The sequence below is a fragment of the Xyrauchen texanus genome, chromosome 1 (genome assembly GCF_025860055.1).
Source record: "Xyrauchen texanus isolate HMW12.3.18 chromosome 1, RBS_HiC_50CHRs, whole genome shotgun sequence".
In the NCBI taxonomy this organism is placed as follows: domain Eukaryota; kingdom Metazoa; phylum Chordata; class Actinopteri; order Cypriniformes; family Catostomidae; genus Xyrauchen; species Xyrauchen texanus.
This window is the reverse complement of record NC_068276.1, coordinates 17472240-17616418: the sequence shown is the minus strand read 5'-3', so window position 1 is coordinate 17616418 and position 144179 is coordinate 17472240. Positions and strand designations below refer to the sequence as shown.

The following is a 144179-nucleotide window of genomic DNA, read 5'->3' as shown; positions in this document are numbered from 1 at the left end:
AGTTTTTGATTAATAGAAATATAAGAAAAAGGAGTGGGTGGACTTTTAACATTGTAGGGTGGTTGTTTACACACACTGCCGTCTCACATTTATATACAAACACCATGTAAAAGTGAATTTTGCATAATAGGTCCCCTTTAATGATTTTATGTTTCATTAGGTGGGTTTCGATCCATGCATTTTGATGCACATTTTGGGATATTGAATAGAAGCTGCTGAATGGAAACACTGATAATAATAAACTCCTATTGAATTTATTAGGAATACAGGATGCGGACCAAAATAGTCATGTGACTGAATAACTCGTTCATAACTGGACTAATCATCGCAGATGAAAAGTTGCTCCGGTCATCCTGAAATAGCGGTGTCTTGAAAATCTAGGCATAGATTTTGCAGAGAAAATAAGTTGAATGCAAACTTGAACTGTGCTGAAGAGCAGGTTTAATAACACTTTTGAAAAATATCCTATAGATCCAAGGTAAAGTCATAAGGATGGAGGAACGCGCACACACACGTAGTGCTCCGAGAATTGTGTGATGCGCTGTTGCTTCCAGACATGAGGCAAAGTTCTTTAGAGTGTTTTATCTGCGTGCTTTAAACCACATGTATTTTATTAATAAAAGAACCACAGTGGCTACAATTTCTCCGGAAGTGACGCTGGGCTGTATTCGCACACTGTTTGTGTGATTTATTATGGTTTTTCAGATAAATTACATTCGCAACTTGGATGGAAACATAGCTTTTGTCATTACGCACAGGATTACTATGGCTTTAAATTTAAATTTACCTTTAAATCTATCTAGAACACCATATGTACAGTATGTGCATGTACAGTATGTGCTAAAAAAAACACTCAAAACAATGTAGCTATAGATTAAGCAAATGCTGGGGAAGTTGTCAGATAAACTCCAACAGTAGCTGAGTTTCCATCCCCGTGTTTTATTGAGAATTATGGTATATTGCATAAAAAATGCTGGATTGAAACACCAAGATGTGAATAAAATGACAAAATAATGCTCTGTTCGTTTGAGGTGGATACATTTTTATTAGATAAGAAGACATGTATAAACTATGATGGAAACACATATACCTAATGTGTTTCCATTTAGAATGTATATATAGTAATATAAATGCACATCAAGAAGGCATGTGACTTTGCCTCAACAAGCCATGTGAATACATCATTTGCTCCGAGAATATCATCATATACTGCAACATCTGAAGTGTTGCTGTTATTCAAAGACAGACACAAAGCCTGTCATCAAAATGATTGGCTACTATTACCTACCAGAACTGACTGACATGCTTTCGCTCCCAGACATACATTAAGCTGAATGTGAACTGACAGTGAATTGAAAAGCACACAAATTAGGCTGCTAATTTAAATGTTGGATAATGTTAATAAATCGATGCCTTAAAAAAAACAATAATTAGTGTAGGGATAGTTAATGACATTTCTACTTGTCTGTCATTTGGTCAATTGGCATGCATTTACTTCACTCATTATTGGTAAATGTCCAGATATCTCCTTTAAAAGTCGTTTTAAATTTCACATTTTATAAAATTATGTTTTTATTTATTTTTTATTTTTTTTACAGTTTTAACACAATATGTTGCAAAAGATGTATTTGCACTGTTTCTTTTCTTTCTTTGTGTTTGTCCGTTTTAGTTTTTTTTTTTGTGTGATTTCAGAGGCTATGATTTCTGAGGTGAATTACAATCACATGTCTACTTGCATTATTAATACCTAACCCAGCCATAATGTGTGTCTATGTGTGTGCTCATGCTGCAGGCGCTGGTTCTCCATTCAGAAAAACCAGTTGGTTTACCAAAAGAAACATAACGTAAGTATTCAATTGTCAAACATCTGCAACATGCAGCATTAACCAGTATCAATGATGAAAATACATATTTCATTCATATGTAGACTACAGTTACAGTTACACACATACCAGAGCAGTGATAATGGAAATTGGAGATTTCGCGAGAATTTGGAGATTTTAAAAATGGAAGAATTAGCATTTTTTGTTCCCTTTCTATGTAGCCATAGCAACAGACGCAGACCACAGTTGTCTTACTTAAACACTCTCTATCTAATAGGAGCAGCTCACAGTTGTTGTGGAGGACCTGCGTTTATGCACAGTGAAGCCGTATGCTGAACAAGAGAGACGGTTCTGCTTTGAGGTCGTCTCTCCGTCTAAGTGAGTCAGTGTGTGTGTGTGTTTGCATTCGACTGTCGAAACTGCAGTTTGAAGTGCAGTGTGCATATTTCTGAGTGTGCAATATTATATTGCTGAAGGATTAGTTGAAGGACAAAGGTCCTGTAAATATGTAATTATGCATTTGGGCAAGTCTGTACATAACCTGCTTATACTCTAAATGACAGCATATGTGTATGTTTTTGTATAGGAGCTGTCTGTTACAGGCTGATTCAGAGCGACAGCAGCAAGGCTGGTTCAGCGCTGTCCAAAACAGCATCGCCTCTGCGTTCCAAGAGAGAAGAGATGACACACTTGGTTCTGTAAGACACACACATTAGCTGTCTAAAGACGACATACCGGTCATATATAGACTAATATTATTTAAAGCTAATAATAATCAATGACTATAGACTAAACCAAACACAAACCCCACACATAAAAATCATGATTTACTTTATTTATATATGAATTTGACCTTCCCCAGATGTCCCCATAGAGATGTTTTGTTAGATTTAGCTATCTTCTTGTTAAGTCAAACTGAATTAGATGCTATAGATATTTATGAGTACATAAATGTGATTGTGTTTATTAGAGAGATCGCTGTAGTTCAGTTTCTGCGGGAAGTTTGAGTGGAAGTGGAGTGGAATCAGAATCTTTTCATCGGGATGCCCTGGAGGAGGTGCAGGCCATCCCAGGTAATGGGCAGTGCTGTGACTGCGGGGAGCCTGGACCGGACTGGGCCTCCATTAATCTGGGCATCACACTGTGCATAACCTGTTCTGGTATACACAGGTAACATTACACACGGTCTTCGAATCCTGTACAATTGATTTTATTGCATAAACAAGCATCTGAATTTTTTGTGGTTTTGTGTTTGTAGGAGTTTAGGTGTCCACTTCTCAAAGGTACGATCCCTTACGCTGGACTCCTGGGAGCCGGAGCTTGTCAGAGTAAGAATACACACACATCACACTCATAGCTTTCTGTATGAAATCAACCCCTTATTGGGTGGGGGGGGGGGCACATAAGTTAGGCATATGTGTTATCATTTGAATGCTTTGAACCTGATATTGTCATAGAACACCATCACTTTTGCATTTATGTTACATAAAATAACAAAATAAGGTGTTGCAAATAAGTGCCACCTAGAGGTAATATGTTAGAAATATTAGTATGAATATAAAGTTTTAGACAATATATGTAAATAGACAAGTCGTATATCAAATGAAAGCTCTCATTACGACTATACAATTTATTTGGTTGCCCTAATACCATAGTTTGAAAGATTTCCAAAATAACCACAGAGTGAAATGATTTCTGTAAGACATCAAATACAAATATCTCATTTATGCACAAATTAATGCTGCTGTAAGCCCCAAGTAGCCACAAACTTTATATCTGCTCTTAGGCTGTTTTCTACAAAATGAGCCATTTTGCTTGGGTGAATAATCAAATGCTATATAATAGATGTCATGTCCTGAACAAAAAATGCAGTCCAGCATTGAGTTTCTAGTCCACTCAGAGGACGAGATATTCCATAAAACAGGGGGGTGGGGCATGAACTGAAAAATAGACTGAATGTCTATGGACGAGCACATCTGTGAGGGGTGATATGCAGAAGAGCACCACCTACATTTCAGATCTGTGTATTGTGATGGAAGAAAAATATTTTTCCTAGTACGTGCTGCCATCTAAGAATAAGACTTTTTGCGGTTTTATAGAGCAAACAGAACCAGAATTACATGGATTACATTACAAGTTGGAAAGAAAAAAAAGATACAAAAATTACTTTGTTCTTCACAAGATTAAAAACATATCCAATTTTTGCAATTAGTCCACAGTATGTGTGAATAGTGAGCTTTTAAATTTTAGTGTGGAACAATTGCAGGTGGTAGCCTAAAAATGCGTTTAAAACTCAAAAAGAGTTTAAGGGTTTGTTTTAATAAGTAATTTTTCACAGTCTCCTCCCTTTTTCATTGCTTCATTGCGTCACATATTCATTCTCTTTCCTCAGCTAATGTGTGAGTTGGGAAATACAGCTATTAACAAGATTTATGAGGCGCGCATTGATGAGATCACCATCAAGAAGCCACATCCGTCTAATCCAAGGTAGGTGCTCTGTAGATTTCTGTTGCCAAATAGATTTGCATTGTTTGCTACCAAAGCTTTACTTAGCATGTGTATGTGAACATGCATATTTAAGCTCAAATATATGACATTTTTGTTTTCTGTGTCTAATAGAATCAATAGGCCTAATGGAACATAGCGGTGCCTTAGTTTGTGATGATCATCATTCATCACATTTTATCTGTTCCCTACTGTTCAGATATGACACACAGTCCATAATGAACTTCATGCTACACCTGCCAAAATGTGCCTATCATAAATATTTCTTACTCACCATGAAACATGCAGATTTGTTTCTATTTCAGTAGGTGTCAATAGAACAACATTTTATCCAACCAGTCTTGAGAAAGCATTAATAATGTTAAATATGGTAATTAATTTTTTATTTTCCACTGACCCACTAGCATCCCCTCATGGCCCCCATAAAACCCCTGTCTTAATGCGAGTAGTATTCCCAGTGTGTTCAACAGTGAGGGTCAGACTACCATTTTTACAATTCGACTTGTCTTTAACCAGGTAATGTTGCAGTTCCTTCAAAAGTGAGAAGGATATTGCTGCAGTCAGAGCTCCAAAAAAAAAGGGGCGGGAGCTCCAAACTGCTAGCAAAAGTATAGAGAGCCCGTAACCATTCCCCAACCTAACCCTAACCATGTGTGGAGGTGTCGCCTCCTTTTGGAGTTGACCAAGCCCCCTTTGGGAGTAACCCCACCCTCTTCTGGAGATTCTACCCCCATTTGGAGATCTCTGGCATTCAGATATACCTATTTGTAAAAAGTTGCTGACCAACTGGTGAAAACTAACTCAACAAAGAAAAGTTTTGGCTTAGATTTGTTGCTTGTCAATTGTTCATTTCAGACCTCACATGCAGGATTAGGATAAAGATGCTAGGATAAAGACTTTATTTTCATACAGATTTTTTATGAATAGAAATCTAGAAATATTTTGCATTTTTTGGTTTGTTTGTAATTAAACTGATAATCTAAATATAATCAAATTGATCTTGTCTCAGGCAAGATAAGGAGTCATGGATTCGCTCAAAATACGTAGAGAAGAAATTCATCCACAAGCTCCCAGAGACGGGTCGAGGTCCTCTCCTGCGTCGCTCCAGTGCCCGACGTAACCAACCAACCACGCAGGGCAAACAAGGCACACGCCCCGCCCTCAAACCCAAACCCACCCGAGCCACTCTACCACGACTCAAGGGTACACAGACACATACTCCCAAAAAATCTCACTTTATTCATCATTTACAAAGACACACCCATGAAAGCAGTCATGCTTCTAAAAACAAAGAAACAGTATTTATAAGGTGTATTTCTCCAAAGATGCTTGAAAAGAATAGTACACTAGTAAACTGAAGCCATAAATGTTAGTGTCGCTTCCAGTTGCTGCTGATCTAATCATTGGGCTGTTTGATGTTTCCCCTTCAGGCCTTACCCCAAGTGACATAATGAAGAACAATTCCAGCCCTCACAAAGGTTACACACCACTTAATGACATACCTCAATGCTTAACTGCAAGGTCTAACACTTAGAGTCCTGTAACATGCACATTAGTACATGGAATTTCCCCTTTAACTTGCTCTCTCTTTATTTTTCTGTACAGAAAATGATGAAGAGAATGATCTAAGTGGTCTTCATCCTGGCGCTTTGTTGTATCGATCCGCAGCGATGCGACACTTCCCTCTCATGGCAGATGCTCTGGCTCACGGTGCTGATGTCAACTGGGTTAATGTGACTGAAGACAGCAGAACTCCACTAATACAGGCTGCTATGGCTGTGAGTGTGTGTGTGTGAGAGAGTGTTTGTACATGTTGTGTGTCACAGTACATATTTACGGGCTATCTCTGTCTGCAGAATTCATTGGCAGCCTGTGAGTTCCTTCTGCAGAATGGGGCTAGTGTTAACCTGGTGGACTCAGATGGAAGGGGGCCACTACACCATGCTACTGTACTAGGACATACAGGGTAACACAATCTTAGATACACACACTGTCGTACACATTCTTACGAACACATTTCTGTGACTTAATGTGTGTGTGGGTGTGTCTCTTTCTTGTCATAGGTTGGTGTGTCTGTTTCTTAAGAGAGGAGCAGACTACAATGCAAAAGACATTGAAGAGAAAGACCCAATCAGTATAGCCATAGATAACGCCAATGCAGACATTGTCACGCTGTAAGTAGTCTCGCAAAGCCAGACTTGTGTCCTAGGACCTGCCACTTGAATCTTAACACTCATTATCATAGAACTGATTACATTATCATATGTACAGGAAAATAATTGCCTTATTAAGAAGTGCTTCATGCTAATAACTTGGTTATCCGATTATCTTCTTTGGTTTTTGCAGACTCCGGATAGCCAAGATGGACAGGGAGATGCGGGAGATGGACGGCGCTCCTTCAGGTCATTCTGAGGGGCGGGGCTGTGGTAGTGGGGGTGGGACTGGGGCTGTGCTTGGACAGTCAAAGAAAAGCTTTCAAGCCCTCAAGAACCAGCTAAGTGGTTGGGCACAAGGTGGCCAGAATTAACTGGCTGCAAATGAAAAATAATACAAAAACTCCTGGAGAGGAGATAGCATGTGTATTTGTGCACTTTAAAGAAGCACTTTAAAACAAATAGAGACACTAACACTAAGCAAGTCATGTTAATCCTGGAACAACAGAACACTAATAAGATAAAGTTACAAGTAGAAAGGAAACCAGTGATGTCGCACTTCAAGTTAAATAGTAACTGTGTGTCAGTTCTGTTAATAGGGCCAAATGCCAGTAGTGCACTGTACATACATACATACATATGTTTATGGAACCATTTTTTTACTGTAATCTAATGGAATAAGTCCTCACTGACAGGATTAAGCACTTTGTAAGAAATCTTTTCAGTGCCCTCAGTACCTGTATTGATCAAATAGTTTGTAGTAAATAAAAAAAAAAAAATGTCTGTTCAGGCATTTTATTGCACATGCCATTTGCTACGACTTAAAGGAATATTCCGGGTTCAATACAAGTTAAGCTCAGTCAACAGCATTTGTGGCATAATGTTGATTATGACTTGCCCCTCCTTTTCTTTAAAAAAAGCAAAAACCCAGGATGCAGTGAGGCACTTATAATGGAAGTAAATTGGGGCCAATTTTGTAATGTTAAAATACTCAATGTTTCAAAGGTATAGCCACAAGATGTAAACAATATGCATGTGAACATTATTTTAGTGTGATAAAATCACTTACTAACTTCATTACTTTGACGTTGTAATGTCAACAAACAATAAACCCTAAAATGACTGTAAAAATGTAAATGTATACAACTTTACAGCTCAAATAATACATGAGTTTTAAAAGAAGAATTAATGTAAGTGCTTTATAAAATTATATGCTTCAAATTTTTATTTAAACTCTCTAAAAACTGGCCCCGATTCACTTCCATTGTAAATGCCTCAATATCCTCGATTATTTTTATTTATTTTTTTAAGAAAAGGAGAGATGTCCAAAAAATTTTTTGTGATAATCAATATTATCCCTTACAAATATTGAGAGTTCATTGCAAATTTGCCACAAACTTGCGGCAAATTCACCACTGATCATTTTTACATGCTAATGAGCTTTGCAGCAAATTGTCCATTGTTGCCAAAGGTTTGCAGGTTCACCACTACTGGTGAAGAGCTGCAAACTTCTGGAAAACATTTGTGGCGAAGCTCATTTGCGTGTAAAATAATCATATTTCATCAAATTTGTGGCAAATTTGCAGTTAGTTTGCCAGAACTCTAGATTTCTATAAGGGATGCCAGAAATGTTTTGGATTAAGCTTAACTTGTATTGAACCCAGAATATTCCCTTAAAGCAAATATTGTTTTAGCTTTATGGCTTGTATTCACTTGGTTATTAGAAACACAGAAAAATGAATGTGTGCAATATTTGTTCTTTTTATATTGAAGTCTGTCATAGACGTCCTTCACACTTTTGAATGGGCCATTCTCAGAATACTGATTCTCTAATGAGCCAGTTTTAGTTTATGGAACATTCAGGAATTTCAGATTCACAAGAGAATTAGAGTGTCATTTAATATTGTGTAAAAGGTAAATTCCTTGGCAGGCTTGCAAGGCAGTGCTGTAGTGATATTTCTCTGCATGCTTCTAAATCTACTTTTTATTCTCCACAACTTCCTGCAATTAATTCAGCTCCAAATGCTTATAAACTCCATTCAGACTTTGTTTTGTAGATAGTTTCAATCTTTGGCATGCTTTCAATTCTTAATTTTTTATAACTTAATACTTTAATATAAAATGTATATTTAAGTATTTAAGTCTGAAAGTCTAAAATGTACTTCTAAATTTCAATCTCCGATTCAATTCATTCAGAAGTCAAAATCTTTCCAAAAGTAATGGTATCATCATAAGGTCGACGAAATGGGTTTTTCAATGGCCGATGCCGATATCTAGAGAGCAGAATAGTCGATATAAATGCAGATAAACAATACAATTTAGCAAATCGGATGTACACAAAATGTATTTGATGCAATATTTATTCTTATAAAACCCTTCTGTTGATTGGCCAAGCAAACACCGTTATCGGCAGATCCCGAAAATGGCAAAATTGCCATTAGGCTAGGCCGATATACTGTATCGGTCTATCACTAATCATCATGCTAATTGCATACTGATTTGCACTTGATCTTCTTGCTTGCATATATTTGCACACTGAATTGCGATTTGATCTTTGCTTTTATTAATGTATCCATTGCATGTAATTATCAGTTTCTGTCTTTCTCCCTATAACTATATTTGGGTTTGCAGCATTATTAACTAAAATATTAGTTTGCATAAAATTTAACAAAATAAACTTTTTTTAAAACTTTAATTTGTGGACAAATTGTCCAGTTATGGGATAAGCATTGATATTTGGCATTGTATGGGGGGTATCATCACTCTTGTGTTTTAATTAATTGTCCAATGAATTAATAAATAGTTAAAATTTCCAGTCTCTGGGTATATTTTAGACCGATCATTAATGATCACATTAAATGTCATATTTGGAATTAACAGGATTATATTACTCTGATACTATTGCAATGCCTAATGTTTACAAGAGTGCTGGCTTGTAGTGCTAATGCCTTTTGCATCGTTTTTTTTTTTTGTTGCTGTGGGGCTTCTTTATGCCAGTTTGTCCATCTGTCTGTGTATACAAATCTGTTTTTGCTTTTGGTGTGTGTGTGTGTGCGTGCGTGCGTCTGTATATGTGCATGTCCTGAGAAGGGTGGCCAGATGTCTACTGCTTGCAGTGTCTGTCCTCCGCGCTGCCTGCAACAGGTAATCATCTGCTTATCCTATACTGACAGTTACTGTACACTTAAGTTCTACTAGCGAGTCCTCTCAATAGCTGTTAGACCACTAGATTATTTCAACCAGAGACAAAAAAACTGTTCAAGTAACAAAAACCGAAAATGTAGAACTTAACCGTAGAACTAATGTAGAATGTAGAACTTAACCGAAAATGGGAACAAAGGCCCTTTCAATTGTTCCGTGGTGAAAACATTATATTTAAAAGCTCATAACCGGTTAATTACCAGTTAATATTGTTTCGATAATTTCTTATTGAAACCAAAAGATAAATGGTTGATCTCATACATTTTCAGAAACTACACCACTTCCTGTAGCCCAAAAAATGGGGCTTCACTCTCTTTAGTAGAACATAAGCATGTGCGATTCTGAAGAAATCGTGGCATCACAAGTCTTTGCCTAATTGTCGTTGTGGATGTAGCTTATATAAAATGACAAATAATACATGCAAGATTAATCTAGATTCAAGGAAAATCGATGTATGGCCAGATGTATGTTTGAAATATTTTCGAGGATATATTTAATATTAAAAATACAATTATTGAAAAGATGTTATTTTATATACGCTACTCCATACAACGCTTGTGATTTCTATAATGTGAATTCCATTCCAAAAATTCTATAGCTTATTTTTGGGAAAGGATAATCCCTTATTTTGAACGTGTTCCTTTTGCCAGATCTGGCCATACTGCAACTGGCATTTCACCCACCCTTAGCACAGAATACTGTCATTTAAAAATGAACGTTATTAACCATTCTTTCATTTCGTTGTAACTGGTTACCAATTGGAAAAGGAGGCTGCGGAACACTCGAACCGGAACGAAAAAATACTGTTTCTGCTCAGAGCTAACTGAAATGGAAAAACATTTAGTTTTTATTTCCTGATTTTAACATTTACTTCTACAAATAGACCCTTGCGTGCCAAGAGGTTAAACACACTGCCCCATGGTGTGAATCTCACTGATAATAGGCTCTGATGTTGCATCAGTAGGGGCACAGTTAGCCGTATGTCTCTAGACAATTGACCTTATTGAAGGGTCAGAGTATCAGCAGTGTTTTTTTTATTTGAATAGTCATGTTAAACTTGTTGGACCTTGTTAACCTCATTTAAATGCTGTTCTTTCTCTGATGATAAAATGGCATTATTAAGATAAGATTAAGATTCAACTTTATTGTCATTGTGCAGAGTACAGGTAGAGAGCCAATGAAATGCAGATGTTTCCGCATATCCCAACTAAGCTGGGGTCAGAGTGCAGGGTCAGCCATGAAACCGCACCCCTGGAGCAGATAGGGTCAAGGGCCTTGCTCAAGGGCCCAACAGTGGAATCTTGACTGTGCTGGGGCTTGAACCACTGGCCCATAATTCCTGACTCTAGTTCTGTAAGATAATTTGATATAGAGATCATGCAAAAAATATAAGGAAGTGTCAGGATACTTTAGCGAAAAGGATGTACATTTTATAATTGCAACCTAGTCTCATTGTATGAACGTTATAACAAAAGTTTTGCAAACAAACTTTTACATGCTGGCTTTCTACATTTTGCCACCGTTTCCTGGTAAAATGAACATTAGAGGCGTTTACAGCAACTGTGCATTTTATTAAATTTCACAAATCATGAATGCAATGGGTGATAACTTTATAAACACTTATTTTTCACTCTATTACTCACACACTGTTATGGTATGGAAACACTTTTACTATAACATATTAATTGAAAAACAACACATTTTAATGCTTATATTACAGACACACCAACATTTCCACACTTATTCCTATCTGATTAGCTTCCACGGTAGTGTTTAACTTTGGACTCAGGAGACCAAGATTCAACCTCAGCCAAGAACACAATCTGATATTAAGACAAAAGTGTCATAGAAGTGACACAAAATGACGTGGTTTCTTCAGAATATCTGCTTTTCATGTCACATTTGCTTTTATGACAAATTAATGACAATTGCCTCAGCATCACTATCGGTTTTGTTTAGGTGTTGGTTAAGGGTCAAGATGTCTGTTTTGTTTACTTCTCATTTGCTTTTAGGACATTATCGGTTTTGTTTAGGTGTTGGTTAAAGGTCAAGATGTCTGTTTTGTTTACTTCTCATTTGCTTTTAGGACATTATCGGTTTTGTTTAGGTGTTGGTTAAGGGTCAAGATGTCTGTTTTGTTTACTTCTCATTTGCTTTTAGGACATTATCGGTTATGTTTAGGTGTTGGTTAAGGGTCAAGATGTCTGTTTTGTTTACTTCTCATTTGCTTTTAGGACATTATCGGTTTTGTTTAGGTGTTGGTTAAAGGTAAAGATGTCTGTTTTGTTTACTTCTCATTTGCTTTTAGGACATTATCGGTTTTGTTTAGGTGTTGGTTAAGGGTCAAGATGTCTGTTTTGTTTACTTCTCATTTGCTTTTAGGACATTATCGGTTTTGTTTAGGTGTTGGTTAAGGGTCAAGATGTCTGTTTTGTTTACTTCTCATTTGCTTTTAGGACATTATCGGTTTTGTTTAGGTGTTGGTTAAGGGTCAAGATGTCTGTTTTGTTTACTTCTCATTTGCTTTTAGGACATTATCGGTTATGTTTAGGTGTTGGTTAAGGGTAAAGATGTCTGTTTTGTTTACTTCTCATTTGCTTTTAGGACATTATCGGTTTTGTTTATGTGTTGGTTAAGGGTCAAGATGTCTGTTTTGTTTACTTCTCATTTGCTTTTAGGACACTATCGGTTATGTTTATGTGTTGGTTAAGGGTAAAGATGTCTGTTTTGTTCACCTCTCATTTGCTTTTAGGACATTATCGGTTATGTTTAGGTGTTGGTTAAGGGTAAAGATGTCTGTTTTGTTTACTTCTCATTTGCTTTTAGGACATTATCGGTTATGTTTAGGTGTTGGTTAACCCTTTCCCCGCCAGCGTTTTTAAAAAAAAGTTGCCAGCCACCGCCAGGGTTTTTGACGATTTTCGCTAAATTTTAATGGCCCACAGAATATTTTCTTCCATGAATATATGAAGATGCTATATATCAAAATAAAGATCTGGGCCTCTGCTTTTAGTCAAAAAAAAACAATTTTATTTTATCTTCATTTGTTCTTTTTTTATTGCGACTTGAACAGAGGTAGGTTTTGTCAAAAAACAACATTTCAGACAAAAAGCTGAGAAAAAGGCATGTTTATGTCTGATATTTTGAGCTTCTCATACTCCACTTCTTCATGTTTGAGACGATCGCAGTCTGTTTCTTTGATCAAAGAGTTGCGTACTCTTTCAAAACATGCGCAGGGGTCTTCCTTACCGTATAACACCTAAAACACGGAAACCCGGAAAATTCCGTGTTTGGCGGGGAAGCGTTTTTTCATAAAACACGGAAAATTCCGTGTTTGGCAGGGAAAGAGTTAAGGGTCAAGATGTCTGTTTTGTTTACTTCTCATTTGCTTTTAGGACATTATCGGTTATGTTTATGTGTCGGTTAAGGGTAAAGATGTCTGTTTTGTTCACCTCTCATTTGCTTTTAGGACATTATCGGTTATGTTTATGTGTTGGTTAAGGGTAAAGATGTCTGTTTTGTTCACCTCTCATTTGCTTTTAGGACATTATCGGTTATGTTTAGGTGTTGGTTAAGGGTCAAGATGTCTGTTTTGTTTACTTCTCATTTGCTTTTAGGACATTATCGGTTATGTTTAGGTGTTGGTTAAGGGTCAAGATGTCTGTTTTGTTCACCTCTCATTTGCTTTTAGGACATTATCGGTTATGTTTAGGTGTTGGTTAAGGGTCAAGATGTCTGTTTTGTTCACCTCTCATTTGCTTTTAGGACATTATCAGTTAGGTTAAAGTTTTTTGGTTAGGGAGGTACGTTTTAATCATTAAAACTTCCAGACAATTTTTTAAGGTGAATATTGAATGATTATGATACCATTTTACTCACTTTAAGCCCCCTTTGCTGGAAATTTAACTGGGAAACTGCACATAATTTTGTTTGGCAAAAATGTTGCCACAGTCACGTAATTTTTATAAGATCATGCTGAATAATTTTGTAAAAACGAATCATTTAGAAAGCAAAATATTGTTTATGACAAGGGATCAAGAACTAAAATATTGTATTAAAGGGATAGTTCACCCCAAAATTAAAATTCTCTCATCATTTACTCTCCCTCAGTATATCCCTGATGTTTATTAATTTCTTTCTTCACCAGAAAAATACCTTAGCTCAGTAGGTCCTTAAAATGCATGTGGATCTTGATCCAATTTTTTAAACTCCAAAAATCACCGTTTATCTGCTGAAACTTCACTTGGTGCAGAACAATCTGGAATAATATGAAACACTGCAACAGTCCCTTCTATGCTGCCTGAACTTGTTCATATTGTTGAATCTGTGTGACAACTGTGCTAAAAAAAAATAATTAGACACAGCGCAAAGAATGAAACAGAATGCAGGTGTATAGACGAGCGTTTTTTTAAATGTGAAGTTCTTTTTAACTTTTAAACGTTTAAAACAGTCCTGTGCGTCAATGTCAAAAACATTAGTACAGTGTGTTTTACCAAGGAAAACAGAACAGACGTGCAAATAACACGTTCAGTGTGAACAGCCCATAACTTGTCCGTTCATGCATCTTTGAATGAGAGCGCGTGTGCGAACAAGTTCGGTAAGCCTGTCCACAAACCCAAAGTCCTACTTGGAAAAACGTACCCAAACTGGCCCTAAACGCATCGGGTTCTCTGGTCCCATTGGGCATGGTTTCGTTATGTCTGATACCAAACCTCAAAAACAGAGTCCCTTCCCCAATCGCATGCTATTAATTGAGCCAATGTTGCCACGTCAGGCTGCTCAAATAAACATTGCAACGTTTTGATATCGCCAAAGAGCCACACTGTTTACACTTTTTGGGGAAATCAACCTACAAATTGCCTACTTAGTTACTTATATACTTATAGTCTCTGCCTTTCAAGCTGCCACAGGAGAAAGTAGTTAAAAAATTTACACACTTTATCTTTAAAGCCATTTAAAAAATGTAAATATTTTAATTTCTTGGAGAATATTATTCTGATGATCATTCTTTCCTCTCTCCCTCTTTATCTCTCTTCTCTCTGCAGGTGATGATACTTACCATGACATCTTCAGGGATTTCTCACAAATGGCCTCCAACAACCCAGAGAAGCTTAAACGCCGTAGCGCTGACATGAAATAAACCACCTGACCACTAGATGTCCATGTTACTCCAACACACACATACATTCACCCTCAGTACAGAAAGTGATATAACCACGTTCTACTGCTTTTTTTGCTGAATCATCACCCAGCAGGCCCCAGAGTAAACCGTAACCTCCTATGACATGCTGCTTCATTTGGTTTATATATCATACATGAGCATATATTCCCATTAATGTGTTTCATAAAGTCTGGGTTTTGGCATATTTATCCCAGTTTAGGCTTTATGATATAATTAAGACTGTTTGCATTGCATGTGATCATTCTATTTCCAGTTATTTCTTCAGGCACAATACTTATTCTGTGCTCACCTAATTTATCTTTTACAGTACTAATCAGTTAGATCTATTGGGAGCAATTCATATTGAGCAAGTTTATGTTCCGAATGCTGTGAGAGCAACAAATGGAATATTGCAGAAAACAGTGGAGTAGATGCAGTGCCTTGTTTTTACATTTTAACAATTGTCTGTGGACACAAGTTGCTATTCTTATTTTTATTCACTCTTAAGAGAGACAGTGTTAATGCAACTTGAATGCTAATGTTATTTTGAGTGGGTGGTCATTATTTTGCTGGTTCTCCTATATCATTTTATCTGTTTTTTCTCCATTAAGAACAAAACAACCATTAGAAAATACGTTATTTGCTGTGTTTTGAGAGTATTATCTGAAAATGATAATATGCAGCTAAAAAAAATAAATGATACAAATCACATGTAATTTGCATTTCTGAGCTAGAAAACAGGTAACAAGTGAATTTACAGGGCGACTAGGATGATCATTTAACGTTGAAACCGAAAATGTCTTTAATATATTCCTTTCACTTGAATCCATAATAAAACATATTTGCACTTGATCCAGTACTTAATATTTTACTTTAATGCTCAGCTTATCTTGGCCAATGAGATTTATCATGTACTTTTCACCTCTTTTGTCTTATGTAATCAACTTTTAGTTTGAATATAGTATACTGCTTTGTAAAAAAGAAAATGTAAATTTGGTCATATGTTTTGCTATAAGCGTATGCCAAGTGTTTGTCAAGATTCCTTAAATTGCTCATATATATATATATATATATATAAATACTGCTGACTCATCCCAGGTCAGAGAAAACTAGGTGACATCTACCAGCATACAATATACATTAAGAAAAACAAGAACACATTTTATTTAACCATATTTAAACACAAATCTGTCCAACTTCATTGCAATGAAACCCAAATGTTGTTGCTGCGCTGCAAGATTCCTGGGAAATTAAAGCAGCAAATCACATGTAATTTGCATTAAAGTTATTACAGGCACATGATATCAGCTGGGAACCTGAAAAAGGTAAAACTACCTGACTAGCTCTGAAGCAAATTTCAATCTAGTTTTCAATCTTCATGATTAATTTAATGAACAATGACATTTCCACAAAATACATCCACATACATTGTTTTGCTTTCCAGCTTCCTGTAACTTATTAGCTTATGTTCTTTGCAGCTGACAAGATAAAAAGATAAAAAAAATCACTACAAGGTCAAAAGTAAAGTTGCTCAGTGTTCAGCCAATACCAGAGATGTTATGATGCTTGTTACGCAATTCATAATCGTGTGATATAAGTGCTGCTGCTAAGATTTCTTCATAGTAGTCCTGTATTTCATACTCTTTAAGAAAGTTTGTTCACTTAAATTATGGAAATGTTATATACAGTATTACTACATGTGTGATTCCATAATCATAGTACATATGAGGAATGTTGTGTGTTTTTCATTGATCTAAAGGCAGTACAGTAGGCAGCAGCTGAGCTCACAGATTCTCCGCCTGGAGATTAAGGCTCACATGTTCAGCTTTATGACTAGTTTCTTTAAAACATCATTTTTTGGAAGTCTTCAGGAGGTTTCCGCTTGTCTCTAATCTAAAGCATTAAAAAGTTTTATATTAATGTACACAACCCTGCCACAAACAGCACGCTGCTTGGCTAGTTGGATGCTTGTGTACAGTAAGGGGCCAAAAACCTCTTTCATATATATATATATATATATATATAATGAAAGATAAGCTAATAGTTTTATGATCTTCGGAGTGAGCTAAGAAACAAGACAACACAATCCTAAACACATTAAGAAAAGGCTTCTGCTTTGAAGAACAAAATGTGTAACAGATTTTGGTATGGCTGTGTGTAACATTTTGGTCAATGATTAAGTACATTTGTTTGTGCAGTCAACAGACTCTGTGGAAAATGTACACAGTTATTTTCCCAGATAACTGGAGGACATGCATCAATGTCAAAACCCTAAGACACACGTCGTAAGATTCATATCATAATTTTCTTTTTTTAAAAGTTAACATGAACAGAAAGGACAGAATTGCAACTCACTAATAGACCAGCTGTATTAAATGTGTGAATGACACAAAATGAGTGGGGGGATTTATAGCAAATTTTACCTTATGTTCAAGCTGTATGTGTGAATAATAATAATAATCTTCCTGCCAGAGAATGTCAAAAGTCAACATTCACACTAAATAAATAAAAAATACTGATAATATAAATAATCATTTAAAAAATAAATGAATATTTCTTTGAAGATACATTTAAAGGAATCATTGAATTCTTCCAGAAAACATCCTCTGAACTCCCTGTGTCATGCAAGATCCTGCCCCCCTTGCACCTTAAGAGGTAGCGGTTTGAAATGCTAGTTCAAAACATTTTGTTTTTTTAATTATAAAAAAATAGCTTTCCAGTTATGCTTTAATAGCAGTGGTATCCACAAATAATTATGGTGGCGTAAAAATTTTCTTACGGTATATGCGAAAATAGCAGGCTAATCGGACAGTGAAATAAGTGCTAATCTGCTAAGCCCATGCTAAGGTAGACAATATAGTAAGTTTGTGAGCTCACAAAAAAAAACTATAACTATAAAACTATAAATGTACATTGTATAGCTTTGGTTATATACAATATGACACCAAAATGTGTCTACATTATATACATTTTGTTGTGTTTATGTAACATACATTATCTAAAACATTAGCCAATAGAATCACTTTGGGGTCCAAGTGGGATAGGATCTTGCACATCACCAGCTAGCAAAACCGCAGTGTGGTTTTTTTTTACCATAAATGTCCACGCTCATTGTACAAAGGTGCCTGGCAGGCAGCAGATGACCTAACCCACCCCTCCCTAATCCTAGCCATATGGAGCCTGTAAGGCGGAGTACCCTGCCAGGAACAACCTGAGGCACCTTTCTCCCATCGTGCGTGTCCAAAGGCACAGTTGAGATGAGCAGCATAGTCAATTCATTCCCTATAGGAGCTGTGTGGTAGGCTTGACTCACTCTGAGGTGATAATAGTGACATCTGTCATAAGGGTTTCAAAATCTGCTGATAGTGCTGGAGTATATAATGGGTTCGGTGTTTAAATCACATTGTTACCTATAATATACTGAAGACAAATTCTAATTGCTGTACATTTTACCTCTGGCGTTTTGTGAGGTATTGAACAGATTTTGTATGCTGCACTGGACACGTATGGTACTGTAAGAATTAAGTGCTTTTGAATTGGTAAACTATAATTTTGAGTTGTAAAATGACTTATTTCTGCCCCTCAAAATCAAATAAAAGACTGATTGTCTTGTTATTAGTGATCAATACGATCAGTAGACTTCACAGGGATAGCAGCAGCCACTTTGGCTCAAAGATCTGTAGGCTTGAGGGAATCTTGGCAACTCATATATTAAGAAACTAGCAGTGCGTTAACGTTTTATAGTCGCAAACAATATGTAAATGCAAAATGTGGAATTCATTGAATGTTTGCCAATGTACCAAAGATGTGAAATTCACCTACACGTTCCACAATATTTCACAGAATTCCAAATAACAAAAAGTTGCTTTACCACCCATACTGTAGCTGTCTGCTGATATCTCAAAAAAAATAATGGCCCTGCACAAAATGGTGCCCTCAGTCCACAAATTTGCGGGCACCACAAAAGGCCGTATTTTTTATACTTCCCTTAAGTCAGCATGATGCGTCCTGTCCTGAGTTATGAGGCATTTGTTGTTGTTCAGGCACTGGTTCGGTCACATGACCATGGACCTCAATCTCCTCATCGGCACAAGATATATTATCCAAGGAGCACAATTTCTCAGGAACTGAGTTTAGAGTGTCTTTGAGTAGGCCATCTTCTATGGAGCCATCCTGAGGCTTCTTCTTTGATGGTGATAAAGGTGGAGGGGTCGTACAGGACCAAAAATGAGGTAGAGTCGCTGTAACTAATGTCCCTAACAAAAGGAAACTTCCAGCAACCATAAAAGATGCTGTGTATGTCCCAGTACAGTCCTTTAGCCAACCTAGAAGGAATAATATAGACAACTGTGTGAATACTTATCAACCTGAAGAGTTGTAACAATTTGACAGCCTTTTAAACAAAACTAGTATCATGATGATTTTTTTATGGCAATGGGCTCCTACCAGACAGTGGAGCTCCCAGCAGTCCTCCAATGCTCTCTATAAGCTGTATGAGGCCAAGGGCTCCTAGCATTCGCTCCATGCCTACAATCTCTGGCACCACTGCAAAGACCAGTGGCGTCATTGCTCCTGCACAGAACCCATAAGCCAGGCTGAATACCAACAGTCCTGGATAATTCACACAGAGAGAAATAAGAAGCAAAACTAGCCCCAGTAACCCAGTCCATACAGTCAGCATGTGTGGCATCCGCATTTTGCCCAGGTCTGAGGCCCAGCCAGACACTACACGACCGAAAATGTCTGCCACACCAGTGACAGAGATAACAAAGGCTGCCTGGTACTCAGTGAAACCAATGTTACGGCTGTGGGCAACAAGATGAACGTAAGGGATAAAGTAGCCAGCATTGAAGAAAGTGACAGCCAAGGTGTAAGTGATGAAGCCACGATGCAAAAGCAGGGAGAGCTCAAAGCACTCATAGATACGGGAGAGTAAGGAAGTGCATTTTTTGACGTTGGGAGTGTTTTCAGTCTATGAAGGGAACACAAAAAAAACATGTCAACATACAAGTAAAGCAAGGTCGCATGCCAAAAGACAGTATCAAATGTCAAAATACAGGCAAGTTAACAACAGGGTTTTCCTGCAATGAAAATGTAATGATATTCATCTTGTGTTAGGCTTTTTATATATGGTAAATATGTTATTGTCTAAAATGCACATTTGAGCTGCATGATTGAAGCCTGTTGTTTGAATGAGTGTGGCGCGAGTCATCACAGAACCACTCTCGCAAGTGATCCGCTCAGCTTAATCCTACTGCATCACTGGAGCTGCCCTTAATATACTGTATGTGAGCCAGACAGGATAGAGTGCAGCAGATCATTCACGCAAATCAATCAGACATCCCTCAATATTGCTGTGCAGACCACAAAACTGATGCAATCCATGTGAATTAAGAGAATGTTTTGTTTAAAATGCTATGGAGAAAATATTCTAAACAGCACTGATGAGGTAGAGGCAACACCATAAAATAAAATAAAAAATAAAAAAATGCAATTAACACATCATTCTAGTTTCATTTTAAATAATTTGTTGGTGGAATCTATTAGACATTGACTTTTTATTACAACTGTGGCATTTGTTTCAGAACAAATACTATAATTTATTTTAAGAAAGACTAGCTACATACAAGTCATCCATGGTTTTACCTATGGTTTTGCTTATGGAAATGCAATGTAAATATAAGGGCAAGTACATAAAAGAGACTTTCAAGACATACAATACAGGTCAAAAGTTTTGAAACACTTATTCTTTATTTTATATATATATATATATATATATATATATATATCTAAAATTTATTTTTTACTTTTTTCACATTTTAGAATAAGAGTAAAGTCATCAAAACTATGGAATAACATAAATGGAAATATTGGAATTATGTTGTGGCTAAACAAAATCCAAAATAAATCAAAACTGTTTTATATTTTAGCATCTTCATAATAGTCACCCTTCGCAGACATGTACTCTTGACATTTTCTCAACCAACTTCTTGAGGAATCAAGCTGGGATGCTTTTTAAACAGTATTGAAGGAGTTCCCATCTATGTTGGGCACTTATTGGCTGCTTTTCTTTATTATTTGATCCAAGTCATCAATTTCAAAAACTTTTTTTTTTTGCACAATTACTATATTTTTGTCAACAAAAATGTAAAACATTTAAGCATACGCCTTCAGATCAAAAGATCTGTGTAATATTGTTTATGTTGTGCAATATATATTCTGTTCGAAATAAATATGTTCAATATTAGGAAATAAACTGGCCTTGTTTGACATCAGATATTCCTAAAAATTACTTAAATCTTTAAGAGCCTTATTAAAGGAAAACAGTATCTGTTATTAGGAAACAAACATTTTCACTTGCATAGTTTCGGTGCCAAACAATGTGTCCAGGAATTATAAAGTTTACTGAACAAATTGAATTAAAAAAAATAAATAAATAAGGTCATCTTATTAGTTGTTAATTTTGCGCTGTAATGCAATGGACTATGCATAATATGTGATATAATAATGACATAATTCATTCAAATGAACATTAAAAGTGTGTTCATAATAGCTGCTTGTCCCTAAAAAAAAAAAAAAAAGTTATTAAAACTAAACTGCAATTTGCCACATATCCTTACGTTCAAAGAAAGAAAGATTTAAATAAAATCATTAGGTTATGTCAAGTAATCTCTCACCTTAGCTAATTTCTTTCTCTTTACAGTGCTGCTGAAAAGTTTTGGAAAATCAAATGTAAGATTTTAAAACCTTTTGCAAGACTCGAACAAAAATAAAATTAATATGGTATCCTCATACCAAAACAAACCCTCACAATCTTAATAAATAATAATATAGTCACAGACTCTTAAAGTGGCAGGGGCACACAGTCAACATGACCATAACATTGCTTATCAGTTAAACATGGTATCTGCAAGTTTACAATACTCAAGACATGTCACACTCTCTCTCACACACCCTCCCTCTCTCTCTCACACCCTCCCTCTCTCTCTCACACACCCTCCCTCTCTCTCTCACACACCCTCCCTCTCTCTCTCTCTCTCTCTCTCACACACACACACACTCCCTCTCTCTCTCACACACACACACTCCCTCTCTCTCTCACACACACACATTAAATGTACCATTATATAAATAAATACAAATTAGAGGTTAACCGATATTGGATTTGCTGATATGATAATGTGTTGAAAAAGGCAATTAATCTGCCAATAGTTTTTAAATTGGTAGCCTAGATTAAATGTTCTTAGTCTTTCCTTCCTGTAATGGGTAGAGCCAGACAGAGGCTACAAGAGCACAAATTTAATTTAATTCCAGATGCAGTTTATGGTGCAATAAAAAAATACCAAAAAACATACAAACCAAAAGATTTGATCGCACAGAACTTTTAACGTTAAAGGATGAAATACACCAGGGACTCTTATATTGAAATGTTTGCGCTTCACTTTTTCCAGCTGCTCATTCAAACAGATAAGGGAAATAAAATGTGCACTCCTCCACTAATATGCAACATAACACAATATAAACAATGAAAAGTAAACATTGTCATATTTCATCAACACAGTATATTATCATCATCATCATCATCACCAACAGTTAATCATTAGTGATTGCTTGTCATAAATTTCAGATATGGCCTAACAGCTGGAAACACTGCATGCGTTCAGAAAATACAGCAGTGCTGCGTTTTCATTTTGAAGGACACAGCACATGCATTTATTTAATTAAATCCTATTCTTTTGATAACCACATTAGGTCACATCACGATACCTGTCTTTCCACTCCCAAATTTAAGACCTCTTTAAATGATAATTAAGACTTTTGTTACATCATTTAAGACTTTTTATGACCTAAAATTTTGGAAAACTGAATTTAAGACATTTTAAGACTTTAAGGATCTGAGGGAACCCTGACTTTATTTGTATTACTATTTTCCTCTGATTTACATAGCACAGAAGCATTTTGTGAAGCATGTGAAGTCAAATAAGTGTAGCATCTCTCTACAGCTTGAGATGCATATAAAACTTGGTATGTTTTAATGTGATTGTGAAGGAATAGGAAATTTTGACAGGAATTTTAACAGGATTAATGCAGGCTGCTTTTGCCAGGGTGTGGTATACAACCTGTTATATTCATGAATATAAGTTTAAACATCCGTGGCAGCAAAGCGCAGTCATCATTGGGATGGCGTCACACTGTACACTTGTGGCATCAACAAAAATGGTTGCTGACGCTTCTTGTTAATATTTTTACCAGACATTGTGTCCGATATGTTTTAACGGTTAAAAAAAACAGTACTTAACCCTGGTACAGTCTAAATAATATAGCCAGTCCAATAGAATTATTGTGTTAATTTAGTTTGATTTCACATAGCACCTTAAACTTAAACAAATCTGTGTTGAATTCAAAAGGTTACAGATGATTAGATCCAATGTGAACTTTAAATGCAAAGTAATTGATATATGTTAATTCATTGCAAGTATGTAATAAACCACCGAGCATGTGGATGACCATATGTGTCAGCCACAACCAAAGACAACTTTTGACCAAAGAAAACCCTGCAAAAGAGATCTGCTAGACCTAGCATGCACCATCAAGTTAGTTCAAGGACAGACGTAAAGTTTGATTTTTCAAGTTCAATAACAAGCATTCACACTGATATAGAACATCAAATCACATACCTTCTCCACAACTTTTGGTTTCTTTATTGGGCGAATGAGAGCCCCACAAGCAATCAAGTTGAAGCTGAGGCCTCCCAGGATAAGCAAGGCTCCACGCCAAGCATAGACCTCCACCAGATACTGAAATAGTGGGGAGAAGGCAAAAGAGGCTAGACCGACCCCTGTTAAGCCCAGACCCATGGCTAGAGATCGCCTCATGGTGAAATACTGCATCACTGAAGCAATAATGGGGGTAAAAACCAGTGCCCAGCCTAACCCTGATAAAAATGGACAAAAAGACTACATGAACATGACTCGTTAATCAGGATTTTGCAACCGAATCATTTTAAGGGCATCTCACCTGAGATGACTCCCATGGTCAGGTAAAGGTGCGAGAGTGTTGTTGCCTGTGAAGCCAGAATAAATCCCAGGCCTGAGAGAAATCCTCCAATCATAACAACTGGCCGAGCTCCATACAAATTGCTTGCTGCTGTACCTATTGGACCTACACACACACACACACACACACACACACACACACACACACACACACACACACACTTAATCGAATGAGGCAAACCAAAGTAATGGTTTGTTAGCAAACAAGCATGAGCAAACAAAGTGTGCACAGTTAAAAAAAATGACCCGTCTCTGTTATAAACAAAATGAATTAGCATCTACATAAACTGCAGAATGAACTTACTGATTAGCTGTTGAATTGCCACCCCAATGGATGTTATCCAGGACACAGCCTGGGCACTCTCTCCAAAGTATTGCACAAACTCCACAAAAAAGACACCCAGACTGCGGATGAGCCCAAACACCAGGGCTGAGGCCACAAAGAGAGCCCCCACCACCACCCAACCCCAACCTCCATCAGATGCCACCATCTGGGGGGATGACTGCTTCTCTTGGGGCTTAGCCATCGCTGCTTTAAAAAGACAGATTAAGAGAACATTGACAAACATTAAAACTCTTGTAAACATCTTTACACATACAATGAAATGAATGAGGTTAATACAAGGCTGTCATCGTTAGCTGTGTTGCTATAATTGGGTAAATGTTTATGTGGCCACCAGAAAACGGCTTTTTGAGAGAAAGTGGCTTATTGCGAGAAAACAGCGTTCCAGTTTACATGCACTCTATAGGCGGTGTACTCTACTATTGTATACTGTACATGTGGCTCTGTCAATAAACTGCTTTCTACAAAGCAATGTAATTTTCCCACAACGATTGTGTAAACAACACACATGGCATCCAAGGAAGACTTTACCGTTTTACTCCCTGTTAATTCACTTTATTTCCAGATATTCCAGAATTGTTGCAGTGTTTGCTTTCTTAGCTTACTATGGTGACCTGCGGCTGAATTGCGACAGTAGTGGGGTTTCCCCCTTGCATAAAACTCCAGAATTCCTCCAATGTACAAGCTCATATGCGGATGTTAGGGACAGTCAATAGTTTACATTTGTGTGTATAAATGGGTCTAGTTTATAGTATGTGATTTTCCCACTGTACTTCCAGAAATGTTGAATTCTTTCCACTGTGTTGACATATTGTGGGGCTCCATCCTATGACATTTGTTATCCCAATCTGTTCCATGCACGCACTCTTCAAACACAACTCAGAACGCTGCTAATGTGTTTACAACAACACATTAAGCCGCGTACTCTGAGAGAAACCTAGGTGTGTTAAACCGCTTTCTCTTAATCCCTTAAATGGCATAAGGAATCACTTTTTACAGAATGCCGCTTTCTGCTAAAACCCTGGAATAAATGGTTTTCGTGGTTTTTATTTTCTCCCTTTTCTCACGATTTGGAATGCCCAATTCCCAATGTGCTCTAGGTCCTCGTAGTGACTCACCTCAATCCGGGTGGCAGAGGACGAATCTCAGTTGCCTCCGTGCCTAAGACCATCAGTCCGCATATCTTATCACGTGGCTTGTTGAGCACATTGGTGCGGAGACATAGCGTGCGTGTGGAAGCTTCACACTATTCTCCGCGGCATCCACGCACAACTCACCATACGCCTCACTGAGAGCGAACCACACTATAGCGACCACTAGGAGGTTACCCCATGGACTCTACCCTCCCAAGCAACTGGGCCAATTTGGTTGCTTGGGAGACATGGCTGGAGTCAGAGTTCAAACTCGCAATTCCAGGGGTAGTAGTCAGCGTCTTTACTCGCTGAGATAACAATAAACCATTTTCTTAAGTGCATGTAAACATGGTCCGTGTCTTGCTACAATAAATAAAGGGTCTCTATCATATTGTTTATAATCTCTTCAAATCTACCAGGTTACTAAACACTCCTTTCCACGACCCCCTTCCTCTGGGCAACACTGCTGTTAAACATCTACCCATTTCAATTTTAAAACGAAGATGTTTTAAATAGGGACGTGCCAGAATGGTTGACTAGTGAAACAACCACTAATCCATTACTGAGGTCAACCAGTGAAAATGTTATAGCGATAGTGCTTTTAAATGGGAAATGCACTGTGAAAAGTCAATACCTCTGCTGTGAGCAATGTTCCCATTATTATGCATAATCCACAGGTTTATTTGTGAAGTGTCAAGGAGATTATTGCACACCTACAATAATCAGTTATGTACTTTTGACAGCGGAGCAATGATCGACTTGTTTCAGTTACATATATGTGCTTAATCTACATCTGGGTTGCACATAAGCAGTCAGACGTCAGTTCTTAACACAGTAATAGGTCTAGTTCTGTCCTGAACACATACAAACACACACAACAGATTACAGTTCTTCACAACTTTGAACAGGTGAAGTTAAGTTGAATTGTTAGAAAATTTGCAATCACTGCAAATGGGTTGAAAATAATGATGTACTGCAAAATTAAAGTGCAAAAAAATAGGGCTGAGTGATAGGATGATGTAATCGGATATCAACAATAGGTCCTGATGCCGATTGCGATGCTCATTGACAAATGATGATTGACAATATCTGGAATTGACAAAACAATGGAGCTGGGAAGTTGCCAAATACATTAAATAGTAGCCCAGTGTATTAAATTTGCTACCATCTAACCACCAAATGCAGGTATTTCATATGCATTGATGGGTATTTTTGCTAATCTTCTCGCCGCTGTGGCGGGCGACCTGTAAGATGTCTCAAGTGACACATGACAAGAAATGTTGTTAGGCACAAAGGCGTGCTTAAATATATATTTTTTATTATATTTTGAAGAACAGATGAAATAAGAGCCATTGATGTGAGTGTCTGATACTCTGTTTGTTCAGAGGCGTGCAGCGGGAGCGTGTCTCGTGAAACACGCACATGTAAAGAGTTCTCACTCTTTCTTTTATGTTTCAGTTGTCTGAAAACAGTTTGTAAGAATAATGTTGTATTTGAAAATGCTGCAGATTACCTCAGACCTTCTCAGGAGGTGCTCTGAGTTTAGTTAGCTTTTTTCCCACAGAACAGTTTCTCATTTGCATTGTGAACGCAACTCTGCAGGTTTACTTTATACACACACACACACACACACACACACACACACACACACACACACACACACACACACACACACACACACACACACACACACACACACACACACACACACACACACACACACACACACACACACACACACTTTGGGTGAACTATCCCTTTAAAGGAATATTCTGGTGTAACAAGTTCTAAGTTCTGGGCAAAGGCAGCGAACAGTCAAAGTTGAGTGCTTTATTGTTCTCATGCAGTCTAGTGAAATTTAAATACAAGGGGCTCTTGTTTGGCAACACACAAAAGCTTCAGGCTCTGGTCTCTCTCTCTACCCCCTTTGACGCTCTGACATGCCTTTTCAGGTCTCCCTCCGCCATCACGTTAATGAGAGACAGTTGTTAGAGATAATTACGACCCAGGTGACGAGCCTTACCGCTCACCCTCTCCCGCAGACCGACATATGACCATGCCCCCCTGCCACATCTGGGTTCAAAACAAGTTAAGTTCAATCGACAGCATTTGTGGTGTAATGCCGAATACCACAACAAAGTATTCCAACTTGTCCCTCCATTTCTTTAAAAAAATAAAACGTGGTCACAGTGAGGTAGTTTTATGGACATTTTAGGGTTTACAGCGTTACATCATCATTGCAAGTTGTACAATTTTATATAACTTTACACAGAAAAGGTTAGTAAGCGATTTTATCACACTAGAATAATTTGAACATGCATGTTGTTCACTTTTGAAACAGTGAGGTTTTAAAAAAAAAATTATCCCCTTTTCTCCCCAATTTTGGAATGCCCAATTCTCACTACTTAATAGGTCCTCGTGGCGGCACGGTTACTCACCTAAATCTGGGTGGCAAAGTACAAGTCTCAGTTGCCTCCACTTCTGAGACTGTCAATACACGTATCACGTGGCTCGCTGTGCATGACACCGCAGACACTCACAGCATGTGGAGACTCATGCTACTCTCCACGGTCCAAGCACAACTTACCAAGCACACCATTGAGAGCGATAACCACTTAATCGGGACCACAACCGGGCCAATTTGGTTGCTTAGGAGACCTGGATAGAGTCACTCAGCACACCCTGGATTCAAACTCGCAACTCCAGGGGTGGTAGTCAGCGTCAATACTCGCTGAGCTGCCCAGGCCACGAAACAGTGAGTATTTTTACATTTATGGACTGGCCCCATTCACTTCAATTGGGGACTGCCTTTTTAAAAAGAAAACTTTTTACAATAAAACTACATGCATTGTCATTTTAAATGTACTGGCAGACAAAAGTTCGGAATAATGTACAGATTTTGCTTTAATGGAAAGAAATTGTTACTTTTATTCACCAAAGTGGCATTCAACTGATCACAATATATAGTCAGGACATTAATAACGTGATAAATTATGATTGCAATCTGAAATTTTTTCACTACTTCAAAGAGATTTCATCAATAAATCATCCACGTGCAGCAATGACATATCCTTGACATTCCAGCTGTCAGTTTGTCCAGATATTCATGTGACATTTCACCCCACACTTCCTGTAGCACTTGCCATAGATGTGGCTGTCTTGTCTGGCACTTCTCACATCACCTTACAGTCTAGCTGATCCCACAGAAGCTCAACGGGGTTAAGATCCATAACACTCTTTTCCAATTATCTGTTGTCCAATGTCTGTTTCTTTGCCCATCTAACCATTTCTTTTTGTTTTTATGTTTCAAAAGGGGCTTTTGCAATTCTTCCCATAAGTCCTGCACCCCTGAGTCTTCTCTTTACTGTTGTACATGAAACTGGTGTTGAGCGGGTAGAATTCAATGAAGCTGTCAGCTGAGGACATGTGAGGCGTCGGTTTCTCAAACTAGAGACTCTGATGAACTTATCCTCTTGTTTAGTTGTACATCTGGTCTTTCACATCTCATTCTGTCCTTGTTAGAGACAGTTGTGCTTTGTCTTTGAAGACTGTAGTGTACACCTTTGTATGAAATCTTTGTGAAGCATTGTGTAGCCTTCGTTCCTTCATTTCTAGAGTTTATTTATTTGATTTTTTTTTACCTAATATTGATTAATTTCAGCTGTGTTTGATATAATGGCAAGTGATTTTCGTAGTATAAAATGATCAATTTATCATGATTACTCGAGGATAAGTTGTTGGAGTGATGCTGCTGGAAATGACTTTTCAAATAGTGATGGTGCTGTTTTCACATCAGTAATGTCCTGACTATACTTCGTGAGCAGTTGAATGCCACTTTGGTGAATTAAAGTACCAATTTCCTTCTGAAACAGCAAAATCTGTACATTATTCCAAACTTTTGGTCGCCAGTGTATTTTATAACTTTTTACTCTATATTTGAAGGTAACTACCAGTTAACTTTTTTTTAACTGCATTTTTACAGTCTTTTACCGTTCAAATTACTGACATTGTTTTGTACAGTGTATGCAAAGACTGCGTAATATGCGTAAATGGAGCGGCGGTCCTGATGATTATGACAGGTGTATCAAGTTCACCTTATGTTGCCAAAGTGAAAGAAATAAACTTTAAGACTAGCATGTTTCTTTATCAGCACAATCTTTAGGGCTACTGTAGACAAGTTTTTGAAACTTTGCAGGCAGGGAATACAAGCAGAACTTTGGCGAACCACAACAGACATGTTTATATAATATGTGCACCTATAAACATACACATTTGCAAAAAGCGGTATAAAAGCGTTGCATTTTTTTATTTAATTGCAAAACCTAACCTTTTGGCCTTCTTTATGTGTTCGTCTTTATCCACAAATGATTTAACACGTGACTGTGTGCATGATTTTTATAATTATGTTGTAGGGTTTCAATTATTTAGCTCTAAGAATAAATGAAAAGTTGGAAGCCGGTATGAACAAACGTCGCGAATACACTGTCCTGAAAGAAAATGGGCTTCTGTCACCATTAACATTAAATAGGCTATAGGTAGTTGTTGACAGTGTTAGTTACTGCTGATATCGTTGAAGCTCGTTTGTCTACATGGTTCTCGCTGTTTGAATGTGGGGTGGCAGACTAGGAGTGAACCTTGCTTGGATCATATGCAATTGTAGACATTTATCACACTGTCATATGACAGTACAATTTAATGAATTCATAGCGTAATCCTCGCAATATAAACGCAGATCGATCTACATCATCTTTCACACCAATGTGTACACTACAGTTTAGATATAGGACTTATTTATATTTTGATGGCGGTCATCACAGTATGGCACAAACGGCAGTAATGTATTACATTTAAGACAAGCAGTGCTACTTCTTGACTAAGCTAAATCATACCATCATCGGTTACGGTAAATAAGGCGCAATATCAAGAAAATTCGAGTAAACATGTAAGGAACAGATCGTTACTTACCCATGACCCGATCGCCCTTTTCCTGCGGTGTCATTGTCAAATCAAAGGTATTAAAACCCTTGTTTTTAAATATATATATAACAACATCCCTTTGGACCTGCGCTTGGCATGGCCCGCTGTCACATTTGCACGTGGTGCGGGTTTAGTTTAATCGAAGCCCCGCCTCCAGTGCGCGCGCACGCAAGCGTGAGGTTGTTAAAAGTTTCCTTTTTTTCAGGAACGTACACCAATCACCTTTAAACTACGTGTGTAATTATGTCATGTTAAAGTAAGGCAGAGATAAATGCACATTAAGCATGCTGTAATTCACTAAACTAGTGCCAGTGGAGAGTACTAGTGCCGTTCTCTATTGAGCTTTTCAGTATTTCAAAAACATGGAAGAAAATTCGCATTTTCGACTCATACGTTTTAGATATACAAGTGAAAAATAAGTTCCGTGGTAAACATTACTTTAAGATACTTAATTTACACAATCATACGACGAACGTGAATTTTGAAGACGCTTTGTTTATCAAAAAAGTATATTGCTTGATAAGAATTAATCTGGCTTTCTGTTTCGTCAGGTACATACACGTGCATGCTTGTTGTAGTAGTTGTAGCCCTTATCTATCAACTCGTCAGCAACAATTGTTTTTATTATTATTATTTTTCTTTTTTAAACATGGCGGCTTAACAATACACGTTTGAGGAATGACGGTGTGAAATTTATGTTGTAGAACAAAACGTCCAAGTGTCTTGAAGTTATGTTTACCACAGACCTTACTTTACTCATGAATTGAAACCCCCCCATTATGAAACCCCATAGGAAAATCCTGAGGGAACCCATGGCGACTGACATCATGACTGAACAGCTCCATTGGTTGGCTACAAAGCAAGACCTCCCCTCATTGGCTAAACAATCAATACCAAGGTATACAACAGTGCAACCCATTGAACAAACCGACTTTCACTTTTTTTGAATGGCAAAAATGAATGTGAAGATGTATCACATATTTCCTTTTGTGTTCACAGATGAAAGAAAGTCATGTGGGTTTGGAGTATAACATTTGGGTGAGTAATATCACAAATTTAATTTTTGGGAGAACCATTCCTTTAAGCCGTTGTGTACAATGCATGGCCTTAGATATAGGCCAGACATGTGAAGCTAATTCTTTAGGATGTGATCTAGTTAATAGCTATACATATACTGGATGAATACATCATCCACGTGCAGCAATGACATATCCTTGACATTCCAGCTGTCGGTTTGTCCAGATACTCCGGTGACATTTCACCCCACACTTCCTGTAGCACTTGCCATAGATGTGTCTGTCTTGTCCCGACTTCTCACACACCTTACAGTCTAGCTGATCCCACAGAAGCTCAACGGGGTTAAGATCCATAACACTCTTTTCCAATTATCTGTTGTCCAATGTCTGTGTTTCTTTGCCCCCTCTAATCATTTATTTTTGTTTTTCTGTTTCAAAAGCGGCTTTTCTTTGCAATTCTTCCCATAAGTCCTGCACCTCTGAGTCTTCTCTTTACTGTTGTACATGAAACTGGTGTTGAGCGGGTAGAATTCAATGAAGCTGTCAGCTGAGGACATGTGAGGCGTCTATTTCTCAAACTAGAGACTCTGATGGACTTATCCTCTTGTTTAGTTGTACATCTGGTCTTCCACATCTCTTTCTGTCCTTGTTAGAGACAGTTGTCCTTTGACTCTGAAGACTGTAGTTACACCTTTGTATGAAATCTTCAGTTTTTTGGCAATTTCAAGCATTGTATATCCTTCATTCCTCAAAACAATGATTGACTGATGAGTTTCTAGAGAAAGCTGTTTTTTTTGTGTGCAATTTTTGACCTAATATTGACCTTAAGACATGCCAGTCTATTGCATACTGTGGCAACTCAAAATCAAACACAAAGACAATGTTAAGATTCATTTAATGAACCAAATAGTTTTCAACTGTGTTTGATATAACGGAAAGTGATTTTCTAGAACCAATTTAGCAATTTATCATGATTATTCAAGGATGTGGTGTTGGAGTGATGACTGCTGGAAATGAGGTCTGTCTAGATTTGATAAAAAAAAATAAATACTTTTTTCAAATAGTGATGGTGCTGTTTTACATCAGTAATGTCCTGGCTATACTTTGTGATCCGTTTAATGGCACTTTGGTGAATTAAAGTACCACCTTCCATCCAAAACAGCAAAATCTGTACTTTATTCCAAACTTTTGGCTACCAGTGTATAAAGAGCTAAAAAAAAAAATGTCTTATCTGCCCCCAGCAGGCGATGACAAATAGGTGCAGGAGTCAACCGAGGCCTATGTACCACACTGAAGAAATTCGTAGAGAGAAGTAAGAGTCAGTGGGTAGAGGAAAACTAAGGAACTAAGAGGAAAAACTTTTCTCCAAAACTACACATATGGACGGACAGGTAGTGAGTGTGTGCCTCTATAATAAATAATAAAACAAGGTGCCAGTTGCACCATTGTTCCTATTTCAGCACCACCCAAAGCAAAGTGAGACACTCTGGGGTTGAGTCGTGGGGGCTAAGAGGTGAATTCTTTGTCCTTATGTGCTACAAGAATCAGACAAGGTATTGAATGAGATTTGTGCTTGTAGTGTGTAGTGAAACTTTTTAGGTATAAAGTGCCTTGAATTACTCATTTTAGGTTTGAACATTCTGTAATTGAGAGACACTCCCACAGATGATGTGATTCTAGAGGTTTTGACAAAAACGCTTCATGATATGAAGCAGACACTCATTTTAACACAAACTCATGGAATCTGTAAACCCAACATAAGAGAAATTAATTTGATTTTAATTTATATATATATATATATATAAGGTCTTGTTTTTGTCCTACAAAAGAGCGTTACACAATATTGTCAATATTATTATCCTCATCATCACTTTTTACATGTATATTTGTTTGGCTAGTGAGAGTCCTCAACCTGCTTGGACTACTGCTTGGATTAAACATAAACATCACAGTCTGATCACTGAAACAAAACTATCAGTAAAAGACAGCTGAGGATACACTAAGAGGCTAATCCTCTGAGATTATTGCTTCAAAATAAATAGACTCCAGCCTTTTAAATTAGTACATTAAGATATAATAACTAAATAACTGGCATTAAATAAACAACTATAAGGATATATTTAAGTCTGGCCCATTCTGGTTATATTACAAAAAGAAGAATAATTAATGAACAACTAAAAAAGCACTCTCTCTAAACAGGTAAAAATACAGATAATGATAATGAAAAATAAATAGATAATAAAATGAAAAAATGACAACATATTGGAAAAAATATATATATATTATCAATTTTTTCTCAAACATGCTTATTTCACTCATTACACTTTCTTTATTCATTTATTTTTCCTTTATCTCTCCCACATCTTTGCAGAATTCCATGCTCTGCTCCTTATTACTTTTATTCCACTCTCACATCTCCCTTGAACTTCTACTAAACCGCTACTTACTCCACAAACCATCTTTAACTTCATAACTGAACAAATAAATAATTGTTAAAGTTTCCCCACCTGCCACATGTTTTACTTTGTAAACAAAATATTCCCATTTTGCTAGAAAATGTCTTCTTTGACAAAAAAAAAACATGACTAAATGAACATGAAAAACAGAGATAATTCTCAGCCAAGCAAAATAAATAATAACATTTTTACAAATAATGAAGGGAATCATCAGCACATCTAGTGCAGGAGTACTGCATTCTTGGTGGTCCTGAATGTGTTCTTCTGTATATTTATTGTAATGTGCTCCTCGAAGGCAGCACTCCACTTCTTAAAATGCTTTGCAATACTGTAATACAGATCCATCAACCCTCAGTTCATATGTATGGATTTTTAACTATCTGCAGATGTTAAGAATAAGCATTTAGATGCTACCCATGCATAAAAGTAGCCTTCAGCAAGCTTGTAGCAGAGTGGGCCCAGGTTGGTACGGGTCAGCCAGAACCTTGTAATAGATCTTGGTGTTGGTGATTGCTCCATGTTTTTGTCTCAGATGTAGCCTTAGCTGGCTCTTATGACGAAAATGCAGGTGACATTTTTCACACTGAGAGAGAGAGAGAGAGAGAGAGAGAGAGAGAGAGAGAGCGATCAGAGTAGTGAGTGAGGTGATCAGTTCAACTGTACATTAAGCATGCATTAACTTTGGAGGTATTTTCTCTTTTAGCAATCCTTAATTGTTTTAACCTTCCCTAAAGGGAAAATTCACCTAAAAATCACCTATTCACTGTCATGCCATCCCAGATGTGTATGACTTTCTTCTGCAGAACACAGGTTCTCTGAGCGAAGTAGTCACTGAAGCACCCACTGACTTTTTTTCCAGGATCTTCGGAGGACTGAGGAGATTGGAGCTTTAAATTTAATATCTAAATTTCTATAATTAATTATTTCACACGTCATAAGTCAAAAGTGCTGGGGCGTGTGCTTGCGATTGATTCAGCGAGAGTGAGGGCGGGGCCTTTATTTCACGGCTTTACTTCCTGCTCACTACTGCGCAGGTCTGGTTCCGAAATCGCAACTGCGCAGACTCAAGTCCCAAGATGTCAGCGCCATATCGGGACACTGGTGGCTTCAGTTCTCACCAATGGAAAAGAGCGAAGGGGCGTCGTCCATCTTTTTTTTACAGTCTATGAAACCAACAGACTCCAGTGGTTAGATCCACATCTTCAGAAGTGACAAAATACAGTAGGTGTAGGTGAGAAACAGGACAATATTTAAGTCCTTTTTACTGTAAATCAACACTTTTACTTGCACATTCTGGTGTGGAAGTGACTTTCACATTCAGCCACCTACTGGTTGGGCTGGTCAAAGGTGGAGATTTAATTTTTAAAAAATTCCACACCTATCATAATGCTTCAGATGATATGGATTTACTGTAGCCACTAAAGTCATATGGAAAAATGTTATGCTGCCTTTATGACCTTTTTAGTTCTGGCCACCATTCACCTGCATTTTGAGGACCTACAGAGCTGAAATATTCTAAAATTCTGGGATGGCATGAGGGTGGGTAAATGATGAGAGAATTTTTTTCACCCTTTTTTGGACTCAAACTAGCGTCTCCGGCATGGGAGGCGGGTGCGCTAACAAGAAGGCTAAATGCTACAGCCTCTAGGGTCAGTCGCTAGTGCACCTCTTGAGGTCAGGAGAGTGAGGTTTACACACCGCACAGCTATCTACCAGCTGGCTCCCGTTACAGAAGCACAATGTGTAATGAAAGTTCAGTCATGACAACTCTCAGGAAAGGTTTGGCGTGTTAATATGGGTATGACATATTGATAGGATTTTGGTCTTGGCAGACTGGATCTGCTACGCTGCTGCTGCTGCTGCAGAGCAAGCGTAAAGACTTGGTAATGCTAGAACACACAGAGACATGACGAGTTAAGCATATGGACTTGCTGCTTCTGCAGCACAATTAGACAAGACATGCTGCATCAAGCATGTATGACAGTCTATTGCACAATTAGACATAAATACAATCCCTATATAGCAGATCTAGACTCATGGAGCCGGGGAGGAGGAGGGTTTCAGACAAAAACTCTTACAGTGTGCTGCATTTCAACCAGATTACTTGAAAACTGGGCAAATTTAAATGTTATAGAGAGTACACAAGTTGATTGGCTATCCTATTACATGCCAAAGAACCTAGCAGCTTGCACCATGCAGAGTTTCATGCCTGAACTTATTTATTTATTAAAGTGGTGTATAATGTAATCTTATGTACTGACGCTGTAAGGCTTTTCTCCCGTGTGAATACGCAGGTGACTCTTCAGCGTCTGCTGGTGACGGAAACGGGTTCCGCAGATGTTACAAGGGTATGGCTTTTCCCCGGTGTGGATCAGAACATGAGCACGCAGGTGAGCAACCTACAACACGCAACAACAGAATTATCATGTGCAACCTCAAATGAACAGTCTATATAACTCAATTTGTGATGAAACGTGTGATTTTTGACACATTTGAGTTTTTCCAGGAATATGTTACATTATAAAAAATAGAAGTTGACATGTTTGAAAATTAGAATGGTATTTGCAACACATTGCAGGTGTACCTGAACAAATCTGGCTCTGCAGGTGTCACAGCGGTAGGGCTTTTCTCCAGAGTGGATGCGGGAATGGGTCTTTAGATTAGCAGGCCGGTTGAACTGCGCCCCACACACATTACAGCGGTATGGCTTGTCTCCTAGTGCGAGACAGAGCAAGAGTATAAGAGAAAAAAAGAATAATAGAGGCGTCAGAACAACTAGGTTACGGGCGATCTGGCATTGCACACCCAACATTATATTTTGAGTCATGAAGAATTGCCTCACCTGTGCAGGAAGGTTTTGTGTTGCCATTATTTCCAGAGCAACTGAGCTGTGTAGAGAGGTTCTCAAACTTGATTGGATGTTGTCCTAACAAATGATCCCTCTGATTGGCTATTTCCAAAAGGGGGGTACAAAGATAAGGACTGCAGAGACCTTTTAAAAATGAAAAAGACAGAAAACATACATTTCAAAATTTAGATTAATTTGTGGATTTCTTTGCAAGAACATCTACAGTAGCCTATTCATATATAAACAATGTTTCACTTACTTTTGTCCTCAGTCATTGAAAGTGTCAGAGGTTGCAAATTGCGGTCGATATCATGATGGGGAGTAAAATATATTTTTGGCTGTGATGCATTGTATTGATTTGATGAGCTTTTCCTGTGGAAAACAGAGCTTGTCAATACACAGCATTAACCTACAATTTTACTAAATCTGAAATGAAATGTATAAGGAAACAAATGTATTTGGATCAGTTATTGATCAACTAAAGGCATAGTTGATAGTTCTGCAGAACACAAAGATTTTTAGAAGAATATTTTCAGCTGTAGGTCCATACAATGCGAGTGAATGGTGTCTAGAACTTTGAAGCTCCAAAATGCACACAAAGGAGAATAAAAGTAATCCATAAGACTCCAGTGGTTTAATCCATGTCTTCAGAAGTGATATGATAGTTGTGGGTGAGAAACAGACCAATATTTAAGTCCTTTTTTTAAATAAATTCTCCTCTCTGACCAGTAGGTGGTGATATGCACAAAGAATGCAAATCTCCAAAAACAAAAGAAGAAAAGTGGAGATTTATAGTAAAACAGGACTTAAATATTGATCTGTTTCTCACACACAGCTATCATATCACTTCTGAAGACACTGATTTAACCACTGGAGTCATATGGATTACTTTTATGTTGCATTTATGTGCTTTTTGGAGCTTCAAAGTTTGATCATTCACTTGCATTATTTGGACCAACAGAGCTGAAATATTCTTTTAAAAATCTTTGAGTTCTGCAAAAGAAAGAAAGTCATACACATCTGGGATGGCATGAGGGTATATAATGAGAGAATTTTCATTTTTGGGTGAACTATCTCTTTAACTGATGAACGGATGAAACACACCTATTAGGAATCTCTCCTGTCCATACATCATTGGGTGCCTTAGATGAGGCTTCCATCTTATCACTGACATAGGGGGAGTGGCTTTGTGCTTGATGCTCCTCTCCAGGCCCCTCCTTCTTTATTGGTGTGGCACACAGAGGGTTGAGGACAATGTATTTGTACTTCTTCCAGTTACAGGTTTTAGGATCAGGAGTAGGCTTAGATTCAGATCTCCTCTGTCAAGAGAAAGTATTAACAGCAGTTTAATAAGGCTTGAACATTGCAGATTTACCTGAAAGAGTATGGAATGAAAGTATATATAAGAGTATTTTGGAAAGCACTGTAAAAAGTGGTACCGGTAACCTGCAGTTACCTTAAGGAGCAGTTTCTGCCTGTTCCAACTCTTAAAATGAGTTTTGTCTGTGCAACCTAATGTATGCAGGTTGATTCAGTGATTTTAAATCTCTGAATTCCTGTTTAATTGTTTTTCCATAAATCTCTTGACTATGCCTTAACTATTTTACTTTCGATCTAAGATGTTGTCAATTTATTTACTTTTTCATTTCTGTTTATAATGTTTTATTTAATTTTTTTATATTTAGTTAAATGTTTGTTATTGAAAAGGTGAGGTATTCAAATTATCCCACAAGGATTCCTAACCTCTCCTGCATATCTCTTTTATATTTTGTATTTTTGCTTCATTCTTTTATAGTTAAAATGCTAAAATAATAATAATTTTGATTGATATCAATTCATTTAGATGTTACCATATGAAGCACATTTAGGTTAATATTGTTTGCGTTATTATTACATTAAAGCAAGTTTCTGATGTTGCTTAGACTTACTTTTAACACTGTTGGCACACATGCTGTCACATATGGTATACAAACATGCTTACCTTTAGTTGGGGAGATATACTGCAGCTGCTGGACTCAGCAGGTGAGTTGGGATGGCCACTGGAATCAGAAGGAATATCTTGGAATGGGGTGGTAGGAGTTGGAGGAGAGGACACAGGTTCTTCTATTTTCAGGCAAGTTCTTGGATCCAGGGAGGCACAGCTCTCTCCTGGAACCCTATAGAAACAGCAGGTCATTTTTGATAACACTAGTTTTTACCTTATTCTAACATGAATCTTGTGAAGTACAGTGGAAAATGTAAATGTACACAAACATACACTCACCTAAAGGATTATTAGGAACACCTGTTCAATTTCTCATTAATGCAATTATCTAATCAACCAATCACATGGCAGTTGCTTCAATGCATTTAGGGGTGTGGTCCTGGTCAAGACAATCTCCTAAACTCCAAACTGAATGTCAGAATGGGAAAGAAAGTTGATTTAAGCAATTTTGAGCGTGGCATGGTTGTTGGTGCCAGACGGGCCGGTCTGAGTATTTCACAATCTGCTCAGTTACTGGGATTTTCACGCACAACCATTTCTAGGGTTTACAAAGAATGGTGTGAAAAGGAAAAACATCCAGTATGCGGCAGTCCTGTGGGCTGAAAATGCCTTGTTGATGCTAGAGGTCAGAGGAGAATGGGCCGACTGATTCAAGCTGATAGAAGAGCAAATTTGCCTGAAATAATCACTCGTTACAACCGAGGTATGCAGCAAAGCATTTGTGAAGCCACAACACGCACAACCTTGAGGCGGATGGGCTACAACAGCAGAAGACCCCACCGGGTACCACTCATCTCCACTACAAATAGGAAAAAGAGGCTACAATTTGCAAGAGCTCACCAAAATTGGACAGTTGAAGACTGGAAAAATGTTGCCTGGTCTGATGAGTCTCGATTTTCTGTTGAGACATTCAGATGGTAGAGTCAGAATTTGGCATAAACAGAATGAGAACATGGATCCATCATGCCTTGTTACCACTGTGCAGGCTGGTGGTGGTGGTGTAATGGTGTGGGGGATGTTTTCTTGGCACACTTTAGGCCCCTTAGTGCCAATTGGGCATCGTTTAAATGCCACGGCCTACCTGAGCATTGTTTCTTACCATGTCCCTCCCTTTATGGCCACCATGTACCCATCCTCTGATGGCTACTTCCAGCAGGATAATGCACCATGTCACAAAGCTCGAATCATTTCAAATTGGTTTCTTGAACATGACAATGAGTTCACTGTATTAAATTGGCCTCAACCCAATAGAGCATCTTTGGGATGTGGTGGAACGGGAGCTTCGTGCCCTGGATGTGCATCCCACAAATCTTCATCAACTGCAAGATGCTATCCTATCAATATGGGCCAACATTTCTAAAGAATGCTTTCAGCACCTTGTTGAATCAATGCCACGTAGAATTAAGGCAGTTCTGAAGGCGAAAGGGGGTCAAACACAGTATTAGTATGGTGTTCCTAATAATCCTTTAGGTGAGTGTATATTCATATACATTTTCCCTTCTTTTCAGCTCCTTCTCTTTACACTTCACACATTCTCTCTCTCTCTCTCTCTCTCTCTCTCTCTCTCTCTCTCTCTCTCTCTCTCCTCCCTCCCTCCCTCTCCTTTTACCTGGCTCGGTCTGGGCTTGGATCTTCTGCATCAGCTTTAGGCCTTGATGGGGAGAAGACGGTGGAATGCACAGGTGGCGACCTGCCACCAAGGGCCACTCTGGGGTCTGGCTCCATCAAAGGAGGACATACGGAGACCGTCTCACTGCAAAAATACATTCTCTGTCAGCCTTAATGGTTACATCTATCAGTGTGAGCACAGTTCAAATACATACATTTCTTGTGCTCAGAACTACTTTTTCCAGAACACTGCTATCATCATAGAACATTGCATACATTTTTATCAGTTTTATTTTTTTAAGGGAATGTCTACAAAATTGCAATCTTGCTCCAGAACTTAGAGTCTGTGAATATTGTCCTAAGGGATTATGTGTACTCCTATTAGATTAATTCTGGTATTCTGCTATTGGTTGGAATTAGGAGAATTGATCTGCACACCTCATTCCATTATCAGTGTAATGATCATACCAATGTGTTTCTACTACTTTCTCTGCTTTAGATTTCATTCTCACCTGTGCTGAATGAATGCTCGGCAGGTGTCTGCGACATGCTCCATCTGCAGGTAGGTGGCGGTGACAAGCACTCCAGACACGGTACGGGGCGTGAGACAAAGTCGGGAGGTGTACATGAAATCCAGCAACAGGGACACGCTGCACGTGTCCAGCCCCTCTGGAAGGGTAAGCGAAAAGCCTCGCTCGCCACAAGCCACACGACGAGAGAAGAGAGAGTAGAAGAATCCACTGTGGAAATATGTAGAAGTTAATTTAGGTGTTATAAAATGTAACAAAGATTCTGTATTTAAAAAAAAGATTGATAAATATAGTAAAAGATGAGTTGACATGAAGAAACATCTCTGACTTGAAGACAGAAAATAGTATGTCTGCTCTGATACAATAATCTTGTGAATCAAAAAATGTTGTGTGCCACATGGCTGAATATTAATTTCTTATAAGAGGAGGGTTTTGACCACACACATGCTTAACTGTCTTGAAAAAAATTGAAATTTCACTCATGATTTTCTCCTAGCATCCCAGATGTGTATGACTCTCTTCTGCAGAACACAAATTAAGATCTTTAGAAGAATATTTCAGCTCTGTAGGTCCTCACTATTGAGGTGAATGGGTGCCATAAACACAGCATAAAAGTAATCCATAAGACTCCAGTGGTTAAATCAATGTTCAGACATGATATGATAGATGTGGGTGAGAAACAGATCAATATTTAAGTCATTTTTATAATATATTGTCCTCTCTGTCCAGGAGAGGGTAATGTGCAAGAAGAATGTGAAAGTAAAGTGGATATTGACTGAACAGGGAGGAGAATTTATAGTTTAAAAAAAAGACTTAAATATTGTTCTGTTTCTCACCCACAGCTATCATATTGCTGCAGACGACATTGATTTAACCACTTGAGTCATCTGCAGTTTTTTAATGCAGCCCTTATGTGGATTTTGGAGCTTCAAAATTTTGGCACCCATTCACTTGCATTGTATGGACCAACAGAGCTGAAATATTCTTCTAAAAATATTTATTTGTGTTCTGAAGAAGAATGAAAGTCATACACATCTGGGATGGCATGAGGGTGAGTAAATAATGAGAGAATTTTCATTTTTGGGTGAACATTTCCTTTAAAACAATTAAATTCTTGGCTCAAACACAAAAACAGGCAGGAGGAGGGAGGAAAGAAGAAATGAGGGAGGGTGAGATAAAGTGAATTTTGACTAACCTGCATGCGATGAGCACAGCGCAATGGGCACTCAGCTTTGCGGTGCCCACTAGCAGAGTGGCATCTGTCAGAATGTCCCGACGCCGTAGTTCATTTAAGTTGAGCAATACGTCGTTGCAGTGGCGGGTGAATTCCTTTATGTAGCCTTCCACCTCCATCTGCATTTATTTCACTATTTGAAAAGGCATTTTATTTAGATGTTTTAGTTATTATATGAAGTACTACAGATGAAAATTTGGGACTTACGACCACAGTTCTACAGAAAAAAACGACAGTAATTTAAGCCATGTTAAGGCAAATTAAGTCCCAATGAAGTCTAGTCTTAATGATCCTGTAAAGCTTCCTATAGTATGTCATATACATGGATGGCATATTAAATTACCTTTCTACAGTGGGAACAAAAAGTGGGGCAAAATACGATTCTGAAGATTCATCTGTTTGGGGAGGCCAGCTCCCTACTCGTACCTGCCATCAAAAGTGAGAAAAAAAAAGTTTTAACCCACAACATCAGCTTCATGGATACAACTCCAATTATACACCACTATCAGAAGCATTCTGTCGTACCATGACAAGTTATACACAGTAGAAATGTGATGCCCTGATAGTAAGTTAGTTTAGTTAGTAGCAAAGAAAATAAATATGTACAAATCATGCAAAATGCAAATACAAAATATTACAAATAATCTTGCTAATGCATCTTAAATATTCAGTACAAAGTAACCGCAGATGTATTTGAGAACAGTAAAGAAATTAAGTTGTCATTCATTCAGGTGCAATCTTCGTCCCACAATTAGTGATTCATAATTCATGATACCTCCTTAGATGAGTCAAATATCGTATGCATAGGATGCATCAATGTGGTTTCAATGCTTTGTGCATGTGGTTTGAGCAGAAAAGAAATGAAATAAAACCATGTATTCTTTCCAAATGAAAACTGAACAAAGATGCTTGATTATGCTACAATTAAAACAATTTGTCTGAAAGCAAATACCAATAAAATCCAGGTGTGAAAAGAGTTCAATGGGAACTCACCCCGACCAGCAGGGACGAGAACACGCACGAAACCCTGTCCTTACCCCTTCCGATCTCAAACAACCAGTCACACAGTGTAACCTCCCTCACACAACCATATCTCTGAAAAACTGACCAGCCTGTCCCAAGAGTAAGTATCCTTTATATCACTGGGCAGGAAGTCCAATACAGCCAGGGTGTTTATTTCCTGTGTTAGTAGAAGCTGCCTTTTCTCACCGATCTTAGGTCAGTGCTTTGGTGTTCTTTATAATGACTGGGTTTGGGATCTAGATGAGGGAGAATGGTCTCTGATCAGGGCAAAAACTCAAACCTTCTTCATCACCTTCCCCAAGCTGCCCACGCGGTAGACGCTCAGCGGGAAAAGGCTTCAGGCCCCTACGTTTCAGTATTTATTGTTGTGTATTAGAGCAGTGATGACAGGAAAGTGGGTAGTGTCCTTTTTGACCCTTTTTATTTGTAGTGTATTTTTGGGGTGAGAAGAATTTAGAGTATGTAAGTTTATGTGTTAAGAGTGCATGCTTGATGTACCGTGCGTGCGTGCGTGCGTTTGCCTGCGTGGGCTTATTTGTATTGTCAAAGGGTCAAATGTCATGTCAACACTGTCCAGGAGTTCAACTAACCAAAGAAAACTCACTTGACCAAAGTGCCAAAAAATCTTTTGATGAGAAAGACCAATGAAAAACTCATATAAGAACTGTACTTTCTAATGAAGTGGTGTGGACTAGTGGTTAAAGATCTCAGCCTTCTCAAGGCAGGGGTTTACAAACGTTTTGATCCTAGGAAAACTTTTTGATCCTCAAATAAGATGATCCCTTTAGGAGGGGCCCCTTCTAAAAATATTAAGGCAAATATGTCCATCTATAGAAGTTTGCTTAACTATTCGTATATATGGTTATTTATAAAGCTGGGTTCCAGAGGCATAACTTGGATCTTACGGGCCCCTGTGCAAAGCACCTGGGGAGACATTTATACCTGTCATTTTTTTACGCCGTCTGGACAGTGATTACTCTCACTGTCGGGCTCCAGTGCGACTGCACACCCTGTACTGCCCATAGTGAAGCCATTGCTGGGTTCACACTTTACGATTTTACAATGTGAGACTACTTTCAAGGATCATAAAAATGTCTCTTGTCATCAGTCTGCGATCGCTTGTTGTAAGAATTAGTTAATTGTTAAATGTTTACCGATGCCTTTGCGATGAACCTTAGCTTCTAAAAAAGTTCTGCCAGTGTCTTTTGTGGTGCAGTTGTGCAGTGTGTCTGGTCCAAAAATGGCCAGATGAAATAAAACTCCCAGTCAGCACTGGCAATCGAGAACATTTCAACCACTGTCTTGGCTATGAAGTGTAATGTGTGCCATGGCTTTTACCCAAGCTCTCACTGGGATCATATTGACAAGCAACTGTCATAAAGGACAGTAAAAATCATAGTGTGCACCTAGCTTTACTGTTCAAAACAAAGGCTCTCATTTGAATATAACAATTGCTATTACTTTTTCTCTCTCACTAAAATTTTCCACAGTTCCCCAAGTCCCCACCCTTGCTCTTGGGGACCGTCCCTGTAATAAGTGTACTGTAAATCACTTTGGAGTAATGCATCAGCCAAATTACTAATTCATTTGCATTCAAATTCTCCATTTTGTAATTAAAACAAATATTTGATTTGAAAATTTTCTGAAGAGATTTTGAATGGTGCCACTATGTAGAGTGTTTTGCATGGTTGGCAAGGAATTGCTATATGGTTGCTGTGGTGGCGGGGGCGTGATCGATCGTTTGTCTGGAGAGAAAGCGGTAAGGGTGCAGATTCCCCCGACTTAGCACTGCATTGAGGATACATCAGTCATCTCAAGTGAGTCTCCCTTAGTCTTTGTTTGTAGACTTATTGAACCGGGCTGAACATGAACATGAACATGGGCTCTGAATGAAAGAAAGGCCAAAGATAAGAAACTCTGTAAATGCAGCCAGGTCAGCCGGAAACCTCTGTCTGGCTTCCTGTGACAGGAGTATGTGTGTGTGTTGGCTTCTGAAAGCTTGTAATGAGCAATGAAGGGAAGGAAATAGGAGAGTTTTAAAAAAGTGATATGGTAGTACCCCTCTCTCACGATTCAAAAACAACTAAGCGACACCTAAAGAAATGCAGTGTGCAGATGTGCAGGAACTATGGAACAACCTCTCCACTCCACAGCCCACCCCCACTAAGGCTTCCTGTGAGACACACAATTATACAAACACACACGCCACATGCAGACATAGGCAGGGATAAAATGCCTGTGCAGGACATCCGTCAATAAAGCAGGCAGGAGAATGAGACTGGGGATATGGGGGTCGCAGGTCTCCTATAGCTTAAAAACAAACGGAAAGTTACCTCAACTTCTTTACTCACAGTTCATAGAGAGGGTTTTCAGGGCAAAATCACGAGTCAGCACACAGACACATGCAATGATATCCGTGACCACACACTCTGGCTTGTTACTGGCTTAGCTGTATGGCTAACTTGTTAGCAATTTAGTTTTAAACCTTATGCAGAATTGTTTGGACACAGCCAGTCACACATTCGGATCATTTTGTTTACACAAAGAAAAAAAATATTCTTTTACATTCTACGTAAACGTAATCTACGTTTGTCAAGTAATAATGATTACTGTCACAAAAATACATGTAAGAGTTGTTTGAGAGGTCGTTATGCAAGGGTGTTGAGTGCGTGTGTGTGTCGGTGTGCTCCTATTTGTTTTGATTGCGGCTCAATCATGTCAAAAAAGAGAGAGAGAAAAAACAACAGAGGGAGATGTGGGTCTAGGCGACTTCCAGGCATTGTGCAAGCAACGGAAGAGAGGGGGCGGCCGAGGAAAAGTGAGACCATAACTAAACGAGCTCAGCCAATTAGCGGAAACCATCCAGTCTGTCAGACTGGCTGCAGCAGTGTCGTCCAGATCAGATCCTCAAAGCTGTGTGTCTTGCCTGGTGTTCTGTGAAGCCTGAGTGGGTTAGCACTGCTGGATTGTAATTCTGTGACTCTTACTGTTATTCTCTTTTAAGGTCTTATACTATCTGAATGATTTATGGAGCAGTAATTTAGTATGTTCTATAAGTTGACTCACTGTGTTTTTTCTACTAAGGAATGCATGAATCTATAAGGAACAACATAAGTGCAATCGACGATTATAAAAAAGTTAATGGCTTATCACAAATATGCAATTTTGTGTTTTCTGTGGAACAAAAAAATTATAATAATAATCTGCAATCCTGAAAACTGTTTATCTTGAGAACCATCGATACTTGCCTCGAATGACAACCATAAACATGATCACATAAACACATAAACACCAACAGCACCACTGTAATATATGACTGCAGTTGGATATTCCTGTTGAAGCTGAGAGATTTGGACATATAAGGACATGCTTTGAGCTCATCCGGTGTGGATTGGGGATAAAGGGGGTTGTTTATCCTCTTGAGGAAGGTAGCAGGAGGTGCTGGGGTTATGAATAAAATGGGCAATGATTAAAGTTTGGATGTACTAAAAAAGATCACATATTGAGAGAGAGAGAGAGAGAGCGTGAGCGAGAGTGAGATGCAAATGCATGAAATATATAGGTAGGCTGGGGGGGGTAATGATCAACTAGAGCTCTCTGAGAACACGAGTCTCAGATGTTGAACAAATCTTGCGTGTTGGAAAGGAAACGTTCGAAAAAAGATAAAGCCAGAAATTATTAACATTCCAAAGCCTGAGAAAAGCTCAAAGACAAAACACTGTTTGCTCCTTACACAGAGAACAATGTTTCTATCTTGAAACACTGGGCTATCATGCATCCTAAAAGAGAGTTTACAATTTGTTTAAAAATATACCAAGATCAAAATGTCTAACATTATGATGTAAATTTGAGACAAAACAACATTTCCCAAATTGCCTGTCCAAACTGGATTTTTTATTTTTATATATATATAAAGCCTACAAACTATTTTCCCATAGTCCAAAAGTGCATTGATCAAATAGAGCTATTGTTGATTGAATAAATAGATTCAGATGCACCTATTCGATATGACCTGGTTGATGTTTGAGGAGAGGATTTCAGCTTTTCGACTTTTCTCAAATTGACAACAATGTAAACCCTGATGTTGTCATTAGTGGAAAAATCAAGTTGCCTTAATTAAACATGAGGAAATTTCAAGTTTTGGGCTAATAACTCTGATATCTATGTTCCTTAAACTGATTTTCCTTGAAAATCTAAAGACTTTATTTTAATCTATAGACTGATTTTCAGTCATAATAACTCAATACTATTGAGTAAAAATTAAGGCTATGGGGAAAACCTCTAATTTGCACTTGAATTATTTATTTGGTCAAAGGGAGCATTTAAATTGTTGTTATTAAGAGTGCACTGAGGTTTTAGCTCTTTTGTAGTATTACTTATGCTGTTTCATGTGATGACACCATTAAAGTGATCTGTGTCCCCTTTAGTCAAGTTGGACCCTGTTAACTTAATCTCAGCTCAACTTGTGCATGTGCAACTGAAGAACTGGTGTCTATGCATTTCTGTGAAAACTTCATTTATTTGATTGAACTAGAATTGGTTTTAATCTTTATTTGGTTATTAATAATTTATTTGAACTGTTATTGCATGATCTAAATTTGAGTCAATTCAATAAATATTATTAAGAATAAACAGCAATATTTAAATAGCAAATCTGAGTTAAGTCTACTTGCATCTAGTTACATTAACTTAATAGTACTTGATATTTACGTTCATTCGATGTGAACACCAAGTTATGTGAACTTAATTACGTACGTTTTGGAGACGTCGTTATTACTCAGTTCAATTGAGGGAACAAATGTACTTGCTGCCTATTCTCAGAACAACAATGAGAACAGATAATTTGTTGCTATCTTAGGCTAAAACATCTTGAATGGATGGTTGAGGTCATCCATTTAATTCTGACCCTATTCACACCATATTCCTCTTCCATTTGATAAATAAAATCAAGAGCCAAGTATCAATATAATCTGCCTTTTATATCAAACATTTTAGCCATCCGTTCCCCCACTTTTGGTCTATTTCTCCAAATAATTCCCTACAATCAGCTGTGTTAATATATTAACCCAGAGCAACCCATACATCCTTTTATTATTCTGTATTTTATGTTGTAAGTGAAATAATCTTTCACCATCAACGTTACCATGTTTTCGAGTCAGACTGTAATGCAAGATTATTTCGTGAATGCAAATGTTGGATTGTCGGGATCAAATGCTCACGCAGATTAATCATGCAGAGTACAGTTATGGGGATTATTTAGTGCCAGTGTGTTTAGCCCTATCTGGTTTAAATAAATCCAAAGAGGAAAAATAATAGGATTCGAGTGATTTACTCAACAAAAAAAATAAATAAATAAAATAATAATTATTTTAAGATTTATGCATTTCAGTTCAGTTTCATTATAAAATTAGAGCACAGTAAATTCTGTAGTTTTTAACAAACCAATAAAATAAATAAATTTTTTTTTATTTTTTTTGTCTTTTTCTCCCCAATTTGGAATGCCCAATTCCCAATTCCCAATGCTCTAAGTCCTTGTGGTGGCGTAGTGACTTGCCTCTATCCGGTTGGCAGAGGACGAATCTCAGTTACCTACGCATCTGAGACCGTCAATCTGCGCATCTTATCACGTGACTTGTTGAGCGCGTTACCGCGGAGACGTAGCGTGTGTGGAGGCTTCACGCTATTCTCCGCAGCATCCATGCACAACTCACCACACGCCCCATCGAGAGCGAGAACCACATTATAGCGTCCACAAGGAGGTTAACCCATGTGACTTCTACCCTCCCTAGCAACCGGGCCAATTTGGTTGTTTAGGAGACCTGGCTGGAGTCACTCAGCACAGCCCTGGATTCAAACTCCCAACTCCAGTTGTGGTAGAAATATGTTAATTGTTCATTTTTGTTTATAAAAAAAAATTGCTCCATTCAAATTGATGGAATTTTTACATGAAATTTAAATATGTAAATCTTAAAAATAGGCATGCACATGAGATTATATATATACACTCACCTAAAGGATTATTAGGAACACCATACTAATACTGTGTTTGACCCCCTTTCGCCTTCAGGACTGCCTTAATTCAACGTGGCATTGATTCAACAAGGTGCTGAAAGCATTCTTTAGAAATGTTGGCCCATATTGATAGGATAGCATCTTGCAGTTGATGGAGATTTGTGGGATGCACATCCAGGGCACGAAGCTCCCGTTCCACCACATCCCAAAGATGCTCTATTGGGTTGAGATCTGGTGACTGTGGGGGCCATTTTAGTACAGTGAACTCATTGTCATGTTCAAGAAACCAATTTGAAATGATTCGAGCTTTGTGACATGGTGCATTATCCTGCTGGAAGTAGCCATCAGAGGATGGGTACATGGTGGCCATAAAGGGATGGACATGGTCAGAAACAATGCTCAGGTAGGCCGTGGCATTTAAACGATGCCCAATTGGCACTAAGGGGCCTAAAGTGTGCCAAGAAAACATCCCCACACCATTACACCACCACCACCAGCCTGCACAGTGGTAACAAGGCATGATGGATCCATGTTCTCATTCTGTTTACGCCAAATTCTGACTCTACCATCTGAATGTCTCAACAGAAATCGAGACTCATCAGACCAGGCAACATTTTTCCAGTCTTCAACTGTCCAATGTTGGTGAGCTCTTGCAAATTGTAGCCTCTTTTTCCTATTTGTAGTGGAGATGAGTGGTACCGGTGGGGTCTTCTGCTGTTGTAGCCCATCCGCCTCAAGGTTGTGCGTGTTGTGGCTTCACAAATGCTTTGCTGCATACCTCGGTTGTAACGAGTGGTTATTTCAGGCAAAGTTGCTCTTCTATCAGCTTGAATCAGTCGGCCCATTCTCCTCTGACCTCTAGCATTAACAAGGCATTTTCAGCCCACAGGACTGCCGCATACTGGATGTTTTTCCTTTTCACACCATTCTTTGTAAACCCTAGAAATGGTTGTGCGTGAAAATCCCAGTAACTGAGCAGATTGTGAAATACTCAGACCGGCCCGTCTGGCACCAACAACCATGCCACGCTCAAAATTGCTTAAATCACCTTTCTTTCCCATTCTGACATTCAGTTTGGAGTTCAGGAGATTGTCTTGACCAGGACCACACCCCTAAATGCATTGAAGCAACTGCCATGTGATTGGTTGATTAGATAATTGCATTAATGAGAAATTGAACAGGTGTTCCTAATAATCCTTTAGGTGAGTGTATATATAGGCCTATATAACGGGATACAGCTCAACATCAATTTCCTAAGATTGGCACCGTATCATATAGCTATTGTAGACCTATGTCGGACACATTCTGCTCTGGTTTCCCAAAATATCATAACGGCCTGACGTCACGCGTTTGGACTGCTTCATACAGGCTGATGCTGCATCTTGGAAAAGTGGGTTACCAAACTGCAACCGAGCGCAGAAGTTTATTGGGGTATCTCAAAGCTTCCTGATAGAAATGTCCCGTATAGTGTAAGTGAGGGTGAGAGTTTTACAACAACAATCTCGCATGGGGCATCTACTTTTTACACTTTGCATGAACACTTTGTATTTGTAACCCCACAGATAATAACAGATGATTTTAGTATGAGTTTTCACTTTTACAGGTGCAACCGGTGTTGTGTGGACATTTATCTTGTTGTAAACTTAGGGGCCGTTCACACCGCGCACATTCTTGCATCCGTCCTCTCAATATTTCAGTTTTAACTTGTGTAAACATGCTGTATTTTTCCAGCGCGTATTCAAGTTAAAAAATAACTTGTGTTAAAAACGCGCCTCGACACCCTTGCGTATGTGTTCGTTGCGTCAAGCTTTTTTTAACGGAAGAACGTGTTCTGTCTGAACGTCCCCTTAGACATTTGCGTGGACGTAATCCAGTGCAATTACACTAGCACGTATTTTTTGTCTTGTGTTAGAAGGAAACGCGGAAGGTTGTGAATAAAAGCCTATAAATAATATCATTTATGTTTACGGCATTTGTAACGGGTGATGATGTTGTGAGGTTTGTTTGTTTTGCTTTCTTAAGCTTATAATAACAAACACTTCTCAGTACACAGGACAGACTGTCAAGCGGACTCTCTTAAGCTTGACCAGATGGCTCAAGTGAAAAGCTGTTCATTACATAACATTTCCTATCTTATTTTCATGAACGGGGCTCTGTATATTAAGGGTCATGATTGACCCAAGTGTTTGGGACAATGGCTATTGTACCAATGGGAGACTTGTGAGCAGAACGAATACATTCCAAGTGTGTGTGTGTGTGTGTGTGTGTGTGTGTGTGTGTGTGTGTGTGTGTGTGGCGTGTATTTATCACTTTGTGGGGACCAAATGTGCCCATAAGGATAGTAAAACCCGAAAGTTTTGACCTTGTGGGGACATTTTGTCGGTCCCCATGAGGAAAACAGCTTATAAATCATACTAAATTATGTTTTTTGAAAATGTAAAAATGCAGAATGTTTTCTGTGAGGTTTAGGGGTAGGGTTAGGTTTAGGGGATAGAATATAAAGTTTGTACAGTATAAAAACCATTATGTCTATGGAAAGTCCCCATAAAACATGGAAACACAACATGTGAGTGAGTGAGTGAGTGAGTGAGTGAGGAGAGAGAGAGAGAGAGAGAGAGGACGTAGTGATAAAGGCAATTTGACTAAGGAACCCTGGAATTCCCCTTTCAGTTGTGAATGGTTGCCTTTTCCTGCTTTTTAACTTCTCACCTATTCAATCCTATTCAAATCACATTTCTGGAAATCAGTTTAAGTGGTACACTTCTACTCCTACTTATTCATGTGATTATCTAATCAGCCAATTGCGTGTCAGCAGTGTAATGTATAAAATCATGCAGATGCTATTCTCTGTTGACCTCTCTCATCAACAAGGCATTTCCGTCTGCATAACTGCCGCACACTGGATGTTTTTAGGGTTTGGCACCATTCTGAGTAAATTCTAGAGACTGTTGTGTGTGAAAATCCCAGGAGATCAGCAGTTACAGAAATACTCAAACCAGCCCATCTGGCACCAACAATCATCACAATGGTCTAAATCACTGAGATATTTTTTTTCCCCATTCTGATGGTTGATGTGAACATTAACTGAAGCTCCTGATCTGTATCTGCATGATTTTATACATTACACTGCTGCCACACAATTGGCCGATTAGATACTCGCATGAATAAGTAGGTGGTGTACTTAATAAAGTGGTCGATGAGAGTATGTCAAACATTGTTGCAGGAAACATGCTGGCATTGATGGCGAAGTGTGGGCCTGTCTGAGAATATTATTAGTGGAATCTTCCCGCACCCGTTTCATCAAAGGTGGCTACCACACAACACCAGTCATTGCTTGTCAGTTTGGACCACACAACGCTTTGAACCATTATACAAGGCGGAGACAGCAGCACAAAATACAGCGGCACATGCCAGCCTGCTCCATACCTGCCACTGCCTCATAAGGCATGGTCCATCAGTTTTTTTTTTGTTTTTTTGCATACTGTCACAATGTCATTGCTATAGCAAACATTACAGATATGCCAGAGAATGAAGATTCACAAATCGGATCTGATCAGATTGGATTCTGAATTAGATAAACAACTGGTAAGTCTAAAAGTTTAAATTAGCAGTCCTCAGCAGTGACATCATATATCTTCTGTGCTGTCCTGACAGAAGCCTGGCATGTCTGGCCCCACCTGGCTCCCTCCAAGGACTCTGGGTAGCCCAGATAGAACCACACCAGCAATGTCTTTATCTGGAGCCGCCCTCTACAGACCACCCAAGAAAGTTGTACCTGTCCAAAGCACCAAATATAACATGTATGACCAAAATGGTGGACCAGGAGGAAATGGTATGCCTGTACGATATATGGCCACTGGACCCTCAGGTGAGAACCATGTGGAGACTGGATTTTTCTCTTCCTACCCTTGTAACATTTGAGTTTTCATGTAGAGGCGTTCAGCAGCGAGATCCTTGCACAGCGTGATGAGAGTAAAAGTTGTTCTGTGTGTCCAAGACGAGACGCAACCCATTTATCAGTGAATACTTTCTCTTTTTATACCCTTTCTGTACTTTTTGTACAAATTATGCAATTTAACCATAAATATGTAACAAAAATAATATATGAAATATATCTTATATATTGGTTGAATATATTTATTTGTTCATTTTTAAAAAGCCAAAATGTGAACAAAATGATGGAAAAAGTAAAAAAAAAATATCATTAGTAAAATTAATATTTTCCAAAAGTACCCAGTTAAAAGGTCCCCTGTATAATTAACAGCATTAGCTGGGAGAGCATTTATTTTATTTGTAAGCAAAAGGGACATTATAACTGAAATAAACATTTGAATCGAATCGAGAGCTTGTGAATCATAATCAAATTGAATCGGGAAATCTGTATCAATCCAGAGCCCTATAATTAATCAGTAAAACCGATATATCGGTCTTCTAATTAATGTTGAGTGTTTACACATCACTCCTTTTGCCTCATCCACCATATGGGTCATAATAATACGCTGTGCTGAATTCTTAGTACAGTCTATAATATTGTGATACAAAGACATGCTTATGTTCACAAGTACATAATTAATATCTATTTAAGTTTGTTTTGTGTGAATTTAGATTTTAAATATAAATAATTTTAAAAGCTTGAATACTGTTCGCAGTTGATGTATTGTGCTTAGTCCTTGTTAAAAAAATAACCTTGGACTGAACCATTGTTTGTTCTGTGCTGATGTCTGTCTGTGTTTGCGTGCTCAAAAGTTGGAAATATGCAGCACCAGCATCAAAATGATCTCTCAGGGTCTTCTGTCTATTGCCCTCTTTCTCCCAACATGGGAGAACGATACTACACTTCAGACCACCACACCTAGAGGCCCCACATGGCCAACCATGAGCTTCACATCAGTGATACCCATATGTTCATTAACAAGTACAAATGTGTTGTGATGAGAGAATCAAAAGACAAAATTGAACATGATTTAATGTTAAGATGTCATTTTTCTGGCATGTGTCATATTATGTTCGTAAAGGGATGGTGTGCCAAAAAATGAAAATTCTCATCATTTACTCACCCAGATGTGTGACTTTCTTTCCTCTGCAGAACACAAACAAAGATTTCAGGTTTCTCAAAACATATAATGCTTTGTCCAATGATGGGAGTAGATTGAGCCTTGATAATACATTTAGACGAGGACAAGACACTAAGCTTGTAAAAGTGTAAATATTCAGGGTTCCTATGGTCATGGAAAAACTGGAAATATCTGGGAATTTTACATTTAGATTTTTCAGGCCTGGAAAAGTCATGGAAATGTATAAAAAAAAAAACAAATGAGGTAGTCTCAGCTAATTATTTAATCTGCTAGAAATTGATCTCTATGAGTGCAATCTCTATAAAATGATTTTTAAAAATCCATGTAGGCCTACACAATTCACAAACAACTGGGTAAGTCATGGAAATTCTTTCGTGAAAAGGATTAAGAACCCTGATATTCTTATTTCTTTTATCAGATTTATACATTTTCCACATTCGGTCATGATTCTGCTACTTGAACGTATATAATATTGTGAATTTGACATCCTGTTGTTTGATCAGAATCGAGGATCAGAGAAGCACAAATCTACTATTGATGCAGATAGACTCTCACTTGCATGCTGGCTGACCTGGATAGTCATCCTCTGAACTCAAGTGCACAGGTACAGAAAATCTGCATTGCTCATATCGCGTCGCTTTTTGGGGGGTGTTCCACTGTGGGATAGTACCTGATCCTTTTTTTAGTACCACCTCGGTTTAGGTTCCAAGCAAGCCGAGCTGATACTAAATGTGATGTCAAAACCCTGCAGATCACTGATTGCTCAGAGAGAATCGTCACTACCAGCGTCACTGGATTTTTGACACAGGACATAATAAACGAGGTGCAGACGTTCCTCTCGTTAGTGGCAAACGGAAAAAGTCTCTCAGGAAGTGTCTCAGCGAACAAAACGAAAATGTCTTCCAGGAATAGTCTCGGCTGTTGGCCGCACATCTGAGACATGGATACCACCAGACCTACCAACAGTGTAGGGAAAAGTAAAAAAAAACCTCAGGTGACTATAGAACCATCAAGGAAATGTGGAAGTGGTTCGACCAAATGGATGCTATCTAGACCGCCGAGCAATGAAAGGGAGAGTGTCCTGGACACAGCCATGGCTAGAGTCCATGATGGAGGATGGTATATTAACTCTGTACTCTGTTTGAAATGTTCACTTTATTTAAATGACTAGCTACTGGAAAACTTGCTTCTAAAACAACCAGGCATTTAACTGTCACACTTGAGTAAAATCACCATGAAACAACTGCTTTATGCAGTACAATGAGCTAGTAGCTAACAGCTAGCAGTCGTGTTATTGTTTTATGACGCATTTAAGATGATGTCACGCTGTAGAGATGGCACAACTATGACGATCGGCCTATAATCCCACCCACGTTGAGGCAGCACTAAACTGCAGTGGAAAAGAAAGCTCAGAAAAGTAAAGTGAGTCGAGTCGAACCGTAACGTGCAGTGAAAAATTGCCACTTCACACAGTAATTTTAAAAATAAATAAGCTAAATTGGAAAAAATTTTGGTATTAGTGACCACTTTTTTTTTTTGTGCTCCTCTTTTACAAAGTAACAAAGCAATATATTTACATATTTCTTTCTTATATTGTTTTCTGTTGTTAAAAACAGACAAATTATTATTTTGTTGTCCTACAGTTATATGACAATGTGCCTTACAGCAAGCACCTCCCCACTGACTGCTATAAACCCTTCAACCAGATGGTGGCACCAACACTAATCAGGCCCTCAATGGGCTACATCCCTCCACTCCAGAGACAGTACCACCCCTCACCTTACACCTCAACACCTCAGGCAGACTATGCTTACCCATCATCCTTCTCCTGCATCCACAAACCATACTTGCAACCAGTGCCTGCCTCTTACACTACCGCCTCCACCCCCGCTGGCCCACGCTTTACAGTACATGTAAAAAGCGCACAGCCTGTAACATACTCTCAGGGTGGGCATCAAGCAGAGCAGGTGTACACACCGTCACCACACTGTTAGCATGCCTCTCACCCCCCTCAGCAAGATGGACCATATTATGAGCCTCATGGAGATCCAGGTGCCTATAAGGGTGTTTCAGGAAATATGTCAGGGGGGTGAGTCGGCCAGGGTCCCACATCAAAGAAGGGTCAAGACCAAGCATCAGCATATTAACCTAATAAGGTAAGACTTCTGAGAGTTAGAAGATTTGTCAGAATGTGATCATATTTAGATTATGTATGCATATTGTGAATGATTTATTTTGGATATCCACTGTTACAGAATATTTATTTATAGACTTATATGCATGTTTACATTATAAATCAATTTTGAGACCTACGAGATAACAGGCAGGTGTAATATACGTTAAGTAATATGTCAAGCAGGAGGAGAGATTATAGTTTACAGCCCTTAAAACATAGCTGAATGCAGTAGTGTATTATCAGTTTGTAAAGGGGTTAATGGAAAGGAGGAGGCGAGAACCAGCTTGACGGTCTAAAAAATAGTTTAATGAAAAACGAAACAAAAAGACAAACACAGAAAGGTGTCGGACAGCTGCCCGTAACACTCTCTCTCCCAGACTGCAGACTCCAGTTGGCCTTTATCCCTCTCTGAGGCTTGATTAGCCTGAGTAGGGGCCGGGTGTGCAGCATCACGACCCGGCCCCGCCCTCCACCCTGCCATATTCCTCCCTCGTTCTCTCAGGCCGGGGTGCCCCTGGCATGACAACCCGTCTGCTGGCAGGTCATCCCCGCCTTCCTGTATCTGGGAGGGGACAGGGGGAGGGAAACTACAATAATTACAAACACAGGGGGTACTCCTTAAAAACCAAAGTACAATTTTAAAGAGAGGGAAAGGCCAACGCGTAGCGGGAGAGAGCGAGAGAGAGAAGTAAAAAAAAACAGCAGTGCAGTGCCCAGAGACAAGATAATCTTCTCTCTCAGGCAGGTGCGCGAGGTGTGGGGATAATATTCTTGGAGATGGCAGTGGCTGTATTGCAATGGAGCAGGTGTTTCATGTTGAATGCTTGACCTGCATCACCTGCCAAGCCCGACTGAGAGGCCAGCACTACTATGCACTAGACAGGAAGAGCTACTGCGAGAGCTGCTGCATAGTCAGTCTGCATTCATGTATCCTCTCTTTTCTCTTTATGTTTCTCTTGTACATCTCTTTTTGCTGTCTTTAATAAGTCTGTTATATACTTATTTTCTTCCACATTGTTTCACACGACTGTTTTCCTGTACAGTAGTGTAATAGGTCATCACTCCTGTAGATGGCATCCTTGACTCTCTTTTCCACTTTAAATGCTCAGGTTCATCTGTCCTCTACAGGTATATTGTCTATAGAAGCATGATTTTTTAAGGCTTGGATTTGTGTCCTTGTTTTGAATTTAGTCTCTAAATCCTGGTGAAATATACCAATTGATTGTTGGTTGTTGTCATAATAAGAAATGTTATTTATATCTAATGCACAAAAAGCTTAGTGAAAAAGAGAGAAGGGAGATAAAGACAAAAAAAGAGAAAGCTTATTATTGCCATTTTGTTTTTGTGATTAACATTTTATTGATTTACACAGAAAACACGAAAAACAAAACATGGAATCAACATATAACATTTAATCCCCACCATTACCCCTCCCGTGGTCACATGAGCATATATACACAAAAATAAATAAATCAATCAAATTAAAGGGGTCATGACATGAGAAACCAAATTTGCCTTGATCTTTTGGTATATAAGAGGTCTTTGTATCATTAAAACGTCCTGCAAGTTTAATATTTTAAGACGTCCTCCCCATTCTAAACGAATCATTTATTTAATCAAGCTCAAAATACAGCTCGTTCTGGATTCATGGTTAGAAGTGACGTGACTGTTAGAAGTGACGTACCAGCGTTTGCATATGACCGCCTCCAGCACAAGACAACTACGCTCATTCTCATGTATCGCCGTCGCCTCACAAGTGTTCAGTCGATGGACAGTGAGCTCTGACAGAGACTACTTGTGCACAGGAAAATTACGATGCCACACAGATGTGCTGTTCCTGGCTGTGGTCAAACAAAACCTCTGAATAAGCTGCCGAAAGATCCAGACGTCAGGGAAAAATGGATGCAGTTTATTTTTTGCGGACGTCCCAGTCACGGCAGTGTTAACTTAAGCGTTTGTTCTGTACATTTTAAGGATGACTGTTTTGAGAACAAATCTCAATATGATGCTGGCTTTGCCAGAAAACTGTTGCTCAAAGATAAGTCCGTGCCGACTATTCTGGGAACAACGACGACGCAAACTGTAAGTAAACTATTTTAAACTTTAAACTACTTTTTAAAGTGCAATTTCATTCATTATGAATAATCACAGTGTTTTTACTTAGTTTACTTGCATATTGTTCTGGCTGGGGGCGTCAATAATTGATACATAGGCACTGACGTTAGCCAATCATAACAGTGGGCGTTAACACTGAAGTCTTAAATGGAAAACGCCCCCAAAACAGACTGTTTGAATCAGAGGATGAGAAACAGGGTGGGAAAAGGTCATAAATCACTAGATTTTAAAAGTTTTTCTTAAAAAAAAATATATTAATACTATAATTGCACCTAAGGGAACATAATAATACAATAAAAAAAACCATGTCATGACCCCTTTAAAATATAATAATCACACACATCTACATCTAAACCTCTCTCTCCGCAACCTCACCCCAAGAGCCCTCCAAGAATGCCAAACACTTGCCCCATTTCCCAACAAATCCAAATTACCCAGTCTACTAAATACCATTTCCTCTTACGCCACCACCCTCCCCATCTCCTTGCACCACTCATGGCATGGAGGCGCTATCCATCCCCTCAAAACAATCAAGCAACCATCACACTGGTCAGGACCCAATTCTTTATGTTTTATTCCCAACATCATGATGTTTGACCTCCCCATCGGCCAAAACACAGAGTCTGGGGCAAATTCACAATCTGAGTGCCCAACACATCACACACAAAGCTCTGACCCTTCATCCAAAACCCCTGAATCTCAACACACCACCAGAAAACATGGGCAGTGTCTCCATCCTCCAATTGGCATCGCCTTCAGGTGGGTGGGTCTTTAAGACAGAGCCTATACAATCTAGAGGGGGTCCAATAGAATGAATGTAAAATCTTAAATTGCATAAGGTGCACCCTTGCATCTCTGGATGTAGACTTGACCTGTTTTAGAATCCTATCCCACACTTCCTCCTCCAATACCAAGTTTAAATCTTTCTCCCATAATCTCTTAAATAGAAGAAAAGCTCCATACCCCAGACTATGAATTAACAGGGAGTAATACACTGATGCCTCATGACCTTTTCCAAAAGCAGTAATCACCACTCCCAGAGTATCTGCCGCTTTAGGGGGTGTGTGTGCTACTCTCAAAAATAGTACAGAGCAGGTGGTGCAGCTGTAAATACCTAAAAAACTGAGATCTGGGGACCCAAAAATGTTGAACCAAATCTTCAAAAGGTCTCAACATTCCACTCTCATTTGGATCACCGAGTGTACTAACCCCCTTCACAATTCAATCTGACCAGCAGAAAGGGGACTTATTAATACATGATTTAGGGTTCTGCCATATGCTTGAGACAACATTTAAATAAATGTCTGAATTAAACACTTCGGACACGTTTGTCCATACTGAGTGCAGATGCGAGATAACGGGGTGTAACTTCTCAGATTAATTTGATAGAAAGGCTTTGCAATGGTGAAATAGGGGCAAGAACTTCCTGTTCAATATGAAACCAGGAAAGGGCTCACTCAGGTGGAAGCGACCAATGAGCCAAATGTCAGAACCGAATGCATAATAATAAAACGAAAGTTTGGGTAGGCCTAGCGCACCTTTGTCAACAAAATTTCAGGGTTAACACAACGTACACCCAACACATTTAATCTGAATGAATCAAAATGTTCACTCAAGCACTGAAACTATCAAACAATCATGACATTTGAAACATTAGTGAATTAAACTGTTTACTCACGGGTATACACGGGTAGTGTTTAACTGCCACATCTTTCAATAACCATTCTTTTGCAAAGCTTGAATCAAGACTGGTTCACAAGCAGTCCTCGCTGGTATGAACACTGGAATGTTCTGAATTCACAAACGTATTGCAATCCACGCTGATGTTGGGCGCTTCAACCGGCCAAAGCAGAGACGCTGGTCTTCACATCTCACATCTTCCATGTTTGTTTACACACAGAACAGCAAGCTCTTAAAATGTTCCACACATTGCTGGAACCGCAACAAAACAATCAAAGATGTCTACTTGGTGCATGCTTACAAAAGTCCAACAATTAAAAATAGCACAGATGGGTGCAAAAACAGTCCAGGATGCTTTGAAAACAGCAAGACTCAGCACAGCTGAATGAAATAGAATGGAGGTCTCCTTTTTAGTGTTATAACTTGATATTGTGTCTTTATAAGAGGCACAAAATTCATGATAATGGCCAAAGCCGTTCATCTAGTTTAAATCCAGATAGGCTCATGAAGGTGTGCTGTGTAAGTCCACTTTAGATGAATCTCCCACTACAGACCCTTTCTCCTCTTTACCTGTATAAGTGTGACTGAGCACCAGTGGGAGAGACCAAGGGTGTAATGATGGAAAGTAAGCATTCACGTCTTGCTGAAGATGCAGTCATGTGCAGATGTATTTGGTCCTTGTGACATCACAAGTTCTACTTATTCAAAACGGCCCATTTTTAGAGCCTGGTTTAAATAAATGCTCTTTTTCTATCAAGGAGGAAGTTTTCAGTTCTGAAACTTGCTGTATGTATTTATAGAACAATGACCTCTTACAGAATATATCAAAAGATCAAGGAAAAATGTATTCCTTATGTCATGACCTCTTTACAATGTACAACCTCTTTAATCGTCATCTTAAACCAAAAATCTGTTCAGTGATTTTTCAAATGGAATGTGTGGTTTCAGTTTGCAGTCTATATACAGTACATTAAACGTCCTACTTTAGTCTCATGTCAGCGGGTGACCTACCCTTTAATTCTTTCTTCTATCATTTCTCATTCTATCATTTGTTGCTTTCTCAGAGCACTCTTGAGCGCTTTTTGAAATGCTCTGAGCCTATCCTAGACCAGATCCTGAGGGCAATGGGAAAGGCCTATCACCCTCGCTGTTTCACATGTGTGGTTTGTGGCTGTTGCCTGGATGGAGTGCCTTTTTACTGTGGGTGCCGCCTCCCAGATCCACTGCATTGAAGATTTCCACAGGTACTCGCTCTCTTATTATCTCTTTATCGACTCTGTGCTCTGTAAACTAGAGATCGACCGATATATTATTTTTTTTTTACAACCGATACGATGCCAATTAATTGCATATTTACGAGTCCGATAATGTACAGATTTTGTTTAAAGCAGCTGGTCATGTATGGTGGCCATTCTGTTGGAACATGCCTGAGCATCAACCTGGTGAATGGCAACTTTACAAGACTAAAGAGCACAGGCTACAGATAATTCAATGAAACCATTCTATTTCCAACATGCAATCATCCATGGCTCTTCGACAACATTCATTTTAGAAGTAATGTTACGTCTTTGGGACTACAGCCTCTTTTGGACTCACTATGTGAGTTTGTCTATGTTCCTTAGTGCTTAAACCACACATCAAGCATTTATTTAAACAATTTCAATTGAGTATGAATGACTTTTACATTCATTAAAGTTTATTAATTCAAGCAATATATTGCTAAAACATGTTACACCTGGCATATTGATTCCAAGGAGTTCTAACATTGCTTCCCCTCACACGCACTGCTGTAATGGCAAAAACGATTTCCGATTATGGAAAAATGCTTGAATATCAGAAAAAATATTTGAAAAAAGGATTATCGGTTGATCTCTACTGTAAAACCTCTCTCCTATTTTCTCAGTTTTCTCTGTTTATCTAATGTTAAGCAATTAAATATAGACAAGGGAACTGGCATGTTGTTTTTCCTTTACTGGATCTTGGTGGTGGTCAACCGATATGGTTTTTTTTTAATGGCCGATCGCGATATCCAGAGAGCAGGGTGGTTGATGGGCTGATATAATGGTGATGTATTGCAACAACAAAAAATATATACATAATGTAATTAACTTTTATTTAGCACTACTGTATATTTACACTGAATTTCCCACAAAACTTTGACTTGGTAAACACAAATATAATAAGATTATGTTTTAAAAGGTAGATCCGCACTAAACGGAAACCAGAAGAGACTTCTGGCTTCTGTTTAGTGATCCAATTTTAATAATTTTTTTGCCCATAAAGAAATAAAAATATTAGGAAGAAGGAAATAAAAAAGTGCACAGAGATTCCAGCAACTACGGATGGCATGTGCGCATTAACAATCGCCTTTTCTCACCAAAGACAGAGTGAAACCCAGTGCATATATAGTGCACAGTAAATATGGCATTTACTTAATGCGCACGTGAAGCGCTTTTACTTTGAAGTTGCTTTTAAGAGCTCGTGCGGATCCAGCAATCAGCAATCTCTTGACAGTTTACTCGGGCCAGATGGACTGACCATAATTTATCATTCATCAGTCAGAGTAACATACAGGATATGGGCGCTGGATTTGCACATGTTTTGTGAATAAAATCTGTTTAAACGATAGAGCCACACGTTTGTAGATGGTACATGATAGAAGTTTTTTTATCATTAGACAAGACAGTAAAAGGTAACTGGGAACTGTTGAGGATGGAGAGGTAGAATTAAACACGCGAGCACTTTTAAACATCATGAGCTCCTCCGTGTCCTTTGCGGCTCTGATATGCAGGACAGTTTAAATAAGACTGTGTTGCACACCAGTTTATTATTGTAGCAGCACAATGGCACATAACAACAAAACAAACTATGATTGGTTGTTTACATGTCTCAGATGGCTCCTCCAGCTTGATATACTAATTGGCCAAATGGGAAGATATATCGGCAGATGCCGATAATTAAAAACGTATCGTATCGGTGTCAGTTAACCTCTATATCTTACCATGGTCATGGAAATCCTGGATAAAACTTGTGATTCCAGGATTGGAAAAGTCCTGGAAAATTTGTAAAATCTCAATATCATGGAAATTAAGTATACTGAATGTTTTTGTAGTTTTGCAAAAATGTCTGTGGTAAAGCCCAAAGTATACTTCGATTTTGACTTGAACGCTCAGCGTCTGCGTACAGTTGAATGAGAGCCTGTCGAAGTATACATTTAAGGCATCGGACTATTTCTCTTCAGGAGCTAAGACCCATAAAGACGTCTTTATATTCCTTAAGACTTGAGTTATACAATTGCAGATATCTCCTGACCTCCTCACACGCACACTCTTGACATGCAAATCCACTGTTTTTGTTTTTTCTACTATTTATGTACCAGCGATTACGTCTTCTAGCATGACAGCAATGACTGAAATGTGAGTATGTGGATCCACTAATTTGTGCAAATAATTCCAGGCGCATGCGCATTCTGCACGTTCAAGGACGCGCGGTTAGAAATATTGGGCTGCATGCGTTCAGTGTTCAGGCACTTTGCTGACGCGGCATGCGTCCTGTATGCGGATGCTCAGCGTCTGACCGAAGTGCACTTTTGGATTTATGGTCAGCTCTGAAATATTTAATCTACTCGAATTAAACATTTTGTCAGTTCCAGTGATATCACTAACCAATAAATTTCAGCCGTGGTTACAGACAAATCATATACACACATTGTTTGTGCATGTCACCATCTTCTGGTTGGGGCTGGTCAAAGATAGAGATTTATAGTAAAAAAGAACTTTTTTCTCACCCACACCCAACATGTGGCTTCTGAAGAAATGGATTTAAGCACTGGAGTCATATGAATTACTTTTAATGCTGCCTTTATATGATTTTTGGAGCTTCAAACTTCTGGCCACCATTCACTTGCATTGTATGGACCTACAGAGCTGAAATATTCTTCTAAAAATCTTTGTTTGTGTTCTGCAGGAGAAAGAAAGTCATACACATCTGGAATGGCATAAATAATGAGAAAATTTATATTTTGGGGTGAACTATTCCTTTAATGCTTTATGAACATTTGTGAACAAATAATGAACTATAATATTTTGATAAATTAACATGAACAGAGGTTAATAAGTGCTGTCTTTAGTTTGTTGTTGGTTCATGATACCTAATGCACTTACTAATGTTAATAAATACAACCTTACTGTAAAGTGTTAACATTATTTTATCCTATATATATTACTGAACCAACAAATCTGCTGCGATGCGTTATTTGCACCTTGCCTTGGATTTATTTGTCACATTTTGTCAAATAGTATAATTTTCCCGAACCAGTTGTCTTTGTAGATGATTATTGATTAACAAATGACCTTTAGCACTGCACAGTTAATAAATGGCTGATGTACTTTTAAACTGCCAGTAGACTTCAGGGCTTGTTTGGATTTGTAAGCAGTTTTTGTGGGTGTGTTGCATTTAGTTTTACTATGATGCTGATTGTAGGAAGGAAATGATGCATTTCAGAAATCTCTCCGTTTTTACAGCCAATGTGTTTCGTCCAGTGTGTTGTCTTCCAATTTGTATGGACTCATGTTTTGACTTATGATCTGATGAACAAAAAAACAACTCTGATCGAAATGCTTTTTTGTGTTTTTGCTGTTTGTATTACATCCAATTGATTACACCAATGCACTTTCCCTGAACACAGTTATTACAGAAGAGGAGCAAGACATATCCATTGTTGCAAAGTTGCAAAGCCTTTATCAGCTATAGATTCTTTAAAATGTCATTTAAAACTTAACCATAATCACTGCAATCAATCTTCATAGGACCCTTAACACAGACATTTTATACAGCATACATGAAGGTTATCAGTTCACAAAATACAAAACCGAGTTAATACATAGAGAAATAAATGGGGTTAAGCTCTCTTTGTATTGAATGGTATTACTGGTGTCTCTACTTGCTTGTGCTGGTGATTGGTTCACTCTTTCTAATGTTTACTTTGTTTAAAAGTCTCTTTAATATGAGCATTCATAGTTAATGAAGACTGTATAAGAGATAAAGAGAAGAAATGCAAGAGCACAAATCGGTCAGTCCATGATAGGAATACAACAACTATTATACAACACCTTCACAAGAATTATGTTGAAAGGGGTTTAGTCTGGAGATTTTAAGAAAGACGAGTAGAATCAACAAGGTAACTAACAAGAGGTGAAAGTCTTCCAGAAGAAATTCCGGCACCCTGCTTTTCTTTCTCGCTGAGACAGGGGAATCTGGCGAACCACTTCATTGTGAACATCAATATCATCAATACTTGCAAGAGCATCCGTCTCTTCGGGTGCCACTGACTCGGTGAGCTGCTTCAGCAAGAGTAAACGAGAGAGGTCCTGAAGCTGATGAGACAAAAGAATGACATTTCTTTACTTTGTTTATTTTATTGCTCAAAAACTTTTCATACTCCTAAAAATCTTCACTACGAACAAATCTTAGACACTGATTTAGTTCATGTTGGTCGTTTTAAATAACCATACACTTTATAAACCATATGGCCATTATTATTTTCCCCATATCCAAATACATTCCCATTCACAAATTTCTTACCTCATTTTCCATGGGGTCTACTTCTGAGTGGATTAGCTGGAGCAGCATGTGTCCTGTTGGTGCAGAACTGACGCTAGACACCAGCAAAGAGACAGATAGAGTTGCTATCACCATCTGTAACTGGGAAATCATCCTCTCAGACATGAAAGGAAGCGCTAGCTTTAAGAAATAAGTTCCCACAAACAATTGATCAGAGTGATTCAAGGCTGACAAGCTTATATAGCCACCAAAGGTGGGACCTTTGAGAGGATTAGAGAAAACGTATTGGTTGAAATGTAACCACGCATGATGATGGAGGTGATGTGTCAGACTGTGTTGGTGAGGGCGTGTAAAGACATTTTGTTGATCTTCTGTGCGTGGGGAGGAGCACTCCCAGTAGGAAAGATGCTTGATAAGGTCACACAAAGGTGTTACTTTGGCATTTGTCATCTACCCTGCATGATCCATGATGATATATCATAATGGGTAAAAATTGATCATCTTCTAGAGCATAAATATCCCATGAATATTCCATTGTTAGACTGGTGAAAGGGTTCTGAACTTCAGTGGAAAGACACTAATGACCTAGAATGGTGATTAGTGATAGCCTGGTGATGATACAACCATGCTCTATAGTAACACGTGTTGTCACTTGTGATTTGGAATGCCGTGTGGTCGTGTGTCTTGCTCACACTATGAGGTCCTCATTAGACAGAGGACTTAATGATGCGAAGTGACTCAAATGTTAATTGGTCTGCTCAGCCATTGTTCCACACCATCTTTCATCTCCAGTGATATACAGTGGGTGATATATAAGTCTGAGACTACATTGTATATATATATATATATATACATTTTTATTTAAACCTGGAAATAAACTAAATTGAAAAATGTCATGTAAAAGGAAGAAATATTGGCACTTTATCTATCCAAATTTAAGCAAATTTGTGACACTGACCATGCCAATTCCTTGAACCCAGATTTCCTTATTTCCAGAAGCACTCAAAATGCTCTTTGGAACATTCTTAAATCTTACTGGAATGCAAAATGGATGCATGTCTACATGTGGTCAGACTGTTATTCCCCATAGTAGAACTGATACTGTGTATATACATTTTTGTAATCCTTTTATTGTCATTGTAACCTGTACAACGAAATTTAAAAGTGCCAAACAGTTGGTGCATCAGTAAAATCAATATCAATAAAAAGAAAAAAACAATCCCCATCTTATTGGAGATACACACACACACACCACCATTCATTCTGTCATAGTTATTGCACAATCTTAACTATATGGTATTGTTTTATGAATGTTTTTTTATGGCATTAAGGGTGGTTATTGCTGTTGGATAAAAACTGTTTTTAAGTCTGTTTGTTCTTGATTTGATTGTCCTGTATCGTCTGCCTGATGGCAACAGTTCAAACAAGGAGTGACCGGGATGGAAAGTGTCTTTAATAATGCTCTGAGCTTTTTTGGCACAGCGAGCACTGTGAAGGTCAACCATTGTAGGGAGGGGACAACCGACTATCTTCTGGGCCATGTTAATGACCCGTTGGAGAGCCTTTTTCTGGGCTACTGTGCAGCTACTAAACCACACACATAGGCAGTATGTTAAGATAGATTCTATGGAACACCTGTAAAAGGATAACAGCAGTCTCTTAGTGATGTCGTTTCTCCTGAGGACCCTCAGGAAGTGCAAACGTTGTTGGGCCTTTTTTAGCACCTTCACACTGTTTACACTCCATGTCAGACCCTCCTCAATGTACACACCCAGAAAACAGAAGTCCGACACCTGCTCCACCCAATCCCCGCTGATGATGAGTGGTGTGATGTCAGTCTTTTCCCTCCTGTAATCAATCACCAGCTCCTTGGTCTTTACAGTATTAAGGAGAAGGTTATTCTCCCTACACCACACCGACAAATGTTTAACCTCCTCTCTGTAAGCTGAGTCGTCTGCTCCAGTGATGAGCCCCACAACTGTAGTGTCGTCCGCAAACTTCACTATGATGTTATTGTGGTGGGTGGAGGTGCAGTCGTGCGTGTATAGAGTGTACAGCAGGGGGCTCAATACACAGCCCTGTGGGGAGCCGGTGCTGAGACTAAGGGCCGTAGATGTATGATGGCCAACTCTCACCCTCTGGGTGCGACAAGTGAGAAAGCTTTTAATCCACATACAGGTGGGGTATGGAATGCCTAGATCCATCAGTTTGTTCATCAGTTTTTGAGGAAGGATGGTGTTAAACGCAGAGCTATAGTCCACAAAGAGCATCCGTACGTAGCTCCCCTGCTGCTCTAGATGGGACAATGCAGCATGCAGGGCTGTAGCTACGGCGTCTTCTGTGGATCTATTAGCTCTGTACGCAAACTGGTGTGGGTCCAGGCTTTTTGGCAGGCATGATGTAATGTGACCCCGGACCAGCTTTTCAAAGCATTTCATCACCACTGGGGTGAGTGCGACTGGCCGGTAGTCGTTGAGGCTGGAAATATAAGGTTTTTTTAGGCGAAACAAATTCAACATACATAACCTAAACAAACAAGACAGATATTGTGAACTCCATGAACTTGAGTTATGACATGGAACACAAATCTTCAGGACAAAAATGCATCAAGTAAATGTTGAAAACATGTATGATTAAATGAGCCTGTTTGAACTGTATATTTTCTGTATTATATATAAGGTCTATGAAGCCCTCTAAACCCCAACCCTCTCTGAACTCACAAGGACTTTGAGACTTGCAGAGTGCAATTACTCAGACATTGCCATCTCACTGGGTGGCCATTAACATTTAAAAAAACAGAGGTGGCATGGGCGTCATGCTGAGCATGTAAATGAGACTCAACTCTACCCACAGTAGTTTAACATGCATGCATAATACATGCATAAAGACGTTAAGATTTAGTCCACTTGCTATTCATGGCAGATATAGCTAAACTTATCAGAGTGACAAGATCCACCTAATGCGGAGTGGTCATTAGTTTCTGATCCATCCTTAAGATGTGAATGCTTATTTACATGGGAACACTGCTTTCATTGCATTCCTGAAGAAGTCTCACCTGAAATCAAAATTAGAGTTTTGTGGCTTTTACTCTCTTGCTATGGTCATTGACACAGTCAGTGTTTTGGATTGACAACCACATTAACTTACAGTTGAGAGTCTTGAAATGTCCTCTTTAGGACATTAGCCTGTAGATCAATCTCAAATGTCCCTTTCAAAGGCAAGATCATTAAAAAGGTTGTTTTCAATCAGCAGCACAAATTCTGAAACTTGAATCATAGCTACTTGGACAAAATCCTGTCTAGTTTCCAATCGAATCAGAGCACAGAGACAGCGCACATAATGATATCGGTGTATAGTACTATTAGATCTCAGTACTGCTTTTGACACTGTTGACCACAACAGTCTCATAGACAGACTGGAAAATTGGGTAGGGCTCTCTGGGATGGTCTGCAGCTGGTTTAGATCATGTCTCGAAGGGATGGGTTACTATTGTGTTAACTAACTTTGTGCCATAGGCGAGATCCAACGTGGCGCTCTGACTGGTGCGTGACTGTCAATCTGCACATTTTATCACACGGCTTGTTGAGCATGTTACCGCAGAGACAAAGCGCGTGTGGAGGCTTCACGCTATTCTCCGCGGCATCCATCTCATAAATGGTTAAAACTGCCCATTGACATCTTATTGTGTATTTCTGTATATACTTATATTTTCTATTCACTGTTTATTTTTATTCTATTTTATTTTATTATCTCTGTCTTGTTGCTGTATTGTTTGTGCACTGGAAGCTTCTGTCAACAAGAAAAATTCCCCATGTTTGAAGCATACAAAAGCGCATTCTGATTATCTTGTTTCTGTATTTTCTCTCTCTCTCTCTCTCTCTCCATTTTTATGACTTTTTATTCTTATTTCTTGTTCTTATTTGTTTTGTATTTCCTTTATCATTTGTATGTAAAGCACTTGGAATAACCATGGAGTCATAGGCGGAAATGACTCCATGGTCAGGACCCCCCCTATCTGAGGGTTGTCCCCCCAAAATATCATTAAAATATGTGTAGGCCTATTGTAAATAATATAATGATATATTCTTAAAATAATTGTTTAAGAAATGAAATAATACAAATGCAAATGGGGCAACAACAAAAAACCCCTTGGTGTCCCCTTCAAAAATTGCTCTTGAGAATTGTTATGTTTATTGTCCCCCCCAACATTTTGATGAAATTTTCACCCCTGCATGGAGTATGAGAAGTGCTATGTAAATACACTTGCTTTGCATTTTAGCTGTTAAATACGCATTTATTTATTGCTTTATTGATTTTGCTTCTGTGAAAACTGACCAAAAATATTGGAAGTCTCTTGTTCCATTTTAGCTTTTATACAAAATTCTGTTTCTCTTTATTGTTCTCGTGCTAAAGAATTCTAAGTGACAAGAGAATCTACATTCTCTTTTTCATACACCTGTTTGAGCGCACCACAAACCTTGATTTGACCTGACGTGACTTATTTTTAATGAATTGTTTTGTCATCGATCTGCGCATGCGTGTGTCACAAAACAGGAAGTAACGGTCTAAAACTGTCAACAGTGCGAGTGGTACCAGTACTAGTCACGATCTGTTGATTCGGTCACCGTTTTTTTCCTTCCCCCATTTTAAACATTTATGTGACAGTGATGTCTCGAAAGACAAAAAAAAAAGTTTGCAACTATCTTTAGGTATGTGGTACGTGTCAAAGTAACATTCACATGAATGCCAGGACCCAAAGTTTCCCAGCAGAACATTACCCAGAGCATCACACTGCCTCCGCCGTCCTGCCTTCTTCCCATAGTGCATCCTGCTGCCATCTCTTCCCCAGGTAAACAACGCACACACACCTGGCCATCCACATGATGTAAATGAAAACATGATTCATCAGACCAGGCCACCTTCTTCCATGGTCCAGTTCTGATGCTCACGTGCCCTTTGTAGGTGCTTTCGGTGGTGGACAGGGGTCAGAATGGGCACTCTGACCGGTCTGTGGCTATTCAGCCCCATCAGCAAGCTGCGATACACTGTGTGTTCTGACACCTTTCTATCATGGCCAACATTACGTTTTTCAGCAATTTGTTCTACCGTAGCTCTTCTGTGGGATCGGACCAGTTCACCTGTTGTCATGGTTCGAATTACGTGGGAGCCAGTGGGAGCTGAGCTCCCATAGAGAGAGGATGAGCTCCCATGAAAGCAGTAAAATAATACACCTGTGGGGGTCTCTAATAATCATCAGCAACATTATTTTAAATTATAAATAAAGCATTTTTTCCTTCAATATATTCCTTCAATGTTTATGTTAACCCTTTTGCACGTATGATCGATCAACACCGGTGTGATTAGAACGGCCAGTGCATCACGTGATCAACTGCTAAATTCAAACGTGCTTTCGCTGGCGCTGAGACAGAGACAGACGCGCTCAGTGCTGCTGTCATGTATCACAACCATAGACAGATCAACTGTTCCGTGTTTTCAACCACATAATGTTTGTTTTAGGTTTCAGACATTTAAATACACATTTACTAGCAAAAAAATACACACTGATGTCTAAGGATTATTATTGCCGCTTCCCTTCCATTAACGTTACGTTACAATAAGACACGTTTTCATATCAGATACACATTGTGTAAGTAGCTTTACATTTTACTCTATTCTTCTCCCAGTTCACCGGCCACTTACTTTCATGTATTTCGTGAGAAGTTGAGGAATTGACGTGTTGTAAAATAACATGGCGCCGCCCATCGCACATACAGCTCAATTAACTTAACGCGATCGTTATAAAGGCGTTTAAACAACAAAACACATCCACTTGCACATATTTGACAATCGGAATATCAGCGTTTCATGTTATAGCTAATACATTTGTGAATATTTTGTATAAAAAGGAAAAATGACATAAAAGCAGATCATCATTCATTCAGCGCTGTGTTGTGGTTGCGCTGTGTAACGTGACAAGCAATGATGCGTCACCATGGAAACATTAAAGTGACAGGTTCTAAATAACGGTCACCTAGAATAACTCACGCTGGGGATCAGTTAGAATATTTTAGAAATAGTGTAAAGTTCAGAACCAGCAACCATGCCACCAAAAATAAAAAGACTGCTACCAACATCAGGTACAACTTTGGCAAAATTCGGGTTTATTTCAAAAAAACAAAAAACATCAGAGGACAGTCTACTCGTTTCTCTACTCCTGTATTAATAAACATTGAAATCAAAAGAATCAAGTGCAGTGTTAAGCAATTATTTATCACACACACCACGCCTGCTTATAGGCTACTTTTTTTTTTTAAGACACCCCCACAAAGATGAAATCATAATTCGAACCCTGCCTGTTGTCCTTTCTTGGACCACTTTTGGTAGGTACTAACAACTGCATACCAGAAACACCCCACAAGACCTGCCGTTTTGTAGATGCTCTGACCCAGTCGTCTAACCATCACAATATGGCTCTTGTCAAAGTCACTCAGATCCCATTTTTCCAGCTTCCAACACATGAAATTCAAGAACGGACTGTTCACTTGCTGCCTAATATATCCCACCCCTTGACAGGTGCCACTGTAACGAGATAATTGATGTAATTTACTTCACCTGTCAGTGGGTTTAATGTTGTGGCTGATCAGTGTATGAAAATAAAATGCATATAAAGTTTTTTTTTATTTCAAATTTAAAGTCTTGTATGCTGAAACTTCAGTATATTTGCAGAGCTGAGTGTTTTGCTTGCTTTAAAAAGACTGTTTTGTTATTGTCCCTGATTTGTAATGTGTTTATTCATTTATATTCTATTTAATGAAAATTAATTTTCCTGTAGACTTCAGCTTAGCTGTGTACCCTTTATTAGGGTGAGCAATCTGTGCTTCATAAATGGTTTTTGACCCTTATAAAGAGGGTTATTAGCTATTAGTATGAGGCATTGTTTATCTATGAAACTCATGATTGAAAGCATCTGCAACTTTTATTTCTGTGTCTCAAACACCAACTCACCCCCTTCCTAATTTTTAGTTACTATAATCAGCCCTCTCTAATACTTTCCCATTGGTATAATGCGGCACTTTCACTTATCTGAACTTGTCTCTTTCTCCATAGTTTGTGTCCAAGACTTGGCCAGTGTTTGCATCAGACTCAGCGTTGGGTTGATTGGCAGGTGGTGTTGTGGAAGAGGTACTCCGAGCTGAAGAAGGTACATGGTGAGCTGGCATACACTCATAGAAACCTGTTCAGACGGCTAGAGGAGTTTCCCCCTTTTCCATGAGTGCAGGTTTTTGGTAAGGCCTGAAGAATTGTGAATAAATACAGTAGACAGTGTCTCTGTATCTTAAAGGTGAAGTCATTGACTTGATGCTGTAGGTCTGTTGTAGCCCTTTTCTCTATTCTCCTCTAACTTCCCTCCTCCTCTTTCAATCTCATTTTCTTTCTTACAGGGCATTTTGATGAGGCAGTGATTGAAGAGAGGAGGAAAGCAGCCGAGGCCATGCTGCTCTTCACTACGAACATTCCTGCGCTATACAACAGTCCTCAACTCAAAGATTTCTTCAGGGTAAGACGCACATTTTATTTACAAGAGAGGCAGTTGCACTGATGTGATGAAGTGCTTTTAACCAAAATATCACACAGAATAATATTTTTATGCATAATTTGTGAGAAAAATTTGAGAATTGGTCAATGGACTCATTTTTTACTCACGTCATGTTCTTTCAACCATGAAAGACTAAATAAGATTTATTGCAGAATGTCCAGGCTGCTCTTTCCTGTAATGGGGACTGGTGTTGTCAAGCTCCAGAAATGCAAAAAAGCAACATACGAGTAGTACAAACTAGAGGTAGAGCGATATATCAGTTTTACCGATTAATTGTGTCGATAGTTGCTTTTTGAAACTATCAGTTATCTGCAAAAATCTGTTTGTTATTTATTCCTCTGTGTTCCTCTGGAAGTGAAATAAAAACTGACACCTCATGGGGATTTGCTGCATCTAAATCATTCACCATTAAATACTGTAACTGTACATCTATATTTGTATCCTCACTTCAGTGTATATTTTGTTATTTTGATTTGAAAATCAAGAGTTCTAAATTGAAGTGGGGCATGCACAGAAAAATGTGACTAAATGGAAACAGCCCGTCAGCACATACATCTCGTCTCCAACTTCATATTGTGAGTAACAATAAACCTTAATCCTCATTAAACTTCATCTAGAAAAAAATATTTTAGCCTATTATAAACTAAATTAGATTAATAAAACTTGAATACATTTAAGTTGTATTCATTTTAATTTGTTAAAGATTATGCAATTCCGTTTGATGAAATTGAAATGCGTAAATTTTAAAAATAGGCTAAATTTCTTTTGGAGTGAATATATATATATATATATATATATATATATATATATATATATATATATATTATATATATATATATGTATATAAAACCCTGCATCTGGTGAATATATATATATATATTAGTCTATAAAAAACTTGATTTGTTTTATACAGTCATCAGTTCGTATCATCTGTTATCCTGTTTTCATTTTGAATTCAGCCATTGCTTAAAGCTGCTTTCCTCCTGTTCATCTTCCAGATGCTTCTCTAGAAAATCATGGTTGTCTACTTGACCAATCAGAGGAGTTTGATTTGCTATTTGATTCAGAATTGGAGGAACATGCAGATAAGGCTCCGCCTTCACTCTCAGATACAGACCTCGCTATTTTTGACCCATGTGCAAAAGAAGGTTGGGGAATCCGACATCAACATTTCTGCATATGACTGGTTTTCTTGTGCTTTTAAAGTCAACATGAAACAATGTTTGCATTTGTGACCGATTTCACTTCCATAATGTACAGTAACACATTTCTGGGTTAAATAACTTTTTGGGGGTATGAGTTGATTTTATCCATTGGAAACTGAAATCCTGCAGACAGAAAAGTTGTTTCATAGTCGAAGCAAGTTATGACATTTTAAAGACCGACTCCAAAGATTAACAGTGCCATTAAAATGTATTTGCCCCCTTTCTGATTTTATAGCTGAAGTGTAATTGGGTGATGTAGCAGGACAATGATACTCATCGGAATGTCTAAAAAGAATCAAAGTTAAAGTTTTGAAGTCAAAGTCCAATAGATACAGTATGATGTGACAGGACCTTAATAGAGCAGTTCAGACCTACCAATCTGTTAGATGTAAAGCAGCTCTGCAAAGAATAGTGTGCCAGGATTCCTCTACAGAGATGTGTGAGGCTCATATACATTTATGGGAAGCAGTTAGTCACAGTTATTGTAGATAAGCGTGGTCTGTGTTAGCTATTTTCATTTAAGAAACAAAATAAACATTACAATACTGCCTTGTATGTTAACGCAGAATTAATTTGTGCAACATTACATGAAAAAATATCTAAAAATAAACAAACAAAAAAATCTGTAATTATTTACTCACCTTAATGTCGCTCCAAACACATATGACCTCCTTCCATGGAACACAAAAGTGAATAAGGGGGCTTATTTGCCATATAAAGAAAGTGAATAGTGACTTCGGGCTTTCAAGCTCATAGAAAGAAAAGAAGAAAAAAACCCACCATAAAACATAAGCTTTGAAAATAAAGTATGGCAACTACTTAAACTTTTTTGTTCTTATATCCTGTGACCAAATGTCATGATGTCATGCCATAAGAACCAGTGATGCATGATGTTATTTACTGTAGCTGCCATAGAGTATTTGATTTACTGAATTTATTAATGATTTTATCTGATTTGAGAGTGAATAACGACTTGCATTTCTTTGTGTTATCACACACACTTAAAAAAAAATTCACCTTTTGTGTTCCACAGAACAAAGTTTTGAGCAACATTGGGGTGAGTACATGACAGAATTTTCATTTCATGGGTACAGAACTATTTCTTCAAGCAATAATATAGAAAATCACAGGGGGTAAAAACATTTTCACAGCACTGTTCAAATAAATATTTGTAGCACTTTACAATAAGGTTCTATTCATTATCATTAGTAAATGCATTAGGTAGTATCGTGAACAAACAATAAACTGTATTTTTTCCAAAGCATTTATTAATCTTGGTTAAGTTTAGGAATATAATTGATAATTGATAGTTCATAATGTGATATACTAGATTTAAAAACTATAAATAAAAAAAGCATTACCCAAGATTAATTAATGCTGTAAAAGTATTTTTCATTGTTAGTTCATGTTAACAAATGTAGTTGAAGGGATAGTTCACCAAAAAAAATGTATTCTCTCACCCAGATGTGTATGACTTTCTTTCTTCTACAGAACACAATCAAAGATTTTTAGAAGAATATTTCAGCTCACAGTGCAAGTGAATGGTGACCAGAAGGTCCAGAAAGGACATAAAGGAAGCATAAAAGTAATCCATAGGACTCCAGTGGTTAAATCCATGCCTTAAAAGCAATATGATCGGTGCTGTTGAGAAACCGTTCGATCTAAATCTCCACTTTCACTTTCAAATTTTTCTTTTTTGGTGATTCGCATCTTCCATGCATATCGCCATCCACTGGGCAGGGAGGAGAATTAATAATAAAAAAGGACTTAAATATTGATCGGTTTCTTAATCCACACCTATCATATTGCCTCTGAAGACATGGATTTAACCACTGGAGATTACTTTTAGGCTACCTTTTATATGCTTTTGGAGCTTCAAAGTTTTGGTCTCAATTCACTTGCAGAAGAAAGAAAGTCATGCACATCTGGGATGGCATGAGGGTGAGTAAATGATGAGGGAATTTTCATTTTTGGGTGAACTATCCCTTTAAAACTAATGTTAACAAATAAACCGTAATGTAGTGTTACTAAACATGTTTTTTTCTTCTTTATAATAACTGATAACTGATCACAATGAAAGCAGGAATATTTATTAAGAAATGCATATGGAAAATATATGCTTCAGTTCCTCATTTTCATCACTTTATTTAATCTCTCAGAACAACCACATGGATCACCCAGCCATGCTGAACTTCTGTCAGTCCCTCTGACCACCCCAACGCTGCTGAACGGTGCAAACGTAGAGCTGAATGTCGCCCAGGAGCGAGAGAGGGAGGCCGATTTCAGTGCAGCAGTCGATATACTTATGAAAGGAGTGCATGGTAAGAGTGACTGAAACTGAAAGCCACACAGTGCAGGTTATTGGCCCTGATACCTGACAGCAGTGTTCATTTGGCATCCATATTCAAATAAAAACAGAAAATGATGACCGCCAGATCATAAATAAGCCAAATTCCAATGTAACATGGTCATGATGACACAGGCATGATTATAGTATTGTAGAGGAAAGACTGGAGTACCTGTCAACACAAGGCCATTACATTTTTACTCGCAGCAGGAAATGAGCTCTGTCCTGTCCTGTTCTGTTCTGTTTTGGGGTGCAATGCAAAATATTTAAATGAAAGTGGAAATTTATACTTTGCAAAATCCCTTTGTTCTACTGTTTTTCCCTCTTCTCAATTACTCATTCTCTCTCTCCTGCTCTTTCTCTAGGAGATGTGGATTTGAAGAGGAGGGATGCAGTGAAGAGGAAGATTGCTGAAGTCCTGGAGCATGCAGAGATATTTCTCTCCATACAGACTCCCACTCACAACCACAATACTTAGAGAGTCAATTGAAACACATATGCACTAACTCAAGCTTCATCAAACATCATATACCCAAGCACACTCCCACATATAAACTCTCACGCACTGAGTTTTGGATTTCTCTCACACACACACACACACACACACACACACACATTCAAATAATTCTGCCACACTTTCACTATTAAGTGTATCTTGCTGACCACCCACACTGTCAACATGCACACACATGCATATTACACACTTGACTCCCACATATCCCGCTTACCCAAATAGTTACACTTGTAGCACCATCCATGCGGGATGTGCCCAATTCTGTTTCCGAACAGCACTACGCTCCCTGCACTATAAGTTTTACTCCCTTTTACACTATTTTAACTTAAAATCAATAATACTTTCTGATCAGCCTTAGGATCTTGACACGTCTTTTGCTGAGATTTGTTTTCATCTCAGGTTTGAATTGTAAATCGCTTCATCCAATGGTTGAACTGTTGTGTAAAGAAGTTGTTGTGTAAATTACTGTTTTCTAAATGAAGACATTGTCTTTTCAGTTGAATCCAGTTTTGTAAATTATAAGATTACCGTTAATAAAGTCAGCATGAAATGGCATCCAAAACCAATTTTGCTTCCATTCTGTGACCTATTTCAGAGTGAAAAGATTATTTTATCCAATTTATATAGGAATGTATTTTATTGTAAAAGAAAGTGGGTGTTCCATGCCAGAATGGAGCCAGACTTGAATGCCATTTTTCAGTCGATTCTGGATAACTACTCCTCTTGTAAAAATGGCCAAAAATATTATCACAGTATTTATTTTTCTCATAATGTTTCATATCGACATTTATCACGGTACACATTTCATAACATTAATGGGAAAGGAAGTGCATTCCACATGTTTGTTAGACCTCAAGAATTAATTAAACATAACTTGTGTGTAACTCCACAGGTTAAGAAGTATACTTAGTTTAGGATTTAATCCTACTTAAGGTGTGTGTGACCTATTTTCGTTAGAATTTCACCAGTATCATCATCTTCAGATGTTTGATTCCACTATAAAACATTGTAGCGCTCCTCACTCCAGCCCAGTAGGTGGCAGTAATGCACCATAAGCTGGATTGCCAAGCACTCATAAACATCACAAAAAGATGAAAACTTGCTTGACTGAGACAGCGAAATAGATCATAAAAAAACATTTAACTAAACAGTACATAAATAAACAGCAATAGTGTCGATGTCTGAGATGTGTTCATTTGATAGCTGTATTGCATTGTCAGTGCTGTCTTGTTAGATACACAATGATATCATATTAGCCGGATTGCTAGCTGATTTCATTCTGAAATATGTTGGAAGTAATTGGAAAAATACATTGGAAATTGCTTGCAAACACTGTTTTACATTTACTTAAAATTAAGTTTTAAAAAAGGCCACAATAGAGTGCAAAAGTGCCCGCCCACTTTTTCAACTCAGTTCTGCAATATTTTCCTGTTTTTTCATTTTTTTTTTTATAGGCTTTTCATAAAAGATTTTTAAGCCATGAACCAATCCAACCAGCTCCGAGGTGAATCGCACCTTTACTAACTTTGATTTGAAGCAAGAAAGTATTTGTAAATTGGACAAAAAAACGAAGGTACAAGCAGGCCCGGCTCCAGCTCTAAGATGCAAGGTGGACATAGGCTACTCTGGGTGGCCCGAACATTTGGAGGGTTGAGTGTGGGTGTTGGTCTCAAGATGGGCCAAGCTCATGATTGGGTGTGCCAGTCCAAACCAGGCCCCCCTTTGGAGCCGGGCCTGGGTACAAGACTATGTACTTACTGTCTTCAATGAGTGAATTAACTTCAATCCCATGGAGCATTACAAATTATGTAATCAAATTAAAAACTATTGATTTATATTTGTTAATTATAAGTATAGAATTATTATTATTTTATTGCAAAATATCCAGATATTCGCAAGGATTCAATTAGTTTGGAGTGTGTAGGGAGGCCGACTGGATTGCGGCATTCACAGTACATTATGCAAGTGACGGTCGCTCCAACGCTTGTATGCTTTGTTCGCCACGTCATGTGTAGTGTAGTTCTTTACCAGAAAATTCTACTATCAAGCATATTTAAAAAAATGAATAATAACGTGACCAGTGCATATACCAACAAGAAAATTATGAAAAATTACAAAGATGCATATATATAGATTTTTTTTTTATATATATATATATATATATATATATATATATATATATATATATATATATATATATATATATATATATATTATTATTATTATTATTATTATTTTTTTTTTTAATAATCCACAAAGACCAGGAACGCTGACAAAGGACTGTATGTAGGGTCAGTTTTGGTTTCATGTTGACTTTAATTAATTTAAATGCAGTTTCTTTAATACACCACCAGAGGCCACTGTTCTACCCTAAACCCAAACCAGTCCTGCAGAGCTCAAGACATCAGCAGCAAATAAATCCCCATTTACAAGGACTGTGATGTGTAAGGCTCTTTCAGACCCTTGGCAATGTTTCTAGAGTTGGGAGGTAAAAAAAAAAAAGGAATGAATAAAAAAACAAAAAGGATTACAGAGCTGAAAGACAGAACTGAGGGATGTCACTCAGAGGATGAGCATGGATCATCTCTATTGTCAGAGGATGGAAATATCTCTCCTACTGTTCTTTTCTCCCTCTCTCTCTCTGTTTCCCATTGGGCTTGTGTATATGTTGTTTTGGCAGGCCTGGAGCGAATGTGGAATGGAGAGGTTACTGCACCTGTGTGTGTGTGTGCGTGCGTGCGTGCGAGCGAGCGATGAACAGAGTGACAAAAAGGAAAAAGGGAGGAGATGGAGTGTGTTTGGGCATTAGCATGCTGAGAGTGTGAGCTCTCAATGTATCTCTCTCCCCCTCTCCATTCCTCATTTTATCTCTCACTCACCAATCCCTCTCTCCTCAGTGTCCATGGCAATTATACCATCAAAACACTCCAGCCAAAGAGGATAATTGCAACCTGAGTACTGCAGAGAGACTGCGAGGGAGAGGGAGTGAAAATGAGTGTGTGCGTGCAGGTTTTGCCACGTCTGTGGTACCTGTGTGTGTGTGGTTGAGAGTGTGAGTCGGTGCATTATATTGTGTTTCTGAGGTTCTCCACTGCATTGTGAGAGTCATTTTGGTCAAAGATCAAAGAATCTGTTTTCAGTGCTGAGAGGACAAGGACAATCCATTGAAGACACTCGCACACACTCACAGCTTTAATGATGTGCATTACTGCAGTCAGTTTCCTGAAACAAGGTCAGAGACATCAACACAAAACAGAGCTTCAGTGAAAAGAGTTTCATCAGAAAGCTACATGAAATAGTGACCAAAGCTTATCTGGACCAAGCATCCAGTCTTGTGAATCATGGGTAATTTTAAAGGGATAGTTCATCACTGAAGGCATCAATATACTTCTAGCAAAAGCATAGCAAGAAGGGTGTGATGTCATTTAAAACAAAGAAAGCTTGAACTTTCAGGAAATCATCGTACCGGCTGTTAAATAACATCTTTAGGCTGATTTATACTTCTATGCCATAGTCTCAGCATAGTGACCAATGCGTTGGTTTGCATTAATATTTCTGTGTCGGTGTGTCTGCTTTGTCCTGTGAGTACACAGTGCACATCCGTGGGTATGACCTGGTGCTCCACCTACTTTGTCACGAAATGTTTTTTTCTTTCTAATAATTTTTTCGCTCAGTCGAGAAGAACACACTGAGTTGCACAGTTGCCAAGCTGGTGCAAACTTCCCTATATCTGTACACTCTTTTGCACAGAGACATTTTCCAAGACCATGTCATGTCATTATTTTAGGGCTGTCACTTGTCACATTTCATGTGCCGATGAATTCATTGAACTAATCGCAATTAATCTCATACCAGTATTTAATGAGAAAGGCCCTCAAATAAATGTACTTTAGAATAACTAAAATAATTATTAACATAATACATAGTCCAAAGTAATACTATCATTTAGACTGATAAACCAACATTTAGATAATAAAAAATAAAAAAGTGGCTTTAAAAGTGAAAATATAGTTTTCTTATTATTTCCATATCATTGCACCCTATTATTGACCTACTTCATTCTGCTCTATTTTTAATAGTTGATCTGTGTACTCGTGCGTCAGACAGATACTTTTGGAGTTTCAGCATCTCTAGTCTTAAAGGGGTCATATAATGCCATTTTTGTACAAGTTAATATGAATCTTTAGGGTCTAAATGAAAACTTTGTAATATACTTTTATTAAAAATCCTCATTAGTATTTTAAGAAAACACTAATTTTACCTGCTCAAAAACAGTTCTGTTTTCAGCACGCCGTTTCAGTGCATATGACTTTAAATGATAATGAGCTTTGGTCACCCCGCCCCTCCGTTCTGGAGTTATTCTCCGTATAACTGTTTTTTTGACATTACTTCTTAATCAGTAACATACAAGTAAACCAGGTGTAACTTAGTGTTACCATGTTAACTGTAACACCTGCGTACACAGTTTTTAATAACACAATAACCATAACGCGTTGTTCATTATAAACGTGGGATTATGAATTATATTGAGAACGTCGTAACGTTATGGAAAACATGCCGTAATGTACCCTGAGTGTAAACATTAGCCACATTCATTGTGAAGCGTGCAAGCGATTTGCAAAGATTAATATAAAGGTTAATAAAACGTTACACTTACTTCTTCTGGAGGTGCAGAGGGAATATAAATAGTTGGTACCGAATCTTTTTTCAGCAGCAGCTTCTTAGCAAAACCAGCTTTATTCTGAACCTCGTTTATAAAGCAGTCTGGTGAAAAATGATTCGCGCAAACATGAACGCATTGACGTTGCTCGTGGGGAATATTCCCATCGTAAACAAAACTCAGCCACTGCGTCTTCAGCGGTTCAGATTTAGGAACATCAAAATGACTGCTGTGTTCGTTATTACACCGAAGAACAGGACACCACAATCGCTTAGGCGCCATTCTGCTCCAGTGTATCAACAATGATGACGGACTATGATTGACAGCTCGCTCACGAGCGAGGGCGGGTCTGTGTTGAAACACTGCTTTCAATCAACAATCCTGGGAGGGGCGTCCGACCGTGTGACGTCACACGGTCGAACGGCTCAATTTGAGGCAGGGGAAAATATATAAGGAGATTAAAACAAAAACACTGGATGGATTTTTATCATAATAGGATGGTTGTGTACAGGCACAGCCAACACACATTTCAGTACAATCAACCTGAAAAAGTGCATGTACCATTATATGACCCCTTTAAGCACTTTGTTTTAGTTAAAAGTTAGATGTTGTTTGGAACTTTAAAAAACCCGTCTCGAGATCTCTGTATTCTGTTGTGCTCGGTGTAGCAGTCATTACAGAATTTACATACAGATCGTGTGTAATTAATTGCGTTTTTTTTAAGCATTATATTTCATATAATTCAACCTTCTACAGACACTGGATAATTCATTGCCATTGGCTGGTAAACTTTTGTTTTTACTCAACTTTTATATATATTTATATTTAAGCAATATCACACAAGCATGAGTCAGCTAAGTCAGCACTGCTGTGATTTGGCCACAGGCTGTAGGCCGAGTGCCATAGGTAATTACAGCAGTGCTGATGTAGGCCCATTGCACGATTGCGAGTGTGATATTGCTTATATACAACAGTTCAATTAACAAGTACATTTAAAAAAATTTGGAAAAACTGTGAACGGTCATAAAAACACATTTGTTCATGGAACTACTTTATTACGCAGCGGATCAGAATCTGCCGTTCACTTTAGAAATCGTATCACGGCTTGTGCTGTTTCTAACAAGTCATTGGATAAACAAGGATAGATGGCTGAATGTGTGTGTGTGTGTGTGTGTGTGTGTGTGTGTAGTGAGTGAGTGAGTGAGTGAGTGAGTGAGTGAGTGAGAGAGAGAGAGAGAGAGAGAGAGAGAGAGAGAGAGATGGAGTGTGTGTGATCACCTGTTGCCACACCCAATCAGAGATGCTTACAATTTTCTGAAGGTCAGTTTTCTCAGTAGAATATAGATGTCCAAGCGGGGTATTCCTCTCTATTTCGGGGTTGCAGGTGTGCAAATGTCATTCACTATAGAAACAGTGATGTCCTCCGCCATTTTAAACAGTATGTATCCGATGTTGAATCTCACAGAGCGCTGTTCTATGTAAACACTTTACATCACCAACTGGCTCATATTACCCACAAAAATTATCTTTTGCCATCACCTGCTGGCTAACATCTGTAATTTCAAAAATAAAGACAGTAACTCCAAACACATATGCACTACACTTACACTTTAGTTTAGAACAGCATGAACACAAGTGGAGTGATACACACAGTGAAGAGTCTGAGTGCTGATGCTGTCACACCATCAGTGCTCATGGAACATCTCTCGTCCAGTCAGATTTGAGGAGCGGAACTAACTCTGGTGTGTGTCTATATATATATATATATATATATATATATATATATGTGTGTGTGTGTGTGTGTGTGTGTTCGTTTTCATATAAATTATTTCATGTAATATAGTATGCAAGATTTATTATATTTTGCTTTTGATCCTTTTAATCACATTTTAGCTTGTGTACAAATTTCACATTCTATCAGTGTACATGATGTCATGAATTTGCATTTTTAATAATGATACAAGTAGTCACTGTTTGAAATTTCATACAGATGGTTGGAAAAAAGGTTGTAACTTAATGAAAATAGATTAAATTAATACATACATATATATATATATATGTGTGTGTGTGTGTGTGTATTATAAAAATAATTATTTAAGTGTTACTATTACAAAACTAAAATTAAAAAATTGTTTTCTGAAGTTAAAATATTTTATAATGTATGATCGTGCCTTTAAATATTCATGTATTCACACATTTATAACACTTACTACATTTTGTTAAATGTTGGTATATGCACTGACATCAGTAACAAGCGCTAAATTGGTGCTGTCTCTTTAAGAGAAGTGTTTATGGTTGAATGAGTAGCGCACATTAACGAGAGCTAAGTTGAAATGTATGATTATAAATAATGTATGGGTTAAATTATGTTTCTTTTTATCTTTTTGATTACCAACTGTCTGTAAATAACAGAATGGATGTAAAAAGAGACATGAAAAGAAAATGGGGTGCCTGGGTCTCGTCTTTGAATACAAAATACACGGAACGAAGCAAAAGGAAACTTTTACTCGTAGCCTATAATGTGTATTGACTGGCTTGTAGAAATATTTATTGGACAAGCTCTCGAGTGTTGCAACATTTCTACCTTCTAACAGAAGTCCAAGAGGCGCGTTACTGGTCTGTAGGCTTGCTTTAAAACGGAGAATGTTGTAAAAACAGTGGAAAGGTTTATCCAATGTCAATGAGTTGCGATGTCAGTGACATTTCAAGGCTCAACTGAAGTGACGCGCTCTACAGCGCGTTCTCGACAGAACCGGATCCACTGCAGCCAAATAAGGTCAATTACCTTCAGAGTGCGCGCTCACGAGACACAACACACTGTAAAAGAAGAGGCTGCTGAATCCAGCCTCTCATTCAGTAAAAGGATTGTGGCGCTAAAGTTCTTTTTCGCCACTACACAATTCAAGCTCTGTGTACAATTGGAATTGTTACTTGCCATTGGCTAATGCAATTTATATTTTAGTTACATAATGTGTTAATCCCAAAGTATACAGTACTTCGGTTTTAAAGGTGCACTTGGTAATTTTTTCCCAATTAAAAAAGTTTTACTCCTAAAGAAACAAATTGTAATTTTGAAACACATGTGTAAAATCATGAGCACTCACTTGAGGCAAGGACTCTAGTCATATCAGTAACCTTATGAAAGCTGTTTTATTCTACATGGGGCAGGGGTGTCCTCATGGGGGCTGCCATTTTAGAGTCACATGACCATTTGAATAGGACTCGCTTCATCTCAGTAACCCTCTTGTTATTGGACACTTTCACTCTTGGATTAAATGAATCAAGGCTGATTGTGAATAGTGAATTTCTACAATGGCATCTGTAACTGAAAACTTGATTTTGAATCATGCTGCATCCACACTACTAGGTGTCACTGTAAGTTCAAGATGGCACGAGCAAAAAGTTACTGAGCGCACCTTGAACGTTTACATACAGATGAACGCTCAGCCTTTCAAAGTATACTTAATTTGACTGTGCTCGCATACACAGGCTATTGGCGCATGTGCGCTACAAATTCTATGAGATACTGGACTATTTCTCTTCAGGAATTTAGACCCATAAAAATGTCTTTAAAGTCCTTCAGACTCAAGTTATAAAAATGCAGGGATCTCCTGATCTCCTCACACGCGCTCTCTTGACATGCACATCCATTGTTGTTGTTGCCACCTTCATCTTGCATTGTTTACCAGCAATGACATCTTCCTCTTGTGCTTCTTTGTCACAGTAAAAGCTCAAATGAGAGTATTGCCACCTTTTGGTCCCTTTTACTGCAAATAATTCCTCACGCATTTGCATACTGCACGCCGCAGTTAGAAAAATCGGGCTGCACGTGTTTAGTGCTCAAGCACTCTGTGCAATCTTGAAATTTGCGTCACGTGTCCTGTACACTTAGCGTTCGTGTCTAACCGAAGTATACTTTGGGCTTCAGACTTTGTGCCCATGAATGCAGAATGTAAACATAACAAATTACACATTACATTATCTACTGCATAGATATTTATTTATATTATCAACATGTGTTGAAAACAGCTTCTCTTTCTGATCTCGTGTGAATTATATCCAGAAAATGAGGCGTAGTAAATGAAAACACATTTTAATGTCACATTTGTAGTTCATGTTGTACATGTATTCTGTTCGACAGCGTGCATCTCATATTTAAATGATCCTCTAAACGTCGGCACCAACATAGACTGTGCTCGAATGTTCGCAAACAGCATACCGTTGCTCTTCTGTTTCAACATTCTTTCTATCTTTGAGCGAAGAACAAAGAAGAGCTTCGCTGTGAGTGTATCAGAGCCTGTATTCACACTATTGTTCCAAACCCGTATGACTTTCTTTCTTCAGTGGAACACAAAAGGAGATGTTAGGCAGTATGTTAGTCTCAGTCACCATTCACTTTTCTTTTCATGTAACGAAAGTGACTAAGGATGATATATCTGTCTATAAATAGTCACAAATCCTCAATAAACAGTCACCATTAATGTAATATCATTACTGGGCTCTCACGTTCTGGTTGTGTGGATTTGTCTTCTTCCCTGAAGTTTGACGTCTTTGTGGTACTTTTAAAAACTTGCTTAATTATTCTGTCCCTTCATACTGAACATCCTCTGTTTCAAACACCAGTTGTCACTGTCTCCCCTCAGTCACCTTGCCCAAGGCTGAATGTGTGTGTGCTCTTTTCTCTCATATACACTTTCCCCTCAGAGGGAGCCAATGGGCAAACACTTTGCCTGTCCATCGACCCCCTCAAACGTCTATCTGCACGTCGTCTCTCTCTCTCTCTCTCTCTCTCTCTCTCTCTCTCTCTCTCTCTCTCTCGCCTGGATGCCACATTTTCATTCCGTGCATATTATGGGCTCATATTGCAATATGTTTGATCGTGACTCATTCAAATTAGACATTTTTATATGTCTCCCACCATTTGAAAGGCTCTACATTCGTGTGGCATTTTTAAAACACTGCTTGCAAATGGCTGTGTCCCTTTGTTGTGTTTCATAGCTCTTTGTTAGAATTACTCATGCATTTTAATATTGTTTGCTGTCAGTCATTTGGCTTCAGTTCAAAGGATTCAGTGTGAGTTGTTAATGGAGTTCAAAAGCCTTTCAGTCTGACCTTATGAAAGGTGTGTGTATGTTTGCAGTGCAGATGGATTTTAATATCAGAAAAGGAATTTATCATGGAATTTAACACCTGCATAGCACTTACAGGTTTTTTTTGTTTTTATTTTTTAATCTGATTCATAAAGGAGACAGACAGGAATCTAGTGGCTTAAACATTTGTTAAAGTACACAACGGAGTTCATGTTCTGTCTGTATCTATCCAATATTTAGACTTATATAAATATAGATAGATAGATAGATAGATAGACATATATATATATATATATATATATATATATATATATATATATATATATATATATATATATATATATATATATATCAATTAAATGTGTTTACTTGGCTCTTTCTAGTTGCAAGCACCTTTTATTAATAAGGCTTTGTGTCACATTTCTTGTTTCCATAACAACAGTAGCCACTGGTTATTGTGAACAGTTTGGGTGGTTGAGGGGTCTGCCTGTGAAGTGGGGGAAAGAGGGAGTGATGAAAACAATGAAAGAGAGAGAAGGGGTGCTATGAAGAGAAGTGGAGGGACTGATAATCAGCTTTCACACATTGAGTGCTGGAGGAGTTTCTGATTATGGAGAGCTCTGTTTCTGTGTTATCAATTTAAACTTGGAATACAGTCTCTTTGTGCACATTTTATTAAGGGTGTTTATGTGTGTAATTATTTCGTATATAGGAAATGAGGAGAACAAAAAATAGAAAACAAATTGACATTCTGAAAGCTTCCAACACTGTTTTAATGAGATCATCTAATTATTAAGACATTTACAGCATTTAATAATGTAGTAATATTGTTGTAATTAATCAATATTAGGGATGCAAACCCACGAAAGAAACGATTTTAAGTAGGCATTCCAGATGTATATTTTATTTGTCACACACACACACACACACACACACACACACACACACACACACACACACACACACACACACAGTATATGCTGTATATAAAGAAAGAAAGAAAATGGGGAAAAAATAAGATTCTAAAAGCATTTAATACTGTTGTAATATAGTAGTATTTAACTATACTAACATCAGTAACACAAACTACGGTCATCATACTAAATTTATGTAATTTTACCATATATGTGTGCCACATCTGAGCATTTTAGTAAATCAAGTATTTATGATTGGTGGAGGCTCCTAACCGGATAGTTGCCCCACGTGGAGAGAGTGAAAGACAGAGAGGACAGGCAGTGTGTGTGTGTGTGTGTGTGTGTGTGTAGAGAGAGAGAGAGAGAGAGAGAGAGAGAGAGAGAGAGCGCACGGGGGCAGCGGACATCCCTCCCTCGCGCCTCGACGCCTACTGGCTGATCACCACGCGATAGAGTGCGCGAGGATGAGATGTGGACAGCGCAAGACCGGAGCGACAGTAATAACAGGAAACTCGGTGGCGCTTTCAACGCTGATGCTCCCGGTGACCAGCGGGCCCCAGTCATTCAGCGGACACCTCGGCAAGAAACAAATATTATCGGCCAGGAAACTGAGACGATTTCAAACTGACGAAACTGTAAGTTATTTAGACCTTTTTACTCTTTTTTTCCCCCGTTTGAGTCATCTGCGTATTTGTTCGCCCTTGTCAAATGCGCCTCATCTGTGTATCTATTAGTGAATCTGCGACACGCGCGCAGAGAGTTCACCAATGTCCGCTCGTGCGTTCAGCTGTTCGCATTCAAGCAGGAGCGAAATATACCTTCATAATGCGAACAAAACTTTGATGTGAGACCCCGCGACATTATTCATGGCGACTTGGTTAGTGGGTCAGTAATTAAAAAAAATAATTTATATAATTTATCCGTGAGCACGGTTTACTTCCATCTGTCACTACGTCTTTCCATGGTAGTTAAACGGCTTTATATTCGAGCAGTAATCTGATGACATCTGTGGGATTGGAGCCAATGTGGGAATGGCAAAAGCGTCAGTTTAGGAGAGTAATTTCTATTAATCTGATTTTAGGATAAATGAGTTATATTTTTCTGTCTGTCTATCTATCACACATTTTGTTTAGCATTACAAGGTGAAAAAAATGCAGATTTAGAACTTCGGGACTGTAGTAATCGTATTTAAATATTTACTGTCTCACCATCCATGTTTTTGAGTTTTGCTGAGTATGTGTGTTGGAGAGGGAGAAACAGAGATGGATGAGAGGTATAGAGTCAACAGTCTGAACAAACAGAGGGTACAGCTGTCAGTGGACAGATAACACACGCAGAGAAGAAAAAAGAACTGATGATGATGATGATGATGATGATGATGATAACAAAGAGGGGATTTTTTTTTTTTTTTTTAACTGATCCAAATAACTTACTGTCTACTGTTGTATTCGATATATGTGCATCAAGGCAGTTTGAAAACTGAAATTGTGGTCTTTTTAAAGATCCTGAATCCACATCAGAAAGGAAGACGGGCTATGGATTCCCCTTCGGATCGATTTCATCAACAGCCAGCCCAGATGTGCCCCTTTGAACTGTATCGCAGTCTGCCAGATTCCAACCCCATGAGCCATCGTTTTTCACCTGGCAGCCTGTCCTCCCACCCCCTCTTCTCCCCTCTCATGCACCCCAACAGTGCTTCCCAGGGGTGGGGTAATTTCCGCCAGCGTCAGGGCTTGTTTCCTGGGCTGCTGGTAGATGACGATCTAAGCGAGGAGGATGTGTTTGGGAAGAGGGACTTTGTGGTTGGGGGTACCCCATCATCACAGCACTGTCCTGGAGACAAGGGACAAGATTCTGCACCTGAACTCGGAGACTGGAGCCAGGATTTTGCAAGAGTAAAGAGACTGAGAATGGACTCAGCAGATAGGAGTGAAGAAGAGATGGGTGAGGAAGGCAAGAGTGGGAGGAAGGATAGAGCCTCAGGTAGAATGGAGGCGAGGAAAGGAGTGGAACATAGAAAAGGGAGAGAAGGCAGGAAGCGACAGCGGCAAGAACTGAAGCTTCAGCTTGAGGAGACCAGAGGGAAACTTCTAGAGCTTCAACGCAAGGTATGGAGAGTATATGGAGGGGAGATCGATGACAAGAAAGGACGAGAGGAAGAACAAGTGAATGAAGCAATAAATCTCGATGAGGTGGCAGAGATGTTTTCCGACGGGGATGATCCTCTCATCAGTGGTGGATTTTCTCCCCCACGAAGTTCGTCTAAGAAAAACAATGAAAGCAATCAGAATAGGAATGCAGGAATATTCCCGGAGACATCCATGGACCTGGACCTGGAGTTAAATGGTGACCAGGTGTGGCTGGGTTGCAGTCTGATCAGGGGTGAGTGGGAAAGCATAGAAGGAGGGCAGAAGTTTGCTCAAGCTCTGAAGCAGGAGCTGGCAACTGTTGTGACTCAAGTGATTGACAGGGTTGTTCGGCTCTATGCTGAAACTGACCCCTCCATGGTCACATCTACCACTTTGGCCCAAGGATCCAGTATGGCACTGGATCACAACTCGAGCAGGAGGCAGAGACCTGACATAGTTGCTCATGTGGTAGAGCAGGTGGAGGCTTTACCACTCGTCACTAAGAGTCCTCAAGAAAAGAGGACCCCTATTGCTCAGAGTGGGCACAAGGACCTCCTCATCGCTCAAGCCAATCCCAGCCTCGCTCCTTTACCCCAGCCCCCTCTCCCTGCACTTTTACCCCAAAGGAGCAAAGACCACTTCCTGCCATCCTATCCCCCAGATAACCCTATGCACTTGCCCCTTCTCCACTACACCATGCAGAATCTCTTTGCCCGCTCCCTCTCTAGTTTGCCTCTTCATAAGGACTGCCTGTCCGAACCTTTCATGGAGTTCCGTTCACACAACTCTGCATTCCCACACCTCCCTCTACTAGGCCAGTTAGACCCCTCTCAGTCAGATAGAGCGAGAGAAGGAGGAATGAGGGGAGGGGGAGCAGGATTGGTGGATGGAGGAGATGCAGCACTATATCTTGCCGCTGGGTCAATATCCTTTAAAAAAATATGTGAATTATGTAAATATGTAAGAAAATGTAACTCCTAATGGACAGGTGAGGCTAAATGCTTCATCCAACACTGTGTCATGTACGAGATGGTGAAATCGTAAAATATCAAACTACTTTCCTAGTACGAAATTTACAACTTATAGACCAAACAATCAAACACACAAATTGACGCAATACAGGCATCAAATCTGAACTAGCCTCTCATCCAACACTTCATTTTAAGAAAGGAAATGTCTACAACCTATAATACGCTTCCCTCGTCTAATTTTAAACCTCATTGTTTTCTTTTCATTTTGTTGTGGTAAACAAAAAGTAATTTTTCAAAATCATGTTTAGGTTGGGGAAAGGAGTTAAAGGAATATTCAGGGTTCAATACAAGCTAAGCTCAATCGACAGCATTTGTGGTATACTGTTGATTACCACAAGAAAAATGATTTCATCTCTACTTTTCTTTAAAAAAGCAGAAATCGAGGTTACAATGAGGCAATTACAATAGAAGTGAAAGGGGCCCATTTTTGTAGGGTTTAAAGGCAGAAATGTGAAGTTTATAATGTTAATAAAAGCAGTTACAATAATTCTGCTGTTGTGTATTAAATTACTTATAAAGTTGTTTAAATCATCATTTTAGGGTTTACATCGTTACGTCGTCATGGCAACAAAGTTGTAACATTGAATATAATTTTACACAGAAAAGGTTAGGAAGCTATTTTATAGACACTAAAATCATGTTAACACATTATTTACATCTTGTGACTATACTTCTGAAACAGTGGATATTCAAACGTTATGGATTGGCCTCATTCACTTTCAGGTACATGCTGAAATAAATGTTTGTGGTAGTCAATATTATGCCACAAATGCTGTCGAATTTGGGTTAGGGAGTCAACTTTGGAAAATATTTTAATTGTTAGTTGGTTTGTTTCTTATTCTCAATTGTAGTAAAAGTAATAGGTTCTTGTACAAGCCAACTAGTTAGACTTTTAACAGTTTTGCCAACTTGTACTATTATTAAGACTTGTCATGAGACCTGGGTTGGCTTTAACTAGACACATGTGTCCTATTTCTCTACACTGTGTGTGTGTGTGTGTGTGTGTGTGTGTGTGTGTGTGTGTGTGTGTGTGTGTGTGTGTTTGGTATCTAAGCACAAGTTCCTTAACCATCTACTCTCAGGAAGGTCTTTCTCCATCCCACCTGAAGAAAGCCAAACTCTTGTTCTTTTACGCACGCTATCCCAGCTCCAGCACACTCAAGACATACTTTCCAGATGTCAAGGTGATGTCTCATCATCGCATCGACTCACGATTTATCTTACAACTTCCCTGAACAAAATAGTATTTCATGTGTGGGCATCACTTGCACAGATTATGTAGGCTAATGATTTATTGAATTAATTTACACTGACCTAAATACAGCAGTGTGGCATGGTTCTAATCATTGCATTGGTAATGGATGAATGCTGAATAAAGATGTATCTAGTTTTATGCAATTCAATTCAGAAAGTCTCCAAAACATTTTACCAAAAGGTGTCATGCCTACATTTATCTTTTGAAATGATGCTAAAATTAATTTGGTTGTTGTTTTCCTTCTACACAGTTCAACCGTTGTGTCACTTCACAGCTCATTAAGTGGTTCAGTAACTTCCGGGAGTTCTTCTATATCCAGATGGAACGCTTTGCCCGCCAGGCAGCCAGAGAGGGGCTTGCATCTGCCAGAGAAAGGTCACTGCGCCTGGGCAGGGACTCTGAGCTTTATCGCATTCTTAACATGCACTACAATAAGAGCAATGATTACCAGGTCAGTGTGTATGAGTACATGTGATTGAAGGGATGGGTGCTGCATGCAACCATGTGTCTTTGTGTGTAAACTTCATGTCTTCTCTCTAGGTTCCAGAGAGGTTTGTGGAGGTATCTGAGGTAGCCCTGAGGGAGTTTTTCACCGCCATACAGAGCGGTCGAGATACTGATCCCTGCTGGAAGAAGGCCATCTATAAGATCATCTGTAAATTAGACAGCCCAGTGCCTGACAGCTTCCGCCTGCCCGGCTGTCCCACAGACACTTACCGGATGGGCTGAACAGAGTTCACATGCACATACAGCCTCATAAAAATGAAACAAATATGTGCATGGATGGATATCACAAGCATGCACAGTTCAATATGAACAGTGAACAATTTGAATGGGCAAGAAAGAAGATCCAAGAAAAAAAGTGTGCAATTGCACTGTAAAGAATGAGGACACTGAATGTGTAGTTTATTATTATAATGATGCTTGAAAGTATTACTTGTTTAAACAATCTAATTGATAACCTACATTCTACTTAAGTGCAGCATTATTCCAGTTAGCAGCACTGAGGAATGCTCTGATTATGTGAAAAAAAAAAAAAGAAAATCCCATTTTACTTGATGTTACATTATTGATCATTAATTTATCTTAAACGCAAACCTGTCTGGCTTTTGTTGTCCTTTTTATATTACTTGTTACTTGTTATATAACATTGCTAAGTTTCTGTTGACCTGTGATGTTGAAACGTGTATTAAAATTAGTGAAACATTTATTGTCGAATGCAAGACTGAAATTATTTATAAAAGTACATATGACATATTATTTACCTGAGTACACCAAGAGACAAATGTCGCACACATAAGATATTTTATATGATTGAAAACATCTCTTTGTTCTCAAACTCCGTGAGGGTCGTTTACCCTGAAAGTAAGTCGAAGCACCTGATAGCACGTGCCTACACACAAGTGTATTGAACGTCTATGTGGTAGCCAGTCCTAATGATCCTAAACTTGCTTAGAAACATATCTGTCTCCTCATGAGTTTGTGCGATCACATGATTGTGCTTAACTCATGAGTGTCAATGCGCGCCCCCGTGGCTGCTGGTTAAATACTAGAGTTTAAGTGCGCGCGTGCGCACACACGCCATGGCGCTGCCGCGGCATCTGCTGCTGGAGTTGCTGCTGTACGGCATCTGTTTTATATGTGGGATCGTTACAGCGGCCTCCGTTACTATCTCACAGGTATCTCCTCTTTATTATTGATTGCATAAGATATATAACATACTTTTCCCGCTTAAGTGTTTCACATTGATCTGCAGTGGGATAAATACAAAAAATATTTGGTGTTAAAGTCGATGTGAAACAGCTTGAAGTTTGGTCCAGTGCAATTATGTAGGCACTTCTTTTTCTCCAAACATCGTCATAGTCATATGACCGAAAAAATAAGTTACATTTAAGTATCAAGAACATGTCACTGTATTGAACATTGCAGTGAGCCATGTCGTACCAGAAATAATGAATGATAAAGATAAAACCAGGAAGTTAAGAGAAATTGAAAGTGTAACAAAATTAGGACCTGTCATGTGACCAGCAGAGAATTTGTTTCCAAGAGTGCTTGGATTATTGAAGTCAGATGAGTAAAATAAATGTGTGTTTGTGAAGGAGCATCAGTCAGTTCACATTAATAATGCAGATAAAGGGATAGTTCACCCCAAAATGAAAATTCTCTCATCATTTTCCCACACTCCCAAATATGTCTGTCTTCTGCTGCACAAGATTTTTAGAAGAATATCTCAGCTCTGTAGGTCCATACAATGCAAGTGAATGTTGACCAGAACTTTGAAAAAGCACATAAAGGCAGCATAAAAGTAATCTATAAGACTCTGGTGGTTTAATCCATGTCTTTAGAAGTGATCTGATAGGTGTGGGTGAGAAATGGATCAATATTTAAGTCTTTTTAATTATAAATCTCAACCTTTGACCAGCCTCGACTAATAATTGATGATATGCATGAAGTACAAATATTTATAGTAAAATAGGAGGTCTGTTTCTCACCCACACTTATCATATCACTTCTGAAGACATGGATTCAACCACTGGAGTCGTATGGATTACTTTTATGCCTTAATGTGATTTTGGAGCATCTAAGTTCTGGTCACCATTCACTTGCATTGTATGGACCAACAGAGCTGAGATATTCTTCTAAAAATCTTCATTTGTGTTCAGCAGAAGAAAGAAATCATACACATGTGGTATGGCATGCGGGTGAGTAAAAGAATAGAGAATTCTCATTTTGAGTGAACTATTCCACTGTTCACCAGGGGTAATTTAATATTGCTTATTATGGTAAAAACAAAATCCGGGTCAGTCCTGTAACCCGGAAATATCATTCTCTCTGTCTTTCCATTCTCACAGGGTAGCTTTGCTGGGAAGTGTATGCTATATGGTTCAGTACGTGTGAACTCCTCCATCAGTGTGCTCTCATCCACTTCTCCCTCACTGTGCTACTTTGTGTCAGCCATATCAGTGTGTGTGGCTGTTTTCTGCTTCTCCCTCACCCTATACTGGATCTACACCAGCCGTGTTGATGGAGAGGTGAAAAGGTGTGTCCAGGAATTCATGAAATCATGTGCTGCTCATGTGTTTGTTAAAACAGAGGTTATCTAGAGGTACCTCTTTTTCCGTTTCCTGTTATTCTGTGGTCCAGAATGCGTAGATTGTATAAAACGGCATCTATAAGAAGCCCTTTGATCTGATACATTGTGGCCATTTTTTTATGCGAAGAATATGTACATAAATTGACATTGCCTCTTGCTTAGGTTTTTAATGCCCTTTTTTGTGCAATGACTGTTGTCTCTGTCTGGTATCAGAGAGAAATTATGCATGAACATTACCCTCGGCATGTGTGGAGTTTTCCTTTTCTTTCTCTTGGTTACGGGATGCATCCTGAAAATTGGCAGAGATCGACTGTGTGACTCAGTGCTCATTCAAATCACAAATATAACTAGGTGAGAGAGAGAGATCTCAACAATTCCATCTGATTTGTGAGGATTTTGTTCATGAAAACAACAGCAATTGACATATAGGACTAATTATTAACTATATTTAACACTGACTATGAGGGCTTAAACCTTTTGGCAATTGCAGGTGTGAAGAAGCACAAAATAACTTTTGGATGAGCCCTATTAATGGAAACCAGTTCTACTCAAACCTACACAATGCAGAGGTAGAAAAAACACCCCTGATGACACACACACACACACACACACACACTTAGAAATACAGAGTGCAAGAACACCCAGCATATTGTTTGATTTACCTCTTTGCTTTATCTAATTTAGACTTATTAAACACTTTTGAGATTAATTCTATGTATATTTAATGTGGTTACATTTCTTAATTTGAGTTTATGAAACAGTTTTTTTTTTTTTTTTTTAACTTTCACCTGTATGTTGCTCAAGCACCAGCACAGGTGTCTATGTAAAATACCTAACACATCAATCACTTATTATAACCCCAATTTAGAAAAAAGTTGGGACAGTATGGAAAATGCTAATAAAAAAGAAAAAAATGGTTTGTAAATTCTATTCACCCTATTCTACACATTATTTGGTGTTTCACCTTGTGAATTTAATTATTATTATTATTTAAATGCACACTCATTTCAAATTAAATGATTGCAACACTCCAAAAAAAGTTCTCAATATGTAACATCATAATGTTATCTAATAACATTTATTAAGCGTTTGAGCACTGAAGACACAAGTTTAGGTTTAGCAAGTGGAATTTTCCCCCTTTCATCCATTATACAGGTCTTCAGCTGTGCAATTGCCACATTAGTCTGCCACATGTTCTCAGTTGGAGACACGTCAGGACTGCAGACGCACTTATACAGCCATACAGTTGTAATCCGGGCAATAATGCTTCTTTTTGTTTTTATTAATATTTTCCATACTGTCCCAAATTTGTGGAAACTTCCAAGGAAGAATTGCCTTTTTAAAGAAATGTTCCAGGTTCAATACAAGTTAAAGAGATCGTTCACCCAAAAATGTAATGCTCTCATCATTTACTCACCCTCATGCCATCCCAGATGTGTGACTTTCTTTCATCTGCTGAATGCAAACAAAGATTTTTAGAAAATGTATCAGCTCTTTTGTTCCATACAATGCGAGTGAATAGGTGCTAAAATGTTTAAGCACCAAAAATCACATAAGTAGACAAAAGTAATCCATATTACTTCAGTGTTTTAATCGATATTTTCAGAAGTGATATGAAAGGGGTGGGTGAGAAACCGCTAAATATTTAAGTCCTTTTTTGCTAGAAATTCTCCTCCCTGCCCAGTAGGGGGTGGTATGCATGAAGAATGTGAATCACCAAAAACACAAGAAGAATTTGAAAATATATAAAGTGGAGATTGACTAAGTAGGGAGGAGAATTTATAGTAAAAAAGGACTTAAATGTTCTTAAATCTAAAGAACTTCTGTTTCTCAAAAATAAAGAAATCTGTTTCTCACCCAACCTATCATATGACTTCTGAAGACATGGATTAAACCACTGGAGTCTTATGGAATACTTTTATGCAAACTTGTGTGATTTCTTGTGCTTCAAAATTTTAGCACCCATTCACTTGCATTGTATGGACCAACAGAGCTGATAAATATGTCTAAATATCTTTGTTTGCATTCAGCAGATGAAAGAAAGACATAAACATCTGGGATGGTATGAGGGTGAGAAAATTATGATAATTTAAACTTTTTGGTGAACTATTCCTTTAAGCTTAATTGACATCATTTGTGGCATTATTTAAAATTATTTAGACTTGTCCCTCATTTTAAAAAATAAAAATAAATCATTGTTACAGTGAGACACTTACAATGGAAGTGAATGGGGCTTTAAATGTTAAAATACACACTTTTTCAAAAGTATAGCTACAAGATGAACATTATACATGTAAAAAATTATCTCGGTGTAATAAAATCAGGATTTACCAGTGCAGGGTTTAAATCATCATGACAACAAAGTTGTAATTTTGGACATACCTTTTCACAGATAAGGTTAGTAAGTGAATTTATCACACTAAAATCACTTTAACACCCATATACTTTTAAAACCATGTATATTTAATGTCATGGACCCATTAACTTTCATCTCTTTGTGATTATCAACATTGCTGTCGAATGAGCTGAACTTGTAATGAACTTGGACACATTACTTAAATAGCACATTTAAATGAAATCCTTATGTTGGCAGCTGACAGGAGGGTTGCCTTTATTGGGAAAGGATAGTGTGAAAGATAGGACAGGAAACAATGAGAGGGGAGGGGGGATGGGATCAGGAAATGACTCGAGCTGTGCACAACCTGTCAGACCACAACCTGCCCTCCAAATTTCAGTTTTGTTTTTCATATTACAATGAGCATTTGCATGCTAGGTGTTTAACGTCATGGTTGACAAAATTGTTTGTTTCTGTTTGCTTTTCTTAGACGGCAGTATGGGTGAACCTGTTCTTATGGATGATCATAGCTGTTCTGGTTCTGGTCCAGCGTAAACTAGGGTCAGAAAACAGGACAGGAGGAGAGGACCCGTCAGCCGCCCCCTCTGAAACGGAACCCTTCTTCAACCCGGGACATCCTTAGTGAAATATATGTCTCTAAAACGGTCTACATTCCACATGAACACACACATACTAGCACATACGTAACACTTGCTCTCACTTTCACACTGCTGGCTAGCATTCGGCTAGCCGAGGAGAGAGGATTTTGGCAGCATCAGTATACAGCCTTGATTTTTTTTTTTTTTCTAGCATTGCCAGGGGTTAGTTGCCATGGTTACTGATCTGTGGCTGGCAGCACAGACCTGGCAGGTGAGAGTGTGCGGTTGCCAGATTGGTAGTGTGACCTGAACTGATCGAGACATCGCGTTCCATAAAAACATCAAATTTGACAATGTTTTCGCATTTTTTAAGAGCAGCAAAACAATATAAAAAATAAAAGCGAAAAGACATCTCTATATTTCTAAGAATATTGTTTGTGCCCTTTGCATTATTCTGGTGTTTTATTCCATGGCTAAAAATGCCACGAGTGGAAATGTCAGTTTAAAGGTATGCCTGAAATAACTGCCATTCAATTTAACCTGGTTGAGTTGGTGTTAACCCAAGCCAACCCACTGTACTGTCATTTTTGAATGGTCTAACACAAGTAAAGTCACTGTACATTTTTGCCCTCTGCTGTCTGCTTACATGTATTACTTTATAAATCCCATCAGATGGTGCTTGTGTCCCTGTTTTGTGGGTTAGGAATCTCCCATAATTGCCATTTTCCCTAATTTCACATTTCTCCTATTTGTAGTCCTTGGCGAGTTGACGTCCTTAACATGAGCAAAACTGCTTGAGAGTGTCTTTCTGAGAGAGTTTAGATATTCTTATATCTTGTGCCCAGCAGAGATATTTTTAATGGGGTTTTTCTGTACACAGTCACGGGAGATTGGTGTGTGTGTTTGGGATGACAGGGAAATAAATCCATAATTTGGCCAGTGATGGTATCTGCTTTCTGCAGGCCAAGTGCCATATCTGAGCACTAAAGTCCTCAAAAACACAGCGTCCTTCTGCCCTTCTCTGCAGCACATAGTGCCCATGTTTATGTCAGTCATTACATGGTTTATACGGCTTACCTAATAATTACTCTCTGTGCAGTTTTTATACATTCTCTTTTAACTTCCCATATTTGTTTTGTGAAAAACTACTGTTCATACATATGCACAGTTTTTTTTTATGGATACAAAATCTGTTGTATACCCAGTATGCCGGAGTCTAAGTTTATGCGAACCTTTCAAAGTACATGCAAATAAATTGGTCAACCCAGTATTTTTAAAAGTGCTTACTGCGTCACTCTGTGTCTGTATGTTCTATAGGTGCCTGATGACCACTCACTATGATGCTATGATAATGCAGAATGCTAATAGTGCAAGTATGGCTGAATTGCAACAGCATTTGCAGAATGTTACCTTTAAAGAACTTCAGATTAAACTTTATTTGTTCAGTTTGACCGAGGAGCATTAGACAAGTCCAAAAATCACTTCAGAAGGCAGTTTATCACTAGACAACTGTTCTGACTGTTCCAGATAAGAGAAACTATTTGCTATGAAAGTTTGCAGAATGCTGAACTATTATGTTCCCAGAAAAGGGCAAGGCAATATAGTGCAACAGTGCCCGCCCACTTTTTCCAGCCATCTATGTTCCGGAAGTGTTTTTCCCATTCCTTTTTTCCCATAAGGATTTGGTCTTCATAAAAGAGTTCTCAGTCGTTAACCAACCAGACCAGCTTCCAAGGTGAAACACAACATTACAAACTTAAATGTAAAGCAACATAAAAAAAAAAAAAACGGACAAAAAGACAAAAGCACGAGACCTTTTTGTGACCGTATACCGTCTTTCGTGAGGGAATGATCTAGGAAAGGGATATTAAGAAGCATGGCAAATGACATGTCAAAAACTATAGAACAATATTGATTTAAAGTTGTTGATAATAAGTATAGAAACAATGTATTTTAAAATATGCAGATACTAAGCAAATATTTAAGTAATTTGAGAGGAGACCGCCTCAAGAGCTTGTTTGGCAATCTGGGTTTGCCGCGAGTCTCTACATGGGAAGTGTAGTTCTTCAGCACAAATTCTGCTATTAAACGTGATTTAATTGTTTTATTTTATTACATTGAAATAATGCGGGCTGATTGCTTCAACAGAAACATATACCATCGATTAACAACATCTGAGCTCATGGGGTTGTCTTTAAATTATTACGTTTTTGTTAAATCCATTTGCCTCTGGAGAAAAAAAATACCTTTTTACTTTGGGAACCAGACTGTTGTGCTCTATTTCATTGTTACATCATAAAATGTGTGGAGGATCCAAACTCAACAAAGACAAACCAGAGAGTAAACCAAATTTCATACAAAGCAAGTAAGTTAGACATTTTTATAAATAATACTGAACAATTGTGTTCTGGTACAATTAACAGAGGACTGCATGTTTGAGTAACTTTTATTTAAGTATTGGAAATTATATAAATCTTTTGTTATTAATGACAAATATATTTTTTACCCTCTGTATTAATGTCTTACGGTCCTCTCTTTTTTTCTTATCTCTTATTTGCTCCTTTGTCTCCTCCTGCCTTCTAAAGCTGCTTGCTGAGTTTACGGACCTGTCTCTCACGGGCCTCGTAAGCGTGTTTTGTATCCAGCAGATCATCCAGCGTCCTTCGGAGGTGGGCCATGTCCAGCTGTGTAGCCTGACACTGCTCACGCAGTTTCTGGGTCTCCTCATGCAGCTCTGTAGCAGCCGCAGCCAGCTCTGCACTGCGCTCCTTGCACTGCGCCTGTATGTGGGCAGCATCCACCAGCATGGCCTCCATACTGGACACCACCGAATCGGTCTGAGCCTCAGCCATCTCAGTCATCACCTGGGAGAAAGAGAATGGAGAGTGGTCATGGGTAGGAAGGTTTTCCACACATCTCAGAAAAGGCTTCTTCTGACAAGAGCAAAAGTAAGGGGGATGTTTGGTGTAAAATGAGGTGTAAAAAAAGATTGAGTGTGTCCTCATCATGTCCCAATAACCATACAAATGTCCCAAAAAAGAAAAGAAAAGGTGTAACCTTATACGTTTTTAAAAATATAACTGGGTACGTAAATATAGTTCCACTGTGTAAAGGTGAGTAATGTTGTGTCCCACATTTAAATACATTTAATTTACATAAATATTCGATTTTTCTGTTCCTGAAAGAGATGCCATTACTTGCAAGGCAGCAAATGAAGTGATAAAAGTTTTAGGTAAGATGGGGTAGTTGTCACAAGGGCTTTATCTCAGCAATTCCAGTTGCATTTTGCTTGTTTCTCTAGCTGTGGTTTTGTGTGTTTGTTTCAAACAGCTAATTCAAAACTAATTCATAGTCATGTATTACGATAAGTTTTGACGACACTATTCGAGAGCAATGCAAAAATATGTAGATAAACACGTGAAATCAATAAAATCAAAATAGAATACATAAAGGCAAAAGTCAACTAATGAGGGCAGATTTTAACCGAAAGTTTGAACACTGTTCTTAGGAAAAGGGGTTCTTCATAAATGTCAGGTTGGGGCAGGTTATCACATGTTTTACACATGCATTTTTATACAGTTGATTAATAACAGTTTCTGTTGGCCAAAAAAATTCAAACTCGTATCATTAATTATTTTTGTGTCATAATTGTTTGTGAGTAATGCGCAAATAAGATGGCCAATGAGTAAGAGATGAAAGACAGAAAAGACCAATCACAATTCAGAATGGAAAGCAGGAAAAAGAAAAGACCAATCATTATAATCATAAAAAATGTGTTCCATTTTACCAACTGGAATTTTCGGTGCCTGTGGTGGACAAACATGTTAATAACACAGGATATTGGTTTGAATATTGCATATTTATGTTGTGAAGATTACAAAGTTGATCAAAACTAAAAATACACACCTAAGCCTAAAAATACCAACTCGTAAAATTTGAACTGAGTTTGTGCGTTAAGCAGGTAACAGCTGAATTAACTGGAGAAAGTTGTGATGAATAAAAATGGAGGGTTTCAGTAGTGTTCACCATACAAAGACTGTAAAATGCTTTTTGTCTTTTTCATTTACACCCCAGTCAAAGAGTAAATGTGTCTATCAATCGTGACACCCGCTGAGCTTGAAACGGTATAAAGCAGCTTACAGAGGCTTACCGCGTCTCTCTCACATCGAGCTCATCTTCCTGATTGCCAACATTAGCTCCTGTTAAAATGCACAACGCTATAAAAATAACAGCAGATAAAGTGATAACAAATAGAGAGGCAGCCATATAGAAGGCTTTTGTGTGTGTTTGTGTTTGGTTTCTCAGTATCTCAAAGTTACAGTTATATGCAAATAGGTTAAAGCAGCAATTTACATGCCAGACTCACCAGATAAATCTTTTGACACTGTCCTGGTCAAACACTTTTTTTTTCCTGTTTTCTTTTGTCGTCTGAGGCAGTTTAGTTGTAGACTGTTAAGTTTGTGATTTTCTCTAACGTGTGGCTTACATCTTCTTCACCTCAAATTAAACAGATGACAGGATTAAGAGAGAGAGAGAGAGAGAGAGAGAGAGAGAGAGAGAAGAACACCTAATGCATGCCTGGTCGAACTAGGCAGATACCCCCTAATTATACATATAAAAAAATGATCCCTCAAATTCTGGACACACGTAAATTCAACTGTGTCAAAAATGTCTAACTCCTGTTTCTGATTGCAGTAAGCACTGGGGAGAGTGATAGAAAGGGACCACCCCAGAGATGAGGGGAGAGAGCTACCAGACATAAAAAGACTGTGTATAGCTGTGAATGCTGAAAAGCTACCCTATTGTGTGATCATTTGGATATTATGGTGAAAAGCCTTTTTTTAGTTTGTTAAATTAAAGTCTTACCTTTGAGTTGAAATCCCAAGTTTCCCATTACCTGCTTTCCCACCCAGCGGACCTCTTCACACTGGTGCCAAAACACGCCGGCATGGAGTCCTCGCAGTTGACAGAAGTAATAAATTCCCTCGCCAGTATGCACCACGCACAACATCAGGCCCTGCTTGAGCTACGCCAGGACTAGGATCGCCGATTCCAGGAGGTGCTCCAAGCTCAAGCAGAGGACCGGCATGCAATCCGGAGCTTACTGAACCAGGAGAAAGCCCCGGCTGTGACCCTGGACACAGCAGCCCCCATGCCTCCAGTCTCCCTCATGAAGATTAGTGCAGAAGATGATCCTGAGGCCTTCTTTGATATGTTCGAGAGGATGGCCGAGATTTCGGGCTGGCCGTGTGCTCATTGGACACCCAGACTTATCCCACTGTTACCAAGATTTGGCATGGACTGCATCAGGCCATTAGAGCGGACGGCACGCGGACATCGTTTTGTATTAGTTCTTTGTATTGATCCTCATTGATCAAGGCAATACATTTATGTCACGAACACTATGCAAACTGTATGAATTATTGGGTATTTGCACCAGTGTTTACCATCCACAGACAAATGGGTTGGTGGAACGATTTAATAAAACCCTGGAAAATATGATTTGTAAGTTCATGCACAAGGATTCTAGAAATTGGGATAAATGGCTCGAACCCCTGCTATTTGCAGTTTGAGAGGTCCCACAAGCTTCCACAGGGTTTTCCCCATTCGAGCTGCTGTATGGGCGGCGGCCGCATGGTGTGCTCAATATCATGCGGGAAGCTTGGGAGGAGGGACCTTCAAACAGCAAACATGAAATTCAGTACATTCTTGATCTTAGAGAAAAACTCCACACTTTGGGTCAACTAACACCGGAGAATTTGCTCCATGCTCAAGAACGTCAAAACCGACTGTATAACAGGGGTACTCGGCTATGGGAATATGCACCAGCTCATATTACAGCTCATATTACTGCTCATATTACTTCCCACATCAAGCTCCAAATTACTCGCCAAGGGCCCATTGAGGTCACACGACACGTGGGAGATCTCGATTATGAAGTAAAATTAGCAGATAGAGGTGACGCACATCAAATATACCATATCAACCTCCTGAAATTATGGAGGGAGGAAGTCCCTATGATGCTGGCTGTAATTCTGGAGAGGGCGGAGCTCGGGCCGGAGGTGAACGTAAAAAACAATCCTGTCACTTGTGGAGACCACCTCTCACCATCTCAAGACAGAGGTTGTCAAGTTGCAGAAAGAATTTGCAGACATGTTTTCTCCTCTACCGGGTCATACAAACCTCATCCAGCACCACATAGAGACTGCATCCGGGGTAGTGGTACATAGCCATCCCTACCAACTGCACGAGCAAAAAAAAAAAAAACTTTCAGGAATAATAAGATGCAATGCTCGATATGGGAGTAATAGAAGAATCCCACAGCGATTGGTCCAGCCAGGTTGTCCTAGTTCCTAAGATCGACGGGTCTGTACGATTCTGTGTGGATAATAGGAAAGTCAATTTGATGTCTAAATTTGACGCACATCCAATGCCTCGTATTGATGAGTTGCTCGATCAGTTGGGCACAGCTCACTTTTACTCAACACTGGATTTGACAAAGGTTTATTGGCAGATACCCTTAATGCCAATGTCCTGTGAAAAAACGTCTTTCTCCACACCTTTTGGCATACACTGATTTGTGTAACAGGTACTCAGACTTGATGGTAGTGTTAAACCCGGAGGTGTGGTTTACTGAGGGATAAAGGGGAGCATGTAAACCTGAGCGCTGACTGCAGTGCAATGGAGAAGAGATCACGGGAACTTGATGATGGAGCGTTGGTGTGAGGAGCTAGAACACGCTGGAGCATTGGAGAGGAGAACTTTGAAGAACGTTGCTGGGACGTAGGAGCTCGGGATGAAGACCAAGGAACGTCTAGAGGAGAAAGCAGGTAAGTGAGTCTGTGATCAACATGGAGACCAGACAAAGAGTGACGGGAGAGTAGATCTTATATGCTGTGAAGCTGATTTATGTGGGAACGAGTTTCAGGTGCAGGTGATTAGTATTCGGGAGAGAGAGAGATTGTGGAGTGTAAGTGCTGGGAGTGTCAGGAGGAACTATGACAATTTGTGACACTTCCGTTCGTTTTGTCTGGGGCACCAGCTACGTTTCAGCACCTCATGGACCGAGTTCTCAGGCTCATCATTATATACAGTAATTATTGGCAGCGGCACATGCAGCTTCTGAGGGATGTTCCGAGGTTGCTGCGATGAGCGGGACTCAAGGCAAGCCCCAAGAAGTGTGCAATTAGATGGGTGGAGGTATGGTATCTGGGGTTCCACTTGGCACACAGGCAGGTGCTTTCCCAAATTAATAAGACTTCAGCGATTGTGACCTGCCCAATACCCAAGACCAAAAAGGAGGTGAGACGGGCTGGGGCTGGCTGGCTATTATAGAAGGTTTGTGCCTAATTATTCGGATGTCAGCAGCCTGTTGACTGATCTCACTAGAAAGGGAGCTCCAGACAAGGTCCAGTGGATGGAGCAGAGTCAGTAGGCGTTTACACAGGTGAAAGCTGCACTTTGTGGCTTTCACATTACAGATGGACTCTTCAGACAAGGGGTTGGGGGCGGTGCTCTCGCAGGTGGTGGAGGGGGAGGAACGCCCGGTGCTGTACATTAGTTGCATTCTCTCACTGAGGGAGACAAAGTACAGCACCATTGAAAAATATTTTCTTGTCATCAATTGGGCCATCCTCACTCTACGGTACTACCTGTTGGGGCGTGCCTTCACCCTCTGTTCAGATCACACCCCACTCCAATGGCTCCACCGCATGAAAGATACCAACGCACAGATCACTCGCAGGTATCTGGCTCTTCAGCCATTCAGGTTTGACGTGGTCCTGAGACCGGGGGCGTATATGAATATATAAATATATAGGATTTAAACTCACTCACTCTTTCTCTCTGTATTTGCAAAGTGGCAGAATGTCAAATTGTAAATTGAATTGCAATTCTGAAATAAGGAACATTTGTGGGGATTATTTACATATATAAAGGATAATCAATAAGGAACATTCTCCCTCTCTCTGTTTTAAATGCATGTCAGTCATAATGACAACTTTTGCTTGGAAGTCTTATACATGCTTGTCTCTTGGTGAGACAATTAAATACTGACTGTCTGAAATTCAGATGCCACATCATGTGGCCCTGGTGTGTATTAACTCTATTAATTACTCACATGTTGCTACTACTGACCTACACGTGACACAGGTGGGGATATGTGGCGGCAGGGGCATGGTCAAGCATTCGTCTGGAGAGAAAGAAAGCAGTAAGGGTGCACACACCTGAGCGCTATAATCTTCTGATTGCAGTAAGCACTAGGGAGAGCGATAAAAAGGGACCATCCCAGAGATGAGGGGAGAGAGCTATAAAAAGACTGTGTTGATCCGTGAATGCTGAAAAGCTACCCTGTTGTGTGATCATTTGGATATTATTCTTTTATATAAACCCATTTTTAGTCCTACATTTGAGTTGAAATCCCAAGTTTCCCATTTCCTCCTTTCCCGCCCAACAAACCTCTTCACAAAGAGATACAAAACAGAGACGGATCCTCACCAAATACAGGCTCAGTGATCACAGTCTTGCCATAGAAAAAGGCAGACACAGACAAACATGGTTTCCAAAGGAAGAACGAGTCTTTGCTCACTGTGACAATGGTGAAGTTGTGACAGACACACTTTCTCCTTCACTGTGAGAAATGTACAGAGGTGTGAGAGAAATACTTTAACAAACTCTCAAACCTCATGCCACAGTTTTCCAGTTCAGCAGAAATGGATCAAACGCATGTGTTAGTTGGCGGACACTCATACGTTTAACACACATACAAATACATTTTTGAGCTGCACACCTTCAGAAACCAATCACTGCCGGTCACAGTATTTTTCATGTTCATAATGTCTTGTTAAATGCTTATTATTAAATGCTTTGGCAATATTGTATGTTAACACAATTATGCTAATGAAGTACTTTAAAATCGAGAGAAAGAGAGAGAACTGCGAGAGAGTGAGAGAGAGAGAGAGAGAGAGAGAGAGAGAGAGAGAGAGAGAGAGAGAGAGAGAGATGCCGTTGTTTGTTAATATAGAGGGCCTGGAGGTCAGTGCTGACTCTGGTATTAGGCTTTGTCACATATTTGTTGACCAGAATGAAGTCATTATCTACCTTAAAATAACACAGACCTCCTTTGATCAGATAGTCTACCGATCAGACGACATCCATCGATGTCATGTTCATCCATTGCCTGAAGAGCAAGATAAATGTTAAAGTGAGAGGGCTAAATACAGTATTACAGAGACAAACTTTTATAGAGGTTAAGATACATTTTAAAAAGAGCTGGAAGTAAAACAACAGCCACTGGGGAACAGCATTGCCAAGATCTGAGAGCCAAAAAAAAAATGTTTTTTAAATGAACACCACCCTGGGAGGACAGTATACTAAGAATCACTCTAGGTGGTAATATGATACATTGCAGCATTATCTAGCTATAGCATCACTCATGACCATCTATATGACTGTATCCACATTTCATCAAGAGGGCATGAGAATATTTGCTAAAACAATCAAGGGTGTAACATTGAAAAGCTCTGAGAACACACCCCCTGACTATGTGGATAGGTTGAGACCGCATGCCGACAGACAGACAGCTACGCTGCTGTTGTGACAGGAAGAGGTATTGCTGACACATGCGACTTAAAGCAGATATAAAACACGCTGAAACTAATATAGTGGTGGTGGCATAGTGGGATAAAGCACATAATTGGTAATCAGAAGGTCGCTGATTCAATCCCCTCAGCCACCACCATTGTGTGCTTGAGCAAGGCACTTAACTCCAGGTTGCTGCGGGGGGATTGTCCCTGTAATAAGTGCACTGTAAGTCGCTTTGGATAAAAGCATCTGCCAAATGCATAAATGTAAATGTAATATGTGAAAAATTATTAGTTGATTAGCAAGAGCTTAATTTAAGCATATTCATTATTATATATTTTATTGTATCTTCTCTTCTTGTTGTAGAGTTGATATTCTAAGGTACTTCATTTAAATCAGTATACTCCCTGTAACAGTGCAGTCCCCCCCCCCCCCAGAAAACTGTACAATTTAAAAGAGAGGGAAAAGGCCAATGTGGAGTGGCAGTTGGATAGAGAGAGAGAGAAGGAAAAAAAAAACACTTACTTGCCGGTTCTCCGATACGCCGTAGCTTGGTCCTCGGCCACCCCTCCACCCTCTAACGGATGACAGCTGTGCCTTCCCTGGTGGATCGGAGGCAGTCCTCCAGCCCCTTGGGGATAGAATGCCCCGCCGCGTTCTTGGGGAACAGAAGGAGTCTCCCCTGCCCCTGGCAACAGTTCTCCCGCTCTTGCCAGTCTGCAGTGAGCCCCTCCCCGCTCGTGGTCTCAGACCCCGCCGCATTTCAGCAGCTGGTAGGGGTCTCCTCAGCCCCTGGCAGCGGCGGCCCTGACCGCTCTAGGCGGTCGGTTAGAAGCCCATTCTCCCCTCGCGGTTGGCGGCCATTCCTCCGCTTCCAGGTGGCTGGGCTCCTCCATCCTCCGGTGGATGGCTGCAGCTGCTCCGTTGGGGTGGATTGTAGCGTCGAGAACTCCCCTACGGCGTATCCCTCCTCCCTGGGTTTCGGCACCAGTGTAAAGGAGTTCAATGGAAAGGAGGAGGCGAGAACCGGCTTGACAATATAAATTATATTTAATGAAGAACTATACAAAAAGACACACACATAGGATGGACAGCTGCCCGTAAACACTCTGTCGACCACCGCCGGCCTTTATCCCTCACAGAGGCTTGATTAGCCTGATAAGGGGGCGGGTGTGTAAAATCACGACCCGGCCCCGCCCTCCGCCTGGTCACAATTGTATACAGTTCAGATATCATAATACTACTTGAGAATTGATTATTTAATATTACTTGGAGTTGGTTAGAGTCTAAAACCGACACTCCTTTAAACTACAGAGAATTACATATACCATCAGTGAAACAACTGCATGTTGAAAATAGAAGAGATTCAGGAGGAAATATTGTTTTGTTTAAAGTATTCCAATCAGCCACAACATTAAAACCACCTGCCTAATATTGTGTAGTTCCTCCTTGTGCCGCCAAAACAGCACCAACCCGCATCTCAGAATAGCTGAGATTATATTCTTGAGTTACTGTAGACTTAGTCAGTTTGAACCAGTCTGGCTATTCTCTGTTGACCTCTCTCATCCACAAGGCATTTCCATCCACAGAACTGCCATTCGCTGGATGTTTTTTGTTTTTGGCACCATTCAAAGTAAATTCTAGAGACTGTTGTGTGTGAAAATCCCAGGAGATCAGCAGTTACAGAAATACTCAAACCAGCCTGTGTGCAACCAACCATCATGCATGCGATTATCTAATCAGCCAATTGTGTGGCAGCAGTGCATAAAAGCAGATACAGGCCAGGAGCTTCAGTTAACATTCACATCAACCATCAGAATGGGGAAAAAAATTTATCTCAGTGATTTAGAGTGTGGCATGATTGTTGGAGATGGCAAGGTAGGAAATGCAGTTGAGCTTGAAATTATGATTATGCCTACAGACTGCAATGGCAAGATGTACAGTAAAAAAGGAGTTACTTTTTGTTCTGTCCTCACCCAAAACTGAGTAGATTGCTTCAGAAGACATGGAGTAAACAACTGAAGTCATATGGATTATTTTTATGCTGCCATTATGTGCTTTTTGAGCACCAAAATTTTGGTCATTATTCACTTGCATTGTATGGACCTATTCCTTTAAGGATAAACAGAAAAGTTATCTTTACAACTGGCTAAAATTCAATATCAATGGAGCTTTTTAGGAAACATGTAATACCAACATTGGCCATGTGGTTGCACAAACACATCTCCTGAAATCCTCTTGCCAGAAGGGTGCACAAACACACAAACATACACAAGCACAAAGTAACTTAGAGTACTTATAGAGCACTTTAAAATAAAAAAGTAATGGTTTAATGTGTGATCACTGTTAGTATGATTAAGACAAGACACAAAATAAGACTTTAAAACAAGTAATTTATTATGTTCCATCATCGACAATGACAGCGACTCTCATTATACCCTTCTGGTCCCCAACACACTCACACACACTTGTACATGTCTCCTTTCACAAGGCCAAGCCAAATCACTTTACTAGTGTAAAATATAATTCAGGCAAACCTATTTTAGGCACCAAAGCAATACTTTTTGCTGACAACCTACTAATTTAGGGGGCAATTATAAAGTCCCTGTATTTCAGCTGAACAAACTAAACAATGTTCCAGACATCTTGATGAATTGGTCTATTCCTAGTGTGAAACGATCATTTTCTGGGCATTGTCACAATAAGGAAAATATTGCTTTTGATTGTTATGCTACATTTCCTACTTTAAAATTTTCAAATAAAATAAAAAATGTTAAAGGGTTCTTGTTTCATTTAATTCCCAAAAGCATATTTAAAAAACCTGTTTACAAATTTGCATTCCCTTGAAAACACGTATATGCTAATCTCAAGACAATCTGAATCTTTTGCAACCTGCACAAAGCAAATTAAGTGTGCTAAATCTAGTTTAAAAAACGCCCTCCATTCTAGTTCTAGAGGACATGTCATGCATCAGTAAGAGGTTCTAGAAGTCTAAGCCAACAATGGTAAATTCTAGAGATTCAGTTGGTGACACATTCCACGAATATGGTACACTTTGGTGTCCTATAACTTTAAAGCATTGGAGGCACAAATCCCATGTTTTTTGTTGTTGTGAGAACTATTAATTGTCAGTTAAACTAGTATCCAATTATTAAAATCATAAAAAAGTGTCATAATTTGAACTGATTGAACTGATATTAAATTCATTTTGAATATATTTTTCGCAATTATTGAATTTATCACAATTTTCTGAAGGTTTAGCACCTCCTTTCACTGACATCTTGTTAAAACAAATAAAAAATAAAAGAATCAAAAATACTACATTTTTCAAGAGTTTCAGGTTACATTTTGTACCCTATTTGTGGAAGGTGCCTGTTCATTCTGAAACTCAAGTATTCTGAGAGCCTAGACTTCATCCATCTCTATTTCTAACAGGTGAATGGATAAAACACAATGCACAGTCGAATACTGATGATAGTTTACATTCTCATTGTGATTTAAATAGACACCACACCACTGTTAGATCAACATTCACTTTGTGACAGAACATTTCGGCAGTATTGCATGAACGCTTTCTTTTTCTTAAAGGTATTTTTTAACAATCTGCTATACAGTTGCAACATCTATCAACCCTGCTTAAGGATAAGAGAGACCATGACTGCATGCTTTAGGCTTATGTTAGGACGAAGCTTGTGTATTTGGCTTTAAATGTGCATTTGTCAAGGTGTGTTTTTGTCTGCATTTAAGTTTGTGTGCTTGAAGAACATCTTTATAGCTTGAAAGCATAACACAAGCAGGACTAATTGAGTTGTATACGTTTTGCAGTTATTCAACACATTGACATATGTATCCTGCAATCAACTCACAACTAAGATGTGTCTCACAAGGATCTACTCATATGCAGTTACCAGGAGACGGATGTATCTTGGCACACTTATTCTTGTCAGCGATTGGCCTATATACACATGTGACAACTGAGCCAATCAAAGAGGACCACAAAGGCAACATGCTATAGTTTTATGTCTGTGCAGTGCTCTTCCGTGTCAAGCTATTTGTGAGGCAAAAGTGGTGATATGCTTTTGTACAAATAGAGTTAATGACTGACAAACAATACATACTGTATAAAACACATACTGTCAACACAGTACACTTCACAACAAACAAGAATTTGCATTATAGCGTTTGCTGAGGAAAATATCTCCACACACTTTACTATGTTTTCTTTAAGTAAACCAAATCATACATTTTATTGGGACTTGGGCTTGTGATCCTGCAGGAACAAAATGGATGTATTAAACAACTATGTATGGTGAAACTCCTCAAGCAGTTGAATCCCAAAGTATTTTATGCAAGTTTAATAAGGTTGTTCTTTTGGTTTTGCCAGTAAAACAGAACCATTAATTTGGCCATGTATAGGTTAATAACATTCTTTTGTGTTCATCCCACTTGATGACCTTTTCTGTTGTCCTCCGTCATCTTTGGGAGACTTTCCTATGGTCTTGTCTTTCATTTGCATGTCTTGTAATGCTTTCCTTTATATGACCAAAGGAATCAAGGTATTTTGTAAGTTCTTGCCTCTCTTGTTGCATATGCCCTTATTTTACAAACACTACCTTGCTGTTTCTTTATTGCATAGATTGAGTTTATAACAAAACTCTTTGTTTACTGAAGATCTAGCATATCTGACCTTCTCGTCCTCTCAATGTTAAATTCCATCCTCCCTTTTCCAGCTATTCAGCCATCTCTTTACTCAGACATAGGGTACTAGGGGGCTAAAGGAAATTCTGCTTTTTTTCTGGTCACAACATCTATAAAGGCAAAAAATAAAAAAATAAAAATCTAGTTTTATTGAAAATTGATGGAGCAACATCATTTGTGTGAAAATAAATAATAAGGTTGTTTCAACAAAACTTTTGTAAAAAAAAAAAAAAAAAAAATGGTGGTGAGGGAGCCTTTTACACCACAATTGGGGTAAAAGGCCCCTAGGGTTTTAAAGTTATATTGTTTTGATATTGATATTTGTTAATTTCAGGGATTTTCATAAACTGCATACATTTGCAACATTAAAAAAAAAAAAAAAAAATTAAATATAAAATTGCCTCAAAATCAACCTTTATAGAACACACGTATTGATCTCATTGATAAGAAGAATTTTCCCATGTACTGTCAAACAGGTGTTTAGGAAAGTGCTGTGGTAGTTTTTGTTGCCATTTAGTGTTTTGGGAAAAAATTAAATCAATGGAGCCTTTAACCCTGCTGAGTCTTTAGCCCCATTATACCCTACCTTTGCAGTTTTTATTTTCAGGAAATGTCCCCACCTGTATGACAACTCTCCTCTCCATGCACAATCAACACAGGGAAAAAGAATGCATCCTGATATGCAGGAGGTCTATCTCCTTCTCTTGCTTCCTCTTCTTCTATCTCCTCTGGTTGCTCTCTTTCCTCCCCTTCCCTCTCACCATCTTCCTCTCTTTCCACCTCATTTCCAACCTCCTCTTCCTCATCACCCTCTCCCTCCAGCACTCTTCTGCTCTCTTCATCCTGTCTAGACCCCAAAGCTAGAAAACCACCTCCCCCACTTCCCTCTTCTCCTCTTGCTGCTAGTCCTCCACCAACACTGCGGGAGTGGAAGAGTGACGAAGGGCGAGGAGCCTGGAGACGCCCCAATGAGAAGCCACTCCTGCTCAGAACCAGCCTGCCTGGGCCTCCAGGACCACCCCCAGTCCCATTGGTCCTCATCCCAGCCATCATTCCACTGAGCAGGGCTGCTGTTGGGCCTCTTAGCCTGGAGGGCAAGGAGGCGCTGCTTGTAGTACGGCGGCAGCGAGGACAGCTCTGGAGCAAGTAAGCTGAGGCAAAGGCCACTGGAAGTGTAGGGCCACCCCCTGTTGAGTTAGTCCCTTGTCTGGCTTGAGAATTGTTGGTCCCCTGGTTGGTACCTGAACCAGGGTCCATTAACAAGGCCTCAGAGTAGCTGGGCACCATTTGCTGGTTGCAGCGAATGTGCCACTCCAACTCCGTCATGTCCACTGTGTTAACACGAGAAATGGTACGATAGCTTGATCCAATGCCGCCTCCATTTCCATGTCCATTTTCATTGCCCACACCATTCTCAGTTATTTCCCCCCTACTATTATTATCAGCATCACCAAACAGTTTCTCTACATGGTAGTGTACATATGCAGTGCGATACTCTGCAACAACCCGAAGTGGCCAGGAAAGGAGTAAAGCTGAGGCCAGACAGAAAACTTTGCGCTTGGCATACCAGGGCTGTCTGGCTGGGTCAGGGAAGGCTAGAATGTGCTCACGGAAGTCCACATTCTTAAAATGCATTCCCTCCCGTGCCTCCATGTAGTCATCCAGTCCCTCATTTTCACCAAAAAATTGTGCACGCTGGGTGAGGTATGCAGCCTCTGCCCGAGCACTAGAAAAACTAAAGCATTTAGTGAAGCGCAGCCGTACAACCGGGTGATCCATTAGGCCCCTTAACTCCTTTGATACATCTTTAACACCATACCGTGCATAGTCAAACTCTGAACCAGCTGCATGTGTGTTTACACGTTCATGATACACTTGTGTGGTGGTATAGGCGTCCCCATTGCGGTAGCGTGTGACTTGTCTGGTTCGTCGCAAGTAGTGATAACTGATGGCCTTCCACCAGATACAGGGTGTAGCCTGCTGCAGCCTCTGAACACGCTCGTACACGTCCGCAACCTCTGCTTGAGCCAACATGGCTGTCTTGGAGTAACAGTGCCAACATTCCACCAGGTAGACCACGTACAGCATGGCCAGAAAAGCAAGAGGGATATAAACATAGCCACTGGAACAAGGACCCTCTAGATCCAGTTCATCTGGGATGTAAACACTGGAGCTTGCTGAGGTTGTAGAGGGGTCTCCGGGCTCAACAACAGCAGCCTCTGGCTCTGTTGGAGCTAGCTCTGGAACTTTGCAGAGGTTGCACCAGCCCAGTGTGCCGAAACAACCGAACATGAGCAGAGTGAGGAGAAGACACTTCCAGTGAGACCCTCGGCACAGAGAGGCAGCTAACGACTGCTTCACTGGATGCAGCTGCAGAGAGGTAGAGACAGAGAATACAGTAGAGACAGGTGACAGTGAGAGAGTAAAATAAACAATGACAGAAACAGAGAGACAGAAGCTGGAATACATGAAAATATGCTACATCATTCCAAAAAGAAAAAAATATATTTGTATACAGTTAAACCCTCAAAAGTATTTAGATTATTGGTTTGAACATTTAAATATAGCCTAGAGAGCCAGCCAGTTGGTGGAATATGTTTAACTATATACAGTATATACTGTATCCACATTACTTCAAAATGTATGGTTCAATTCCACAAGAAAACACTTCACTAGGGGGGCCTGGGTAGCTCAGCAAGTAAAGATGCTGACTACCACACCTGGAGTCACAAGTTTGAATCCAGGGCATGCTGAGGGACTCCAGTCAGGCTTCCTAAGCAACCAATTGGCACGATTGCTAGGGAGGGTAGAGTCATGTTGGGTTAACCTCCTCGTGGTCGCTATAATGTGGTTCTCGCTCTTGGTGGGGCGCGTGGTGTGTTGTGCGTGGATGCCGCAGAGAATAATGTGAGCCTCCAAATGCGCTACATCTCTGCGATAGCACGATCAACAAAGCATGTGATAAGATGCGTGGACTGACTGTCTCAGACATGGAGGCAACTGAGATTTGTCCTCCGCCATCCAGATTGAGGCAAGTCATTACGCCATCACGAGGACTTGGCGAGCATTGGGAATGTGAAATTGGGGAGAAATTTTATTCAATTAATTTATTTCTTCAATCAACAGACAACCCCTTAAAGGTTATTTCTTAGTCCAAAGTCATATCTTAAATACAGTATATAGTAGAGCGATCAATCCTACCTTAAATGATTTAAAACGCCTATTACTGTAAATCTAAAATTCTTTTGACAAGGCTGTCAATTGACAAAATAATGGATGCTAAATACATCAGCTCTATCTAGTATTTTCTGTCAACTGGGATGAATGTCAAATCTATTAAAACAATGCCATAATTAAAAGTGGATAGTCAGATTTTAAAGGGATACAGAGGATACAAAGGAGATCTGAGTGTACAGAAGAGGTTATTGCTTGTATTGCAGTGATAACAATGGCCGAATGCTAATTTGCTCACTATAAAACATCTTAAACATGTTATAAGATCACAGAAAAAAAAAAAGAATAAAGACAATGGGGGAAAAATCATGAGCGCTTTCATAAAAGGTTTTGCCCACAGGGAGCATTTTGTTAATTTTTTAATTTCAATTTTCTGTTTCCTTGCACTCTCTACTCTCACACTTACACATAATTTACAGACCATTTGTAATGGCCTGCTGAACCAGATAAATGGCATATTCAGTACAATACAGGCTGTATTTTAATTCATTTTAGAGTAGATTTTTAAAATTACTTAATTAATTCAATGCACCTTGTCAAACTGCACATAAATAGCAAATGCTTTCTTCGTCCTTCTCTTCAAATGCTCTTGATAAAAAAATACTTAAACTTAAAAGGTGCCATGGACAAAATCTTAAGATTTAATTACATCGTTCAAATGTTAATTTCTGAATATATGATTTGGTTAAAAGTAAATGACTAAAAGAGAATTGGCTGTGCAAGAGAGAGCAATATAATGTTATTTCACTCTGCATTATGCAGAGTGAAATATCGGCAAAAGAGAGACTTTTTAAGATAAATGTGTTTGCAGGTACGTAGAGAAATGCACCACATATTCAATCAACATCTTTCACTTGATTTAAGTCTTTCTAAATCCTTCAACAGCCAATGCCACACTAATGCCATACTGAAATGTACAGAAATAGCTCTCTCTCTCCCTATAACTGCTGCCATCTAAATTAATTTAAAACTGCATTTCTGATATCACACAGCTTTCTTCCCTTCAATCTGTCTCCATTTCTATTGATTTTCATGTAACAAGAGACAGGAGGTTAACTCAGTACCAATGAATGAACTGCAGAGGGAGAGGGAGAGGGAGAGGGAGAGGGAGAGGGAGAGAGAGAGAGAGAGAGAGAGAGAGAGAGAGAGAGAGAGAGAGAGAGAGAGAGATGCTGTTGTTTGTTAATATAGAGGGCCTGGAGGTCAGTGCTGACTCTGGTATTAGGCTTTGTCACATATTTGTTGACCAGACTGAAGTCATTATCTACCTTCAAATAACACAGACCTCCTTTGATCAGATAGTCTACCGGTCAGACGACATCCTTCAGCCTGAAGAGCAAGATAAATGTTAAAGTGAGAGGGCTAAATACAGTAGTACAGAGACAAAATTTGATGGAGGGAAAGATACATTCTGGGGAACAGCATTGCCAAGATCTGAGAGAGCAAAAATAAATAAATTAATTAATACCATCCTGGGAGGAAAGTATTCTAAGAAACACTCTAGGTTTGTAATATGACACATTGCAGCATTATCTAGCTATAGCACACTACATTACCATTATTTTGGACATATCATGGCACTACCATGATAGGCTATTCTTTGGTGTACCATGTAAATATCATGGTATTAATATCTGACACTGTAACATGGTACCCCCACCCTATTTAGCAAAAGCATGATGTTAAATATATATATATATATATATATATATATATATATATATATATATATATACTTTTTTTTTTTTAAAGGGAGAAAGACAGGGGGGTTGTTGTATTTCCTTACATAAACAGTCATAATTAAAAAAATCTTGATATTAAACACTAATACTATTATGAGTCTGAAATACCAATCAGATGTTTGGCACTGTGGCGTCATAATCCCGTTTGACACTACTGCTGATTAACAATTAACGTGTTTGTGTAAACACAGACTCCGGTGTGCGTTAAGTTTGAGTCATTGCAGTATTTTATTACTATTTTATTCCAAACACGCTCATGTCTCACCTCTTCCCTCCCAGACCCGTTCAGTATGGGCTCTTCTGCATCTACAGTCGTCTCCTGCATCTTTCCTCCGTTCCTCTAAAACGGGGGACTCGGGGATGGCCGAAGGGCGGCTCGGGATGTGGCGGCCCACGACCGGGTCTTCCCCTGCGAGTGATTCACCCCATCCGCCGCGGATCCCGATACGGTTCCTCCAGCGCGGCACCCTGGGCGAAGTCGCATGACCAATGCCACATTTCCCACCCGGATCGGTCTTCTCCTTGCCCTTCACACATCAAGTGCATGCATATCTTCTCAAATAGTCTCTCGGTTCTGACCATTTCACCACTAGCTTCATCACCTTTACAACGTCGTTGTTAATCTTATGGCTGTATGTCCTGAAACATGGATGATGGGAAAAGAATGCATCAAGAATATTATAACACGCACGAGCTTCTGCACTATAGTTGCAGCCAGCAAAACATCAAAACGCATTTCCACGAAAGCAAACAGCGTGGATCCAAGGCGCCCTATTTGTTTTTGTCGATGTGTTTTTCTCCTTGAGGGAGATTCAGAGGACGTCAGCGGAGTCCCCCTCCAATCTCCTCCTGGCAGGGTAGCTGTTACCTCAACGCTGCTTTCTTAACACTGATGTCACCCACCTGCACTAAAGTAATGCAACTGCTCCCTTCCTTTGCGCCAACGGCCAGTTGAAATTCTTTCTCCCACTTGAATGCCAATTCTGCCTTTTTTTTATTTATCGTATGCTTCAGAGATTAAAGTAAGGTACAGCAAGTTAGCTTTTTATGGTTTGAAGCATAGGACAGAGATCAAAGACAAAGAGCTTAAATAAAAATTAAATACACTACACAGCAAGTTAAATAAACACATTGTCAAGTCACATTGCATATCCCAGTCAAGCATATTTTTCTTTAACTATTTTTTAATTTTTTTATTACTTAAGACATTATTTGAGAATCAAATACAATGTACAAAAAAAAGTAAATGAAACTGAAATGCAGACAGTGATTAAAAAAATGATTAGCATATCCTCATTGAAAACCTATGTCAGAGGTCCATGCGTACAATAAAGCTGATAAATAGTGCGACTCAAGGCTGGTCCAAGATTCATGCAACCAAATACATGTATACTGTCATTATCTTTGGGCAAAATAATTATTATTAAAAAAGTTTGACTTTGTGATTAATGCACCAATGCATTTGTTTAGATTAGATCCATTTAATAGATCAGATATTTCTTCTGCAGAACATAAATGAAGATGTTTAGAAGAATATCTCCGCTCTGTAGGTCCATTCAATGCAAGTGAATGGTGACCAGAACTTTGAAGGCCCAAAGGGCAGTATAAAAGTAATCCATATGACACCAGTGGTTAAATTGGTATTATAGGTGTGGGTGAGAACAAGATCAATATTTAAGTCCAATATCTTCATGTGTGTTCAGCAGAAGAAAGACAAGTTATACACATCTGGGATGAAACAAGTGAGAGTAAATGATGAGAGAATTGTAATTTTTCGGTGAACTATTACTTTCAGGAACATTTGTAAAGGATAGTTGAAAAGAGTTCTCTCATCATTGATATGATATTATGCCATCTCAAACTCAAGACTTTCTTCTGCACAAATATTTTTTTTTTTGAAGGATGTATGATGTTTATATTTGGTGCTGTCAACCTATTACACTTTTTAATAGTGATTAATCGCACAATTTTCATATTTTATCACAATTAATAGCAGATTTTGAAAGTGCTGAAATCTGCATATTCTTTTTCTGTCAAAATTGACTTTATTTCCTTCTAAGGATTGAAAAGAAAAAAAATACTTAACAATAATGCTATATTAACATTTTACAAACAAATCTTTTCAAAGTACCGGTATTAAGATTGAAATGCACAAAAACAGCACCAATACAAGTACCATTTTTTTTAATCTTTTCCCTTTTCTCCCCAATTTGGAATGCCCAATTCCCTATGGTGGCATAGTGACTCACCTCAATCCGGGTGATGGAGAACGAATCTCAGTTGCCTCCGCGTCTGATACCATCAGTCAGCGCATCTTATCACGTGGCTTGTTGAGCACGTTACAGTGTAGCAAGCGTGGATGCCCAAGCTTTTCTCCACGGCATCCACGCACAACTCATCATGCGCCCCACCGAGAGCGAGAACCACACATTATAGCAACCACGAGGAGGTTACCCCATGTGACTCTACCCTCCCTAGCAACCAGGCCAATTTGGTTGGTTAGGAGATCTGGCTGGCTGGAGTCACTTAGCACGCCCTGGGTTTGATCTCACAACTCCAGTGGTGGTAGTCAGCATCAATACCAGGCCCCCTCCAATTCAAGTAACATTAAATGTTTAAACACAAGTGGGAGGTTGACAAATTGAAATAACAAGTCCCCATAGATTGTGTATTCTTTGCAATGTACATTAAATCTCTTAAACTCGTATCCTCCACAATATCAATCAGCCGGCAGACTGTGGCTATTAGCTTTGCAACAGCAAACGTGAAGCCGCATTCACAATTAGCATCACAGTTTCAATGCCAGCATATGCGCCATTTTGGTCTGTTTCTCACACGAAACGATCAGAATTGCTTCAGTTGTATGGATTACCTTCATGCTGCCTTAATATGCTTTTTAGAGCTTGTAAGTTTTGAACTACATTGTCTTGTATTTTATGGAGAAAAAAAAACTAATATATCCTTCAAATTATCTTTGTGTCCCAAAGAAGAAAGTCATTTGAGTTTGAGACAGCATAAGGGTGTAAATGATTTCAAATCCTTTTTGGGAGAATTATCCTTTTAACCTACATTGTGACAGTGCAAAATTATAATAAACAAACCATATTTGATGGATGACAGTAGCTTCTCCTTTTCTGTTTCACTGGAGCTCTGATCATATGCTTTCAATAAACTAAGGAAAGGAAGCATTGATAAATATGAGAAGGGGAAAGAAAATTAATCAGGCCAAATGATTGTAATGGGACATCAGCCTTTTGTAAATGGTAAGGAGTGCAATTGTAACTATTCCTGCTCGACCAGCTACGGGCGGGATTCGAACCGGTGTCTCCAGCATAGGAGGCGGCCATGATAACAAGGAGACTAAAGGCTATAGCCTCTAGCACCAGTCGCTAATGCACCTCTTGAGGCCAGGGTAGTGACGTTTACACACACTGCACAGCACATACCAGCTGGCTACCGTTACACAATGTAAAATGACAAGACCTTCCAGAATGTCAACAGGGACTAAGCAATTGTCATGGAAAACATAAGAATGTTTCTGTGTTATAATTATGTTTATGCAAGACTTGTTTTTATACACTAAGTGTAGGTCTATGATAGTGGAATGTAAATGAGTGACTTAATGAGCGGTGTCTGTGATAGCAGAGTGGTAGACAATAATTTAATCATTGAGTGTCCGTGATAGAGGAATATAAATGAGTGATTTAATGAGTGAGAGTCTGTGATAGTGAAATATGAATTAATTTTAATAAGTGAGTGTCACAAAAATAGTGGAGTGAGTCACACCTGCTGACTGTGCTGTAGATTTCAAGCACAGCGGCCGCTTTATCCACTGATCTGCATGAGCTGTCTCGCAAATACTTCCCGCACTGTTTGGCACTGCGGTTGTGTGTGTGAGAGAAAAAAAGACATCTCATTTGTGAATAATCTTTGTATTTTTCAAGATAAAAGGGTGACATTTCACACTTTGACAATGGCTAAAGATTTAGAACCTGTTTACACCTAGTATTAAGATGCATTTTGGTGATCCAATCACAAGTTGTCATCACAAAAAACGAATTCGAAGGAAGTCAAAAACACGTGACCACATCCCATTTGAGGTGTAAATGCAGTGAAGTACGAGAACTTCATGGACCTTCTTCAGTGTGTCCGATATCATATCAACATGTAGGGACACAGATGACAACAACAAACATCTAAAGCTCCTTTAATACAGGACATCCACTAAACAAACAAATAATTCGGCTCCAAATGTTGCATTTGTGCTGATTACATTTCAACTGCATTTGGAAGAAACAGCACTCCAGTTTTGTTTGTGCTTTTTATTGACTGATGTACGTCATCATGAAATCAGAGACCCTCCCCTTGAAATCTGAACACAAGTGGTCACAGGAGATGCATTTACGTGACCAGGTTTAAACAGCGATGTGCCATCTGACCACATGTGATCGTACCACCCGATATGCATTTTAATACACAAGTAAACGGGGTCATTCTTTCACATAAATTACTTTGTTTTAAATAGCCCCATGGTTAAACTCTGTAAAGGACATGAGAGAACATGAGAGGTTCTCAGTTTCTCCCTCTCATTCTCTCCATCCCCTTCCAGTTTTCTGGAGCGACAGAATATCGTGCAATTCTGATCATGATCAAAAGAAAAAAAATACTCATTACAAAGACACATGATGAGTAAATGGTGCATAATTGTTTTTGGTCCTTTGGCTTTGTTTAAAACAAACCTGGTAGAGTTTCTGGAGGTATCTGGTCATGATAGTGAGGTAAGCAGCTGACTCCTTCACATCTTGAATATGTTTCACAAAGAAGCCATCAACCACCTGAGAATCACACACATATACAATAGCATCTTCATACACTAGTTTATGTGTGACTATGCCTGCTGTAGTAGGGATGTGCCGGTGTGTTGACTATAGCTTGTTGTAATGTACTCTCAGGTAAACTGAGATGAGCTGCTGCTGATCCGCACTCCTCCACTAGATAAATGGTTTACACAGACCACACCTCTTTAGTCGGAACTGTGAGAGTGACGGAAGAGAGAAACAGGGGAGTAATAGAATCTTGTGTTACAGAGAAAAATGTGACTCTAGGTCCATATTCTCAACTTTTTTTCAAAATATTGAATCCTTCAAGTGTGCAAGACTGAATGAGATGAGCTCAGGCCACACCAGGGTTCATGGGTTCAAATGCTGTCGATTTAGGAGGTTTAAGGCCAAAGTATACTTCAGTTGTCTGCGTTGCAGATCGCTTCAAGCACATTATGCGTGACGCAAAATAAGTCATCAGCACATACCATGCTGACTGTCACGGCATGGACTAGCACGTGGACAGTCTTTGAAAGTGTACCGTCGTTGACTGGACTAAGAGTATAGCAAAGTAGTCTTAATGCACGGTATACTTTCTTTTGGTGCGTTCTGTATCAGATCACGCCCTGTCGATGCGTTGCCTTTTGAAGTACACTTCTCTGACTGCAAGCGAATATTAACTCATTCGACACATGCGCACTACGACTGCTTTGCAATGCTCTTTTAGTACAGTCAAAGGCAGGCACAATGTGCACAGATGGGTATTGTCGAGAAAATTTGGGCTGCACCGATTTTTAATCTGAATGAAATTTCCATCACGCATACTGTGTGCAAGGGATCAGCGATGTGAACAACCGAAGTATAGTATATTTTGGCATGTAGTGCGCATGTGCCGAACTTGTTAGTATTCGTTTGCGTCTAAAAGAGTATACTTTTAAAGGTAACATGGTCGACCGGCTGTGATCCGGAATGCACAAAAACAAAGTGTAACCTGGCCTTATGTGTATACTCCCAGGGTCATAGCTAGTGGGCTTAAAGGTGTTAACGATTCTAGGTGGCCCAAATGTCCAGGGGGCCAAAACAAATTCTAAAATGTATTTTTTAAAGGGCCCAGCACTATTTATGCAGTCAAGGGGCCCAGAATTCCTTGCTACAGCCCTGTATACTCCTACATGTTTGGTTATCAAAACAACAACCTTAAACGGGCACTCATTTTATACTGTACATATGTTACATATACAACATTTATACATGTTATATGTATGTTTATATGGTTCAAACCTTCTGCTCCCTGAAGCATCCGTCTATGATGCTTCTACACAGGTCATCCATTCTCTTGCTCTCAATTATCAAGCACTAGCTCTTTTCCCACCGGAGGACGTAACTGTCCTGAAGCAGGACGACACTGTGTTGTTAATTGTCTAAACTGTTTTATGTTAAATATGCATTACATTTATAAATACTTTAAATATATCATGATTAAATAATTATATAAAATGTAATACATTCTACAAGCTATTGAGTCTGTCCTCTGCACTTCGTCTGTTTTGGTTCAGCTACTAAGTCAAACATCAAAAGATTCAAAGGATAGTTCGAACTGCTGAGAGGATTATTGGTGCTCCCCTACCCACCCTGCTAGACCTGTACACATCCAGAATAACAAAAAGGGCTGGTAAAATCACTCTTGACCCCATTCACCCAGCACACTTCCTTTTCGAACTGTTGCCCTCTGGCCGGCGCTACAGAGCACTGAGCACCAGAACATCCAGGCACAGGAACAGTTTTTCCCCTTCAGGCCATCCACCTCATGAACAGTTAAAACTGCCCCCAAATAATTTCCCTTTTGTCAACACAACCATATACAATATTCAATCCATCCATTACTTTTATCCATATTTAATTTAGATTTTTTAACATATCCTACCTCTTCATCAATACATCACCTGCACATAACTGTACGTATATAAAATATTCTAACAATATTATTGCTCTATTGTATAGTTCTCTTTTTATTTATTGGTTATATCTTATGTTTTTATGTCACTGTATGTATGTTTAAATGTGTATGTTTGTATGTATGTATATATGTTGCATTCTCTCTTCTGTCAGCATGACAAATTCCTTGTGTGTATAAGCATATTTGACAATAAAGCTAATTCGGATTATGATTATTGTTTAGTTAATTATTACATATGTCATGTATTTAATTTGAATAAAATTTTAATTGATTGACAGCCCTAGTTTTTACTTATACAGGCTTCCTATGCCTATATAAATGTTCCATTACATTTCTAGTCATTTGCGATTATATGTCCTGTAGAAATCCTGCATGAGGATTTTTTTAAATCATTTAATAGAAAGTGCTCTCACAAAAATCTAATTATTGATCTGAAATATTTTAGAAATTAGTCTAACTATAAAACTGTTCAAAATGTATTATGGTAAATCATAATATATATATATATATATATATATATATATATATATATATATATATTCACTTTACAAATTTCAATGAACCATGGGGACTCTGCATACAGTGCTGTGAAAAAGTATTTCCCCATCCTGATTTCTTCTGTTTTGTGTATATCTCATACTAAAATGTTTCAAAAACTCAAACAAAATCTAACATAAAACAAAAGCAATTTGAGTAAACACATAATACCATTTTTAAATGATAATGTTATTTATTGAGGCAAACAAATTATCCAAAGCCAACTGCACCTGCGTGAAAGTATTTGCCGTATGAAACTGCATTCGTAATGGGGTTCAGCTGGATTAGACACACCCAGGCCTGATTATTGCTAGCCCTGTTCATTCAATTCAACACCTAAATAGAACTTTTTCAGCAGCATGAAGTTAGACTAAAAGGTCTCACCCAGTAGCACATTATGCCAAGGTCCAAAGAAATTCCAGAAATGATGAAGAAATGGGTGATTGAAATACATCAGTCTGGGAAGAGTTACAAAACCTATTTCAAAGGCTCTGGGACCCCAAAGAACCACAGTGACAGTCATTATCTCCAAATGGAGAGAACTTGGCACAGTAGTGAACCTTCCCCGAAGTGGCTGACCTTCCAAAATTCCTCCAAGAGCACAGTGACAACTCATCCAGGATGTTACTCTCGCATCAATAAAGTTTGTGAGACTGTGAGACCAGGTGCATGCTCCCCCGTATTAAAATGTTGTACATTTTAAAGTTATATGCATCAATCTGGTGCAATCTGTGAGACTAGATCTATGAAGAACTTTGTGCTCTTGTAAACAATTTTGTGCTAAAGTAGTAATATAATTATATAGATATGAATGGTGATGACACAACAAAAAAGTCACACTGACAAAGCATGGTAAACGAGACATCTGTCAAAATCACCTGCTGTCCCTTCCTCTGGAGAGGCTGTCTCCCCTGCTGCCCCTCTCTGAGAGTCAGCTAAGGTTGTCTCTTCTGCTACAAAGAAACAAGTAATGTTAAAATTCCACTTTCATTTCAGTTTATTTCTTGACAAAAGCCTATGAATAATCTGTTTGGCTACTGACTTACCATCTAACTATGCTAGCTATCATAGATAGCTACCTCTGTAGCGGTTTCTTCCTCATCTGGTGGAGGATTTCACTCTCTCTTCTTGAAAAATGATCATGATCTGGAAATCAAGGGTACAAAAATTAAGCTTAAAACAGTAGCGTTACTCCAAAATGATTAGTTAACATTTCAAGTAGCCTAATGTTACATAATGAGCCAACTTCCTCCTCAGATGCTGAAAATAGTTATGTTGTCAGAGCTGCTGGTAACAACATTAACGTCATATAATTAGCTAATGTTAGCTAGCAAGATACAACGTTACATACATTATAAATAGTTTTTCACAACAAGCAGCCAGATATGTCAGTTGAAATAAGCGAGGAGACTGACAGCTAACGGCGTTAGCTAACAGTAACTTTACCTAACATAGCTAATGTTAGATTAATGCTAATTATCAATAACATCTGCATTCAAGTTGCTGTCGTACATGGCAGGGCTCGAAATTAAGCATTGACCTGTGTATATCCTCCAAAGAAGTAAATTGGTCGTTCACTTGCCCAAGTAAAAAGGTTACTTGTCCAGAGAGAAAAAAGTACATTTTTCACAACACAAACTAATATGTTAATTATGAAGAATGGTTTCAAATATCTTAAGTAATTATTCAATATTTGTAAACAGTCAGTAATAAAATAACAATAAAAAAACAGCAATGAATAGAAATAGATTAAAAATAATAGAATAAATGAAGAAAATTAAGTTCAAAGACAGACGGGAACCGGCTGAACGGTAAATAAAGTTTAATCAGAAAATTAACTTAAAACAAAAACACATGCAATATATGCAACGTGGCCATGCATGTCTCTCTCTCTCGAACTGATGCCTCTGGCTCATCTTTATCCCCTCCCGGCTGATTAGCCCGATCCAGGGCCAGCCATGTGTCCTCACGGCCCGGCCTGCCCTTCCCCTCGTCACACTCCTCCATCGCCCGACTCAGACCGGGAAAACCCCCAGCATGATGCACTCTGCTCCCTTCCTGGAGAGGGGCATTGCCCTTCCAACCGTGCCTGCCGGCATGTCTTCCCCACCATTTGAAGGTGAAAGACTGATCTCCAGCTATCAGAAGCATTTGGCTGCAGTTGCTGCTGCTAAAGGTGGTACAAACAGCTATTAAGTTTGAGGCAGTTAGTTTTTCATATGGGTGTTATAGGTGTTGGATAACGTTTTTGCTTCAGTAAAAAAAAAATAATAATAATATATATATATATATATATATATATATATATATATATTTGAAAACTGTATTTTGTTTACTCTAGCTGCCTTTGTTTTTATGTTATATCTCATTTGAAGATCTAAAACTATTTAGTAAATTTAGAAAAATACACAAAAATAGAAGAAATCAGGAAGGGGGCAAATACTGTATATAGCTTTTTTATTTTTTCATAAGATTTTAACTTAATTATTAATCATAGTAGATTATAATGCACACTTTAATGTAGTTGACATGGTCAGGCTAAAGTCGGCAAATCACTTACCATGTGATTTATAAAAAAGCATCTGTAGGAAATACAGCGGGTATGGAGCCTGATGGCTCTGCAGTGAAAAAGCGAAGTGGCTCAAATGTACTTTGCAGGTTATTTTTAGATTTTGTCATCTTTATCAATGTATGCAAATTGGCCTTCAAGAATAACAAAATATTTGACTGAGACATCACAAGATGAATTAGAATCGAGGGGAAACCAGTAACCGTGCAACCCCTAAAACACAGTGCTTCAGGTGAAATCAATTGCATTTTGAAAAGAGCAAAGCTGCCATCTGCTGGTGATAGTACTGCATCCTTAGAGCTTAATATACAAACGACAAGGGCAAGGGTGTGTTTTACCTGGCACAGGTGACACTTTCTCCTGTGGTACCCAAAGGAAGTCCCCTACATTCAGTTACCTGATGTCAAAGGTCACACCATTCCTTTGCAGTTCCTTGACCAATTCTTGTTTGCATCCACTGCTTCCCCTGTCAATTTCAGAATATATACACATCCATTACTGTTCTGTAAAATAAGAGAAAATAATTTAAAATGCACTGCATATAAAATACTCTCACCCTGTTGTTTCAACGAAGTCAACACATTACACAATGTCATAAAAGCCAGGGAGAAGATAGCAACCCATTGCGGTCTTCCATGTATCTACGGCCTGAGATTTTCCTGTGGCATCTGACACAGGGGCAAGACTCTTGGCATGGTTCATAGAGAGCTTTGGTAATCCTTTCTGAAGACTTGCTTGAGCTATGGGTGAAATAGTTCATACAGTTAATATAAAACAACCAACACTGCTCCAGACACCCACTACAGTTGATTTTTAATCACAGGTAACCAAACTTGTTAAAAGGGATAGTTCACTCAAAAATAAAAACTCCCTCATTTACTCACCCCTCTAGTAAAAAAGGATTCAAATATTGATCTGTTTTTCATATCTTTATATTCACCTGCATTGTATGGACCTACAGAGCTGACATTTTCTTTTAAAATCTTCATTTGTGTTCTGCAGAAAGTAAGCCATACACAACTGGGATGGCATGAGGGTGAGCAAATGATGAGAATTTGTACTGTACTGTTATGCCTAGGTTTTTGACCACTCAACCACAATACTAAACCTGCTTAAATCGATCAGGGGGTAAAGGTTTGCTTGGCTAGCTTCAATAGTTAGCCCCCGTGAGAAGATTCCAGAGCTACATCATTATGCAGCAAAAAGCCTGTTTGCCACTGATGGCAATTCAAAGTAGCCATGCATTCTGATGAAATACATTTTTTGCAAGCAAAATATAATCATATAGTAGATGTTTCACTGGTGACCAATTTTTCTTTGGAGGGTTTAAAAAAAATTCAGCGTCAAACAGACTTCTGCAAGGAGGCCTCATATTTCGGGTGGTGCATGTGCCAGCAAAGTAGTTGCTGTTGAGATGAATAAGAATGCTAACAGACGGTTTACTTCAGGCAAAATAGAGCACCTTGCTACCCAGCTACTCGCTTTCTCTCCTTTCTCCTCATCTTCCTCCTCATCCAAAGTCAGGTCCACAACCCCTAAAATCTATGCCCAGAGATTTCCTCTTCGTTCTTTTCTTCATCCATCCCTCTCTCTTTTAAATCCAGCTTCTCGGCTAAAGCTAGACCCTGTTCAGTCAATGAATACCTGAAATCAAACAGGGAAAGAGAGATGAAAAAACTACTTAGAAAAATAAGACCCCATGTACAGCAGAAATGTACTTTTAACTGTTATGTGACATCACTTGGCAGGATTGTGAGTCTTCACCAGAAGGTCTTTCTGAATAAGCCTGCTCACTGACGACCAGGCAGTGTACTCTCTACCAAGATCAGGCTATGTATTGGGTAAAAGGCATATATAGGGTTAAATAAATGGTCAGGCTAGAATCGGTTTGGTAAGACTTTAAAAGGTGTTAGTGGTCTTACTACTGTGAAGGACTTGTCACACAAAGGTTGGGCCTCAGTTTGTAGTTAATTCCTAAACATGAAGCCTTTGCTCCCAGGCATCTGCAGAACATGGGACAAAAATTAAGCTTGTAATGCAAATCGGGAGCGGAGCGGATATCTCTTCAAAGAGTTTATGGACTATTAAATGCATAAGACACACTCAGGTGTCCAGCCAAAATAGGTCTCACCACGTAAATGTAAACTGACTATTTCTAAATGAATCCCAATCTACTCGCTCACCTTTTGGTACAAGTACTGCGTTTTCATGCCCTTTTCCTTAGCGTGGTCCCGTAACTGTTATACACTGCAGGAATAGCGGGTTCGGGCACATCCGACCCAACCATACCGGAGCCGTCGGCATCTTCACGTCGACCAGCTGACTATGTCAAGGAGTTTGCGCAGTCTGCAAATGATGTGGCCACGTTATAAAAAGGCGTTAGATATGGTTTCCAGCACGATGGGTAAATAATATGCATTAATTTCAGACGTGCATGGGAAAAGTGCATCTATTTTAAAGACATTCTTAACACACTCGCTGCCGCTGGTCTTCTCTTGATATACCTGTGAAAATGTTGCATGTGCCGCTAAAGATTTGGATAAATCCTAGTATGTTTGCCTTTCGAATGGCATGTAAATAGTACTTTCTAAAAAGGTTCGAGTGAATTATATTAACCTTAGCTTAGTTGCTTAAGGTTGCCCGCCTGTATTTTCGAAAGTATAGTTGCGTAATTTCCGTCTGATGATACACGAGCAGCAGAGGATTAAGGAGAGAGCGTAACGGTCAACTAGAGTGTTACGACAGTAAGTCACCGTTTGCGGATACTATACAGTTGAACGGGGAGCGCCGTAAACTGACTCCTATCTGTCGCATAATCGTCCGCGTTTTCTCTTATTAAACATCAGGTTTATCGTGGTAAACGCCAATCAAAGTTTATTAAAAAAGGTTTAAAACGTGTTGAAGATGATCGGAAAGGTGGTTAATTTACAATTAAATTAGCTGTTTCCTCACAAAAGCATTTTATTTAGGAAACTAATGCATCTACTCCATAGACATCCATTATTAATAACGGCCTCTAGTCTCCTCGCCGGTGGACCGCCCACAGAATGTCGCGTCATGCATTGCTTTGCTAACCTAGTAGTATGTCAATAGAAGGGCTCTGATTTAAAGAAGCTCAAAATGTTGTGTTATGTAAAAAACAAAATAAAACAACAACAACAACATATTACGACATAAGAATACGACATAAAGGTCCACAATGTGTTTGGATGTTTAAGAGTAGGCCTAATATACAGTTGCACTAATATAACGAAAGTTTTGGACACTATAAAGAGTTTTTACATGCTTTTGCTTTGAACAAGGAATTGTTACAAATCTGAATAAGGTGCTACTCATTTTGTTTGGTATTGTTAAAATAACGGTTCTAAAAGGATAGGCACAGGATGGCCCCACAATGAGACAGCCACTGAATTCCACGAACAAGACCAAACAAGGATCTGGAATCCACCAACATCCACCCACTGAATCTGTCTCTCTCCTGCTGCTGTCCCTCACTAATGCAAATGCTGAAATATTTTATTGGTTTTATCTCACTCCATAGCTATTTGTGAGCATTCAATCATGCATAAAAATTCCTTTAATTTAAATATTCCAGCTCTCATAGGTTAGTAGGCATCTGATGCTTTGCCTATCCCTAAAATTGCAAATGAATGAATCACACTTCATTTTAAACTGTCAACAAAGCACATTTATTGAGAAGGTGTGTATAGAAAACACACAATCTCTTTGATGATCTCCAAAAATAGAATGCCACAGAATCTTTGTAAATATTCTAACAATGACAAGAAACTTTATTTATGGTATTTTGGAATGTAAAAAAAAAAGTCATGCAACCTGATAATCAAGCGTTACAGGAAGACTGTTACTTACATGCCACAATAAATGCATACAATTTAGAGCAAAATATATACCGAGAAAATATAAAACTACACCAAGATAAATATAAATATATTTTTGTGACAAATCTATGCATGAATATATTACAAACAGCACTATAACATCACACATTTAATTCCCGTTTTAGAAATCTTTATTTCCAAACAGACCACAAAAAAGCAGAGCACTGATATGCAACTCAGTCCCTGCAACAGAGTTCCTAACAGTATTATTTTAGTGTTGAAACACTGCTACATAGCATTGTTTTCCCACACAGTACAAATGGAACTATTTAATGTCACATTCATCTGTGTTTCTCCTGAGAGGTGTTTCATCCCACCTATTTTAATAATAATAATAATATTACATATGTAAACTGAAGCAGTAGTAATTTTTGTCTGCTATTGTGTAGATTCACAGAGAAATGTAGAACCAGTTTCTACAGCAAAAGTGTAAACTTAATCTCATTTTACTGCCATAAAAACATCACAACACAACCATTTTTGATGACTTGACATTCCTTTTTCAAATTCCCCCTTCCCTCATATATGTACTCTGAATGAACCAATATTTAATCAGAATGTACATTAATCACACTCGCTTAAAAAAAAAGATCCCTTGTTTTGGATCATCCCTCTGTCTACCTCCCCCTGATCCTACAGTCAGAAGAGTCATATACAATCACCACTGTGTTGGGAGAGAGGGGAACCGGGTTGGGAGGTCTCATCTTTGCCAGAATTAAGGGATGCTGACTGTCTTCGTGCCCCCTTGGCCCGCTGGAGGGCACTGTCTGGATGTTTACTATTTAGGTGGTGCAGCAATGCATCCTGGGTCGATGCTGTATGGCCACACTCTTCACAGACGTATAGCTTGCTGCGACGCTCTTTATAAGCATACTGCTGTGTGACACTATGTATCTTTTTCATGTGGGACTCCAGAGAGCAGCGCTGGGTGAAGGCCTTCTCACAGAGATCACACTTATATGGACGGACACCTGCAAGAGGGAGTGAATGAGATATTTGTTTAAAAACTAGTTTTTTTCTAAATTAATGTGTGACCTATTGAAATGGTACAGAAACTGTTAAATGGTGATAAAATACTTTCTCCTATTCCAACCTTAAGAAATATACCATGTTCAATTAGATTAAAGCTCAGTCCACAGCATTTGCGGCATAATGTTGATTACCACAAAATGCATTTTCGACTCGTCCCTCTTCTTTAAAAAAGCAGACATTAAGGTTACAGTGAGGTACTTAAAATGGAAGTGGGGGCCAATTAAAGGCAGAATTGTGAAGCTTATACATTTATAAAAGCACTTTCATTAATTATTCTGTTGAAATCTGTGTATTATTTGAGCTGTAATGTTGTTTTTTTTCCTCCCCAATTTGGAATGCCCAATGCACTCTAGGTCCTCGTGATGGCATAGTGACTCGGCTCAATCCAGGTGGCGGGGACAAATCTCAGTTGCATCCGCGTCTGAGACCATCAGTTTGTGCATCTTATCTCGTGGCTTGTTGAGCGCATTACAGTGGAGACCTAGCACGTGTGGAGGCTTCATGCTATTCTACGCGGCATCCACGCACACTTCACCACATTCTCCACCGAGAGTGAGAACCACATTATAGCGACCACGAGGAGTTTACCCCATGTGACTCTACCCTCCCTAGCAACTGGACCAATTTGGTTCCTTAGGAGACCAGGGTGGAATCATTCAGCACGCCTTGGATTCGAACTTGCAACTCCAGTGGCGGTAGAGCTGAAATGTTGTTAAAATAATTATACATTTTAGGCATTTTAGGGTTTATGGAGTTACGTTGTCATGGTAACAAAGTTGTAAAATTGGATATAACTTTACACAGAAAAGGTTGGTATGCGATTTTATCACACTAAAATCATGTTAACAAGCATATTGTTTATGTCTTGTGGCTTTACTTTTGAAACAGAGAATATTATAACGTTTATGGTTTGGTCCCACTCACTTCCATTGTAAGTGCCTCGCTGTAACCCAGATTTTAGCTTCTTTTTTTTTTTTTTTAAGTTGAAATACATTTTTGTGGTAATCAATATTATGCCACAAACACTGTCAATGTAGCTTAACTTTTATTGAACACAAAATATTATTTTAATATGCAGAAACAACTAAGTAATTATTCCCCTAAGAAGTGTAAATACTATGGCTTTGTAAAAAAAATTGTGTTTGTTTGGGTATTCAGCCCGGTCTCGCAACAAGTCGTAATAATAGGTGAAATAAGATGGCGAAATTCAAAAAACGTTGGCTCATACAAAAAACGTATGACTTTAACTCCCATGGAGAAAAATAAACAAACCAATGTATCGTTATCAAGATATTCCTAAGTTTAACCCCCCTACCCAAACCCAAATCTAATTCATGATTTAATAGGAGAAAAACTTATTTTGTACCATGGAAGAAAGAAAATGGGATTCGGAACAAGACAAGACAAGTGTATTACAGTTTACTGACGTACATAAGCCATTTGTATTGCATTAATAAATATGGAATGAGTAACCAAATTTGTTAACAGACATTTCCTTTCTTAAATAAAGTGTTAGCTAAAATCTGATGCCTGTTTCAGATCCATTTTAAATGATCTTTATTGATTGGTTGGACTCCATGAGAATAAAAGTCAAGTCGTACAATATCTCACGGTGAGCCACCTCATACAAATTATTGCGAGTTGTCACGAGACTGTGTTGGAGCATCCCAACCAGCTTGACAGTAACTCAACCACTGGTGTGAGTTTGGGGTGGTATTACAGTATGTGACCAGTGAAAGATCGGGGGAGTGTTGGGAAACATGTTTGAAAACAGGCCATTATTTTTGCAATTTGGTATTGTGATCCTAGTTGTGCAGAAATGACACACTTCACCTTTAAGCAAAACATTAACAAGAACATTTTCAAGCATAGATGAAGTTTCCATACCTGTGTGCGTGCGGACATGCCTTTTGAGGTCGAAGGTGTCATTAAAGCCCTTTCCGCAGAAGTCACACAAGTGTCTCTTCTGCTCACTGTGGCATTTCAGGTGTCTGTTTAGCATGCGCTGGAATTGAAAGACTTTTTGACACAACTGGCAAACATAGGTGCCACCACCCGACTGCACTAAGGATGGCTTAGTGACAGGCGAGGGGCAATGTGTTGCTATAGAAACAGGTGGACCTGTATTGATAGTAGGGATGGTGGGTGGAGCCTCTGTGGGAAGCTCACCTGTGGTCACCTGCAGTGAGATAAAAGAGAAAGAAAGAAATAGATATAATTAGTGGCAGTATAAACAATCTAAGTAGTAAAGTGATATGTGTTTAACCCACACATGCACAAGCAACATACAAAGTCAAATCAATTATGACCCAGTATGGTACAATGGCCCTACAGCTGAATATGACTGCAGATTATGACTGCAGTAACTAGATCTTAGATCAACATTGTAAAAGTAAACATCATTTCCCAGAAGCCTCACCTTTATTTTAGTGCGGACGTATGTATTGTTGTGTGAGCTTCGAATGTGCTCTGTCTCTGGACTCTGATGCTGCCCCAGAGCAGTGCAGGATGGGAGCTCAGCTGCAGGCACCACTGCACAGGGGTCATATGTGTACATCAGGTTGTTCGTGTAAATGCTGTGGTCCTTGCGTATGGACAAGCACAGGGCCACCTCTGCCGGACTGGCTTCTGTCTCCTCTCGAAGAGCAAGGGGAGACATGGAGACTGAAGGAGACAGAAGACACACAGTTGTCAGAAATGGTAGTTTTTTTACTTTTTAGTCATACACCAAGAAGCACAAAAGGAGTCTTTTTTTTTCTCAGAGTGGGAAAGGTCAATCTTTGTCATTACATTAATGCCAGGCTATTGTTTGAAGACATTTCAAAGACAAATGATGACAAGGACAGGTGTACAAATCTTTCCAGTTCAACTGTGTTTTAGAACATCTTTACATTGTGAAACAAGTGTGGATTACATCCAACATAGTTGAAGATGAAGGATATGATTGCTAGACAATCAGAAACTGGGTGTGTATGTGGCTCTTGAGGTAAAGGGGGACAGTTGTGCCTCTGGGCCAGGTGTGTGAGGATGCAAGTGTGAGTGGGTGGGTGGGTGGCTGCTGTGTTTGAGTGTGCAAGTGAATTGTGCCGGGCTGAAGTCAAACCACTCCTGTTACTGCTTTACCAGTCTGACCAGCTGGGCTAGAGGCACAGGCTTTAGCTCCCTTTATAAAAAACCTCAATGCAATACAATACATCAGATGGATAATCAGCAAATGTTTGCAGGTGAAATTCATATGTGGTTGTTCAATTATACTTTACATGTGTACTAAAGAGATTATTAGGTTACAGGCAAAAACATGGAGTTGCATGGCACCGTAGTTCAAAATGTAGACTCGTCTCCAACACTAAGTAGCCTGAACAATGAATGTGTTGATTCTGGTGTGGCACAATTGACTGGTTTGCAAATTAAAATGCAAAAATCTAATGTGGGCTGTGGCTAACGGTAACATCCAACAATCTATTATTCACCATATCATCCAAACTTATGCTTATCTAGTTCAAAGTAGCTTGCCTTTCAGTATGGAGTTTAAAAGACATTTCCTTAAGAGTCCAGAATGTCAATCTGATTTATAAATAAGAGGTGGGCTATATTCATTTGGCACTGTTAGGGGAATACATAGGCTAAAAGTTAAAATAGTGCATAGCAGTGATTGTTTCCCTGGTGTTTTCCAACCCCTCCCTTCTTAGACATTCATCCACACCATGCATGGATGCAGCCACCATTGAGCACCACAAATAACATGATGTATGAATGAAGAAAAAAAAAAATTATCTATAAAGTGGGACCACACAAATAGCTTTAGCAGAACAGTTTATTTTGAATTGAGCAACAAGGCGTTTTAATTAAATGCATTAGTCCAAATTAATCTGGATCAGAATATCATCATTTAGTATTACTACCATGTAGTCTCCATTAGCTTTAAATCGGTTTATCAGTTATGTAACCAAAGCATATGTGTAAGAAATGAAAAAAAAAAAAGCAGAAAATATTAAGTATTTTCTACACTGAAGAAGTTAGTTTAAGTGTAAACTTGAAATGTTAAGTAAATTCTACATTCAAACATGTAAAATGAACTCTCTAGCTTATAAGTGAATATTAAGTGTGTTGGTTTGTTTTCTTTACAATGTGTCATCATGTCCTGAGTAGATAAACTTGTCATACTTATTTGATAATTTGAGTAAAGTTCAAAATGTGAGGAATGTACCATCTTATCATATTTGTAAGTAAAAGTTACAGTGTTTATAAAGTTAAATTCATGCCATTAAGGTGTGTGTGTGTGTGTGTGTTTGCGTGTGCGCGCGTGTGTGTGTTAAGGGTGTAGCGGGAAAAGGGAGCCAGCGCGGCGAAGCCCGTTATTTCCTTCAATCCAGTAAACATTAACCCGCACTCAAGGACAACGATGCTAGAAATAAGGGCAATTCAATAAATTAGAAAGAAAGAAAGAAAGAAAGGTGCAGATCGGACACTTTTTTTGCATTGCTATCCGGCCTAAAATTCATGGTAAATAGTAGGGACAATAATTACCGATTAATTGCCTCCTACCTTTGTTATACAGGTAACCTCAGCGATCGGTATGGAAACCAGTGGCACAGGTTACCCTCTGACATGAATCGATGCATTATGCCTTCATTTCAAGATGGTTCAGTTTTAAGCTCACATTAAGAAGAGCTGGCATATCATATTATGTAAATCGATTAAAAAGCTGAGAGTATTTTAATTACACGTATTTGTCTTTAATATGACATTTTTTTTAAATGGCAGTCCAGAGAAATAGGCCTATCTCCCAAATCAGTCTGTAGTGGTCATGATGATTCGTGTGAAGACCTGAACGTGTCCATAACGAACGGTTGTCTATTTATTGTGGTGAACGGCAGTGATATAGCCTAATAGCCGTCACGTTTTCATCGAAAAACAGTTAAAAGACAGCAGTTATCAGACATTGTATTATTAGCTTTTGCTTGTCAAACCAAGTGAATAATTAGGCCTACATAAAACACCGACAAACAGCTAAATGTCTTAAAAAATAAAAGTTAAAGAAACAGATCGCTTTATCTTCAGCAAAACCTCACAACATCAGGCTATAATTTAATCCCAGATGGTTTTAACAAGTACAAAGTTTTGTGTAGGCGAAATATATTGTCATGCGTTTTCATGCTATAAGGAAGACATTTGGGTCTAAAGGTCAACTAAAGGAGCAGTAACGGCCCTCTTAACACACAAACGCATTTAATAAGATTTAAATATTTGAGCTATTCGGACATTTAAAATATACAGGCCCATCATTTCTTAATTATTTAGACGACTGTGTGATGTGCTGTTCAATCTGGTCTACTGCAGGCTAAAAACGCTTGTTTAAAACACAAAAATGCATTCCCAGAAGACTGAAGGAAAAGTGAGCCATTAAAGAATTCCCATTATATTCCTCAATACCTGACTTCCGTGGAGTTGAACGGTGTATGCATCCGTCCCGTTATCCGAAATATGTGTGTTGTGAGGGGGAAACAAGGCTTAAATATGGATTTTAAATATTCTCACCTGGAATATAAATGTCACCGCGCTCATGGTCTGGTAGATTGCTCCAGTTTCTTTTGCCGGGTGAATTATTTGTTTTTTTCACCAGAAAGGCTCGTGGCATGGTGAATTCCCGAAGTCCTCCCCGCTATCTCACAAAAATTAAACAGTAGGATTTTTTCCCCCACCAACTTACTTTGGGGAAAAATGGTCAACAATATCAATCAAGAGTAAAGTCCTTCTTTGGATGATGTCTGCAAATGAGTTGTCCTCGATGGTAAGCCCTTTCTTCTCTGTATACGCGCACACCTCCACGACCAACTCTTTGTACCTGCACAGGTTTCCGTGAGTCTCGCGCTATATTCGCCCGCTCAGCTACACCTTCCGCCGCTCCTCGGAGTTGACGCGAAGTCTTCCGCGGAAAACAGTTGGTCCAGACACAGCGAGGTGTCTTCGTCCAGGTGAGGCTGATGCTGCGGGCAGGTAAATAGTTCACACTTCTCAACCGACGGACTGCTAAACTAATTTCAGAGGCTGATTGAAGCGCAGGTACACATTTCATGAGGAAACATGTAACAGTGCGCATGCGTCTGAATATAACGGTGACAACAAACACGGCGCAGTCCGGCCTCTGCGTCTTACCTGTCCAACCGGTTTCTCTCTCTTCCCCTCCCCTGCACAATTCCGCTTCAAGGTGGCACTGAAGAGAATGTAGAGGTGATAGTCGACGATACAAGATGGGAGCGACGGCCTAAAACTGAACTCTTGAAACGGACTGCAGTTAAACGTGGCCATTGCAAGACACGAAACACTTAAGTCTCTTGCTGTTTTTTTATTGTAGTAACACAATAAGAGCTTATTTTAATACATTTTCCGGGTTCAATACAAGTTAAGCTCAGTCCTCCTTAATCCTCCTTTTCTTTAAAAAAAAGCTCAAATCTGGGTTACAGTGAGGCACTTATAATGGAAGTGAATGGGGTCGAACTGTAAATGTTCATGAATACTCACTGTTTCAAAAGTAGGCCTATAGCCACAAGGCATAAACAATATGCATGTAAACATGATTTTGGGGTGATAAAATCGCATACTAACCTTTTCTGTGTAAAGTTATAGGCGATTTTACAACTTAATTACCATGACGATTTAATGTCAACAAACTGATAACCCCTAAAACGACTGTAAAAATGACAATTTAAACGACTTTACAGCTTATAATAAAATTATAAGATTCACATTTCTTCCTTTAAACCCTCCAAAAATTGGCCCCCATTCACATCCATTGTAAGTGCCTCACTGTAACCTTAATTTTTGCTTTATTAAAGAAAAGGACAGATGAGTCGAAATACTTTTTTGTGGTAATTAAAATTGTGCCACAAATGCTTCTGCTTGACTTGTATTGAACCCAGAATATTTTTAAGAATTATGGAAGATATATTTTCCCTCCCTTTTTTATATATTATTAGAACATGTCACGCTTTGAACTTTCCTTACAAACATGTTTAATCATGTAACACATTACACATGAAGCCTCCCGCAGGAAAGCTTAATGCATGCTATGCAGTCAATGAGACAGCATCATCTCGCTTAACTGGCGATAAATCGAGCTGTACAAAATCATGAACATGTAAATTTGTTGCCAAACTTAACAATAAAATGATCAATAAAAATGGTGTAAATAAACTTGCAAACAGTGAAGCCATGCAAGCTCATTCATTTTACAGTATCAGCTTTGAAAAGTGAAGTAAAATGTATTATTATATTTACCAGAGCAATTTACTCAAATGTGCATATAAATATAACAAGTTTTTTTTTTTTTTTTAACTTAAGGATTGATACATGATTACACATTGTAAATATTACAATCATGCTTACATTTAAAATAGAGCATACAATGTTATGTTTTAATGTAGAATTTACTAATTATTTTTAAGTTTATGGTTTAACTTATTCAAAGTAGAAAGTACTTCATCTTTTCTGCTATAGTAACTTCACCACAGTGTACAAGATGGGCTTTAGTAGTTTCATTAGGCCCCTGTCAACTGCCAATTGCAACTGACTGCTGTTCCCTATTTTTATTTCTTCTTTAGGCCTTAACAACAAACCTTGGACCAATTACCATGACATTTCTGAGACTCCCCTCCCCACCACCTTATTCATGAGACTATTAATGACGGCAGTCAAACACAAATAGCTTAGTGTAATGTGTACACAAAACACTGTGATGCTAATTGAACCATTTGTGCCCATAGTTTCGTATTGCTATTCTAGTTTCAAAAGAAGACATCGGTTTTAATTTCGGCAGTGCTGGACAGAGATTTATATGGTAAATTAGCAGCACATGTTTTTTTCCCAAATGGCAGTACTGTTGTTCTGCATATAGCCTATAGAGTGCCTCCACCTCATGCCATTTTACATTAAGTTTTCAAATGCTTATTTTTTGTCAGAGATGGATGTTCAGCAATGACCTAGATTGGAAGAAAAAAAAAAGTAATGGAGGGGAGCACAATTTCAAAATGGTAAACAGGCTGAGAGGTAAAAAGAACTAACAGGCAAAAAGATAAAGAGACAATTATGAGACCGAGAAAGACAACGAAGGAAAAAGGAGTGTGTAGGTGTGCAGAATGACAGGTATGCTGCCTGGGCTGTTGGAGTGGTTGAGGCAGAATATTTCGCTTAAGGTTTTATCCTTGCTTGTCAGTCTCTTCCCTCCCCATAACTACTCTATCAGAATTCATTTATAATATTTATAACTTTTTGGGGCTCAGAGAGTGACAATACATCTAACTGTTCCCTGGGAACTAGAGTGATGCTATGATGGACAAGCTTTATTCATAAGCCGTCATAAATCAGGATGACGGAAGTCTGTTCCTGTTACCACTATACTGTACATTGAGAGACATTGGCTGCCACAAAAGTAGAGTTGGCAGAAGGGCAAGTGTCAGTACATTCAAGTTTAACCAGACAGACGACCATTTCTCTTATACAATTGCCCCAACCCCCCCATCCTCTTTTTTTCTCCACAGTTGGGTGGAGTTGTGACCAGTGTGAATCACTCTCACGGTATTTGCGTGACATTGGTTTAACGTGCGTCACAGCTGTTGATCAGAATTAATTTGCGGTCTGAAAAGGTAACCTGGAATAACTCTTCTCACAATTCCACATTCTAGAGTGTATTAGTAAGGAATGTTACTATTAAAAAATAGTAATAGTCATCACACACACACACACTCTCTCTCTCCTTTCTGTTTTGTTATGTCTGTCATGCGTTCTTGTTACACCTGTGATTTTTTATTATGATGAAACTGAAATAGACTAGTTCATATGATGCAGTTTTTTCATGTACATGTTCATGATCCTGGAATGTTGTTGTAGATCCTGAATGGTCATCTAATGTACATCTCTAATTGGCTACCAAAAAAGCTTTGGAACATTTCCACTGATATTGCCCAGGAAAAAAGACACAGTTCATTGAACACATACAGACCTTTTGTGACAGCGGGGCATGTTGTCACTCTATATGGATGATTCTCACGAAACCTAAAAAATGTCCTGGTCTTATTTGTCTTCAAAATAAAAAACAAACTAATAAGAAATTATATTTTGCACAGAAAATTAAACCTATTTTTAGTGCCATTACATTGTGACATTATTGATATGACAGTTACGCACATTTTACTCCCAAATTCTCATTACAATGTGAAAAAAAATATATTTATATTGTAAAGGATTTATAGATCTCAGTAGTAATTCCTTGGTACTGCATTTTATTATTGCTGATTTTAATTTAAAACATCGTTGTACAACAGAATCCTTTTACTGAAATACAGGGAAAAACTAGTGTTACTTTAATTAGAAACCTAATTGAAAACAAAGGGAACAGTAAAAGTAAAACAAACATATCAGTTATGATAATAGAAATTGGATAGTGTGATAATGTTAACAATGCAAAACATTTTAATGGCACTAAATGTAAGCTTAATTTTCACCCATTCACCCATTTGGAGGGAGTTTATGTACATGAACCTTTGTACATCAAAATGTGTCTTTGGGCCAGAGAAAAAGAAAATCTGACATTTATGAAAAACACCCTTCATCACAAGAACATAGTTAAACCTTTCGGTTACAGGTGACTCTTGCCTGAATGGATGCCAGTGTATGTTTATTGTGTTCACTTGTTTAGCCATCTTAATTTAAATGGTTAGTTCACTCAAAAATTTTAATTATCCCATAATTTACTCACCAACAAGCCATCCTAGGTGTATATGACTTTCTTCTTTCCAAGAATACGCCTTCTCTTGCCAAACACAATCGGAGTTATATTAAAAAATATCCTGGCTCTTCCAAGCTTTATAATGGGAGTGAATGGTACCTTAGATTTTGAAGTCCGAAAATGCGCATCCATCCATCAAAACAGTAATCCATACGGCTCCAAGGGGCGATGCGTTTTTCTAAGAAAAACATCCATCTTTATAACTTTATAAACTATAATCACTGGCTTCCACTATCCTCTGCGCTTTCGCATTCGTCACTTCTTAACGAAGCTTACGCCACGCCTACATCATACGCCGGAACTCGACTCTCTTGTGAACGCATGGACGGCCATTACTGGAAGCCAGTGATTATAGTGGATGACTTTTTGATTACTTTTTTGATGGATTGATGTGTTTTTTGGGCTTCGAAGGTCCCTTTCATTCCCATTATAAAGCTTGAAAGAGCCAGGATATTTACTCAGATTGTGTTTGGCTGAAAGAAGAAAATATACACCTAAGATGACTTGAGGGTGAGTAAATTATGGGCTAATTTTATTTTTGGGTGAGCTAACCCTTTTCACAGTTTTGAACAAGGTGTTGGAATCCAACATTTAAAACCACAGCAAGGGAATGCAAGCATTTGTGAAATGGTACTTTTGACTCAAAATGTATAGTTACTGAGATGAGACTTGTTACAACTTGAACAATTATCCCCTTTGTCATCTAAATATGAAAATTAGTGGTCCATATATATTTAGAATTAGACATAGGCTAATATAACATTTAAAGGAATGACCATTAAAAATAGACCAGGTGGTGCCACATAATGAAAAACTCACTCTTCTTCAGTACCGTTGACAACTCATTAGATCTGCCACCGTGCGGCGTGTTGGGGAAATGCATTCATCCCGTCTGCAGGCAGTCAGCCCTCAGGTATTTTCTCTCCGACAGTTACTTTTGACATGCTTCAACAAGTACGGTGTACAGAGTGAAAATACCATTAGGATTTGGGTTGGGAGTTACCGAGAACTGTAAAAACAACAGCAACAATGTAAAGACAGTTAGTGTTGATTACGGTACATTTAGTAGACAAAGGGTGGTTTTGATAATACATATGCAAGTGTAAGCTTTAACTTATATTGTTTCACTGTTGGGAAATCATGGCACATCTTGTTACACAATAAGTTTGTGAAAGTTTAGTTTAGAGTACAATGGGGCTAAAGGCACCCCTTAAGGATTTCTTTTATTTTTTTCTGCTCAAAATATGTATCAAGGTCACATTTTCTTTTATTTTTTATGGATAATTTGTGTGAAAAAAATAATAACAGAAGGTTGTTTCGATTCAAATTCTTTTATTTTTTATTTTTTTTAAAGGTGGTGAGGGAGCTTTTTACCCCACACCTAGGGTAAAAGTCTCCCTTACATGGGGTAAAAGACCCCTAGGGGGTTTAAAGTGATATCATGCAGATACCGGGCCAATCGCTATAGTGCACAATTTGTCAACTAATACAAATAATCTTGAGACACCAAGATGCTTTTTTGAGTAACAGATTAAGATGATGTTTACTCAAAATATCTACTTCAGAAAAAGTCAACCATTTCCTGTTCATTTCAAACACATTTGGCATTTTATTACATCTCAAGTCTTCTATAAACAAACTAATCTCTGTTGTTATTGGATAAGTCAATGTGAGCCCACTTTTATTATTTTTCATAGGAAATCTATTCCCCCACTAAAGAAAAAAACAGACTAACCCAAATTTATTTTTACCCCAAATTATATCATTACACTTATTGGACAGTTATTGAAAAATGTTTGATTTAATGACTTTAAACAAAACTGAAAATTACAAGTATTTTTTCTCAAAAGAATTGTATTAATTTCAGGGATTTTCATTAGCGAC

The 144179-nt window shown here is 38.7% G+C and overlaps 10 protein-coding genes and 1 pseudogene across 11 annotated transcripts in view; 5 read left to right on the top strand and 6 right to left on the bottom strand.

Moving 5' to 3' along the window:
* acap1 (ArfGAP with coiled-coil, ankyrin repeat and PH domains 1) overlaps window positions 1–15684 on the top strand; it is a 30089-nt gene extending 14405 nt beyond the window's left edge. Inside the window, exons 11-23 of the mRNA XM_052126774.1 lie at window positions 1793–1844; window positions 2101–2201; window positions 2410–2521; window positions 2794–2993; window positions 3082–3151; window positions 4216–4310; window positions 5338–5531; window positions 5759–5806; window positions 5934–6106; window positions 6185–6294; window positions 6392–6502; window positions 6675–6730; window positions 14728–15684. Of these exons, the coding sequence (XP_051982734.1) occupies window positions 1793–1844; window positions 2101–2201; window positions 2410–2521; window positions 2794–2993; window positions 3082–3151; window positions 4216–4310; window positions 5338–5531; window positions 5759–5806; window positions 5934–6106; window positions 6185–6294; window positions 6392–6502; window positions 6675–6730; window positions 14728–14822 (1417 nt within the window). The 3' untranslated portion in view covers window positions 14823–15684. The remainder of the gene's footprint in view (window positions 1–1792; window positions 1845–2100; window positions 2202–2409; window positions 2522–2793; window positions 2994–3081; window positions 3152–4215; window positions 4311–5337; window positions 5532–5758; window positions 5807–5933; window positions 6107–6184; window positions 6295–6391; window positions 6503–6674; window positions 6731–14727) is intronic.
* A 108-nt stretch (window positions 15685–15792) lies between these two features.
* On the bottom strand, window positions 15793–30473 carry slc16a13 (solute carrier family 16 member 13). 2 transcript variants are annotated; one of them, XM_052126819.1, is made up of 6 exons: window positions 30341–30473; window positions 24204–24428; window positions 23862–24005; window positions 23522–23778; window positions 19290–19815; window positions 15793–19168 (listed from the first exon to the last, which is right to left on the bottom strand). In XM_052126819.1, the coding sequence occupies exons 1-6, from the start codon at window positions 30372–30374 to the stop codon at window positions 18837–18839; spliced, it is 1518 nt and encodes a 505-aa protein (XP_051982779.1). In that variant the 5' UTR covers window positions 30375–30473; the 3' UTR covers window positions 15793–18836. The 2 variants fall into 2 exon arrangements, with proteins under 2 accessions (XP_051982779.1, XP_051982771.1); XM_052126811.1 differs by having other exon boundaries at window positions 24204–24431; window positions 30341–30443.
* A 3119-nt stretch (window positions 30474–33592) lies between these two features.
* On the bottom strand, window positions 33593–43126 carry LOC127643873 (B-cell lymphoma 6 protein homolog). The gene is made up of 12 exons (XM_052126797.1): window positions 43022–43126; window positions 42372–42454; window positions 41990–42161; window positions 40777–41004; window positions 40266–40409; window positions 38654–38828; window positions 37777–37991; window positions 36932–37044; window positions 36667–36816; window positions 36409–36539; window positions 36086–36223; window positions 33593–34407 (listed from the first exon to the last, which is right to left on the bottom strand). Exons 3-12 carry the CDS (start codon window positions 42151–42153, stop codon window positions 34258–34260), a joined length of 1608 nt encoding a protein of 535 aa, XP_051982757.1. The 5' UTR covers window positions 42154–42161; window positions 42372–42454; window positions 43022–43126; the 3' UTR covers window positions 33593–34257.
* Window positions 43127–52726: 9600 nt separating this feature from the next.
* trip6 (thyroid hormone receptor interactor 6) lies at window positions 52727–56285 on the top strand. Its single transcript, XM_052128595.1, is given in 5 exon segments — window positions 52727–52931; window positions 53810–53949; window positions 54642–54681; window positions 54684–54742; window positions 55782–56285. Coding segments are annotated over 5 exon segments (948 nt in total).
* Window positions 56286–65045: 8760 nt separating this feature from the next.
* Window positions 65046–65852, bottom strand: sst5 (somatostatin 5). Its single transcript, XM_052136339.1, has 2 exons — window positions 65693–65852; window positions 65046–65484 (listed from the first exon to the last, which is right to left on the bottom strand). Exons 1-2 carry the CDS (start codon window positions 65834–65836, stop codon window positions 65293–65295), a joined length of 336 nt encoding a protein of 111 aa, XP_051992299.1. The 5' UTR covers window positions 65837–65852; the 3' UTR covers window positions 65046–65292.
* Window positions 65853–68246: 2394 nt separating this feature from the next.
* Window positions 68247–77630, top strand: LOC127645060 (sorting nexin-15-like). Its single transcript, XM_052128586.1, has 8 exons — window positions 68247–68281; window positions 72779–72879; window positions 73114–73229; window positions 73421–73511; window positions 73769–73843; window positions 74267–74416; window positions 76633–76794; window positions 77186–77630. Exons 1-8 carry the CDS (start codon window positions 68247–68249, stop codon window positions 77296–77298), a joined length of 843 nt encoding a protein of 280 aa, XP_051984546.1. The 3' UTR covers window positions 77299–77630.
* A 10728-nt stretch (window positions 77631–88358) lies between these two features.
* On the top strand, window positions 88359–93611 carry LOC127648945 (prospero homeobox protein 1-like). Its single transcript, XM_052133794.1, has 5 exons — window positions 88359–88633; window positions 89501–91051; window positions 92235–92342; window positions 92664–92864; window positions 92954–93611. The coding sequence occupies exons 1-5, from the start codon at window positions 88463–88465 to the stop codon at window positions 93140–93142; spliced, it is 2220 nt and encodes a 739-aa protein (XP_051989754.1). The 5' UTR covers window positions 88359–88462; the 3' UTR covers window positions 93143–93611.
* A 367-nt stretch (window positions 93612–93978) lies between these two features.
* tmem179ba (transmembrane protein 179Ba) lies at window positions 93979–99717 on the top strand. Its single transcript, XM_052134445.1, has 5 exons — window positions 93979–94092; window positions 95266–95453; window positions 95721–95858; window positions 95998–96076; window positions 98333–99717. The coding sequence occupies exons 1-5, from the start codon at window positions 93997–93999 to the stop codon at window positions 98483–98485; spliced, it is 654 nt and encodes a 217-aa protein (XP_051990405.1). The 5' UTR covers window positions 93979–93996; the 3' UTR covers window positions 98486–99717.
* A 13347-nt stretch (window positions 99718–113064) lies between these two features.
* On the bottom strand, window positions 113065–118022 carry LOC127645383 (transmembrane protein 151B-like). The gene is made up of 2 exons (XM_052129019.1): window positions 117963–118022; window positions 113065–115091 (listed from the first exon to the last, which is right to left on the bottom strand). Exons 1-2 carry the CDS (start codon window positions 118020–118022, stop codon window positions 113325–113327), a joined length of 1827 nt encoding a protein of 608 aa, XP_051984979.1. The 3' UTR covers window positions 113065–113324.
* Window positions 118023–119001: 979 nt separating this feature from the next.
* LOC127645053 (crossover junction endonuclease MUS81-like) lies at window positions 119002–129790 on the bottom strand (annotated as a pseudogene).
* Window positions 129791–131264: 1474 nt separating this feature from the next.
* LOC127650158 (putative transcription factor Ovo-like 1) lies at window positions 131265–138581 on the bottom strand. Its single transcript, XM_052135388.1, has 4 exons — window positions 138050–138581; window positions 134931–135175; window positions 134399–134690; window positions 131265–132450 (listed from the first exon to the last, which is right to left on the bottom strand). Exons 1-4 carry the CDS (start codon window positions 138147–138149, stop codon window positions 132128–132130), a joined length of 960 nt encoding a protein of 319 aa, XP_051991348.1. The 5' UTR covers window positions 138150–138581; the 3' UTR covers window positions 131265–132127.
* Window positions 138582–144179: the final 5598 nt, after the last annotated feature.

Coding starts and splice junctions, on each gene's coding strand:
- slc16a13 (XM_052126811.1), bottom strand. CDS start 30,374: ATGACACCGCAGGAAAAGGGCGATCGGGTCATGG. Junction 23,779..23,861: donor GACCATGGGAGTCATCTCAG/GTGAGATGCCCT, acceptor CATTTTTATCAG/GGTTAGGCTGGGCACTGGTT. Junction 19,169..19,289: donor GCTGGGAGCTCCACTGTCTG/GTAGGAGCCCAT, acceptor TATTCCTTCTAG/GTTGGCTAAAGGACTGTACT.
- sst5 (XM_052136339.1), bottom strand. CDS start 65,836: ATGTCTGAGAGGATGATTTCCCAGTTACAGATGGTGATAGCAACTCTA. Junction 65,485..65,692: donor TAGACCCCATGGAAAATGAG/GTAAGAAATTTG, acceptor TTGTCTCATCAG/CTTCAGGACCTCTCTCGTTT.
- tmem179ba (XM_052134445.1), top strand. CDS start 93,997: ATGGCGCTGCCGCGGCATCTGCTGCTGGAGTTGCTGCTGTACGGCATC. Junction 95,859..95,997: donor CAAATCACAAATATAACTAG/GTGAGAGAGAGA, acceptor TGGCAATTGCAG/GTGTGAAGAAGCACAAAATA. Junction 96,077..98,332: donor CAAACCTACACAATGCAGAG/GTAGAAAAAACA, acceptor TGCTTTTCTTAG/ACGGCAGTATGGGTGAACCT.
- LOC127650158 (XM_052135388.1), bottom strand. CDS start 138,149: ATGCCACGAGCCTTTCTGGTGAAAAAAACAAATAATTCACCCGGCAAA. Junction 135,176..138,049: donor CGGTGACATTTATATTCCAG/GTGAGAATATTT, acceptor TGTCTCCTTCAG/TCTCCATGTCTCCCCTTGCT. Junction 132,451..134,398: donor GCATGTCCGCACGCACACAG/GTATGGAAACTT, acceptor TCCCTCTTGCAG/GTGTCCGTCCATATAAGTGT.
- LOC127645060 (XM_052128586.1), top strand. CDS start 68,247: ATGGAACACAAATCTTCAGGACAAAAATGCATCAA. Junction 68,282..72,778: donor TCAGGACAAAAATGCATCAA/GTAAATGTTGAA, acceptor CTTTCTCCATAG/TTTGTGTCCAAGACTTGGCC. Junction 76,795..77,185: donor ACTTATGAAAGGAGTGCATG/GTAAGAGTGACT, acceptor CTCTTTCTCTAG/GAGATGTGGATTTGAAGAGG.
- LOC127643873 (XM_052126797.1), bottom strand. CDS start 42,153: ATGCAGATGGAGGTGGAAGGCTACATAAAGGAATTCACCCGCCACTGC. Junction 41,005..41,989: donor GCTGTGCTCATCGCATGCAG/GTTAGTCAAAAT, acceptor ATATTTCCACAG/TGGATTCTTCTACTCTCTCT. Junction 40,410..40,776: donor CGAGCATTCATTCAGCACAG/GTGAGAATGAAA, acceptor GTATTTTTGCAG/TGAGACGGTCTCCGTATGTC.
- LOC127648945 (XM_052133794.1), top strand. CDS start 88,463: ATGAGATGTGGACAGCGCAAGACCGGAGCGACAGTAATAACAGGAAAC. Junction 92,343..92,663: donor CATACTTTCCAGATGTCAAG/GTGATGTCTCAT, acceptor CCTTCTACACAG/TTCAACCGTTGTGTCACTTC. Junction 92,865..92,953: donor ATAAGAGCAATGATTACCAG/GTCAGTGTGTAT, acceptor TCTTCTCTCTAG/GTTCCAGAGAGGTTTGTGGA.
- LOC127645383 (XM_052129019.1), bottom strand. CDS start 118,022: ATGCAGGAGACGACTGTAGATGCAGAAGAGCCCATACTGAACGGGTCT. Junction 115,092..117,962: donor ACGGGTCTGGGAGGGAAGAG/GTGAGACATGAG, acceptor ACCTCTCTGCAG/CTGCATCCAGTGAAGCAGTC.